At 52.6% G+C, this 121896-nt stretch overlaps 6 protein-coding genes across 12 annotated transcripts in view; 2 read left to right on the top strand and 4 right to left on the bottom strand.

Moving 5' to 3' along the window:
* The window catches only part of LIMK2 (LIM domain kinase 2), an 85989-nt gene extending 74088 nt beyond the window's left edge, over positions 1–11901 (bottom strand). Inside the window, exon 1 of the mRNA XM_018060949.1 lies at positions 11762–11901. Coding sequence (XP_017916438.1) covers positions 11762–11777 — 16 coding nt within the window. The 5' untranslated portion in view covers positions 11778–11901. The remainder of the gene's footprint in view (positions 1–11761) is intronic.
* On the bottom strand, positions 15874–45816 carry RNF185 (ring finger protein 185). 3 transcript variants are annotated; one of them, XM_005691648.3, is made up of 7 exons: positions 45706–45816; positions 30745–30967; positions 28016–28034; positions 25675–25787; positions 24174–24228; positions 20130–20247; positions 15874–18252 (listed from the first exon to the last, which is right to left on the bottom strand). In XM_005691648.3, the coding sequence occupies exons 2-7, from the start codon at positions 30918–30920 to the stop codon at positions 18155–18157; spliced, it is 579 nt and encodes a 192-aa protein (XP_005691705.1). In that variant the 5' UTR covers positions 30921–30967; positions 45706–45816; the 3' UTR covers positions 15874–18154. The 3 variants fall into 3 exon arrangements, with proteins under 3 accessions (XP_005691705.1, XP_005691704.1, XP_005691706.1); XM_005691647.3 differs by having other exon boundaries at positions 45632–45776; XM_005691649.3 differs by lacking the exon at positions 45706–45816 and adding an exon at positions 35658–37172.
* PLA2G3 (phospholipase A2 group III) lies at positions 53024–58606 on the top strand. The gene is made up of 7 exons (XM_005691644.3): positions 53024–53681; positions 54732–54864; positions 55107–55241; positions 55556–55845; positions 56517–56646; positions 56756–56872; positions 57451–58606. The coding sequence occupies exons 1-7, from the start codon at positions 53168–53170 to the stop codon at positions 57659–57661; spliced, it is 1530 nt and encodes a 509-aa protein (XP_005691701.2). The 5' UTR covers positions 53024–53167; the 3' UTR covers positions 57662–58606.
* INPP5J (inositol polyphosphate-5-phosphatase J) lies at positions 58721–71155 on the bottom strand. The gene is made up of 13 exons (XM_018060957.1): positions 68841–71155; positions 65804–66951; positions 65352–65468; positions 64979–65087; positions 64651–64767; positions 63938–64113; positions 63073–63184; positions 62823–62932; positions 62495–62678; positions 60169–60306; positions 59934–60011; positions 59703–59807; positions 58721–59482 (listed from the first exon to the last, which is right to left on the bottom strand). Exons 1-13 carry the CDS (start codon positions 68943–68945, stop codon positions 58973–58975), a joined length of 3009 nt encoding a protein of 1002 aa, XP_017916446.1. The 5' UTR covers positions 68946–71155; the 3' UTR covers positions 58721–58972.
* On the top strand, positions 77109–80068 carry LOC102171091 (selenoprotein M). Its single transcript, XM_018060963.1, has 5 exons — positions 77109–77457; positions 78938–78973; positions 79171–79205; positions 79565–79643; positions 79721–80068. The coding sequence occupies exons 1-5, from the start codon at positions 77338–77340 to the stop codon at positions 79877–79879; spliced, it is 429 nt and encodes a 142-aa protein (XP_017916452.1). The 5' UTR covers positions 77109–77337; the 3' UTR covers positions 79880–80068.
* On the bottom strand, positions 80231–102852 carry SMTN (smoothelin). 5 transcript variants are annotated; one of them, XM_018060959.1, is made up of 21 exons: positions 102701–102852; positions 100894–101024; positions 96115–96263; positions 95664–95757; positions 95494–95572; positions 95304–95401; positions 93891–94214; positions 93729–93801; positions 93087–93158; positions 92518–93003; positions 92141–92313; positions 88942–89094; positions 88780–88855; positions 87534–87698; positions 87375–87437; positions 87097–87163; positions 85995–86168; positions 85719–85836; positions 84832–84983; positions 83678–83841; positions 80231–80538 (listed from the first exon to the last, which is right to left on the bottom strand). In XM_018060959.1, the coding sequence occupies exons 2-20, from the start codon at positions 100942–100944 to the stop codon at positions 83697–83699; spliced, it is 2712 nt and encodes a 903-aa protein (XP_017916448.1). In that variant the 5' UTR covers positions 100945–101024; positions 102701–102852; the 3' UTR covers positions 80231–80538; positions 83678–83696. The 5 variants fall into 5 exon arrangements, with proteins under 5 accessions (XP_017916448.1, XP_017916447.1, XP_017916451.1 ...); XM_018060960.1 differs by having other exon boundaries at positions 80399–80654; XM_018060958.1 differs by lacking the exon at positions 83678–83841 and having other exon boundaries at positions 80232–80538.

Raw genomic sequence — 121896 nt, forward strand, 5'->3', positions numbered from 1 at the left:
TTCACAGACCCAATCTCAATTCTCAAAACATACCATGAGACAGATATTATTATATTCATTTAATGGGGAGGGAACGGAAACTTGGGGCTGGGGGTGAAGCTCAAGCAGCAGCATTAGCACCCCAACTCAGGTCTGGCTCACTTTAAAGCCTGTACTCTTTCTAGTTCCTGCTCATTCTGCTCAGGGGAGCCAGGAAAGTGTCTGCAGGGGAAGTTGAGCCTTGAAAGATGGGGAAAGTTTACTACAGGCTGAAAAAGGATGGGGAAGGGCTGGGTGGGCTCAGAGAAGTACGGGCAGTAGCACAGAGCCCGTCCATGTCCCTCTAAAAGGGACAGAACACGATGCCCCTGGTGTGATTCAGGTGCTAACTTCATGAAATAAAGCGGGCTGCTGAGATCAGGTTGTGGTACCTAGGCCCTAGGAAAAGGGACAGGGTTGTTAAAAGACTCTGTTGTGCGCCCGTGTGTGCAGCTTTGTTCTCTCTGGGTAACTCCAGACTGCCACAGGCACAGTGACAGGCACCAGACCCTGGTCTACAGGCACAGGGGCCATGAATAGACAATGCACGGCTCTGCACACTCTAAGACTGCCTGGCGGCCTTCTGGGGCAGCCAGGGCACCGGCAGCTGTCCTCGCAGCACAGGGAAGAGTTGAACAAGCTGGCAGAAGGTTTTAAGGCCTCGGCCCACCCGCTTCTCTCCATGCATCACCTCCTGGATCTAAACTTCTTAGACTTTCAAGGGAGAGAAGCCTTTGTGTTTCGAGGGTGGTACTGCTCACACAGTGCACCAAAAACCTCACAAACTCTGAGGCAGAAAAGTCTGAGACACTCCCTCCAACTGGGTTATAGGTGAAACAGTGGTTTAGTGAGAGGGTTTTGAGTGAACACAGACATCAAAATGAATCTTCCCAGTTCTGGAGGTACCGGCATGAAATGTTTTGGGAACTCTTACATGAAAGGCCTGTTAAGACTGCCACATCTCACCCCCAGCAAGTCTCATTGTTTTAAGCCACACCTGCTTCTTGCTTTTACTTTTTAATCCACAAGGAACAGTCTCTGAACTGACCACCCACTTACTCAACAATTTGTCTTGGCTCCGAGTGACCTCTGGCTGTTTCCAAAATTCAAGAAGAATCAGGATTTCCACTTAGAAGATATTCAAGCTAACTTGTTATGTCCATACCCTCCAGAACCTGCGCTCCAGTCTTGAGAAACTCAAAGCCATTAAACGCACACTTAACACGTGCTCTGCACTAGACACTGCTGCTACTGCTAAGTCACTTCAGTCGTGTCCGACCCTGTGCGACCCCATAGACAGCAGCCCACTAGGTTCCTCTGTCTCTGGGATTCTCCAGGCAAGAACACTGGAGTGGGTTGCCATTTCCTTCTCCAATGCATGAAAGTGAAAAGTGAAAGTGAAGTCGCTCAGCCGTGCCTGACTCTCCGAGACCCCATTGACTGCAGCCTACCAGGCTCCTCCGTCCATGGTATTTTCCAGGCAAGAGTACTGGAGTGGGTTGCCATTTCCTTCTCCAGTACTAGACACTAGGGCACAAAAATCAAGATCCCTGCCTCAACTTCCTCCTCTCACATCCACCTGGTTCCACCTTTGGAAAGTCTCCGTGTCCTTTGGCACGGCCACCCCCCAGCCCGAGGCCAGGCCCTTTTTCCTAGTGCACTGCAGTCTCGGCTGACTCGCTCAGACTCCCCAGTGTCTACAGAACTCAACTGTTGAGCGCTGTGCTCTGATCTGGACTCCACCTCATCACACCTTTCAGAAGACAGTCTCCACCACCACTCCCTTTTCCACTGGCTCCTTCCAACTGCCATTTAAATAAGTTCAAGTCTTTCTCATTAAAAACAAATCTGGAGCCTGCTTTGTCCTCTAGCTACCACCCTTGGTTCTCCACTTCGTAGCCACATGTATTAAAAGCTGTCTAACAGAAGATAAACTTATGGGACTTCGCTGGTGGTGCAGTGGGTAAGACTCACCTGCCAACGCAGAGGACTAGAATTCGGTCCCTGGTCCAGGAAGAGCCTACCTGCCGTGGAGCAACTAAGCCCATGCGCCACAACTGAAGCCTGAGTGCCTAGAGCGTGAGCTCTGCAGCACAAGAAGCCACTGCAACAAGAAGCCCGCACACCACAGCGGGGAGCAGCCCTCACTCGCCACAGCCAGAGAAAGCCTGCACTACCGTGAATAAATAAGTAGGGGTCAAGAACAAGTTGATGCATCATTTTTTTTAAAAAAAAAAGGGCTTCCCTGGTGGCTCAGCTGGTAAAGAATCCGCCTGCACTGCAAGAGACCTGGGTTCAATCCCAGGCTTGGGAAGATTCCCTGGAGAAGGGAATGGTTACCCACTCCCGTACTCTGGCTTGGAGAATGCCATGGACTGTATCGTCCAAGGGGTCGCAAAGAGTCGGACACAACTGAGCAACTTTCCCTTTCCCTGGCATTCCAGGGGTTAAGACTCTGCCTTCCAGTGCACGGGGTGTGGGTTTGATCCCTGGTCAGGAGCTACGATCCCACACGCCTCGGGACGGAAAAAACAAAACTGAACACAAGCAATACTGTAACAAATTCAAGAAAGACTTAAAAAAAAGAGAGAAAGAAAACACATTTATAATTACCAAAGGGGAAAGGACAGGGAGGGATAAATCAGGAGTTTGGGATTAGCAGATATAATCTACTATATACAAAATATATAAACAACAAGGTCCTACTGTAAAACATGGGGAAACATTCAATATCCGGTAAAACCCAAAAACCAATACAACATTGTAAGTCAACTATATTTCAACTTAAAAAGAAGCTGTCTACACATACTACATTGCCTTCATTTCCACACTTCCTATTTACCACACAATCCACTGCAATTTGACTTCCACGCCCACCATTTCTCTGAAACTGTCTTACCAAGATCAACAGTGACTGCTTATTGCTAAATTCAATGGTCATGCTTCAGTCATTCTTTCAGCAAATATTTATTGCATGCCAACTATGTATCTAACTGTGCTCGGTTAGAAAAGAGCAGGACACAGGAGACAGATTAAACATAGAGCATATATTAAACAATAACATAATTATTTTCACTATAATTGTGGCAAGTTGTAGGAAGGAGATATCAAGTCCTTATAATGGAGCAAATGGTGTTGGGTAGGGCACACCAGAACATATTCCTTAAGGAAGTAATTTCTAAGTTGAGCTCTAAAGGATGAAGAGAAATTAAGCAGGCAAAGAGGAGGAGCAAACGATAACTGGGGAAACTGGGATGGCGGGCAGATCTGTGCAAAACTCCTAAGGCAGGAAAACAAGCTCCTCACACACACGAAAGCTGCCTACTGTCAGCTCCCTGGCCTACTACAATCCCTCAACTAACATTTATTGAAAGGAGGGCTTCCCTGGTGGTCCAGTGATTAAGAAACTGCCTGCCAATGCAGGGAACATGGGTTTGATCCCTGGTCTGGGAAGATACCACATCCTGTGGGGCAACTAAGCCCATGCACCACAATTACTGAAGCCTGCGCACTCTAGAGCCCATGTTCCACAACATGAGAAGCCTCCGCAATGAGAAGCCAGAACACTGCAATAAAGAGCAGTCTCTGCTCACAGTAATGAAGATTCAGCCACAGCCAAAAACAAATAAAGAAGAAAAAGGAAGGAATGGCCCTCTACAAGGTGGCCCTAAAGAACCTTTATCTTTTAACACCCCTTACAAAGGAATGTTCTAGTTACATCTTGATCTATTTTTTATTCGTGTCACACACATTCATATTTGTGTATCCTAATGCTCACACCTCGAGCTACTCTGGGTGTTTAGGCTACTGTTTACCCACCTTTTCTGCCCTTCATCAGACATCCATCTTCCCTTCATGGTCCTCTAAAGGCAGGAAGTGTTTGTTTCACTTTGTCAAATACCTGCTTAATACCATTTGTTCTATAATTACAGTTCGTTATGTTTCTGCCTCCTCAGTCCCTCCCTCTCTGCAACACTGCCCCCAGCTCTAGGGGTAAAGAGTGTATCTTGATCATCTTCAGATCTCCAGGGCCTAGCCTAAAGGTGGGTGCCAAATGGATACTCTATGTGGCAAATCGAACTGAATAACTTTACCCAGCTGCCAGCTACAGAGGTAATTTCCAAAGATAAGCTGCAACAGTCAGCAGCGATGAGTCACCTGGAATATGTCCTTGGGACTACCTCCAGGTAAAGTCACATGAAGATGTCCTGATCTGTACCTGGCCTAGGCAATTCCCTCGGAACCTTCAGCCTCCCAAGCCTGGATTTTCTTCAGAAAAATACTCTTCGCCTTTTCCACATGCTTACAGTCTTAAAAGTCAATGATTCTCTCTTACAACCTTCATTCTAGGAAAAGGAAGAGAAATATAGTAATACAAAGTCTTGGAGATCTTGGTGAGGCCCACTGGAAGACCAATCTAGAATGCTGTCTGCCTGGGAAAATCATTCTCTAAGAGAAGACCTCACTGTACCAGGCTGTTCACCTCTCCCTTGACTGTGGTTACCGATCCTGTCTGCAGACTTAACAGTGACTGCTGACTGTCAAGAGTTTGACAAAGGGAGCCTGACTACGTAAATGCCCTCAGCAGCTTTGAACAATACAGAGCCCTTGTTAGGTGTTTAATAGTCAAAAACCTATGCCTTCACAGATGAAGACTGAAGGCAGGAGGAGAAGGGGACGACAGAGGAGGAGATGGTTGGACGGTATCACCAACTCAATGGACATGTGTTTGAGCAAGTTCTGGGAGTTGGTGATGGACAGGGAAGCCTGGCATGCTGCAGTCCATGGGGTCGCAGAGTCAGACATGACTGAGCAACTGAACTGAACTGACTGATGCCTTCATGGTTATTACTGGGATTTGTTGCTTTGAAGAAGTGCTAAGTGTGTGATGCAGACAAGGTGATAATTGCAATAAATGGTTTGCTAGGAAGTTTCTCACCTTCAGGATCTTTGGAAAAACAGTATAAAATATATTCCGCTTATACATGCTTCTCTCTTCCAACTTAATAATTGGTGATGTGACCCTCAAACAACCTGTGAGTCTACTGAGGGCAGGCATAAGGGTACCAGGATGGTAAGGTTAAAAATCATCTATTCAAACCTAACCCTTTCATTTTTCTGAAACATAAATGGGATCAGAGGATAACTGAGTTGTCAAATCATGAGAAAGTCTCAAACCTAAGTTCTGAGACCACCAGACCTGTTACATTTTCATGACCCTGCTGCTGCTGCTAAGTCACTTCAGTCGTGTCCAACTCTGTGAGACCCCATAGATGGCAGCCCACCTGGCACCCTCGTCCCTGGGATTCTCCAGGCAAGAACACTGGAATGGGTTGCCATTTCCTTCTCCAATGCATGAAAGTGAAAAGTGAAAGTGAAGTTGCTCAGTTGTGTCCGACTCTTAGCGACCCCATGGACTGCAGCCTACCAGGCTCCTCTGTCCATGGGATTTTCCAGGCAAGAGTACTGGAGTGGGGTGCCATTACCTTCTCCGTTTCACTACCCCAGGCAGCCTCAAACAAGCTGAGACTTGCTCAAGACTACAGTTACTCTGTGGAAGGCTCAGCCTGCCACCCCAACTCAGAGCTAGTGCATTTCCCATAAGACACTAACATTCACCTTAATCTTGAGCTAAGAGTTGGGTTTCTGCAAGCTAGTCCTTTTCTGACTTCAAAGTGGTGAGAAATTCCAAGCGCTGAGAGCTCATGAAACCAGAAAGCCTGACCTGAACTAACATGTACAGATTCTATCCTTTGAGAAAAAAAATCTATGGTGCTTCTCATGTTCCACTAGACAATGAGAACCAGGAACAAAACCCAGACAATTCAGTGCAGCACAAAACAAGTATGGTGACTGCTGTGCCCCCTGGGAGTTGACAGGCCAGGTATAGAAATCTGATTTGTTCAGGGATAAAGCAGGAAGCCAAGGGGCAGGGCAGCAACTGGTAGGAAACAGCCAAGAGAAAAAATATCACATTTTAATGAAGTGACTACCAACAAGACTAACAATAATGATTTATGTTCCAACAGATACTCTTCTCTGCATACCAAAGGATTTTCCTCCTCACTAGCTTCCCAAATATACCAAAGGGAGTGTCTAAGGAAGAAAGACTAGATGATTTTTAAAGATGCTTATGGACTTTTCCGGACCTTAGATTCTTCATAAAAGGGAGGGGTCAGATTATTCTTACTAATTCTGAGAGTCTATGACATCAAACCAGGGACCTCTCATTTTTCAGGTCAAGGCACAGACACAGGAATCTCAGAAGGTTTTGATCTTGCTGTTGTTCCCTTCTGCCCTTCTTTAGTTTATTGGGAAACATTTGTAAGGGTTAAGCAGAAGAACTGGAATTAGACCTGGGTTTGAAACTTGACTCTGTGTCCTTGTGCAAATTATTTAACCGCTCAGATCCTGTGTCTTAAACTTTTTTTTTTTTAGAAAGTAAACAAGTAACTTTCTCCCCCAGTTCCTATCAGTTAAGATTTTAAATTGAAATATAGTTCACATACATTATGTTAGTTTCGGGTGTACTGTATAGTGATTTGATGTCTGTGTACATTATGAAATGATCACCACACTAACACTGACTTCAGTAACCACCTGTTTCTGTACAAAGTTACTGCAATGTTATTGACCATATTCCTTATTCTGTATATTACATCCCTATGGCTTATTTTATAACTAGAGGTTTGTACCTCTTAATTCTCTTCACCTATTTCACCTTCCTTGTCTCTTAATCTTTAAAAAGACGATAATGTCATCCACCTTACAGCATTACCAAGAGAATTAAGAGAAATACATTACATGAAAATACCTCCCACAGTGCCTGGCACTTAGTTGGCAACTGAATTGTGAGTAGCTTACCTTCTTTCTTTCCTGTATACCTAGGGAGTTGGCTGGGGAAAAAGTTGAGCTATTAGATACACTAGCCTCAGGATTTCCCTGGCAGTCCAGTGGTTAAGACTCCGCATTTCCACTGCAGGGGACACAGGTTCAATTCCTGGTGGGAGAACTAAGACCCTGTATGCCATGCAGTCAAAAAAAAAACACACCAAACATACAGAAAAACCCACTGGCCTCTAAAATCTGAAGGGGAGGTTTCCAAAACAAATCCAGCAAACGTTTTCTATGTGCCCATATGCAAGACACAAAGTGCGCCACCAACTTCTGGGGCCCTTCATGAGTATAAGGGGCAAGGATATGTACAAAAATAACATACCTCAAAGAGGGACAAACCAGGTGCTGGGGGCAGGGCAAGCTTGGTAGAGGAGTAAGATATTTGGTAGAGACACAAACAAGACAGGTGGTTCTTGTAGCTTTGGGGCACTCAGGTTCTTACTTCCAACAAGTTTACTTAGCTGTGAATGAGTGGGCATTTTCTTATCTGGGGGAAGGGCTACAAATTGGTGAACCTGGTTAACCAAATCGTACACTCCTGGATGGACATTCTCAACCCACTGTCAATGGCAGGGAAGAACTACTTTGAGTCCTTATTATGTGTCAGGCAGTGTTCTAAACACTATGCAAGCATGAACTAAATGAACATGGTTGGAAAAATCCCCTGGAGGAGGAAATGGCAACCCACTCCAGTATTCTTGCCTGGAGAAGGAGTCTGGCGGAGATACAGTCCATGGGGTCTCAAAGAGTTGGACACGACTTGAGTGACTAAAAACTAAAAATCAAAAATAAGGATTCCATTAAATAAGGACTAGTATTGTTTCCATTTTACTGAAAATGAAATGGACATGGTCCATTAGTAAGTGTTAGAGCTGGAATTAGACCACAGGGTCTGCTAACTCCAAAGTCTATGTCTTTAACTACATTCTAGACTTTCTTTCCTGGAAAAATAAATCATGGCCAGAAAGATCTAACCAAATGGAATCCCAGGATGGATGTTCAAGATGTACTTTAATGGAATCAAGCAATGGTTTCATGTTTAGCTACTGTTGGATGTGAATGAAAAGGTAAGAGAGTGTAATTCTTGTTACTGTATAAAGCAAGGTCAAAAGTGGGAAAGAACAGACTTGTAAGAGACTGGTACAGTTCCCTGTCCTCTCACTGAAATGCCGAAGTGGTATCTGGGGGTGGACCCCACCCCTCCTTAGTATGCCTGATCCTGAGCTCCCTGCCTCAGTTTGCACTGATCAGAAGCCAGCCCTGGGCTAAAACCAGCCTAGCGTCCAGAAAAGGCAGACAACACACCAGGAATGTGGAAAGTCTAACAGTTGAGTTCCTATTCTATGATGGGTTTCTATTCAGCTTTAAAACCTTGTGGTCTTCTTGGACCCTGCCTTGCTCCCTCCATCCCATATCCAGGGCCATTCGTGTCACCCTGCCCTGACCACAACAAAAGGCATTTCCTCTGGCTGGTGCCTTCTTCCCCATTCCTATCACTAACAAGCTCAGCTCAGGGCCCAAAGTACCCTACTCCAGACTGGTGCTCTTCCTCACCCTTGTCCAATTCATTGTGCCCACCAAAAACAGACTGATAGTCTAAACATAAAATACACACATCGTGCCACTAAACCTATGGTCTCTACTGCATACCAGAAAATTCTACAAGCCTGGCATTAAACCCTCCACAGTCCGGCTTCACGCACCTTCTCAGCCTTACATTCCACTTCCTACGACTCCCACACCTTCTTTGTCTCCGCCGTACATATCAAGTCACCACCCCTTGTGAAGATCTTGAAACTCACCAGCCTTTGCAATTGTACCCTCAGTTTCTCCCTTACCAGGATATCAACCTGCTAAATCCCATCCCCCTTTCTTTAACCTACCTAAGATTTCTCAAATCTTACCCTCAAGTATGACCCGAACAAATGTGATAGCCACTCTGGACACCATGCTGTTCTTCAAACATGCCAAGCACATTCCTCGCTCAGGGTCTTTGCTCATTTTCTTGTATTCCTTGTCCAAAATCTTCTTCCCCCAGATACATTTCATTTCTCTGCTTAGATGGCATTAACCACAGAGGTTCCCATGATATCCCACTGCACCTACGCCCTTATCATACTTCATTTCTCTTCCGAGCAGTTACCCCTGACATATGATATTCATATATTTACTTACTGTCTATCTCTCACCACCAGAACATACACTTCATGAGGGAAAGGATTTGATCTATCTTGCCCTGTGCTGAATCCCCCAGGCCTAGATGTGTTGGTATATAGTAGGAACTTAATATATATTTGTGGGATGAATGTATGAATAAAGTTCTCCTTCACCTTTGAAATTCCCTAGTGTTATCACCTGAAAGCTTCCCTGGTGGCTCAGATAATAAAAGAATCTGCCTCCAGTGTAGGAGATGCAGGCTCCATCTCTGGATCAGAAAGATCCCCTGGAGAAAGGAATGGCTACTCATTCCAGTATTCTTGCTGGTAAATCCCATGGACAGAGGCGCCTAACAGGCTACAGTCCATGGGGTCACAAAGAGTTGGACATGATTGAGCGACTAATACACACACATAAAATGTTGTCACCTACAGGACTCATAATAGCTTGTCTTGTTTATTTTTTCCTTAATTACTCTAAATAGTGAATATGTCAAAGGCACAAACCACATATTATTCATTTCCACAAATATTTACTAACGGCCTACTGTGTGCCAGATCCTGTACACCTCAAGGACTTTGGACTATTGGAAAGAGCACTGGACAAGTCAAAGGTTAGTCCTGGCTCTACCACTAGTTGAGTGACCCTAGACAAATCCATCTTCCTCCCTGGGCCTCAGTTTCTTTACATGTAAAATGAGGAGAGTTACATTATCTCTAGCATCTGTAACACTTGGACCCAGCCCAGTGCCTTAGACACCACAGGTACTCAGCAAATATTTGATTTCTTTGTTGTTGATACTCCTGTTACACAGGAACCTGAGTTGTCTTGGAACACAGTTCAGACATAACAAGTAAAAGTTTAAGTCCCACTTCCTTCTCTGACTCCATGGGCAACTTCATTCTAGTGTTTATGATATAGAGAGGATGATGCACCAAATTTGAAACTGGAAAATATTAATTCTGACCACCACCATTTACTTGGCTTTGGAACCTTGAACAAGCAATTTCTGAACCTTAGTCTCCTCTCCCATAAAACAGCCATATTGACCTTCTCATAGCTCTTCAAAGGCACCACATGCCTTCCTGCCTCGGGACCTTTTTATGTTCCCTCTGCCTGGAAAGTTCTTTGCCCTTTCTTAGCTGGACTAACTTCTACTTATTTTCAGGGCTCAGTATAAACTTGCTTTTTAATGGAATGTATTCCCTATCCACTCCACTTGCCCCTGATGCAATCTTATTGTAATTATCTCATTTGCTCACCTCATTTATTTACCGTTCATCTCTAGGAGTGCAAGCACCATAAAGGTAAGAACTGTGTCTGTTTTGTTTATATTTCTCAGCGCTTGGCTAAGCGCACGGTCCAGAAGTATCCAATAAATATTTTTATGGAAGAATGTACAAACTAATGCATCCAGAGGCACTAATACCTCCAGACAGCTTTTTGGTTCCTTCAGAGCAAGAGCCAAGAAACATTACTGCACTCTAAGATCTTTCACAAGTTTCTGAGAATCAAAGTTCAAGACAGGGAACTGACATTACCTAGAGGTTAGGGAAAAAAATTAGAAATCATTTGAGATAAAAAACACTCTGGAAGCTAAAAAAAAAACCCAGTAAAACAGGAAGAGACAGGCAGCATGTCTACCCCTAGCCCTCTTTCTCCAGAAGCCTATTATCAAGAATAAGGAGAAAATGCCATGCTCCCATGGTGAGGAAGTGACCCACTGGTGGCCTGCTCCTTGTATTCAGGATGGAGGAAGTGACTGTCCACAGGCTGAAAGCCAGGAAGCAGGGGCAGATATCCCGGACAGTCTCCCTCCTCCACTATTCCCTCCTGCCAGCTCTACAAAGCTTCTGGAAGCTGACCCTGGTGGACCTAAAGGCTGGGCCACCCACACAGGTGGCTGGGAAACAGTAAGGTCCTGGTGCTGGGGGACAGACAAGGAGGGCAGGAAGCTGCAGGGTGGTGTGAAGTGATGGGGAGGGGACTGCAGGCCCAGCCAACCTAACCCTCAAGCTCCCTTCACCCTTAGATACTTCCTTTTAGGAGGTGTTGGCCCACCTTCCTCTCTGCTCTCAGAGGGGCCCTCAGGGGGCGGGGGCCTACTTGCCCCAGAAAGATGCACTCTCTCCCTACGCTCCGTCGCTTCCTAAACCCCCAAGGAGCCCACACTGCTTACTTCCTGCCAAGAATCCCAACGCCCAGGAGACCGACCGCAACATACCCGCCAGAAGCCTTGGATCCCATGGGGAAAGCCATACTCTCCGCAATTTTCCACAGAAAACCCATTACCTGGGGTAACTGCATTCCCTCAGAAATGCCCCAAACTCTGAGGTTCCCGTACTCTTCATGTGCCCTCAAACCCCTCACTCCAAGGAAACCCGGGCTCCTCATTTTCCAGTTTTAATCTGAGAACCTGCAGCCGCCAAGGCCACAGAAAAAGATGCTCCCCGGCATTCCTCCCCTCAGGGACCTCAGCTCGCGGGAAACCGACCCACTCCGCTAGCCGCCCCCTCTCGCGAGCCCTCTTCCCCGCCCCCACAGCCTCCGCGTCTCCGGGGAGCGCTGCGCTCATTCGCCCAATCATCCCTCTGAGGAGCGGGGACCACACAGACAGACACTCCCGAGAGGTCGCCAGCTCCCCTCAGGCGCCCCGAGCCCAGGACAGGACGGCGCGGCCCTTTCTTACCCGCCTGCGCCGCCATGGTCCCGGAGGCGCGGAAATGAGGAGGAAGAGACCGCTGCCACACCACCTCCGCGAAGCTCCCGCCGCCGCCTCAGGCGCGGGAGGACCTCAGCCCCGGGCGCGAGCGGGTTGCGCCGCCTACGGCGCCCGGGGAGGAACAAACCCGCACCTGGCACGGGGGCCCGCCCGCCGACGCCCCGCCCAGCCGAGGCCAGGCCCCGCCCCCTTGACGCGGGCTCTGCGGCGGCCCTAGCGCCCCCTAGCGCTGGAGGCGCCCGCCTTGGGTGCCCAAACTGGTGAGGGCGAGTCAGAGCAGACCTGAGATCTAACTCAGAGGCCTCTCTACCCATAAGGATGAAGAAAACAGAAGCTAGAGGGTCAGGTTTGACTGCCTCAAAATGAGCTGAGCTGGAATGGGAACACAGGCTCTTAATCTCCAGTTCAGAGCTCTTTTCAGCAGAGTATTTGGAATCAAGAGTATGAAGCTGGAGAAACCAGGTTTACCCCCCAAACAGCTTTGGGGAGGGTGGTGGGGGGTGAGCTTTTCTCAGAAGCTTCTGGCTCAGAGAAGCCACTTGTCTAGAGCAAGCTCACACTCGGTGGCAGATCCTTAACAAGCCAAGTATGTACATAAATGACTCCAGAACACCAGATCTTCCAGTGGAAATATACCTGTGGTCTGGATTTTCGGACTCCTCTTTGTAGAGAAGAGCCCTGGACCAGGATTTAGGACAGCAGACTGGTTTCTGGCAGCCACTACCTGGCTGATGGCCTTGAGAACCACTTCCCTCGCTGGATTTGGTTCCCTGTGTGATGAAGGTTGACCACATCAGCTGGTCCCTGAGGTCCTTCCTGTCTGATTTTCTTGTGCTGGGTCTTTCCTTAGATCAGATTTAGGTCATGAGAAAGTGTACAAATGACCAGGAAGGGGGCCCAAGGAAGTGAATCAGGACACTCCCACCAAGGATGAAATTCAAACCAGCCAACTCCAGTCCAAGCAAAGGTGAGCATGGAGTACGCAAAGGTGAGCACAGTTCTCTTCCCTCGTGCCCTGACCATGTAGTCCAAACCAGATGCAGGTCAGATGGGCTGCTGATGTCCTGAGTGTGAAGAAAGTGCTGTGGGGCAGTGGGGGAGATGTGCCTGACTTCTGTTAGTTCCTGGGAACCCTCTTCTGCAGCTGGCTTTAGTGTCTGAAGAAATCTCTCCTCTGATATAGTAAAGACGAAACTGTGTTGAGTTAAAGTGATGAGGATCCAGGGAACTCTCCTGACAAGCCACCTCAGGGCTAGACAAGAGGCGTGGGACTTTTATTTGTCCCGCACATGGAAGAGGTTACACTCTACTTTCCCAGACGCTGGCAGCCTTGGAATCAAGACCCCCGGGAGGCTTTCCCTCTCCCTCTGCCCCACAGCAAGGTACCCAGGTCTGTTTCATCTCCTTCACTCTCTCTCCTTTCTTTCCCATCTCCAGCCTCATGGTCTTCACCCACTGGGAGTGAGGGGATCAACAACTCCCCGAAGTTGCCCCCTGGGAAGCTGAGGGAACTCTGAGAAGTGCAAGTTAAAATGTAAAGGAAGAGAACAGCAGTCTATAGAAATGATATAACCCAGAAAAAGCTTTTCAACATGGACACAAAGAACATTTCAAAAGCACTGATGAACTCAAAGGGAGTTCTGGAGGGCAGAAAAGACCTGTGTGCGCAGGGAGAAGGCCCCCTGCGTTTCTGGCACCAAGTCAACTGTCCAGTTTGACTACATTGACCATGGCTTGGTCAGTCCTTGAGGCCAGATACGGCTGACTGACTCACAGTCACCTCTCTGGGCCAACAGAAATGGAAACCTGGGCCCTAACACCGGCTTAAGGTTCAAGCTCTGCTATCCTGAGGGAACTGGTCTACTGGTCAACAGCCAGACACTCCCAGTGTTGCTTCCATGTGCTTCAAACCAAATCAGTCTAGGGTCTCTAATCTCCTCTCCCTGGATCGTCCTGCCTAACATGGACTGAGGAATCATCCAAAGTTATGCTTCTGTCACCTCTCTGCTCAAAAACCTGTAATAGCTCTCCACTGCCGACAAAATAACAGCCAAACTAGGCCCTCACGAGCTAACCACATCTCACCCTATAGCCTTCTCTTCCTACTCCCGTCACTCCAGGACTCTGCTTCTTCCTGAATGCATTCTGCCCCAGTACCATTCTGCCATGCCTACAGCCACCAGCTGTGCCCACTGACCCCCCTGCTCCCCAAGCTCTCTGTAGTTTTGTTGTCCCGTTCTGCCAGAAGTGCAGTCTTGTTTCTAAACTCTTAACACATTGTTATTTTCAATTGTATCATTTTGCAACCCCTGTGAACTAATCTGAATCTGCACTGTCCAGTGAGGTAGCCACTAGCCATATGTGGCTATTTAAATTGAGATTGAAAAATTCAGTTCTTCAGGCCACTAGCCACATTTCAGGAGCCTGACAGCCACTTGTGGCTAGCGATTACTGTGTTGCACAGCGCAGACAGAGAACATCTCCACAACTGTCAAAATTTTATTCCATGGTGCTGTTCCAGACAGTGATCAGGAAAGGCTGCTAACATCAGAGAGGGACTACCAGACATTATGTGTCTCCTGATACGATGCAGCGGGTATACACTACCACTTATGACACAGTCTTACAAAACAAACAAAAAATAAAACCTGAATCTGGCCAAGTCTCTAGACTTAACAACCAACTTACAGGAAATGCAAGCGTAAGTAGACTTGGTTAATACCACAGTGATGCAAACAGCAGAAGTGAAGCTACAGCAAACTCAAAAGGACAAATGAACTGGTTTCCTTAACAGATACACCCCAAGGGAAAGAAGAGATGGAAAAGGACCATATAGATATAACAGAAACTTAGACATCCAATACCAATGTATGGGTCTATTTTGGATCTCAACACAAACAGACTGTACGAAAAGTTATGAGACAACTAGGAAGATTTGAACAATGATTGGACATGTGATATTAAGGAAGTACCATTAATTTTTAAAGGTACATGCAAAGCATTTTGGCTAGTTTTAAGAATCATTATTGAGATACACACTGAAATACTTAAGATGGGCTATGACTAGAATTTGCTTCCAAACAGTGTTCCAGCAGGACAAATGAATTGGAGAGGAGCAGTGCGAGTGGGGATAAGTTACGACTGGACCTGTGTTGGCGGCTACTGGGGCTGGGAAACTGGCCCGCAGAGGCTTTCCTGCCCCGCTCTCCTGTGCCTGGTTTCCTCTTCTTACTGGGTTTATCAACTCCTAGAGCTCCCTTCAGCACTCTTGCCTGGAGAAATCCCAGCGACGGAGAAGCCTGGTGGGCTATAGTCAGACACCACCCGCTGAGGGTTAGACCCCACTGAGCGACTTCACTTTCACGCATTGGAGAAGGAAATGGCAGCCCACTCCAGTGTTCTTGCCTGGAGAATCCCAGGGACGGGGGAGCCTGGTGGGCTGCCGTCTATGGGGTCGCACAGAGTCGGACACGACTGAAGCGACTTAGCAGCAGCAGAGCTCCCTTATCTTTGCATTTTCTACTACATCTTGACACTATTCAACTTGGTAACTCTGAGGTCAAAGTTTAAGAGGGTGAAGAGAGCTCCTCTCAGAGGGATGACCTGTAGCTCTGATGTGCTGGGGACCCTGAGGCTGGGCCAGGTTTGTAATCCCACCATCTCCCAAGGAGCTTTACAGAGCAGCACGGCCCCTGCTCAAGGTGGAGGGCGCAGCTGGAGGACTAGACAGCCTGCCTTGTCAAGGAACACGGAGAGACATGCTGACGCTCAACAACCCGATTTCCTCAAGGCTCTTTTGGGCCACAAGCTAGGCTCCATGGTGGCAGCCTGCAAGCTTCAGATTTCCATGCACTTATCAGAACTGGGTCTGCCTGCCAGACAGATCACAACTTGGGTGGGGCTGTCTCTGAAACCAGGCCTCCAACCTAAGCTTCTCATTTCTAAGTTCCACGGGTGTTTGAAGACTTTCATCCTCAGTTTAACATTCTTGAGGACACAAAGGTGCTTTGAAGAGGCCAGACCAGTGTGACGAGTCCCCAACCCATACCCCCACTCCCCTGACACGGAAACTCCACAGCTCAGTTATGTAAAACCGTTTGTTTAATTCTACATCAAATCGCTTTCACAACAGTGAAAATTGGTGACTGGGCAAGGTGTGCCACTGCACACGGTGTTGTTTCCTGACAGGTGGCAGGAGGGGCGGGGGCCCAGAACACAGAAACACACACACACGAGAGGAAAACTGCCTCGGCAGAGAGGCTATGTGGTGAGCCTGCAGGGGGCTCAGAAGGGGGCTCCCTGTCGGGGCTGGGCCAGCAGTCCCAAGTCGGCTCTCCTGCCCCAGCTCCTGGCAGAGGGCGAGTGGGGACCTGCAAGGTTCAAGATCAGCACTGGGCCAACCTGGCTTTTCTAACAGTTTCCTGGGATGCCTTTGCTGGTGGAGCTCGCCTGGGCCCACTCCACTTCGTTGAAGGATCCAAATTATTTGTCTTCCTACCTGCAACCCTTCTTTCTTTAACCTTTCTTCTGCAGACCCATTTCTGCTGGATCCATCCAACTGAAGTCCTCTTGCTCATCACTAGGTGGGGCCATCGCACTGAGAAACTTCAGGGGCCCTCACCAGAGGTGAGAAAAAGAGCACTTTTCTCCTGTGGGCGCCCAGGGAATGTTTAAAATCCATCAGGCACACTGTAAAGGAGGTGGCTTATTCCTACCAAATGGGTTCGGTAAACGAACCACCTACTCAATACTTGTGTTTTGTCGGTTTGAACACTGAGCTCTGGCACTGAAAGCTACGGGGCTGGGGAAGGGGGCTGCAGTGGAGGGGGCAGAGGGCCTCCCTCATCTTCCTCCAGGTCTCGGTCTCCACAGGCTGTGCAGAGCTGTATCTGGAACACACACTAGGGGGGCTCTCTACTGGGGTAAGCCCAGGAGCAGTGTGGACCGGTGACGGGAGAGCACCCCAGAGTAAACCCACCTCCCCCGACCCTGAGGATCTCTCCTGTAAGAGACTCGATTTCTAGGAAGAGGCCAGACTGGCAGAGCGAGAACCTTCCCACCCGGTGAGCTGGCCTGCTGCCGGCACCATACTTCTTCAACCAGATTCAGAGGAAGAAGCTTTTGAGGTTGAAAATCAGATCAAGGGCTGGGGAGGAATGGCTTCCCTGGACGTTTCCAGAGGAAGGTTTCCACAGGAAGACCGCATCCTCTTATCATGCTGAGGCTCCTGGTCTCTGTGCCCGGCTCTACAAAACACCAGGGGCTGCCGGCTCTGGAGGTGCATGCTCCCCTGGTTTTAGCACACACACAGGTCTTGGAGCCACACCAAAATCAGAGTCACACGCTGGTCTCCCCGTCCCTGCCTCTTCATTAAGGACAATCTGGCTTCTGAGGAGAGTGGTCTTCAACATGCTGCTGGGATGACTCAACACGGCCCCCCAGTTTCCTCTGGGGGGTATGGGAGAGGATGCACCCAGAGCTTCTGCAGCCTTGGGATAGCTGCTTTCAGTCCTTTCTGCATCCGAGCTCGGAACCCCACCTGAGTCCCACAGCAGGTCTCTCCTAAGATGCAGTCGGTCCCGGGCTCGGCAATCACCTGGGTTGGTGCCCCTGGGCAGGAGGCAGATGTGCACAGTTCTGGAGGGTGAGGTGATGGGCAACCACATGTCTCTGTGGGTAATATACGTCAGGAAATCAGGAGGTCATTCAGGCCACTCTGGAGCCAAAGACACTGAACAAGGCCCAGAGGCAATCAATCTTTGGGTCTCTGGTGAGTTCATGAATCAACCCCAGCTCCAGCCGCTGCAATAAGGATCTTAATAGAACAGCCATTTCATGCACGTCTGCTGAGGAGGAAGAGGAGGAAACAGGACAGAACAGCACTGCGATGCGACAGGGGAACCTCTCTGCTCGAGGAGTCCCACTGACCTCAGAGGCCACTCACCAAGGGGTATTTTTATAAAGAGATGGAAGAAAGTTTCCATACTGGGTTCATCCCTTTGTCTTTGTAATGTTAACTTCGGGTGAAACTGGACAGTTCCTCTTCTGCTTCTCCCCTGTGTGGAGTCAGGACCTGCTGAGCTGGCTGGACAGGATTTCATGGTGTAACCAGTTGAGAGACTGACTCGATGCCAAGGCCTGAGGTTACAGCAGGGTGTTTACAGCAGTGGCCAGACTCCAGGGTTCTCAACGGCTGGTCTTGAGTTCCAAAGCTCTGATGGAGAAGCAAGACTCCTTGATGTGTCGCTAACCCCACTGATTCCAGGGGTCAGGATTAGCCAGGAAGTCAAACATCAAGAGTGGGGGTGGCGTATCACTGGTCCAGCGGCCCTGCCGTGGATGTGGGCCGGGAGCCCAGCATTAGGCAATCAATAGCCAGAACATGATCACCAGGGCCACAAACAGGAAGAGGCGTGAGAGGAACTGCTCGTCCACATACTGAGGCGTTCCCGGGACAGCTGGAGGGACACAAGGGAGGGGAGAGGCTGTGAGAATGCAACAGCCGTGCTCACTGGCCGCTGGGTCAGAAATCCAGAGCATCAAGCTTCGTCTCTTTACAACAGAATCCTCCTACACTGAAAATATTTCCAACCCCAAATAATATCAGACAAAACAAAATCAGAATTATTTTAAAAATGTGGTATCATGTAACAACAAGGATGAAAGTCTCCAGTTTATCCTAAGAGGGTTTTTGCCTGCAGGTGCACATAAAACAGGAAAGTCTTGGAGGAAAAGAAGAAAAGCTACTCTCTGTTAAGTGTCTTATATGTGCTGTTTAGTATACATATTACGGCCTGGTAGGTATTTTTTCCCATTTTGTGTAACAAGGACTGAAGCACAGGTATGAGGGAACCTTCCCAACATCTTGAGGTCCATGAGCTGGTGGAGACCCCGCAGCTGTGCTCTCAGCCTCTGCACACTGTCTCTGGGTTCCGGCACTGGTGAGTCAGGAGGGGTTTCAGGGAGCCCCATGTGGGGTGTCTTCCTTTTTCAGAGGCAAGAACGAGCGCCCAGACAGACAAGACCTGTCTCCCTTAGTGCATAGCAGACTCGGGGCAGAAGTGGGCTGAGAGCCTGGGTCTCCACTCCTCTCCGCTCTGAGAAAAGCTACTATGCAGAGCTCTTCCTCCTGCCTGTGGGGCAAGGAGTTAGGAGAACCTCCATCCCAGATGGGCAAACTGTACCCATCACGACAGGGAAAACCGCCTGTGACTGGGGCAGGGGGTGCAGTGGCCCGCGGTTAGCCTGGCTGTGAACTCTGTGCGCCTGGGAAGCCCCAGGCGAGGCGGGGCCAGGATGGATGGAACCGTGCTGCCAGGCAGGCGCCTGCTCCTCCCAGCGCCCTGAGTGGCTGCTTCGGAGCAGAGCACACCCGGCGCTGCGGGACCTCTCTCCTCTGGTGAAACAGCAGATGGGCAGGGGAGAGACTTCTGGGGCAGAGGAAGGCAGGAAGGCCAGTCCCCAGATTGCATGGGGCTGTGTTCCTCCCCAGTGAGGCGTTCTGGTGGAGCCAGGCAGGCTGGCAGGCAACAAAGACTCGTGGATTGTCTGCCATGTGCCAAGCACCAGGGTGGAGGCACGAGAAGAATGGACAGCTCAGGAGAGGCTCCTGTCCTGAGAGCATGAGCTCCTGCTCCAGAACCATGCACCACGCCCTGCACACCAGAGGTGCCAGTGAGCACAGGCAGCGCTCAGTGGCCTCGGCAGCTCCACAGTCAGGATCCAGGCCCGGGCATCAGACTGTAAAAGAGCCCAGGGCATCTACCTTGCCACCCTGCCCTACACTGAATGAGCTGGCACTCAAGCTGGCTGAAGGGAGAAAGGCAGAAGCAGGTGGCAGACCCAGGCAGAGTTCCCAGAGGGCTGGGACTTAGGACCAGCCCCATGTGCATCCTGGGGGAAACTGGCCAGAGATGCTAGAGAACCGAGAGGTCCTGACTCCACGCAGTCTCCCTGCCCTCCCCACCCGCAATGGTCAAAGGTGAGGGGTACGTGCCCAGGATGATGCTTCTACTCAGCTGGTATAGTTTATCCCTTTTCATTTTAGGGGCATGGGAAATATCTTGGGAACCACTACTGAGCGTTTTCTGATTTGTAAAATGGAGCTGACTGCACCCCCGTCCCAAGGGCTCATTGTGAGGACCCCGAGTTTATGATGGAAAGCACTCTGAACATGCCTAATGCTTGGTAAGTGTGCAGTGTTATGACCAGGACTACCAGTAATCTGGAAAGAGTTCAGCGCATTTTGAAAAGCCTGATTATCCATGTAGTAACATACACACTGTGCAATTCCAAAGAGTCCGCAAGCAAAATTACCGAGAGAGCAGGGTCTTACCTGGAGGAGGCCGCCCATCATTTATATTAAATGCTGTGGCAAATATACCAAAGGGAAAGGCCCCAATTCCAAAAGACATCTGGAAGCCACCATCTCCGAATCCAAACCCTTGGAATCCCTGTGTGGAAGAGACTCACTTCAGAACCAGCAGGTTTCTCCCGTACCTGTCACATGTCACCTTACATACGTGTGGCACCTCCCACCCTCTTTTCCTCCCATATCAACCCCAAGGCAGAGGAGCTCTGCTCTTCTGCCCTTCCAGGCAGCCCAGCTAAGGAGCTGTGAATGCCAGAAAGGGCTGGCTCTGGCCCAAAGTAGAACTCTCTGCTGATGCATGTGAGGGTTCTCAGAGCCCCAGGGGTTCTTTCCCAGAGTCCCACACGAGCCAGAACACTTTTCATGCTTTGTAACAGCCGGAGTGGCAATAACCCCTATGCCCAATTACAAAGGAACACAGAGCAAGCTACACACTACCTGTAACAGCAATAGAAAGTGGAACCATAATTAGCCGACAATGGAGACCATGATCAAAATTTCCATACATCCTCCCAAACAACACTACGCTGACTATTCAGGAACATAGAAAGACTCTTGTGACAAGTTATCAGATAAAACTGTTTGAACACCATGATCACAAGTACAAGACAATATGCACACAGGTGGAAAAGATATGGGTAAGTATTCTCCCTCAAGTTTTTCTTTTAATATTGTCAGAGAATTTTAAAACTTCAAAACACTTTTTTCTCCTGATTATAAAAGTAATATATGCTTGCTATGAGAAATTCACATATTATAAGAATAAATGACATAGAAAGTCAGAGGTCTCCTGTTCACCCTCCACTTCTAACTCCTGCCTGCAGTGATCACTGTCAGCAGTCTGGTATCGTCCTCAGCTTTTTTCTCTATAATGTGTTCTACACGGCATCATCTTTCACATGAAAAGATTCAGCAAGAACTACAATACTGTAAATAGGTTAACTCCTATTTTCTAAGGGCCAGCTTTGTGCTGGGCACCAAGTGAAGTACTGGGACACTCAAATCACATTTAATTCTTACATCAGCATCACCCACATTCACAGATAACCAAACCAAGGCTCAGAAGTGAAATAACTTGACCAAGGTCACACAGCTAGTAAGGGGTAGAGTTTAGATCTGAAACTAGATCAATACGATCTGAAAATCCATGCTTTTTTCTAATATTTATGTGGCTACACCAGGTCTGCGCTAGTTGTGGCACGTGGGATCCAGTTCCCTGACTAGGGATGGAACCTGGGCCCCCCGCCTTGGGAGCTCAGAGTTTTAGCCACTGAACCACCAGCGAAGTCCCAAAGCATACTGTTTTTATTTTTTTGGCAGCACTGAGCAGCATTCAGGATCTTAGTTTCCTGACCAGGGATAGATCCTGAGCCCCCTGTAATGGAAGTGCAGAGTCTTAACCACATGGACCCCCCTTCCCCCGCCATGTTCTTAATTATTGCGCACATGTTAAAAAAACTCTCCTCCTCTGCATCCGTGGGAAGATCCTTAGAAAAAATGATTTTAAAATAATTTTAACAAGAAAAATTGTTGGGCTAACTGCTCTCCACAAAGAGCTGACCGGCTGCACTTGTGAGTCTTTCGAAGGTCATGGAGGTGGCCGCCCCCATCCCTACTGAGTGTAGCCTGGCACCAGCCCTGAACTTCCTGCTGGGCCGCACTACCTATAAAGCCTAACAGCCGATTTTGATAAGATGAACAGGGAAGGAAAACAACTGGTTTCCATCTCCTTGGTACAGAAAAGCCTCCAACTCAAAACCAGCCTGGTGGAGTCTAAGGGGTCCTGGGATCAGGGCTGCCTTACCTAGAAAGGTGCAACTGTTTCATCAGGAACCACCACCTCATTCAGGGCCAGCCCAAGGACTGACCCTCCAGCCCCACTTCCAGCAACACCTGTGTAACCCCACAAGGCCTCACATGCGGTGGGCTTCTGCTCCTGGGGCAGAGCAAGCAAAGCCTCCCTGGCAGTTGCGAGTGGGCGCTGGTCGACGTCAAAGGTGCATCGCAGTTTTCACAGCCAGGGCCTCTGCCTTCCTGGGGCCTCGGATTACTGTTAGGAGCAATGCTCTGCTGGGAACCAAAGCCTGGGATGGTTAACGTGAGGTGATCTGGTAGTCAAGAGCCAGGACTTCAATACAAGCCTGGTCTGGGTTTCAGCTTTGTTTGTGTGGCCCTGGATAAGTCACTGCACAAACCTCAGTCTCCTCTTTTGTTCAGTGGGTTGATGTAAGGTTTAAATAAGATCCTACGTATAAAGCCTTAACATATAGTTCTGTGCATATAATAATCATTCATTAAGCGTTCATTGCTGTTATTAAGATCCTCAATCTGAAAGCAACTAAAAGGTCCTTCAATGAAAAAAAAATTATAATGCATCAAAATTCAATGAAATAAGTATTTATTATTATTATTATTAAAACTAATAAAGAGGACACAAAGAACCTCATGGAAAATATTGTCAAAATTAAATTTTAGCATTGATCAGCTATACCCCAATACAAAATAAAAAATTTAAAATAAAATAAAATTTTCTTGAAAAAGAAAGCAGAATGCTAATGGCTACATAAAAATATACATACACAAGCACACAGACAAAGAGAAGATGGAGAAATGAAATATACTTGTTTTGTGCAAATTTAAATGTGCAAATTTTTAATCCAGTTAACTCTACTTCTAAGAATTTATCCCAGTAATCGTGAACCTGCAAAAAATTTATAAATTCATCAGAGGGGGAATTCTCTGGTGGCCCAGTAGCTCGGACTCAGGGCTTTCACTGTCGAGGGCCTGGGTTCAATCCCTGGTTGGGGAACTAAGATCCTGTAAGCTGGCTGTGCAGTGTGGCCAAAAAAAGAAATTCATCAGAGTATTTTTTAAATATAAAAAAGAAAAGGAAGCAGTTAGATATCCATTCAATCCAAAGGATTAAATAAATTACGTTAAGTCCATCTGAACACTTAAACGGCCATTAAGTAAAATAGTACTGATGCAAAATCTCAAGATACATCATTACAAACCCCTCCCTCTCTGAGGATATTTCTCATTGTACTGTGCTTCACAGACACTGTGTTTTTTACAAATGGAAGGTTATGGCAACCCTGCATTAAGAAAGTCTACAGGCATCATTTTCCCAACATCATTTGTTTGATTTATCATATTTTGCTAATTGCAGTATTCCAGACTTGCTCATTATTATGTTTGTTACAGTGATCTATGATCAGTGATCTCTGGTGTTACTACTAAGACTTGCTGAAGGTTCAGATGATAGCATTTTTTAGCAATAAAGTATTTCTTAATTGAAGTATATACTTTTTTTGGCCATAGTTTAATTTACTGTCTAAAAATTATGTCTACTTATTACACGTTTAATAGACTACAGTGTAAACATAACTTTTATACGCACTGGGAACACCAAAACAATTGTGTGGCTTGCTCTACTGTGATACTCACTTTACTGTGGCAGTCTGGACCTGAGCCTGAAATATCTCCTGGGGCTGCCTATGAGCACCACAGATGCAGGGATCTTTAGAATGTTCACTATGTACATCATCAGTGCCTGGACTGATGCCCAGCATACAGAAGGCATTAAATAAAATTTTAAATAGAAATATTTTTTAAAATAAACTTTTTAATTTAAAAAGAAAGAATAAAAATTTAAAAGGTGGTTACAAAACAGGAGCCAAATGCCATAAAAATAAAAATATATCAAACAGATACAAACAGATGTATCTATACAAACAGATCTATCTGTAAAAGATAAACACACGGATAAATCTATAAAGTCTGTATACACAGATAATTATAGAAAAACAGAAAAGTAAACAGACCAAAATGTTTCCAGTGGTTCTCTGAATGGTGTGATTGTAAGTTATTTTCTCCCCTCTTTTCCTTTCTGTATTTTGCAAATTTTCCTTTACTTTTGTAATCAAGGAGAAAAAGTGTAGGGCCAAGAGGGAAACTTCTAAAGCCAGGGGCTCATTTCAAGAAGGTTTGTTCTAGAATTTTCCTTACCCCTCTGTTCTCTGGCTCTGGCCTCTGTCCTTGAGGACGGGGAGGGGTCTTCTCTCTGAAACAGAAATGGTGTAAAGTCAGTCCATTAGGAAATGCTTTGATCTGTTTCCTGAGTGGGAAAGCCCTTCACCAAAAAGGTCAAGGCCAGGGCCCCTTTTTGTGCCCTGCACATGAACCAATGCCCAGTCAGATCAACTACCAACTCTGTGCTACCTGCAGTTGCCTTTCCCTAGTGTGTAGAAAACCAGAGAGAAAACCCACTTGCTACAAGATGCTCATCAGATTGCTCTTGGCTTACTCCTCTAATAGAGAGCTGGACCCAGACTGGTTATGACTGCCAGTGGGGCAGTGTGTCAAAAAACCCAAAACCCAAACTGAAACAGAAGATGGCCTGTCAGCAGAGAGGGCTGAGATTCAGGGTCTCTCTGTCCCGCCCCATCACCTTTAGCTTTACCTCCCACCACCCTTGGGCCAAGTACTTTGCACTATTCTTTTGCCTCTGGACTGAGGGCTGTTACCCACCAGGCAGCAAGCTATGACAGATGCCGCTTCTGAAGTGCTTGTGGATGAAAGAGGGCTGCAGCCTATCACACTACAGTGCAGAAGGCACTTCTTTAATGGAGGTGCCAACTGAATGGAGCAGGGTGCAAGCGACTAACGCGGGGAGGAAAGGGGGCTTCAAGGAGGAGGTGACTTTAGGCTGCTCATTAAAGACGGAGAATTTAGAGGAGGAGCAGGGAGTTGAGCAGGACCAACAGGGTAGAAAGGGCAAAGGGACAATAAATACAAAGGATCATGAAGGTAAAAGGGTAAGTGTGTCCCTTAAGGGAAGGCCAATGTGTCTGCGTACAGGGTATGCTGGAGTGGGGCAGAAGGGTAAGAGACGCTGCAGGAGTTTGGGGGGGCGGAGAGAGAGAGTCTGTGTGTGTGCCTCTGTGTGTGTCTACATGTGTGTCTCTGTGTGTGTGTGTGTGATGCAGGAAGAGAGAGTGTGTGTGGGGGAGGAGCTGCAGGCAGAGTGTGTTTGTGTGTGTGCACGCGTGCATGCACACCATGCAGGCTCTCAGTACTTGTGTCTACAGCATGCCAGACCTGCTCATGCCTCCATCTCCAGAAATCTCAGGCCCCAGGAAGTCTCCCAATCCCGCCTCCTCTTCTGACTCTACATCACAGCTACGGCCACTGCCCTCCCTGCAGAGTCCCCCACTGGACACCCTGCTTCCCAGGCTCCCTCACAGCATGCTGCACACCTGCAGTGGTGGAGTCCGGCATGCTGCCCAGCACATGACCTGCTGGTGAGCAGGTGCTCAGAGAACGTATGTGTTACAGCCCAGCAAGTGGCAACCTGGCTCCGCTCCCCTCCTGGCTGACTCCCACCTGGATCCCAAGCATCTGGAGACTGAGGGGCTCTAGGCACCTACCAAAGGATAGGGGTGAGGGGTACTGAATGGGAATGAGTCTGTGTCCACGGGGAGCAGTAAGAGGGGCCCCATGGACTCACCTGGGGTCCTGCTGCCCAGTGCTGCCCCTGCCATAGAGCGGGATGACCTTGTCGCGGCTGATGCCAGCTTTGCAAACTGGACACACCTGTCTGTTAGGTCTCGTCTCCAACCACTGCAAGCAGGAGAGAAGAGTGCATGAAGGGTGCAAGCCCACCAGGCTGGGCCACCAGAGCCAGCAGGGGGCCAGAGGCCTCACACTGGGAACCACTGCAAGCAGGAGAGAAGAGTGCATGTAGGGTGCAAGCCCACCAGGCTGGGCCACCAGAGCCAGCAGGGGGCCAGAGGCCTCACACTGGGAACCACTGCAAGCAGGAGAGAAGAGTGCATGAAGGGTGCAAGCCCACCAGGCTGGGCCATCAGAGCCAGCAGGGGGCCAGAGGCCTCACACTGGGAACATGAGCACCAGCAAGGAGCACCTCAAGGAACCCAAGTCTCTCGTCCTGCACCTGGCACCTGATAAATATTTACTAGTGGTGCAATCAAAATTGCCTTTAAATGCCATCATAATTAAACAGGCTTTTTAATGCTTCGTTCTCTCACAGGGCTTCCCAGCAGGAAGAAACTGCAGGCCTGGAGCTGTGTCAAGAGGTCAGACAGACCCAGTCTCAGGTTAGGCTGCAGATATAACAAGGGCTTCCCAGGTGTCATAGTGGTAAAGAATCCACCTGCCAAGCAGGAGATGTAGGTTTGATCCCTGGGTGGGGAAGATCCTCCAAGAAGAAAATGGCAACCCACTCCAGTATTCTTGCCTGGGAAATTCCATAGACAGAGGAGCCTGGCGGGCTACAGTCCATGGAGTTGCAAAGAATCAGACACAACTGAGCACGCACATGTAAGTATAACAAACTTTATTTTTCTTTTTCGCCATGCCGTGTGTTATGCAGGATCTGTTTCCCAACCAGGGGTTGAATCCCCACCCCCTGCATTGGGCGCACAGAGTTTTAACCATCGGACTCCAGGGAAGTCCCAATATAACACACTTTAAATCTCCACCTCCCCTAACAGATCAATTGTATGATCCTGACAGTCATATTTTTCTGTTTCTTGTTTTTACAGCATTTCCTCAAAAACTATGTACCTTAGTCATCAGTATCTAGACATAAATTGACCATTTTCTGGTTATTTACTATGTGCTAAGAATAGGTTTTTCTTATTATCTAAATTTGCTTAGTGTTTTTTTATGCACTTTCATTAATTTTTGCATTCAACTACTTCTTTCAAAATTAAAAACAATCCCGTTTTGAGTTTTCTAGGTCCTTTCCCTGGTTGTATTAAAATAATTTTAATTTTCTCAAAAACAAAATTAAAATAAAAATACATTACGTTAGTGTCTTTGTAGACATTAGATATTAATTTATAATCTCTCTCTATATATATATATACACACACACATACACACACACTCAATGTTTATTTTAAAGCATAAATTGTACCTTTAGACACAGTGACATGTCGTTTATCACATGAATGTGAATCTAGAACTTCAGGGCAAGGAGAACGCAGCATTTATATCCTACTGCCTTTATTTTACTGTCAAAAGCGTGAAAATGTGCTACGTGCTCTCTATTGATTTAGAACAGACGTGCTCTATCAGGATCCACTGGGGTCGGAATGCACAGCCCGGAAACACAGTGGAAAGCCCTCTAGCCTCCTCTGCTTCTCCCATTCAGATTCTGAGGCTCCAGCGGTCTGGAACTTCTAACCTCCCCCTACATTCCCAAGCCACCTACGAGTACAGGGCTTGACTGCCAACAGCCGTGGAGACTGTCAGCCAGCAGCGATTATTCACAGCCAGCTGTCAGTGCCAGGCCCCGCTCTGTCCCACCAAGCAGGCGCCTGGGTCTTGGAGAAGACTTACTAACTGGTTCTCATAATAATCAAATGCTGGGAAAACAGACTTTTTCCCTCTCATAAAAGCTCTCCATTGAGACCAAAAGAGTTCTCCTCTTCCTAGTATTTTCAAGGCCTTTAAGGCTAGAAAGATTGCTGATATGATAGGAGGTACTTTTTATAGAAGCGCAATCTCAACAATAAAATCTAACACGCTATCACATCCAACCTGATTCACACATGAGGGCATGAGGCCCAGAGAGGAGCAGCTTGCCGAAGCCACAACGGCCCCTGGCAGCAGTCAGGAGCGTCCCACCTGGGGCGCCACTGACCTCTTGTTTCATCAAGTGGCTGTCAGCAGGCAGGTGAATACACAGGGTTGGGGGGAACGCAGGCAAATAAGCCCACAAGCAGGGGAGATTGCAGCTGCTGACAGCAGTCTCCAGAGATCAGGGGTGTCTTGTGCAACCATAGCTGATGAAAGACAAAGTAAAATGAAATGCATCTTACCTGATGTAAACACGGCCAACTGCAGGAGTCCCCAGGGCAACCATTCATCAAGGAGAAAGAGAAAGGTAAAAAAAAGATTTCATTAACAGAAGCACTGGGTAAGGTGGGAGCAGAAAAAGGGGCAACAGGATTGAACTGTGGAGCACTGCAACCCGCTGAGAGCCTGTGGGGATTGCTGGTATTAGACACTGGGAAAGACTAAGCTAAAGCCACAGAGAAAGGGAAGCAATGGAGACAAGACCCGAGTCTCTACCCTCGGAGTCCCACTATTTATGAAGATGCCCAGGCTCCAGACCATACCCAAACCAGCTTCTCTGCAAACCGACCTTTGGGGGGGGGGGTTACGACCTCTGAAGGAAACCAACAAAAGCTAAGGATCGTCTGGGCAGGGAAATTCATGGGGGCATCCTCACATGAACATGCACACACGGCCTACTTCAGACTCAGTTTCAGTGGGTTCACAGCCTCCTCAGGCTCACGAGGAAGGTGGGATACAGACCCAGTTTTACAAAATCTTCAGGCTGTTCTCAGCCCTGAGAGCTCTTCAGTCAGGAAGCAGCTTAAAAGTTCAAGGGCACTATAAAGACGTCGTGAAATAATGGAAAGAAGGGGACGCTGCTTGGCAGAAAGGTCTACCTTCAGCTTAGGGAGAGGCTGCTGCCTGAATTCTCATTTTACAAACGAAGAAACCAAACTCTGAAACATGAAACCACTTGCCTGTGGCACCAGGACTAAAACAGAAGTCCGGGCTTCTCTGGCGCAGTGGTGAAGAATCCTCCTGCCAATGCAGGAGACATGGGCTCAATCCCTGATCTGGGAAGATCCCATGTGCCACGGAGCAGCTAAGCTCACGCACCACAACTCCTGAAGCCTGAGCAGCCTGCAGCCTGCCCTCCACAACAAGAGAAGCCACTGCAACGAGAGGCCCACAGCTGCAACGAGAGAAAAACCTGCTCAGCAGCGGAGGTTCAGCACAGTCAAAAACAAACAAAACACAAGTCTTCTGGCTTCCAGTTTCCTGTCCCTCTGCTGCCCGGCACTGGTGCAAAAGACATTTACAGAATCGAAGGAACAGCTACTCTGCCTCCAGATTTACTCTTTCTCTCTTCATTCACTCGTCCACTCAGCTAGCAAATACTTACTGCAAGCCTGCCAAGTGCCAGGACAGGAGAAAACGCAGGCTCAGATGCTAATTCCTTTCCCAATTACTGACCAACACTTTACCCTCAGAACCCACAACACACACCCACCCTGGACCTAACAGACATCGGACTCCAACATTAACCCTGCAACCCCATTCCCAACAGAGCAGAGGGCACCCCAAACTGTGGCAGCTCTCCAGTGGCAACTTCCCTCACAGGCTGCAGGGGAGAAGACAGGGTGCCTCTCCAGGAAAAATTCTGGATTCTAACGATGATGGTCACTCCCAGGCATTAAACAACCACTGTGTGCTGGGCTGTGGCTGAATGGCTCTTCCTGTATCAGTGTCACTCAACAGTCGTCACACTAACCTTCAAGGCACTGCAACCGTCTCCATTTCACAGATAAGGAAGCTGGGGTTCAGACCAAGGACAGCAGATCAGCAGATGTGCTTGGGGACAAACCACTTGGGTTGGAAGCATCTGTTTCATTTTTGAATCTGTTCTTTCCAACAGTACCCTGACTGATTTCTTAATGTTTTCAAATCTTGGTTTTATGATACCTCAGTCACGAAACTAGAGTATCTTCAATTTCTAAGAGACGGCTGATGACAAACAGTTTTTGCATAAAACTTAATAATCACAGCAAGAACTGCCAAAAAAAAAAAATCACTAATAAATTTATCCTTTTCCCTGTTGCCAATTTAAACTTAGTGACACATTATTTAAATGACCCTTTCTTCACACCACTCCTGTGCTCAAAAATATTCAAAAGCTCCATGTTCTGCTCAATCAAATCTAAGTGTGACAATCTGGCCCAATCCTCCTCTAACCATCTTGCTTCTAATACTTCCCTGCCCACACAGCAGCTTCAGGTCTCGCATGAACCCAACCGCATGCAAACTGCCTGCCTCAGGCGGCACGCTCTGCACCTTACTTGGGTGGCACTCTCATCCCTCTAGTTCCCCCAATGTGCCCCTCAGGGTCCAGCTCAAAGCAAGAGGAAAAAAACAAATCAATAAAATCTTGACATCCACCCAGATTCTCAGAGCCAGGAGGGGCTTCTGTAAGCACCAAGGCTGAAATGGACACTGACTCTGGGACTTCATTGTGATAGACGTAAAATATGGCAACAAACATCAGGATCACAGCTAAAACGTAACATTTACTACATGCTCTTCCAAGCCACGGAATGCTCCCAACAACCCTACAGAATGAAGCGCTGTGTGCGGACGCACCTTGCCCACGGCCACACGGGAGGAAAGCGGCGGAGCCAGGACTCAGGGCAAGGTCCTTGCTCAGGGCCACCGTGCTGCAACTGCCTCTCGGCTCAGAGCAGCGAGCGGGCACGGAGCAGTGCTCACTAAATGGTGAGCACCGTCACCTTCAGCGATGGGGACAGGAGCCCAGGGCGAGGACGGGACCTGTCCAAGGTCACTCAGTTTAACAGCAGCACAGCGGGGATGAGGACCCAGGTCTCCTGCCTTAGGGCCGGAGTGTTATCAGGACCCAAATGCTCCAAAACTGTCCAGGGCCACAAGCTTTTTAAACTGGGCACGTGTCCCCCAGAAGAATGGAAGGGGTACTGACCAGAAGAGGTGGCCGCACAGGCTGATGACGGCGTCCTTGGCTGTGTCCAGGCAGATGTTGCACTCAAACGTGCTGTCCTGGCCCCCGCTCTCACCGGCGCCGTTGCTGCTGCCGCTGGGCCCCCCTGCACTGGAGTTGTCAGGGGATGCAGAGGCCGAGGGCCCCTTGCTTGCCATCCTTGGCTGCCAGCAAGCTCGGGGTGAAGATTCTCCCCAAGGAAATCCTGAAAGGCAGAGACATGATTGCCCATTTCTGCAGCCCACTCCCTGTGCCCCCCTCCACACCAACACCCCCATCTTCTCTCATGTCTGGAAATTCAGATTATGACTGAACCCCTGAGACTTCCTAGAAGCGGCAGAGGGTGGCAGTCGTGGGGTGTTAGCCAGAGAAAAATGACTCAGAAACTTTCCGTGAATGTAGCCCAGAATGGACCACGTAAATAACACAGGGCGCAAATAGAAGACAGCCTCCACTGGAACCAGGACCCCGTCTCAGTGTATTTCCATTCTCCCCGGGTTATTGCCCAAGTGATAAATACATGCTCAATCAGACTGAAAGTTCACAGGCAGTCCTCTTAACTCTGGACGGCCTCTATGTTGGTGGTGAGTCTGTTCAAGCCAGAGGACTGTGACCAACACACACCAGAATACAAAGAAGACCCTGGAACCGTGAAAGGTTAGGAAGCTGGCAAGGACCAAAAGAGTCATCTGGTCCAACATTTTCCACACTGCCATCTTTTGCATTTTCCCTTCTGCTAGGCTGGAATCCTATCTACCTTATTTTGTCTAAATCTACCAACTTTCAATAAAGAGAAGGCTATATCCATGCTGAAAACAGAAAATCAGTATCACCTACTGTAAGTAAAAAATAAATATAAACCTAATGAAGGAAAAGCTTTTATCCCTTAGGAAACTGCAGCATGAGACCTCTTGGCTGACTAATGGATGCAGAGCTGAGGCTGGGACTCCTGACCTCTGCACCACCACAGACCAAGCCAGGCACCACCCGCCGGGAGAAACAGACCACCGTTCACGACCACCTCCAGTTCAAAGATCCACCAGGAGTTGAACAAGAACAAGCACGAGACCACCAGCAAAGGATACCCAGAAATTCTAGGTGCAGAGGAAGAATCGGTCACCTCAGGAATTCAAGGGGGAAATGCTAGCTGGCTACCAGTCAGAGAATCAGAGGCTTGGATGCTGGTCACAGTTGAGGCTCCAGCTTGCTTATAGTGGTTCCAAGACCACTTGCTAGGTGGTCTTGAAACCCTCCCCTTTCCTCTCTGGGCCACGGTTTCCTCATCTGTAAACTGAGGCACTGGACTCCACGGTCTCCAAGTGCCCCCTCCTGCTCCGAGGCTGCTGCGGCAGGCCATCCCACTCACTCTCTCCAGCGCAGGTAGGCCCACCACAAGTCTGGGACTCACCCCTCGAGCGACAGAAGATCTCCCTGATTTCAGCTTCTAGGAGATGAGGACCAAAAGGCCACAGTCCTTTCAGGCCTAGGGCCTCCCTACACACCACGGACTTGGAACTCGGCGTCCACGAGCACCCCTCACCACGACAGCAGCTCAGCAACTTGAGCAGGGAGAGGCAGCCAGCTCAGAACCACTTTTTCACTCAGTTACATCATTTTACATAATGTCCCAGAAGAGCAGCTGGCTGCCAGCAGCACTGCGCCGTGCTGGCCCCCGCTCCAGGGCCTTTCCCGTGGTCCCGGGCTTCCTCCTTTCCACAAGTCTGCTCTTTTCTTCACAGCATGGAGCTTGTCTGCGAGGGCCCCATTATGGCCTTTCTTTGTCATTCCAACTCAAGCACCCTGACACGTGTGTTTCTTTTAAAAATACATATATTTTTAAATTAAAGACTATGTGTACAGATGTGGAAAGACAACCGTCAGTCAGGTCCACCGATGGAGCTTAACGACAGTCACCTGATGCGATGCAACAGGAAGCACACAGCACCACCAGCAAAGTGCCCTCACCCTAAAACACTCTCACCAAGTCTGTAAAACAAATGACCGTTGTCAGAAAACATGGGGCACAGATGCACGTGTTAGACAACTCCAGGGAGCTGCAATCAGCAAATTCAGAATGTGGGAGTTTCTACAGGACAAGTAACCAAAGTTCTCCAGAAAATACACAGCGCGGAGTTATAAACTGAGACTTGAGACACACCAGCCACTGGCAGCACGCGGGTCTCGCTGGAACCAAATTCACACCAACCACCTGCACAAAGACGTTCTGACTCAGCCTGGGCATTAGTTTATACTAAAGAATTAGTTACTTTTATTGGTTGTGATAATGGCGTATTTAAAATTTTTTCACCTGCTAGATATGTACAATTAAGTCTTTATGAAGGAATGATAAAATGTTTGGGACCTGCTTTAAAGTACTCGAGGGGGAAAAGTGAAAGTGGAGAAAAAAGATGAAACAAGAACGAGGAAGTTGATGATGTTGGAGCTGGATGATGAATGCATATTTATCGTATTATTTATGTGTGCTTGAAAATTTTCCATAATAAAAGGTACTTTCCAAAGAGGTCAGGCTGCAAAGAGTATGTGTTTAAGTTTATTTAGGTGAGAAGAAATAAATTATGTAAATGAGTGTACATCCACACATTCACAAAGGAAATGTCTACGCGGCACACACTATGAACTATCAACAGTTGTTTCTGCGATTAGGAGGGCTGGGGGACTTTGCAGGTGGGGGTCAGAGGTCCTCCCTGTTTAAAATACTGACATTTTCACCTGTATTCTAAAGTCAGACAATAACAATGCCCTTAAAAAGCTTTTTCCCTGATGTTTCACTTCCCAAACCTGAGAGTTCTGAGATGAAGTCCTGGCTCCACACTGACCAGCCGTGTAGCTCTGAGTAAAGGCCTTGATGGCTTGAATGTCTTATCTCACCAGAAAAATGAAAACGTCACACCTCCTACAGGCTGCTAAGGTGGCCGTGTGAGATAACACAGTGACCTGGAGGAGCCACCAAGGGAGGAGGGGGCTGCTGCTATGGGGAGATGCACATGCATCCACTGACCCCAGCTCACTGCCCTCTCCACTCGCTGGCCCCACAAGGCTCCACACAGCAGGTTTCCTACAGAGGCCTACGGGGACAGTCGGGGTCACGGCAGGTGGCAGGGTAGGAATGGCCAGGGGACAGTGACGTGTCACCTCAGCGTTTGCAGGGAGAAGCAGTCCTGCAGCAGGCCAGGCACTGGGACAGGCCGGCATGTCCCAAATCTAGGTAGACTATATCACTCTCATTCTAATTCTTAGCAGACTGATCACGTGGTCCCTACCTAAGCTCTAGAGCTTCATCCCAGTAGGCACTCTAATATTTGCTGAGTGAGTGGGTGCAGACACGCATGACTGGTTCCAGTCAACTCCCAGGCCGGCCACACACATAAGCTCTCTCCGCCACGTACCCTGGGCCCCAACCCCAGAGCCTCCTCTCTCCACCTCTGCCTTCCCTCAGGCACAGGAGCCTCACGGCACCAGGCCCTTCGCCGGGGCCGTTCACTGAGCACCTGCAGAACACGATGTGGACAGAGCCTCTGGGACACTGGTCTAGAGAATAGAGGGCCCTGCTGGCTCAGGAACCAGAGACTGGAGAGGAAGTAGACCCTGGGGGTATGTGCGCTGCCATCCTGCTGAAAGCTGGCCTGGTCCCTGGAGGGCCTCGATCTGGACCTGACCACAAATGACCCCTGCAGTAGTCAGTTGTGTGCCCTTGTCCCTACCCCTACCGTTCTTCACTCCTGATCTGAATGCGCTTTCCAGTTTTCAAAGCACATTCATATCTACTACCACTTCTGACTCTCACTCCACTTTACAGAGGACATCAGGCCAGAGACGTCAGAGGACCTGCCCAATGTCAGGCCACTGCACATGTAATAATTCTGTGCCCAATTCAGACTTTCCAACACATCAGCACTCTTTCCACTCTTACCTGTTGTCCCTTTAACATGCAGCAATACAAAATTAAACATCTGGTTTTTGCTTTTCCTCAAATGGATTCCTCTAACTTTTTTGTTCTTTGCAGTGATTGCAAAGCAAACTCACCCTTCATCCATCTATGCCTGAGACCAAAGGATCTCTCCTCCAACTACGATGGAGGCCCGGTGCTACCACCTGGGGTGACAGAGTCATAAAGAAGAGCAAGACCATGCTGAGTCCCTGGAGTCTAGAAAAGGAGCTAATTGTAAGAATCCTTAACAAGGAGCTCCATCAAACTTGCCTGTTTTTCCTAAACAAGGCACCCTCCCAGAGATCTGGTTCCTAGACTCCCTTGATTTAAACAGGACCTGGAACTGGATGGTGGGATCTTTCATCTTCATTGTAGGATCTTTAGTTGCAGGATGTGGGATCTAATTCCCTGACCAGGGACTGAACCTGGGTCCCCTGCATTGGGAGCAAGAAGTCTGAGCCACTAGACATCAGGTAAGTCCCAAGAACGTGTGTTTTAAATAAGTGTCCCCAAAGTCCACTCCAGATGATTCTGATGAAGAATTCTGGAAAATCAGCTCTCAAATAGGAGAACTCTCCCAGAATGCAGTTTGGAAAGACAATAACCTCAAGGCTTGTCCTTCAGAATGCCCAACCCTAGCTACAGCCCACAGGGGCCACGGAGAGGTCAGGTCAACTCAGGGGGTTGGGGAGGCGGGGACAAGTCTGCTTCAGACCAGGCAGCACCTGGACCATCTGTGACAAAGCTGATCATTTAAAGAACAAGTTCACACCTTGCTCTGAAAAAGAGCTCTAAGTCTGAGATGTCCAAGGCACCACACATAGTGCTGGGACTAAGGCAGGTCTGTAATACTCCATGATCCCTTAGGAACGCCAAGCCTGGCGGCTGGAATGGACACACTGGGCATCCTCACTCCTACGACCTTCCCAGAGCTGGCCTGGCTTACCTCACAGGAACGAAGCAGAAGAGGGAAAGCGAGAGTCGCACATCCCCGAAGGAACCACCAGGGAACGTGAGCTCGTGAAGAAATCTCTTTGCAGTACTCTCGCGTTCAGCTCTCAGGTCCTAGAGAAAACTGCAGGAATGCATAATCTTCCTCCTCTGTCCCTTTAACTCTAAGAATTCCTTGACCAGAGTGTACAGAGCCATCTGGAAAGGTCGGTTCTAACTATGAAGGTTACAGATTTGGATGATAAATAACCAGCTTGATGCGAGAGGTGATCCAGCAGAGGTCTTGTTTCTACGGGCAGACACGTGTTCACACGGAAGTCTTCTGTCAGGAACAGTGGCGAGCCCCAGCCTGTCTTCACGGCTCATCAGGCTGCTGCTGGACACACAGGCAGAGAGGGGACCCACATTCTAAGAACGCCGACATCACACTCACAGAAGGTTAGAGTGGGAGGAAATCTGAGTAAGATGATTGAACTCGGAACACACAGAAACCAGGCCCTAAAATTTTGGCATCTAAGTAAAGTTTTGGTCACAGTTAGCTCACAAAGGCCCAGCCCTCAAATACAGGACCAAGGGCGTGAGTGGACTTTCAGGTCCAGAAGGACAGAGGAGGCTAAGCAATTGGCCTCTTTTCCTTAGGGCTGCACTGGTCCTTTTCTTGGGTATCTCTAATCTATCTGTCCACCCAATTCCAAAGCAACCATCAGAGATTTATTAATGATTCTATTTTCCAGGCATTCAAGGCATAAATAAAAAAGGGTTTCAGTCTAAAGGGAGATACAGGCAAGTGAACCAACAGGCAGCGCAGTGTGCTGACAGTGGTGTGTACAGAGTGCCCGAGGGGACACAGGACAAGTGGACAACTCAATCTGCCAAGTTCAGCGTGGCTGGAGCCCAGAGCTCATGCGGGGGTAGCTGGGTAGCAAGGTCTGCAACCAAAGCAGGAAGAAGAGCCTGGACATCCTTGTGCCCTTCAGTCCTCACCTGTCAGGCTGACATGCCCAGCTGAGCCACCTAATCCAGACCCACCTCACCTTCCAAAGGCTTCCATGATCCCAATGTCTCTTCCTTTCTCCACCCAGCTCCCATCCCCTGGCTAAACTAAACTGGTACATTCACAAGACAAATTATAAGACCACTAAAAATTACCCTTCTATGAGGATTTTGGTTGTGTGGGAATATTTCTATATAACATAACGTTAAGGAAAAAAAAGGAAAATAGAAAATTATATACCAAACTGAACATACTGTATAATATTAACAGGTTAAAAGATACAGAAAAAAATTGGAAGGGGCCCAAATATTATCTGTAGTGGTCTCTGGATAATGGAACCATGGGCAAATTTTTAAAGCTGCTTTTACACTTAACTGTACTTCCCACTTTTTCCATAGTAAGTACTACATTATTAAGACAGAAAAATGTGGGAAAATGTTAAATGTCCCAGAATTTCAGATCTTAGTACAGGACAAAAAGGAAAGCAATCTGATTAAAGAAATCTATACTAACATGTAATGATCCTTAGCATAATAATTATTTCAGACATTTCACATTTTAAAATTTTATTGATTTATATTTTTAATGAGTAACATTCATGTGGCTGAATTCAAAAGGCACAAAAGGATCAGACTGAAAAGTCTCTCTCATCCATGCAACCTAGTCACTCTGTTCTTGGCCTTGGAGAGCAATGGTTCTAGACTACGTCTTTCGGACATATTCCAGCGCAGAACTGCTAGGTCAAAGGGTATCTAAAATTTCTAATTTTGTACCAATGCCTTTGAAAAAGCATGTGCCAATTTTTACTCCCATGAAAAATACAGAAGAGTGCTTGTTACTCCCATCTTTGCCAACAGTATACATGTTTTCAAAAGAGAACGCATCCTAAGTCTCGTGGGGAAAATAGGGTAATTTTGGCAGTTTGGGAAGATTTTAAATTCACTAATTCATCTGTTACTTAACTATTAAAACCCATTATATCCCATGCACTGGACTAGGCCTTACAGATGACAATTTCCAAACATAAAACATATTTGAGTGGAAATTCTAGGCTCAGCTGTTTCAACTTTCTTACACTGTCTTCAATTATTTGTTTTTCGGTGGGTTTTTTTTTTTTTCAGTTATTGCTATCGTTTTTTTTTTCTTTTTCCTTTTTGTGTTTGTGGCTGTGCTGCGTGGCATGCAAGACTTTAGTTTCTCGACCAGGGATCACACCCACGCTTCCTGCAGTGGAAGCACAGAATCTCAACCAGGGGACTACCAGGAAAGTCCTATCTTCCATCATTTCTAAATCAAAAGTGTTTTAACTTGTTTGGCATCAAGTGTCAATGATTTTTCTTAAAGCTTACCAGGTTTCATAGGCAAGGATAACCCAGCACAAACTTTCAAGGACCAAAAGGCTGCCTTCTGTCATTCCTTATACCACTGTCTTAAAATGTTAACTTTTTATGGGCTTTTGTCCTTAAAAATCATCATGGCACAGAATATGATGGCTCTGGGTTCAGATCTCAGCTCCACCACTTTATGACCTCAGTGATTTTCTTCTCAGGCCTTTTTTACCCATCTGTTAAAATGGGGCAATTACCTTCCTCACAGGGTAGTTGGAGGGATTAAAGAGAGAAAACAATGAGGGCTGCAACAGAGTTAATCCCCCTCCACTGTGAAGTTTCACAGAGCACACTGAAGGTGTAACTGCTTCTTCACACTCCCCACGGAGCTATGCAGTCAGCAGGTATTTATTTGATTAATTTGCTGAATGAATGAGTCAAAACTTCCCTTCCTGAATGAGCATCATTCCTTGAAGGCATTATAGGTGAGACAGCAGAACTGTGTATGAACAAATCCAGAATAGGACACGATTTTTGGCCTGGGCAAACTCAGATTTCCCCCAACAGTGTTACAACCAGGAGGGAACTGTTATATCTATTATCAATACGAGTAACATCAGCTGACACTGTGCTCAGCCCTTTACATGAACTGTCTCATTTAATCTTCACAATCTGCCTTCTAGGTAAACACTCCCTGCCATATATAGCACCCCCTGCGATGTTAGATTGAGGTACAGAGTAGTTAGGTCATTTGCCCACGGTCACAGCGCCAGTCACAGGCAAAGCTTTCAACTCCCAAGCCACTGTGCTCAATTAAGTACCTCGGTGATTCATTTGTGTGTCCTCTCAAGTCCAGACCCAGACTCTAAGTCCCTTACTCAGCACAGGGCTAGACACCTCAAGAGCACCTCATAACTGTGTGTGGGTTGATGGATCTGATGCCCAGGAGTACTTTGAACTGTACAACTCAAGATGAGTCACTGTAGCCAACTAAAGCTGTAGAAAATCGGTGTCCTAAAAGCACAAGACATTCTTCACGGATGTTTTTCAGAACTGGAAATGTTACATAACTATTTTAGAGTAATTTTTTTCTTAAGCATTGTCCAAAACTCAACAAATGAAAGAAAAAAAAGATTACAGATATGGGACCATAAGAAGTTCAGGTTTCCCTAGATTAGTGCCGATCTGTGTTAGACACAACACTACTCACACACAGGATCAATTATTCACTGAACTGCCTTGCTTACTCCAGTTAAACACCTCCTAGAGTCACATGCACAGTACCTGACACACAGTATATATTCAATAAATATATGTCAATAAACAAAGGGCATTTGACAATTTCAGTTCAAACCAACATAACTGGATAAAACATTGTATCAAAAAAAGATCTTCAGAGTGGACAGGTCCTAGTCAAGCATGGGCAATTTCTAGGATAATACAGTGAGAGGAACAATCTAGAGCTGGAGGGCCTAGTCTGATGCTGTCAGCTGGACCTCTCAACTAGGCCAGGGCCCTCACCTGCAAATGGGGTGATTGTGTTTGTCCTTGCTTTGTCATCCAAAAACTTTTCAAAGTGAGAGTTCTGCTTTTGTTTTCACGTGGCCAGTGAATTCTTATTCAATTCAGATTCTACAAAATCTCACTAATTCAAATTTTATCTGAAGCTGAGGACCTCTGAAAAATTCTAAAGATAGAATATCAAGAAAATGAATAAGGTCGACAAGATTTAATTAGTTAACAACAAACCTAAGAGTTTTAATAACGTCAGCATATACTTGACAAAAACAATGATCCCACTTCTCCTAAGGAGGACCATCAGAAGAGCATGTATAAGACAGATCAGGGGAGTTCCCTGTCCAGCGGTTAGCACTTTCACTGCTGTGGCCTGGGTTCAATCCCTGGCCAAGGAACTGAGATCCCACAAGCCATAGGCCAAAGAGGGGGGGAAAAAAAAGACGCTATCAACAGAGTAAGAAAGCAACTTACAGAGTGGGAGAAAATATCTGCCAGTCATGTATCTGAGGGATCAATACACTGAATATATAGAGAACTCCTAAAACTCAACAGCAAAAAAACAAACAATCTAATCCAAAAATGGGCAGAGGACTTCAAAAGACATTTCCCCAAAGAACATATACGAATGGCCGATAACAACATGAAAAGATGCTCAACATCACTAATTATGTGGGAAATGCAAATCAAAACTGTGACATGCCATCTCATACCCATTAGGATGGCTACTATCAAAAAAAAGACAACAGAAGATCACAAGAGCTGGTGTGAGGAGGTGGAAAAATTGGAACCCTTGTACACTTTTGTTGGAATGTAAAATGGTTCAGCTGCTGCAGAAAACTGTCTGGCAGATTCTGTATTCTGCAAAACATTTAGTATGAGCACAAATTACTTTCACAATTAGAATTACTGGTGTGGGGACTTCCCTGGTGGTCCAGAGACTAAGACTCCACCTTCCAATGCAGGGGGTGCAGGCTTGATCCCTGGTTGGGGAGCTAAGATACCACATGCCTTTGACCAAAAAATTTAAAAGACGCAAAACATAAAACAGAAGCAATACTGTAACAAATTTTCAATACAGACTTAAAAAATGGACATTAAAAAAATTTTTTTAATTAAAAAAAAGAAGAAGAATTACTGGGGTGTGTGTGTTTTCCAGACTGTCTAGTGAGAGCTGAATGCTCTGGAGTCAAGAGATGTATGAGGGCACTGGTAGCTCTGCCAACTTAGGCAGCGGCCCAAGGCCACCACCAGTCCCGATTTTGCCAACTACCTCTGACTCCTCGAGTCCTGCCTGAGATCAGACAAACACAAGAGTAGCTCCGGAATGACAGCATCTCCTAGTGTTCTTATCACGTCTGGGGTGAGGCTGCGGTACCCCTTTCACTAGACGCGGCCATCCCAGCTCCGCACAGTCAGCAGTGGTTGGGGCTGAACCAAGCTCTGAGTGGTCAGCAGTTTCAAACGGCAACTTACTCTGAACTTCATGCTCACTCAGTTGTGTCCAGCTCTTTGGTGACCCCATGAACTGTCGCCCATCAGGCTACTCTGTCCATGGGATTTTTCAGGCAAGAATACTGAAGGGGGTTGCCATTTTCTCCTCCAGGAGATCTTCCCAACCCAGGGATGGAACCCGTGTCTGCTGCATTGGCAGAATTCTTCACCGCTAAGCCACTGGGAAGCCCCTTCAACATGTCGAAATCCAACTGCGTTCAGATCAGGGAGTTACTGGCATTGCCTCAGACTGTGCAGTTCAGCTCACACTGAATTACTTCAAGGGGATTCAAGGGATCTGCAAACTCTGAATATTTACATGCAAAATTGTACACAACAACAAGTAACTCAATTACAAAAGGGCTAAGGGTCTGAATAGACATTTCTCCAAAGAAGACACAAGGATGTCCAATATGCATGTGAAGTTATTCAACGTCGTCAAGTCTCAGGGAAATGGGAAATGCAAATACTACTACAATGAGATGCCACATCACACCCACTAGGGTGGAAAAAATAATAAAATAATAAAGGACAATAACAAGTGTTGAACAGGGCGTGGACAAAATGGAATTCTCATATATTGCTAATGAAAATATAAAATGGTGAGGTGCTGTGGAAAGCAGTTAGGCAGGTCCTCAAAAAGTTAAAAAACAGAGTTGCCATATGACCTAGCAATTCCAGTCCTAGGTATACACATCTAAAATAATTCAAAATATGTTCAAACAAAACTTTGCAAATGAATGTTCAGAGCAGCATGTCATAACAACTAAAAGGCAGAAACAACTTAAATGTCAATCAACTGACAACTAACAAAACACAGTACATTCACGCAGTGGAAAATTACTCAGCCGTGCAAAGGGATGCAGCCCTGACACACGCTATGACACGGAGGAAGCCGAAAACATTACGCTTAATCAAAGAAGCCAGAAACAAAAGGCCACAGACTATGGGATTCCAGATTAGTGGCTGTCAGGGGGTGGGAAGAGGGAAGAACAGGGAGAAACTGCTAACATGTACAGGGGTTCTTCTTGGGATGATGAAAATACTCTGGAATTCAAACAGTGGTGAAGGCTGCGTAACTGTGTGAACATTCACACATTAAAATGATGAATTTCATAATATGTGAATTTTATCCCACCCCCCACCCCCACCAAAAAATTTGAGAGACATCTACAAAATAATTCGCCAGTTCTCGTCAAAAATTTACAGTCGGGCTTCCCTGGTGCCTCAGTGGTAAAGAATGTACTTGCCAATGCAGGAGGCACCGCACTGATCCAGGAAGAGCACAAATGCCAAGAAGTGCTTACACCTGTGCACCACAGCTACTGAGCCTGTGCTCTAGAGTCTGCAAGCTGCAACTACTGAACGCACTTGCCCCAACTACTCCAGCCCGAATGCCTAGAGCCAGTGCTTTGCAACAAGAGAAGCCACCACAGTGAGAAGCCCGCACACCACAACTGGAGAGTAGCCCCCACTCTCGGCAACCAGAAAAAAAGTCCACATGGCAATGAAGACCCAGAACAGCCAAAAATAAATGAATAAATAAATAAAAAAGACTGAGTAACTGTCTCAGATTGAAGAGACTAAGAAGGCTTAATACTAAATGCAATGTGGGAAACTAACTGGACTGGATCCTGGATCAGAAAAAGGATATTTGTGAAACAAATGGCAAAACTTGAATAAAGCCTATAAATTAGTTAGTAGCACTGTATTTATGCTAAATTTATTAGATAATTTTATTATGGTTATGTAAATGTTAACTTAGGGACAGTTGGGTTAAGAGTACACTTGAAGTTTATGTATTATTTTTGGAAGTCTAAAATCATTTCAAAATAAAAAGAAAAACAAGTATATGGAGCAGGTCAGCGGTTGGTAAATTTTTTTCTGAAAAGCACTGTATAGTAAATACTTTAGATTTAGCAGATCAATGGTTTTTGTGGCAATTAACTCAACTTTGCTGCCAAAAACAGTATATAAATTAACAGATGTGGCTGTGTTCCAATAAAGCTTTATTTATAGAAACAGATTCGATTTTATGATTTTCACATATCACAAAATATTCTTCCTCTTTGGATGTAATCTACACCATTAAAAAATGTAAAAACCATTCCCAGCTCACAGGCCACACAAAAACAGACCGTGGGGTCAGATTTGGGCCACAGGCCAAAGACTGCAGACTCCTGCTCTAGGTCAGAATTTGCCAGTGTGCTTCAATTACTCAAAAAAAAAAAAAAAAGTGCTTCACATCAACTTTGGCAACACTAGATTAAACAAGGTTAGGCACATTTCTTATCAACATCTCAATGCCTTTGACAAGATACTACACACTGAGAAGCTCTAAGAAGGGATACTCATACATAGCTTTTTCCAAACTTACTTTAACCACAGAATACTTTTTTCAGAGGCTTCTCTTCAGACTATCGGCCTGAAGAACACACTATGGAAATACTGATTAAGGTACGTTTTTAAAAGGAAAACTTCAGATTGAAAAGTTTTAAACGCCAGTCTATGTCTGACGCAGGATACAGCATGCTTGGGGCTGGTACATGGTGATGACCCAGAGAGATGTTATGGGGAGGGAGGGGGGAGGGGGGTTCACGTTTGGGAACGCATATACACCCATGCTGGATTCATGTCAATGTATGGCAAAACCTATACAGTATTGTAAAGTAAAATAAAGTAAAAATAAAAAGAAAGAAAATAAAAGAAACATCATTCAAAAAAAAAAAAAAACAGTTAAATTAGCAAAAAAAAAAAAGTTTTAAAGAGACCACCAAATTAAAACCATTTTACTCAGCACCTAGATAACATCTGAATAAGCACTTCACAACTTAAAAAAAAATTCTAGGAAACACAAAAAAGGAGAAAGAATAAACACAAGCAGGAAGTCTTGGCTCAAATCCAACCTTTTTTTGGCAAAGGCATGTCAGCAGGATTGGGTCATAATATGGAACCTCTGTTCCATTGGGCAACCAAAGCATTCTAACTGGTTTTTAAAAAGGGATCTGCTAGGAGTTTTGTAAATCACAAAATAAGGAGCTCTGACGTTTAATTAGAAAACTAAAGACATGCTAGAAGCATTATCTGCAGATCACTGGTGAGGATGGACTGGCAAGTCAAGTCCATTAAAGGACTGGTTTTAATGCTGAAGTTAGCCAACAGATTGCAAAAATTCTCTCAGTAGACACATCATTTATAACAACACACTGCTAGAGAGAGGAAGAGGGATTTATGTCCTAGGGCTGGGGGGAGGCTGGCCTGAACAACCTCAAGGGGGTCGTTCAGACACAGGCTCCTCAACTCTGAGTCCAAAGAGTTTACTGGCTTTTCCTCATCAATCACAGTCTTCAGATTCATTTCCAAGTTGCTCTAGGAAAATAAGCTCCAAATTGAGGGGGTGGGGACCCTGCTTAGTTATTCATTCAACAAACATTAATGGCCCTGATCAGATGGGCCATTCCAAAGTCCTTGAAAAGGATGGTACATAGAACAAGGAAGAGATTACATAAATTCAAACCCACTAGCCTCACTTTTAGGAGATGTAGGCTGGGGAGACGTAGATGTTAAGAAAAGAGGGCAGAAAAAAAGAAGTCAGCACCAGAGAAGACACAAAATAACGACTTACAATTAGCCACTTTAAAGTTGAAAAGGACTTTCATCTAAAAACTTCTTCGACAGGAAGTACACCACCTCTGGAGGCAATCCATTCCATTGCTGGTCCCCTGTGACCAGCCTTAAGTTCTTTTATTAAAATCTTGTCTTCCTGTAGAATCCACCTATTGGTCCTAGTTTCTGCCTCTTTCAACAGCAAAGATGAAGTGGAAGCTCTCTTCACCATAACAATGTTTTTGATGACAGTTCCCTTCCAATGCTCTCTTTTCTGAGCTACACACCACCCCACCCTCTTCCAAAGATACTGAAGGAGTTCCAGTTGCTTAAAGCAAAGAATGGGTTTCTAGAACCCACAGCAAGCACTTACCATCAGTGGGCTTCAAACATGGGTATGCAGAGGATACCCGAGGAGTATGTTCAAAATGCAGTTTCCCCGGTTCCGACCCAGATTCTAAATTAGAGCTCTTATTTGAGTCCTGAACTGTGAAGTATGCACCCCATGGCATTTCAAAGCACAGGCTGTGAGAACCGTATTTAGAGAAACACTACCCTGATTTACAAGTGAGGAAACTGAGGCCCGGTACGGGGAAAGGACTTGGCACGGACAGCACGACTGGCTGTTGGCGGCGAAGTTTCCAACTCTGGTCTCTCACTCCCAAGCCCAACTCTATTCAACCCGCTTCCCGGCCTCGGCCTCTCCACTTGGGGCAAACTCATTAAAAGCACCCCCTACGTGAGAAGCGGCCTCGACTGGGAGTCTGAGTGAGTTCCTGACTGGAGGGGAGAGTTAGTGGGAGCCTTCTCTCTACTTAGCCCTCAGTTTCCCCAAACTGTAATCACTGGACAAAAGACCACAACATAATCCTGAACTCCCTCCTGGGACAGAGGGCCTGCGCCAGAGTCGGGCTTGAAGTCTCTGCGCTCCTGGGCTCAAGTGTCGAAGTCCGTAGGCCCGGTGAGGGCGGAAACTGGTCCCCGTCCCTCAACCTGGGCGGCCCCGAGCTGACCCCCCAACCCCTTATGTACCTGCCTCTGCTCAGTTAACGCCGCCAAGGCCGCTCCAGCCTGTCAGCCCGTCGGTCGCTCAGCCAGTCTCTTACCTGGGTCAGTCTGTCCGGCCGGACCTCAGAGCCCTCCTACGCGGACCCTGGTCAGCTGACGCAAAGCCGCCGCTTTCCGAGGAACTTCCGGCCCAAACCGGAAGAGGTTGGTCCTGTGCGCTGTGCTCCGGGCCAGATCCTGGGCTCTAAGGTTCCGCCTGCCGGGAGGAAGGAAAAAAACACAAGGACTTTCTGGAAGCCTTTGAGAAAGCCGAGGTGTGACCATGGAAAGCGTTAGACAAGCTTGGAACATTTTGGAACGGAATGTGTAAGGATAACGGGAATCAGACTGACGAGAATATGTCAAAGGATACATGAGCTAACTTGAAGATCCCACTGGCCAAATTGGGGGAATTTGAGCAAAATCCATGATAAGAGTAACAGAGTATATAACTGATTGACTAAAATGGTAACCCAATGAGTCTTTACTGATATAAATAAAGAAGTGATTAAATAAACGGGGAGGAGGAAAAATTCTTCCTTTTAGTAGACTCTGTGTGTGTGTGTGTGTGTGTGTGTGTGTGTGTGTGTGTGTGTGTAAGAGAGAGAGAGAGAGAGAGAGCCGTGTTGGACTTTGTGACCCCATGAACTGTAGCCCACTAGGCTCCTCTGTCTGTGGAATTTTTCAAGGCATGAATACTGGAGCGGGCTTGCTATTTCCTACTCCACAGGATCTTCCCGACCCCAGGGATGGAACCTATGTCTCTTGCCTCTCCTGCATTGGCAGGTGGATTCTTTACCACTGCGCCACCTGGGAAACCCTTTAGTAGAATGCTGACTAACAAATATGGTGGAGTTAGAAAACCAGTAATGGATGGTAAACCTGGAGGAACAGGATGGTTACACAGTAAAGGGTCTCCCATAAATTACTTATTGACTACAAAGGGAAAATAGGAATTTTACAGAGGTTAGCCTTGCAGGCAACCCACTCTAGTACTCTTGCCTGGAAATTCCCATGGGCAGAGGGGCCTGGTAGGCTGCAGTCCATGGGGTCTCAAAGAGTCGGACACGACTGAGCGACTTCACTTTCACTTTTCACTTTCATGCATTGGAGAAGGAAATGGCAACCCACTCCATTGTTCTTGCCTGGAGAATCCCAGGGACTGAGGAGCCTGGTAGGCTGCGCTCTCTGGGGTCGCACAGAGTCGGACACAACTAAAGCGACTTAGCAGCAGCAGCAGCCGCCTTGCAAGACAAGTGAATCAAAATGATCAGAGTTAACATCACCAGTTATAGGTCAAGTAAAGATCATGTGTCTCCTGGAAGAGATCAAATTTGAATATGGACATGGTTTTGCTGTTATCACAAATTGTATCAGTGTTAAAATTTCTACATTTGATCATTGTATTTCTGTTATATGTTAGGAGAACTCCCCTTTTCTTAGGAAATACTCACTGCCTTATTAGGGATAAAGGGCACAATGTCTCCAACTTAATTTCAAATGATTCAGAAAAAAATGTATAAAATTGAGAGAATAAGCAAATGAGGCAAAATGTAAACAAGTGGTGAATCTAGGTGAAGGATATATGGAAGTTCCTTACATATTTTTTGCAACTTTTCTTTTAGTTTTAAATATCAACTGAAGAAACTCTCTTAACACCTGGTTCTACGAGGATTGAGTCATTAGCCACCGTAGTCTCTGACCTCCGATACACAAAGAAAGGAGTTTGGGGGTGGAGATCAGAAATGAGGCACTCTACACTGGGAAAACGGGCAGAACAGGCCTTCAGATGGTTAGGTATTTTCAGGAGAAAATTTTAGGAGCCTGACTTCTTGCATATTATTATAGCTAGGAAAATATTTGTCATTAACTGACTTATGTGTTTCTCGTGACTTCCAGCAAATTTCTATTAAGATGTGTACTTGATTGCACCTAAGTTGTGTCCGACTCTTTGTGACTCTGTGGACTGTAGCCCACCAGGCTTCTCTGTCCATGAGATTTCCCAGGCAAGAATACTGGAGTAAGTTGCCATTTCCTTCTCCAGGGAAGCCTCCTGACCCAGGGATTGAACCTGCATCTCTCGTATCAGCAGGAAGATTCTTTACCACTGAACCACCAGGGAACTCCTGACTGCACACACAGTTTTAGATTTATACAATTTTACAATTTATATATGTGATTTTAGATATAAAAGGCACATATATACCAACCTCCACTATCATTTGGGAGCGGTTCCTCTAAGAGGCTATCTCCTCCTGGGCTATAGTCCTTAGTAAGTCCTCAATAAAATTGGAACTGACCACTCTCATACTGTGTGTTTTTATTTCACTTGACAGAAATTATTTAAGAATTAAAATTTACCCTCAAAATGAGGGGAGAGCCTGGGTCCTAGCCAATTTACTGATTTACGTATCAAACATTTGTGTGCTTGGCATGGTGAAGCAGTAGAAAAGAAGACAAGATCTTTCCTTTCATGCCTAGCAGGCAAAATATTAAACATACAATAACAAAACTAATGGGCTACTTAGCTTGAAAATATTAATAGCAAACATTTACTGAGCTTGCCTAAGCACGCTGTGCACAATGGTTCATTTGATCCTTACAGCAGTCTTGTGAATGGTTTTGGTCATTACCTCTGCTTTACAAATGGTAAAGAAAAGCTTTTAAAAGCTTATGCAATTTTATCATTTAATTAACAGTCTCTAGATGACATACTGAAAGATGATAGAGCTGCAGTTCACACCCAGACATTGCTCTCTGGAGTTCTTAACACTCATCTTCATTGTTCCATTAATTCAACAAGTATTTTTTTATTAAGTGCCTACCATTATCCCAGGGACTGTCTGAGGGGCTGAGTCTGACTAGGAGATGAAGGCAGTAGATGAAATAAACTCATAAAGAAAATTCCTTATCTGCCATCCTTCTCTTCAAGTTCCTGCAGACACAGCAGATGTTTCTAGTCACATGAACCTGGATTTGAGTTCAGGCTCTGAGAAACAGAAAAGTAGTCCCTGATATCCAGGAGCTAGGCTGACACTCACAGGGAGCCCTTGGTGTTCTCCCGTTCAGCATAAAAGCAAAGCACAGAACATCAGCATCAGGCAAGGCCACTCCATGACTGCGATGGATCAAGACATTAACAAAACCTTTCATAATCATGTCTGAATCGGACAAAACGAAGAACATCATCCAAAGCACAAGAATGACCAAGTATTTCCCTACCATGGCTTATATAGAGATTGCTATTCATCAATTACAGCTTTAGTCCCTGTCTAGTCCCTTGTTCTAGATAAGATTTACCAAGATACCCAGTCATACACAGCATCTGATCCAAATTAAAACCCTGCTTCCTTATTTAACTATAGTGGATTTACAATATTGTGTTAGTTTCAAATGTACAGATTCTTTTCCGTTATAGGTTATTACAAGGTACTGAATATACTTCCATGTGCTAAACAGTACATCCTTGTTGTTTATTTTAATTTTAAAAATTTATTTATTTTTTAGCCACACCAAGCAGCTTGTGGGATTTTAGCTTCCCCCCAGAAATCAAGCCTGATCCCTTGGCAGTGAGAGCACAGATCCCTTATCTATGTTATATAGAGTTGTGTCTCTGTTAATCCCATCCTCCTGATTTATCCCTCTTCCTCCCCTTTCCCCTTTGATAAACATAAGTTTGTTTTCTTCATTTGTAAGTCTGTTTCCATTTTGTTGTTAAGTGAATCTGTATTATTTGTTTGGATGCTACATATAAGTAATATCATATAATATTTGTCTTTCTTTCCCTGACTTACTTCATTTAGTATCACAACCTCTAGGTCCATCCATGTTGCTGCAAATGGCAATATTTCATTCTTTTTAAGGTCTGAGAGTCCCTTGGACTGCAGGGAGATCCAACCAGTCGATCCTAAAGGAAATCAGTCCTGAATATTCCTTGGAAGGACTGAAGCTGAAGCTGAAACTCCAAATACTTTGGCCACCTGATGCGAAGAACTGACTCATTGGAAAAGATCCTGATGCTAGGAAAGATTGAAGGCAGGAGGAGAAGGGGATGACAGAGGATGAGATGGTTGGATGGCATCACCAACTTGATGGACATGAGTTTGAGCAAGCTCCAGGAGTTGATAATGGACAGTGAGGCCTGGTGTGCTGCAGTCCATGGAGTTGCAAAGAGTCAGACACAACTGAACAGCTGAACTGAACTGAGCTGAAAGTCTGAATAATATTCCATTTTGTATATGTATGTATATGTATATACATGCATGTCTTTATCCATTCATCTGTTGATGGACATTTAGACTGCTTCCATGTCTTGGCTATTGTAAATAGTGCTGCACTGGGGTGCATGTATCTTTTCAAATTAGACTTTATATCTTTTTCAGATACATGTCCAGGAGTGGGATTGATGGATTATGTGGTAATTCCATTTTTAGTTTTTTGAGGAATCTCCAAATGGCTTTAAACAGTGGCTACACCAACTTAGATTCCCACCAACAGTGTAAGAGGGTTCCCTTTTCTTCACACCGTCCCCAACATGTATTATTTGTTATCATTTTTATGATGGCCATTCTGAGTGAGGTGATGTAATAATTTATTGTAGTTTTTATTGACATTTCTCTAATAATTAGTGATGTGAAGCAGCTTTCCACGTGTCCATTGGCCATCTGTATGTCTTCTTTGGAGAAATGTCTGTTCAGGTCTCCTATCCATTCCTTGATTGGAAGCCCTACTTCCTAAAGCCTATCCTCAAGTTACTCTCACAAGCTCAAATCCTAAATGACCTTCCTAAGACTGTGTTACTGAGATGCCCTAGTGTTTCTCAGAGTTCACATCCCCCGCTTTGCTGTAACAAATAATAAACCCAACTTGTTCAGCCACGGGCGTGTTTCTGCTGATCTCTGATTGGAGAGTGTCCAAAGGTCCGATGCTTACTAGCTGTGTGACTTCAGACAGAAGTGTCACCTACAGAAGCCTCCATTTCCTCCCCTTTTGAAATGGAAAGATTTAGTCCTACCTCAGAATGTTGTAAGGATACGGAACAGGCTTAGCACTGAGTGAGCTCTCAGTGTACTTTAAAAAAATTCCTGTTTGAGATGCAAACTATTACATATACAATGGATGAACAAAGAAGTCCTATTGTTTTGCACAGGGAACTGTATTCAATATCCTGTTCTAAACTAAAATGGAAAAGAATATGAAAAATAATGCGTGTGTGTAACTGAATCACTTTGCTATACCACAGAAACTAACACAACACTGTAAATCAAGTACACAAGAATCAAAATTCACCCTCTGCTCCAAGGCTGCTGAGGGGTGCCCCCGGGGGAAGCACAGCCCCAGAGCCTGTCCAGCTGACATGGCTGCCGGTTAATCTAAAGGGAAAATCCAGTGACCCCTCCCTCAAGGCCCCGGGCAGGCCCCAGCCTGCCTCCCTTTGGGGCCCAGGCAGGAAGAGACCTCAAAGGTCAGCTCCACGGCACCCCGCACTGAACAGAGCAGGAAGCTGAGACCCCGAGAGAGGCAGGGACCAACCTGCAGTCACATCGCCCGGCAGGGGCCTAACCAGGACTCCCTGCCGCAGATGCTGTGGCCCTGAAACCTCGTGGATTCGCCTTCTTCTGGGTAAACTGCTTCCTGCCCAGGGGTGTCCTGAGCCTTCAGTGACAGCGTTTCAGATGCTAGGCACTGTGCCCAGGGTCCTGTGAAGTGGCCACTGTGAGTATGCCCATCACAAAGATGAGAAGATGGAGGCTCAGAGAAGCTGAGGCTTCCAAGCCTGAAGTCACACTGTGCCAGGACCCAAGCTTGGTCTGTCCCACCTTGAAAGTCTGGTTCCTGCCCGGGCACCTCCCAGACTCCCTGGGTTGTAACCAGCACGAAAAGGTTCTGTAATATAAAAAAGGAGGGCAAGGTGTGTGACAGGGTCTTACGCTGGGAAAGTTCCCAGAACGGTGGGAACATCAGACTTCTTCCCAGAGGGACCCCCTCTGTGTTCAGTCCCTGCCTTTGGGAACCCCAGGCATCCCTATCCTTCCAGCCACCACTTGTTCTACCCTACACTCCCTTTCCCAGCCTCTGGAGAGGAGTTTGGATGCTGGGCTCCCCTCCCCCTCTCCCCCTCTTCTTCACTGTCCCCACGTATGACCTTTTGAGCTACAGACCCAGACTGGTGCTGAAGCCAGAGATGCGTTTGCATAGCCTGTAGCTTCCTTCTCCCTCCTCTGCCCCGGGGAGCTCCCCTTCCCCACCTCTGCCCTCACTGGGGCCCTTCTTCCTGGAAGAGACCCAGGTGGAGATTGAGGGGATGTTAGGATGTTACGGGAGCAGTAGGCTGACGGGCAGAACAGAAGAGACACTGTCCCAGCCAGCTCTGACCTCCCAGCAGAGCCCCCAGGAGCTGCACTCCCAGCCTCTAACCCGCCCGAGCTGGACTCTGACTGTCAGCTGAGGTTTCCTCACCCTCATTGATTCTCAGTTTCTTCATCTGCACGTGGGTTGTAAGTACCCAGCTTTCCCAGTTGGTTGGAAGCTGAATAACACATCAGCTTTGAGATACAGGAACATCCGCTGGGTGTAGCCCCTCCCTGATGGAGAGTCCACCCGGGTCTCTTGCAGGACACAGGATGGCCTGCCGTGTCCCCAGGTGAGTGCAGTGCGAGCATGGACGTGCTTGCAGACCCAGCCCCCTGGTCCACCTCTGGGACCTCTGTCTCCTCAAGCCCGAAGTATCGGCCCAGCCCAGAGTTGCTTTCAAAGTCTGCGGTGGCTGTGTCTACACCGCCAATCAGACCAGGAGGGCTGCTACTGGGCCACGCTTGTGCTTGGAGTCCAGGAAGGGGGAGGCCTGGGACTCTGTTCCCTGAGTGTGCTGAGTGTCTTTCCTAGAACCAGGACTGGGCAGGGGGAGCACCCCAACCGGCCGGAGGATGGATGCTCCCTTTCCCGGAAGCCTCAGAGCTCCCGGGCGAAGGGGTGCCACAGAGCCCCAGCCCTGCCCTCGTCTCCTTTACCCAGCTTTGGCAGAGCCACGTGGCCTTCCGCCAGCTTCGCGGAGGTGGGCGTGGCAGCCATCCCTGAGGCGGGGTGATGAGGCGAGTTCAGGAGCCTCCTCTGAGCCCCTGGACACTCCTCCCGCACCCAGGGAGACGCAGACATCCCTCCTGTCCCCCTCCCCCCGGTCCCAGGGCTTTGGCTCCTACCGTCCCCATCCTGGAGGGCTGGGCCGGCAGCGGCAGGTGACTGAAAGGCGTGGAGGAGAAACCCCGGCTGCGTGGGGGCGTGGGCCCCGGCAAGTGTACTCCTCAGCCAATCAGCGGCCTGCCTAGCCGGTGGATTCGGTTACAAGCCCCGGATCACCTCATACTCCAGCCTCCTTCCTACTCTTCCCAAAGCTCCATTCTTTGGTGCCGCAGCACCGGCTCGGCTGGGCCCCCGCTTCCGCTCGGCGGCTGCAGAGTTGCTGCCTCGTGGGCCCACCAGGGTAGGCTTCCCGAGGGCTTTGTCTGGCTGGGCCAGGGCAGGATGGGGGTTCTGGTGGCACTGTTGAGGGTGCTGAGCTTCCTGGGGGTGGTTCCGGGAGGCTCCCCTGCCCTGCACTTGCACACCACCTCCTGCCACTTGGTCAGGCCCACCGCCAGCATCCCTTTGGGATCCCTGAGCTTCCTGGGCAAGGATGTCCAGGGACGAGCTCTGTTCCATGCCCGCTGGGATGGGCACGGGAGATTGCAGGTGTGCAGCCGGCAGGATGAGCCAGAGCTCACTGCAGCCTTCCGTGCGGTCTGTGCTGGTGAGCTCACCCGGGGCTCCTTCATCCACACCCCTGGACCTGAGCTGCAGAGAGCCCTGGCCATCCTTCAGAGCCAGTGGGAGGCCTGCCAAGGGCCTGCTGAGAGTCCAGCGGGGACCAGGGAGAAGCGAGCAGCAGGGCAGAGTGGAGAGCCTGGCATCCGGCACCAGCGGGTGAAGAGGGGCTGGACTATGCCCGGCACGCTGTGGTGTGGAGTCGGGGACTCTGCCAGGAACTCCACGGAGCTGGGTGAGACCTCGGGGTGTGGACTGGGTGGCTGATGGGGGAGGAAGCGCAGGCTTTAGCCCTGGCATCCACTCTCCCAGGCTGCATGTCCTGAGGGAGTGACTTAGCTACTCTGAACCTCAGTTTCCTTATCTGGAAAATGTGCGCACATGCTCAGTCGTGTCTGACTCTGTGCGACCCCATAGACGGCAGTCCACCAGGCTCTGCCGTCCCTGGGATTTTCCAGGCAAGAACACTGGAGTGGGTTTGCCATTTCCTTCTCCAGTGCATGAAAAGTGAAAAGTGGAAGTGAAGTCGCTCAGTCATGTCCAACTCTTAGCGACCCCATGGACTGTGCCCATGGGTTGGGCTGAGCCAAAAAGCCATTACCCAAGAGGAGGATTTATGGGCTCAGGATGCCCAGCCAACTGGACGCGGAGACCCAAAGGCTTGGGTTCAAATCCCAGCTTAGTCCTTCCAAGCTGAATGAGTCACTTCCCCTCTCTGAACCTGTACAGTAAAAGTGATAACTCCCTCCCAGGCCTGCTGTGTGCTGGGGTGGGAAGTGCCAGACGTTTGGAAGATGCTCAGTAAAGGGCGTTATTGCTCGGGTGGTGGAAAGCACGCATGGCTTTTTTGCACTTCTCGGTACAGCTGTCTGCGCTTACGTGCGGAGGGCTGGGGGAGGACTTGGCACTTACATTGGAGCAGGTTGGCATCCTGACAATGCCTCATCGCGCCAGTGAGGTTGCACCCTACTGTTTGCCATCCCATCTCACACACATTCGGAACTTTAGAGTTTTACTTGGGATGCGAGCCTGAAAACTCTAGAGGCAGACACCTGTTCACCTGAGAAAGATTTTTCCATGGACAAGGGCTCCTGGGTGGGCTCCCTGGCACTTGGCGTTGCCCAGCAGAGGCTGTACCGGGGTGTTCTCTTCAAGTGTTGGAGCTGTGAGACCCATAGAGGGAGACACAGAGGTGTCTCTGCTCCCGACACCATGTGGGCAGAGCTGGCATGTGGTGCCCAGAGTCCTGGGACTGCTGAGCCAGTGCCCCCTTTGCTCCCTGCAGGGGTCTTCGAGGGCCCTGATCTCTGCTGCCAGGAACATGACCACTGCCCTCAGACGGTCTCACCCTTCCAGTACAACTACGGCATCCGGAACTACCGATTCCACACCATCTCCCACTGCAGCTGTGATGCCAGGTTAGTTAGCGGTGGGCAGGGAGGGCTGGGAGCTCGGGGTGGGGTTATCCAGTTACTGGGTGCAGAGTCTGGGCTCCAGAGAGTCCCAAAGGATCAGCCAGCCAGACTCCCCTGAGCAGTGGGAAAGCTGAGGTTTAACAGGAGGTGGGATTCTCGGACCTCGCGTCACCTGTCTGGTAGTGGTGGCTGGGTGGTCTGGGAGAGGAGCCAGGTCCGGGGACTGAGCGCTGGCTCTGGGGCAGGTTCCAGCAGTGCCTGCAGAACCAGCGGGACTCCGTCTCCGACATCGTGGGCGTGGTCTTCTTCAACGTGCTGGCGATCCCTTGCTTTGTGCTGGAGGAGCAGGAGGCCTGTGTGGAGTGGTACTGGTGGGGCGGGTACGTTGCTTCCCCTTTTGACCCCCTTCCCAGCCAGAGTGGGGGAGCTGGGGCTCCAAGGCTGGGGGGGAGGCCGGTCTGTATGTCCATCCTCCAGGGAACCATGTCTCATCCTGTCCTCCCTGTCCTCTCCTCAGGGAGGGGGTGGGGGCCCAGGACACAGACATTCCTGTGTGTGGGTGCCCCGCACAACCCAGTGGGCTGTGGGATGAGGGGATGGGACTGGAAGAGCCCTGATCGCCATGGAGATGAGCCTGGGGCCGTCTGGGAGGGACGATTCTGGGTGACCAATGCCACCGTGTGCTGCCTCCCAGGTGTAAAAGGTACGGCTCTGTGCCCCTCGCTCGTCTCCAGCCCAGGACCCTCTACAATGCCTCTTGGAGCTCCCCTGCCATCCCCTCAACTCCCAGCCCCCAGAACACAGCCCCCAGCCAGCCTCAGCTGATGCAGCGTCCTCAGAAGTGGCCAGCACAGCAGAGAGAGTCCAGGCACCCCAGTCAAGCCAAGGCCACAGCCCTCCAGGCCCCTGTGGCCTCCCCTGGGCCTGCCATGCTCCCCAGAGTCCAGCCAGAGGTCACCGATCCAGGCCTCCAGGGGCCTCAGGGTGAGCGCAGAACCTAACCTAACTTTGGGGGCACCTGAGGTAAAGAGGAGCCTCTGTGTGGGGTTGGGGGGACCCTGTGTTATTTCCTTTCTTGCTCTGAACTCCTTCCAGCGACTCCCAACTTCACCTGTCAAATCACACTACAGCCAGAGGGATTTTCATAAGCTGCAATCTTGACCAGGGGACTCCCCACTGAGCCCCCACCATGGAGATCCAACACCCAGGGGTCTTTGGGTGCTGGTCCTGCAAACCCTACTCCCCAGTCAAAATTCCAGCTTCACAAACTGCATTTGTTTCCTCTGAAGCTGCTTGCTGTCTCCTGCCGCTGGGCCTTTGCACATGCCGCTCCTGTTCCCAGGGGCATTCTCCCTGAGTCTTCCTCTTTCAGCATCAGCTTAGCAGCCTCTGCCTCCAGGAAACCTTTTCTGAGCACTCTTACCTTTCTGGGCTTCTGCGATGGCAGTACTGCTCCATGTGTGTGTGTGTGTGTGTGTGTGTGTGTGTGTGTGTGTGTGTGTGTCTCCTCTACGTGTGAAGCACTCTGAGAGCACAGAGGACAGGAGATGAAGGGACGCTGTGTGTATGGGACTGAGCCTGTGCCAGAGGGCAGTGGGCACCAGTGAGACCTCGATGTGGGATGGGGCTCCCCTCACCACTGCACCTGCCCCCAGGTGTCCACCAGGCCTGCCGCAGCTTCCGCCACCTGGACCGGTGTGAGCATCAGATCGGGCCCCAGGAGACCAAGTTCCAGCTGTTCAACAGCGCCTGGGACCCCCTCTTCCACTGCAACTGCACACGCCGGTGAGGCCTGCTCGCACCTCTGGCCGGTGGGCTGCCTGTTGCCAGGCAGCGGGAAGGGACTCCAGGCTGGAAAGGCCCTGCCCCAGTCTGAACCTGCCTCTGCCCTCAGGCTGGCCCGCTTCCTGAGGTTCCACAACCCACCCGTGGGTGCCATCATGCTTCAGGAGCTGCTGGGAATGACCTGCTTCAAATTGGCCCCTCCGCTGGACTGTGCTGAGGTCAAAGAGTAGGTGACAGCAGGGCCAGGAGGGACGTGGGACTTCTCCAGTGGGGTGGGTTGCCTCTCCCCTCTTTATGCACCTGGGCTGAGAGGGTGATGGAGCGGGTCAGGGGCCCACACAGGTTGCATCTCAGCTCCGTCATCTACTTCCTGTGTGACCTTGCCAGCTGAGTCACCTGTCCACGCCTCCATTTCGTTACCTGTGAAATGGAGGCAGACACCAGGGCGTGTTGTGTGTGATGTGTGTCGGCAAGGCCTGCAGAACAGCTAGTGAAGCGCCTCCTGAACTCTTCCTCCTAAGCCACAATCTCATTTAAATTCCGATCCTCAAAACCAACTCCTTGTTACTTTTCCTATTTCATATGTAGGGAAACTAAGGCTCAGTGGCCCAGGTTTCTGCAGTCATCTAGGGCAGAACCCAGCCTCTAGGTACCAGATTAGGTTTGTTCTGCCCCCTGCTAAGTGTAACCGCTCCCACCCCAGCCCCATCCTTGCTCCTCTCTGGGCCTTGGTTGCCCTGTGTGCAGAGCAGGGTGGGTTTCTTGCCAGCTATGACCCCCTGTCCCCCTCTTCTGTCCCCACAGCTGTTCCAGTGACCCCAGGGCCATAAGAGTGTCAGCTTGGCACCTGCGGCAACTTCAGCAGAGGCGCCAGCTCCAGGGGTCGAGCACTCACCACAGGCAGGCAAGACCTTCAGAGCATCCAAAGGCCCCCACGTCATTCTACGACCGGTGCCTGCAGCTGACCCAAGGAGCTGGAAGACCCAAAGGGCAGCAGAAACCCTGGAACGAGTGACCTCACTTCTTGTTCTCCTGGGCACTAGATCGGACCCAGGGCTTTGCTGGGCCCTGCGGTGGGGCGGGTCTCAGCTTCCTCTCCATTGTGAGACCGAAGTGTGGACAGGCTTTTGTGGACAGACAGAGGGCCGCATGGGTAGGGTTGGAGGGGCCAAGGCCCAAATGCTGGACCATGTCTCCTGCTGTGCTGGGTGATCTTGGGCTGGTGACACAACCTCTTCTGTGCTTGGATGTGGTATTCAGGAGGCTCCTTCTGCTGCCCCAAGCTTGGGCCTTCCCAGGGAGTTAACAACCAGATGGGAAAGAGGAGAGGGTAACATTGCAGAAGCCCCAGGAGGTACCAGGAGGAGGTACACTTATGTCCATGTTGTGAAATTAACACACATCTCAAAAGAGTTGTCCAGGAAAACCCCAGAGCCTGCCTGCTGAGGTCTAGGGGCAGAGGGTGGTGAAGGAGGGATGTCACAGAAGTGCCTATGTCTGAATACAGGATGGGGGAGCTAGAGAGGGGCTTCTTAACTCCCCTCCTCCTCAGGGGACCCCTTCTATTAACAGCTGCTATGCCCTTCCCAGCCCAGCCCTGGCCCATTCTTTCTGCCCTAAACCTAAATTCAGATCTTCCCTATGCCCTTGAGCAAGAGACCTCCTTCACTCTGAGCCTTAGTTTCCTCCTCTGAGAAACGGGGGTGTAGACAGCAGCTACCTCATAGGGTTGTCAAGGATTAAGTGAACCAACTCCCAGACCGCACTCAGCACCCAGTAAATGTTCTCTCCCTCCAACACCCAGCCAAACTGCACTTAGACAACTGATTTGCAAAGGTTCATAGCACCTCTTGGAGGCCTCAGTTTGTTCATCTGTGAAATGGGGCTAAGAACTGCACTGAACCCAGTGCCACAACTCAGGCTTATGGTGCCGATTAAAGGAGCTGGCATGTGTAACATATACAGCTGGTGCCTAGTCACTATCAGACCTGTCATCCTCTCGCCTCTGTAGTCCTTTCCTCCGACCACCTGCTCCCCACCCCAGACTGCTAGCAAATTAGGAAGGAGTCGGGAGTGAAGCTGGAGAATTTAATTCCTAAACAATGACCTCTGGGTTTGCTCCACCCCCCATTCCAGATGGGGGCCAGGATAGGGCTTTGCTGATTGTCACAGTTGAGGTGCCAGGACCGAGTGTGGGGGACCACCCCTGGCCAGAACAGAGTGGCAGGTGCAGATCAAGCTGGAGCAGCGGCAGGTGGGAGGCAGGCGGGTTTGCAGAAGACTGGGGCAGAGTGGGGCCCCCTGGGCCCGCCCGCCCACCCCACCCTCAGGGCCCCAGGCCCCCCTCCTCCAGCCCCTGCCTACCCTGGGGGCTGGGAGACAGGCTCCCAGAGGAGGCCAGGGCCTCCCGATCAGGTCCCCAGCAGCCACCACCACCAGGGTCTACAGTCTCTAGGCGCAAGGCGGGCAGCAAGCCCAGGCTTTGAGGCACAGATGGTGGGAAGGCCCAGGCCCCCGGCAGCCCAGGGGTCCCCTCCTCACTGCTGCCCCGGCTGCCACCATCGCCGCCCCCTTCGGGGGCCGCCCAGGGCAGGCGGCGGCTCTGGGGCGAGGGGCTTCGGCTGGTGCCCCGGCGCTCCCGGGAAGAGGGCCGCAGGGCGAGGCTGGGGAAGCGGGCCAAGCCTGGGCTCCGGCTGCGGTGCCGCTTGGACTTGCCGGGGCTGGGGCTGCGGGACTTGGGTGCCAGCAGCTCCAGGGTGCTGTCATCCTCATCCTCCGAGCTGGTGCCCGAGCTGTCTGTGCTGCTGCTGGTCGGCTCCGAGGTAGGCAGCGAGATCTGGGTGGGGGGGGGGGGCCGAGGCTGCTCACTGGGGTGCCCCTCTCCCTAACCGGCTGTGGAGGCCTCTGGGCACCCCTCCCGCCCTCCCCTGGAAGGCCCAGGAAGGTCAGGCTATTGTAGAGCTCACAGAGAACGCAGAGGCTCTAGAGGAAATGAAGAGTCTTCTGGCGCCACCTCCCCACCCCCAGCCCCAAACCCTGCAGCCAGGAGCACTCACCTGGAAGGGCTCAGTGACACCAATGAGGATGCTGTGGGTGTGGCTGTAATAACCTAGAATGAAGTCTCCATGGCCTTTGGGCAGTGACTCCTCACTGAATGTCACCTGGTGGGTCGGGAGGTTTAGGCCCAGGTTGTGGTGAGGGAGGCAGCCTCAGGACCCCTGAAACTGAATCCTGAGCCCCCAAGGGCAATGAGGGCTTCCTCCCACTCTCCCTCTCCCCTTAAATACCTGGTAGGCGCTCCCATCCACATCCTCGTGTTTGGCCCAGACATAAGCCACGTAGTCCTTGCAGTGACGGAAACCCACCTGGGGCGAGAGCAATCAGGATCGTGACCCGTAACGGTGACCCTAGCAGCCTCCCTGGGTGACATCAAACTCTGGAGAAGCCCCATATGGGTCCCTGGCTGCCCCTTCAGGCCCCAAGTTCCCTCCCCGATCTGCTGACCGCCCCTGCCCTTCTCACCCGGTACAAGCCGATCCAGTCCCAGGAGCTGCGGGCGAACACTGTCTCTATGCGGTATCTCACCACGGCCTGCTCTGGCCGCACCCACTCGTCTGCCACCTCCAGCCGTACCAGAGGTACGTCGTCTCTGAAAGCAAACTGCCCAGGGGCAGGGGGCAATATCAGAGGAGACCCTCTAGCATTCTCTGCACCTAGATCCCTTGGGCCTGAGTCAGCACAAATAGGCTGAGATGAAGGGCCTCTGAGGCCGCTACATGGACTGGGAAACAGGAGGAGAAGCAGGCCCAGGATAAATGCCAGGCTTCCTGCCTCCCAGCTCAGGCCTTTTGTCCTTAGCCTCTGTGGGGAGTGAATGGGAACACAGTGTTGACCCTTGGTAGACTGTGGGTTTGGCCCTGGCTCTGCCACAGGCATGCAATGTGCCCCGAGGTGAGTTTCTTGACCTCTCTGAATACCTGGGCTCCTGTCTGCAAACTCTGATGGATCACATTCACATTTAACTCTTGGGGTTGCTCTGCAGATTCAGCGAGATACCATATAAAGCATCCTATATACTTCTCAATATACAGTAGGTGCTCAATGAATGACTCACTTATACACTAACAAAGGAGACAGGTAAAGTCCCACGATGCCCTGGATATTCTGGGCTAAACTGATCACCCCTGAGCCGGCAAGTAGAGCTCTGGGGAGAAGCCAGAAGACCTTCTAGGCTCTCCTACTAACCTGCTCATGACCTCAGGTAAGTCCCAAGCCACCCTAAGTGAGACTCAGCTCCCCCCCGCCCCGTACTAAGGGACCACTATGAACCTTGTTTGTTACCAATCTGTGGAGACAAATGATAACCATGAGTCTCCTCTGCCCAGGGTCACCCGGGTTGATCGGGGGGTCACCATGGGGATGAGGTTGCTGGGGTGGCAGGTCGCCAGGGTGCTGGCTCCAGCTCTGTCCCTTGGGGAAGGACTCAGGGGGTGCCAGCCTCAGGCTTTTGTTGGCTCCCGTTTATCTGGTTTCCACTTTCTTCCCCGCCTCAGCTTCTAAGCCAAGCTGCTTCAGAAGAAACCAGCACCCCCTCTCCCTGCCCCTGGGTTCCCGATAGCAGGAACCAGGCTGGGGTGGCCAGGCTGGAGTCTTGGAAACACCCTCCAGGGCCTTGCGGGGTCAAAACTCCTGCTGAGCCCTGTTCTGTGCTGCTTTGGGTAAGAGACTGAAGTTCCCTGAGGCTCTGTTTCCCTCATCAGTGAAACCAGGAGGAGAATGTGGACCTCTTTGGGGCTTACCAGGACATTCAAAAGGGTGACACATTGACGTATCCTACACAGGCTCAGGCGCAAAGCCAGAGGAGGAGGTGAGGAGGCGCTCAACAGGTTTCATAAGGGAGAGTTCTAGATAAAGAATGCAGGATAGAGCACCCAAAAAGAGTGGTTCTCAAGGTGAGGTCCCTGACTGGGGATTAAACCTCACATTCAAGGCTTTTACCAAAGGTCATGGGAAGCCAGACATAGGCAGATTTCCATTCCTAGCTGAGGACACTGGCTGCTGTCCAGCCGACTGATCATATGACAAAGTTAGCTGGGAAAATATTCTCTGGCTTATCAGATCAAGAGAATCGGAGAGCCCAGAGTTGGGTTTCAGGGCTGGAAAGTGGGCTCCACCCTATTGTGCCACTCAGCCTGTGTGTGACCTGGGGCTCATGCCTACCCCACTAAGAGCCTCCGTTTTCCTGGAAAACAAACAAACAAACAAACAAAAAAACAGAGTTGGATCACACGATCTCTAGGATCCAGTTCTGACATTCTTGGATTTCCCCTCTTTACTTTCGCAAGTAGGGGCCTCAGTCCTAAACACAAAGCTAAATTTTATAGTAACTATTCAGAGTCTAGCTGTATATTGTCCTATATCTCTACTCCCTCTCCCCACCACATACGGTAAGATGGTAAATAAATAATAAGTGAATGTGAATGAACACCACATGGCATTTGAGTATATATTTTGAGTTTGCTTGTCTTACTGAATATGTGAATTTCAACACAATTGCCCTAACCATTTCTTGGAAAAGGAGAGCTAGAAATGAATGGAAAAGACATCCTCTTCTAAATCAGCCTAGCCTGGGTTCAAATCCTAACTCTTCCCTTTGTTAACCATGTGACCCCAGGAAACGGATGCTGTGTCTCTGAGCCTCAGGGTTTTCTTCATCTAAAAACGGAGATCATAATCCCACTCCCAGTCTGTTATGATAAGTGGATGGTGGTGAGGGCCTGGGGTTACCCATGGGCAGTGGGATGCTGAGCTGGGCTTGGGGATGTCATGAGGGGAGGCCAGGACTCACGTGCAGGACGAATTGGGCAGCCACAGGCTTGTGGTCACTGACGGTATATTCCATGTGGCTGCGGTAGCTGTGCTGGGTCACCTGGAGCCGGTGGCTCTCCCTTCCTGAGGGGCTGGGGCCTCCACCTGGAGCCTTGACCTTCCACAGGATGCGGTCTGTCCAGGCTGGCTTCCGCTTCTTCGCACTGCGATGGGCAGGAGTAACCTGAGTATCAGGGGCCGTGAGTCGAGCCCCCCGATCCCCTTTCCTCTCCTTTATCCTTATTCCTTTATCCCCTTTATCCTGTCTCAGCCCGCACCCCCACCTCTCGTCCTGGGGCTGAGCTCACCTGGTATCATATTTGTTAGTACCCACGTCAAACTTGAAGGTGGGTGCAAAGTTGAGGGGCCCCTCCTGGAAGCCCTTCAGGATGGGCCAGGTGTTCTTGGCCATGTTGAGCTGTGAGGGTCCAGAAGCAGAGAATTGGACAAGAGCTTGGGCAGAGCAGGTGAGGGCAAGGACCATCACCTAGGGTACAGGTGGTCCTAGGGCGTGTTTTGTGTGCTTGGGGTTTGGTGTACAGGTTGCAATTCCCCCACCTGGTCTTTCTCCCAGAGCTGGTGGAGCTGCTCACTATCGATGGCAAGCTTGACAAAGTGCAGGTCATAGCTCTCAATGCGGAAGTTCAGGTCTCCAAACCAGAACACGAGGCTGTTCCGGGAAGGGAGGAAGGGTGGTCAGCGGGATCCATGGGAAGAAGAGCCCAATTCCATCTTCTCTGCCCCCATCCAACCTGACAGTGGTAGTTGCTCCCAGTGATGACACCGGGGGCTGAGTGAGTTGTCAGGTTCTGACTCCCAGCAAGGTTCTGCCCCTCAGCAAAGATCCATCCTGCAGGATCCATCCACTTCCCGATCAAAGTGAAGGTCACTCAGTCGTGTCTGACTCTTTGTGACCTCATGGACTACACAGGCCATGGAATTCTCCAGGCCAGAATACTGGAGTGGGTAGCCTTTCCCTTCGCCAGGGGATCTTCCCAACCTAGGGATCGAACTCAGGTCTCCTACATTGCAGGCGGATTCTTTACCAGCTGAGCCACAAGGGAAGCCCAAGAATACTAGAGTGGGTAGCCTATCCTTTCTCCAGAGGATCTTCCCGACCCAGGAAGCAACCCGGGGTCTCCTGCATCGCAGGCGGATGAGGGACGCCCTCCCGCGTTCCGGTTCCTAGACGTAGTGTGTGGTCTCCGCCCCCATAGGCCCCGCCTCTCCCTACAGGGCCTTCCTACCACTTCTCTTCCACTTCAGTCACTTCAGTCGTGTCCGACTCTGCGCGACCCTATGGACAGCAGCCCACCAGGCTCCTCGGTCCACGGGATTCTCTAGGCAAGAATACTGGAGTGGGTTGCCACTTCCTTCTCCAGCCTCTTCCACTAGCCCCACCCAAGCTCCAAGAGGCCCATACTCGTGATCCAGGATGCCTTGAGCGCCAGGCCCCTGGAACTGCTGGAGGCTGAGGATGGTCTGGAAGTTGTCCTTGCGCTGCTCCGCTTTATCCATGTGGGCCGGCAGGTGGCAGTTCAGGAAGCACAGCATGTGCCCAAAGGCAGCCAGACGCACACTCACTCCACCCTTGTTGCCCTGGGGAGACAGGTTGGGCGGGTCGTGGGCGGGGCTTAGGCAGGGAGGTGAGCCCTGGGGCGGGGTTTGGGTGGGCCTGGTCATCGGGTGTGGCTCAGGACTGGTGCAGGCTTGGAGAGGGGTGGGTTCTAAGGAAAGGAATGGAACACTAGGAAGTGGTGCGAATAGAAACCGGCCACTCTGCAAGCCCACGGACCGCAGCCCGCCAACCTCCTCTGTCCATGAAAATTTCCAGGCAAGATTACTGGAGTGGATTGACATGTCCTACTCCAGGGGATCTTCCCGACCCAGGGATCGAACCCTCATCTCCTGTGTCTCCTGCATTGGCAGGCTGATTCTTGACCTATTTGCCACCTAGGAAAGTTTTATAGACAGGGGCGGGGTCTAGAAAAGGAGAGGTAGCGGTGGGTGGGGAGAGGCAGGTCTCAGAGTAAGGGGTGGAGTTTGGGGAGGGGATGTTGCCACTGCTTGGGGGCCGGGGACTAATCTACAGACGCCTTAGGTCCCTGGTCCCTCCCAGGCCCCTTCCACGCTCACCCAGTAGCCTCCCAGGCCAGTGCGCGTGCAGTCCGTCTGCACGTCCCTCAGGAAGGGCAGATGGTAGTACTTGGCGAACAGCAGCAAGATGACGCCCTGCATCCGCACGGTGCTCACCTGCAGCAGAGGCGAGAGGAGGCTGGGCGGCGGGACGCGGCTCCCACGCCGCCCTCGCCTTTTCCGGTCCTTAAGGGTCTGCTCCTCCATCCTCCTATTTCAGGGACCCGGCCACAGAGGCTCAGCGGACCCCGCAGTGAGTCAAGGCAGAGCTAGCGCTGGGAAGCCAGGGGGCTCCACCTCCCCGGGGGGCGGCTGAGGGAGGCGTTACCAGCACAAAGTTGAAGGGCCCCAGAGCGTCCATGAAGAGCTCGCTCCACTGGTCCGTGAAGAGCGCGTCCTTGAGCCGCTTGTTGATCATGGAGTTCACTTCCTGCAACCTGGGGGGCGGAGGGGGGGGGCGGATGGCGAGGCGGTGTTCGGATTGGGGGCGCCCTAGGAACCGCTCCCATGGGCAAGGGGCTGGGAGGGAGTCTGCTCGCCCTGCCCCTCACCCTATGGCGATCATGTCTCAGGAGGGAGTCTGCTCGCCCTGCCCCCTCACCCTATGGCGATCATGTCTCAGGAGGGAGTCTGCTCGCCCTGCCCCCTCACCCTATGGCGATCATGTCTCAGGAGGGAGTCTGCTCGCCCTGCCCCCTCACCCTATGGCGATCATATCTGCCCTGTCACTGTCACCGCTGGTGCTGCCCAGGTGGAGAAGGGACGTGACATCGTCGGGGGGCATGGCAGTGCCCACGTTCCACGTGACCACAGTGATCCTGGGGATGGGGGGATGGGAGGGGTTACTACTGGGCGCCACCCCTTACCCTCAAGCTCCCTCCCACAGGGCTCTTAATGGGGAGACAAGCTGTGGGTGAATACCCTCAGGAGGACCCACCGTGGGCCCAGGACCCCTCCCACCAGACTCTCCAGGGGAGATCAACTGAGGCAGGGGTGGGCAAGTCCCTTCCGAGAGGACTGCTATCTCCTGAGGGTCCCAGAGTGGGTCTCACACCCCCAGGGACTCTTCCTCAGGGGGGTCAGCTGGGGCAGAGTAGGGCCCAACCTCAGAGCTCAAGCCCTGGCAGCCAGCCTCTCAGGAGAAGGCCCTCACCAGAAGCCAGGGTCGCTCTTGCAGGTGGGCTGGGCTGACCAAGAGGAGGATGATGAGGTGGGTGTAGAAGAGGAGGTGGTCACCGGGACTGCAGTTTCTCTGGGCTGAAGACTGGGACTCAGATGCTCCCCAGGCCCGGCACCCTGGGTGCCAGGCCTGGGGAGGGCCATCTCAGGAGCTGGGGGGACACCTGGGGACCGGTTGGGGGACCGGCTGGGGGAGCGGCTGGGAGACCGAGGTGGCTTGGGCAGAGGTGGGGGTACAGTCTGGGCTAAGGCGGCCCCTGGCCGAAAGGTGGGGGACAGAAGTCCCGGGGAGCGAGTGCTAGGCTCTGGAGGACCCTGGCCCACATCCAGGGGCAGGGTCTGGGGTGGCCGGGGCAAGACAGAATCCTCAGGGCTGCTGCGGGGGACCTCAGGCCGGGCTCTGAAGGAGGGGGAGACCCGAGGATCTGGGGGGGCTTGGATCAAGGATGGGGAGCCCACAGCACTAGATGCCTGAGCTGGGGCCGGGAGATGCCCTTCAGAATGGGGCGGAGGTCTAGGGGCTGGAGCGTCCCTCTGTTTAGCTGGTGTCCATCCTGTGGAGGCCAGGGCTGGCGTCACGGATGCTGGAGCCAGGACCTGTTCCTGAGGTGGCGACAGAACCGGACTGGGCCCTGGGGAAGGGCTGGAGGGGGGCTGTGGGGGCTGTTTCTCAGATGTCACAGCCAGGCTCAGGCCTGAAGCAGCCAGTGCTGGCTTGGGTCCCATGGAGGCAGGTGGCACCTGCTTCTGGTCCCTGGACAATGGAGCCAGCCTGGGCACCGGGGTAGCTGAGGGAGGCCTTGGCCCAGCTGAGGCAGACATCAGGAGCTGCCCCAGGGACGTCGGAGCCAGGACTGAGCCTGAGGTCGCAGGAGGAGGCTTCGGCCCAGCCGAGGCAGACATCACCAACTGGCCCACTGATGCTGGAGCTAGGCCGGAGCGGCGGTGGGCAGGAGCTGTTTTCTGCCCTCCAGGGGTGGCCGCTGGAGCCAAGATGGGTCGGGGAGACGCCAGAGCCAGCCTTGGGCCCTCTGAGGAAGGCAGAATTGCTGCTCGTGGCCCCACAGGCGTCAGAGCCAACCGCGGTTCCAAGGGCACTGGGGCTGACTTCTTCGCTGGGAGCTGAAAACGTGAGTCCATCTTGTACGCGTGCGTGCTAAGTCACTCAGTCATGTCTGACTCTTTGCGACCCCATGGACTGTAGCCCACCAGGCTCCTCTGTCCATGGCATTCTCCAGGCAAGAATACTGGAATGGGTTGCCATGCCCTCCTACAGAGGATCTTCCCGACCCAGGGATCGAACCCCCGTCTCAACGTCTCCTGCATTGGCAGGTGGGTTCTTTACCACTAGTACCACCTGGGAAACCCCCATCTTGTATAGGACCGGGCAAAGGCTCAGGGTCAACCAACCCTAAGCAGTCCTCCACCTCACAGAGATCCGAGCAGACTCTGTCTAGCTAGAAAAGGCCTATCTTTCTGAGGAAGTTCTTCCTAATTTCTCACCCCAATTGATTCTGCTGTGAATCAGTTTCTCTTTTAAAGGAAACGGGACACGGAAAACTATCCCCTCTCTCATCTGTGATACCTCTTTCATAGAAGCAGAGTTTAAAATCCCCGACTTTCAGGAAGCAGAGTGTAAGCCTGGGCCTGAGCGTTCCCCTTAACCTCCTGGCTGGCCTCTGCTCCCTCGCCACCCTAGAATGTTGGGGGGCTGGAGCCAGCTTCCCTGAGCGCCGCCCCACCCCCGCTACAGTCCATGCTGCCCTCCTGGCCGAGGGCTACTGATCTGACCCCCCAGGTCTGCCCACTCTGGACATCCTGGGTCCAGCCTGTTAAACAGCCCCCCTTCCTCCACTGTACCCAGGAACCCTCATGTTCTCCTCTGGCAAACATCCCCAACTCCTCGGTCACAGTCCCCTCTGTCCTCTTCACCTGTTCCCAGATCTCCTGCAGGAGCAAGAGCCCTGCTGGGGCTCGCCATGCTGACCCCAAACCCAGCTCTGTGTGCCCATAGGCTAGCATTTCCCTGCTTAGGGCCTCTGTCTCCCTGTCTGTAACGTGAAGGAAACTGGTGAAGGGTCTGTGGCCACACTGATCCTGGGGAGCCCGGTCTCACCTCTCTGCATTTCTGAGCTCATTTGCTAGGATTGCATTTGAGCTCCAGAGAATTGTCCATCCTCTCAAGTGTGATTTCAAATCCAGAGCAAGTCCAGGGTTCTGTTGATCCTGGTGGCACACGTCTGTGCGCAAGTTGTACCCTCTTACCCTCGTCACTTCACCTGGGAAAGCAGGCCAGCAAGTACCCTCTTCCTGTCTGGCAGTGGAGTTGGGGGCATTGGGCCCAGAAGGGAGGCCCTCTCCCTTTCCGTCTGTCCTGTTTCTGATGCCCCTGTCTCCAGAAGTCAGGATGAAGTGTCCTTTGCCAGGGAGGGCAGATGAAGGTTTGCACTCACCCTGGGGCGGCCCCATCCCTGCCTCCAGAGATGCAGTTCTGCCTGTATCCCGCGTCCTTCTCGGTTCAGAGAACCTGAAACTGTCTCCACCTCTGTCCCCAAACTCAGCTCTTTGAGGCTTGCATTTTGGGCATCTTCCTTGGTTTCTAGTGTCCCACTCCACACCCCACCTAAACACCACACCGCCTCCAGTACTAACAAGTTAGACATCCCAGATGTCACAGTTTCAGTCTTCACGGACAAGCCTCCTCATTTTGCACTGGCTCAGAGAAGACAAGCAACTTGCCCAAGGTCACACAGCAAAGCTGAAGCACAGCTGGGTCCCCTGATACCCAGTCCAGGGCTCTCCCATAGGGTCCTGGAGATGGCTAACTCCATCACTCTCTGGGTATTCCATCGCTACCCCTTCAGACCCTAGGGTACCCTGCTTGCCCAGTCCCTGCTTGGTGGGCAGGGAGAATGCCAGCCCCTCAGTTGGGGGCACCAAGGTGCCTGCAATGTGTGTGGGGTGTGGGACCAAGGATCAGGAATGTGCAAGACTAGCTTTAGGGGTCTTACCTTGGAGGGTGCCCCAGTTTGTGAAATCCCATGGGGCATGGGCAGGGGGCCCAGGCCAGCCCGGGTCCCTGGCCTCCTGCTGCCACCGACGCCCCGGCCCTCCATGTCTGCAGCCCAGGCAGCCCCAGGTTCCCTCCCGGCTCCAGCTCCAGCTCCTCCGCTCCCCGGGAACCAGTGATGTCATCAGTCGGTTCAACCTGCTGAGAATTTAAAGGCACAGGGACCCACTTTCCAACCTAGAGGTGGTCGGACAAGGTGGCCTACCCCCTGGGGATAGGCTGCTGAACCTGGAATGGTGTTGGTAGGAGAGGAAAGGGTGGGGAGTGGGCCCATGGGCCTAGAACAGGTCCCAGCATAGTGGAAGCTCTCTTTTTGTTTTCACCCTCCTTCCAATGGGCCTGGCCAGCCCTTACTCAAGGGAGGGGCGCTGACATACCTGAGGGTAAGGTAACTCAAAGGATCAGCCCCCTCTCCAGGGCCTTGGAGACACTGGGGTCCTGGCCCTGATCCTGTGACCTTCCTGACTCCCTGCCAACTCAGGGCTTGCCTTGGCCCCCACCTTTGCCCCATTTTCAGGCCCGGGTGCCCGGCCCCCTTCCTGGTTCTATCCTTCCCATCCCAGAGCCAGACGCTCAGGCTCCAGCAACTGGACCCCTTTTGACATCTCGCCCTCAACACTGGCCCCTCCTCTTCTGTAGACACTGTGCCGCCTGTCCCCACCGCCAGGCCCGGGGGCTCCTCTCAGCTTTCCTTCTCCAGGACTCACTGGGTGTGGCTTGGGAGAGGGACTTTCTCAAGGTCATCTGGTGAGCTGGGGAGGTCCCTTGAGTCTCAGAGAGGACAGAGAGCTGCCTCTGTGACCCACAAGAGCCAATTGGGGTTTCTGGGGGAAGTGGACTAGGGTGGAGAAAGGCCAAGCAGTGGGAAACAGATGGTGAGAGGGTCAAAAACAGGCCTGGGAACTTCTTTGGCCAGGACCCAGCACAGGGCCTTGTCTCTCCCACACCTAGGGAAGTGTTGGTTGAAGGGATGGACCAATCAATCACTGAGAAGCGTGAGCGAGTGACAGGGTTCAGATACGGGTAGATATGGCTGTGGGCTCTGCTTCTGCCTCTTCCCCACTCTCACTCTTGTCTGCTAAGCGGTCCCTGAAATCTCAGTTCCTCCAGAACTGCTAGATTGCTTAGAAAGGGATGCTCTCACTTCGTTTAGGCAGAAAATGCTCGGTTTTGGGCCCAGAGCTCCTTGCTGGCCACCAGTGCCCTCTGTGTCCTCATGGGCCTGTGTGGCCCCCTGCAAAAAGGTCATGTGGACAGATGCCCCCTTCCCCTCTCCTGGATGGGCTTCCCGCCTCCGCTTGACTGTCTCTGGGTCTAGTCTGAGTTTGGGCCCAGTGTCTCCGTGAGGCTGGAATTTGAAGAGGCAGAGACCCAGGCTGCAGTAGGGTCCTGGGGTAGAAAGGTTGTCTTTGGGTGGTGATGGGGGAGGTGAAGACAGCGGTGACTGCAGGGGTGGAGAGGAAACCGCCCACAATTATGATGATGGAAGGGGAGGACCGCCAGTGATGTTGCAGGGGATGAGATGACGACAGTGATGGGATGGATAGTGTGATAGAAGGGATAGTGGAGGTGATGGTCATGGCAACAGTAGAGGTGATAGCAGAGTTTGGTGATGGTGGAGGGGGCGGAATGAAGAGACGGTGACGAGGGTTATAGTAAAAGCGGAGGAGAGATGCGGGCAGGAGAGGCGTTGGGGGCTGTTATGTTGACGGAAGACGAGGTGGTGGTGGAGTTGGAGGTGAAGATGGGGTGGCAATGAGGGAGGAGGTGAGTGTGGAGATGGTGGTGGTGATGCTCAGGCTGCTAGAAATGGAAAGGAATTTTGAACCTACCCTGCCTAGCCCTCTGACTTCTATTTTACAGATGAGAAAACTGAGGCCCTCAGGAGTAGTTGGCTTCTGTTGCAACCCTGGAAGTGACAGAGGACAGATCTGGGTGCCAGGAACCAGTCCTAAGGCTCAGCCACCTGGGCTGATATAGGGACATCAATACCTTTGAAAAGCCAGGCAAATGTCAGGCAAATATATAAGCGTGCAGAGGGGTCCTCTGCAGGGTCTCCACCATCTCTCAGATTCTGCAGAGGACTCTGTTTCTGGCTCTGCCACTGACTGACCTGGAGAGTCACTCAGATTTTGAGTATAATGCAGACTAAAAACAGGAGCTACCTGCTAAGGTTGCTGTGAGAATTCAATCATATAATACATATGAAGGGTTTAGCACAGAGCCCGGCACAAGCAGGGCTTGCCAGGTGGCTCAATGGTAAAGAACCCGCCTTCAGTGCAGGAGAAGCAGGTTCAGTCCCTGGGTGGGGAAGATGCCCTGGAGGAGGGAACAGCAACCCACTCCAGTATTCTTGCCTGGAATATCCCATGGAAAGAGGACCCAGGCGGGCTACAGTTCATAGGGTAACAAAGATCAGAAAAGACGGAGTGACGAAATAGCAGCAGCAACAGCCGGCATAAGCCAGCTCTCGGTGAAGGTAGCTGCCCTGGAGTTACCATCGCCACCACCACCACCATCATCTCTTCCCACCTGCACATTTGGTGGATGACGAAACAGACCCCACATAGTTGTCTTCCTGGGGAGGGGAAGGAAAGGAGGCTCTGAGACCCAGACATGGCCTTGCCACAGGAAGGGGGTGGGGGGCGGACCCCGGCTGAGAAAGGAACAGGGTAAAAGCTATATTTGAGCTCCTGGTGTGATGACTAAGGAGGTTGATAACAGGCTCTGGGGCTCAGGGCGGCAGGCTGGGGGCAGCTGCCAGGGAGAACCGCCCCCCTGGAGACGGCTGTCTCCGGAGGCACCTCCTGGCTCCCAGCTCCCATCCTTCACTCCTGGGGGTAGGGGGCGGTGTTCCAAGGCAGAGAGTACATCTTGTCCTGCCCCCCTGGGAATCTTAGTGTTCCCCTCTAGGCTGTTTGGGTCAGGGACAGGAAAGGAGGTGGCTGATGCATTAGCTCAATCACTCCATAGTAACCCTGTGAGATTGGTAATCAGATCCCAATTTGAGAGAGGAAGAAGTCCCCCTAGGGATTACCCAGCCAGGAGGGGACAGGGCATGGGGTTCTCAGGTAGATGGTGGATAATTCTCCCCCACACAGGTTCCCATTGAACCCTTTCATTTTTTAGGGAAAAAAAAAAAGATTCAGCCACATCAGTTTTAAAAATTTGTTTATAATTTATTTTCGCTGCGCTGAGTCTTTGTTGCTACGCGGGCCTTTCTGTGGTTGTGGTGGGCTCTAGAGCACACAGGTTTCAGTAGTTGTGGCTACCGGGCTTAGTTCGCCCCTCCCCACCACACCCATCCCCTCATCCTGGCATGTGGGATCTTCTGCAACCAGGGATCGAACTGTGTCTGCTGACCCGGCAGGCGGATCCTTTATCACTGAGCCACCAGGAAGCTGTGAACCCATTCTTTGGAGGAGAATCTGTGTTGCCAAACTGAAAAGAGAAGAAAAGCCCTGGGAAGCAGAGAGAGAAGCAGGTGCAAAGATACGGAGTGTGCCAGGCTCTGGCTGGGAAAGGATGGACATGTGCCCACATGGCCCTTTGGCTCAGAGTAAATCCCCCGGAAGCAGGGAAGGGAGGGAGAGACTTTCTTCTTCCTCTTCCTCAATCTGCCTCCCAGGGTGCCTGAGGATGGTAATGGTACAGAAGGGTCTATCCACCTTTGATTGGCTCCCTGATCACCTGACCCAGGCCCACTGTAAGGAAGGCCACTAGCTGAGAAATTATTTGAGATGTAGAGGATGCTATGGAGTATTGTGGGAAGGTGGACGAGGTAAGCATCAGGGAGGGCTTCCTGGAGGAGGAAGTATACTGGGCTTGGAGCATTTCTCCTCCCAAGGCTTCACTCCTGAGTTACCTACTGATACCGAGTGCCACATGTTATATTGCTGTCCCCTCTGGGGGAGGTGGCATCCTCACGTCCCACCCTGGCCCTCAAAAAGGGGTTCTAGGAGGAAGAGTGACTTTCCCAAGGTCACACAGCTGGGGCCCTGCTCAAGCATCCATCCTCCCTCTCCTCAGTTCCCCCTCCTCCCAGGCAGCCTGGCACTGCTGTCAGCTGCTCTGAAGTGAGCGGCTATTTTTATTCTGGTGCGAGGGGATCTCGGGCAGCAGAGCCATGTAGGTTAGAAGGCTCTAGGAGAACCGGCTTCAGCAAGCAAGGAGAGGTTTAATGCAGCCGCGGAAGATTGCCTGGGGGCCCTCCTTTCTTGCAATGCTGACCTGCCCTCAGCTCCCAGGTCTCTGGAAACATCTTTATCAGAGCTCAGAACAGAGCACAGAGCCAGACTAAATCCTAGCCCTGATCCCAGGTCCAACTTGAGCCCAGTCTGGTGTTAACTGAGCCCCGATCCCACACTAAGAATGAGCCTCTACCCCATCTCTAGATTGAGCCCTGACTCTGTCTGGTCAAGTACTGAGGCTGATCCAAGCCTGACTACGCCTGATCCCAACTTGACCCAGATCCACCCCTGATCCTGGCTTAAGACCAAGCCATAGTCACAGACTGAACTCTAACCTTGGTCCAGACTAACTTTTGATTTTAGACTGGGTCCCAAGTCCAAGTGGAGACTGAGGCCCAAGTCTGGTCATTAACTGGCCTGGTGGCAGGCTGAGTCTTGAACCTAGTCACAGGCTGAGCCCTGACCCTTGGTCACACAGCTGTGCACTGAACTGGCCAAAGGCTGACCACTGGACTTAGTCACTGAGACCAAATCCCAGTCACTGACTGAGCCTGGACTCCAGCCCCAGCCTCAGTTCTGAATGTGGCCGTAGGCTAAGAACTGACCCTGACCTTGTCTGAGCCTGGCATTGTCACAGTCTAAACCCCAGCACCAGCCCCACCTGAGGAAGCCTGCTGGCCTAGATTCCAGACTGCCACACAGGGTGTGGATTACGAGCAGAGATCTGTTCTGGGAGAACCTGGGCCTCTTGTGGCTGCCGATGCCAGAATGTTCCCGGCACTGTTGTGCCCAGCGTCTCTACCATTGGTTCCACTAGCTGGCTAGTCAACGCGCAGCAGCTCAGGCTCCGGCCCCTCCAGAGACCACAGTGTCCAGGTTAATGCAACGAGAGTGGTTTGGTGGCACCTGTCCAGTGAACAGTGTGGGCCCACGAGGCACCGAGCTTTGGCTCTGTCAGCGGAAAAGCCACAGGCTCCATGGGGCCTCTGGCTTCAGCCAGTCTGGGGCCCTTGCTGGGGTATGGTGTGGGGTAGTGGGAACCCAAGGCTGTGACCCATTATTTTTGTAAACAAAGATTACTGTTTGTGTTCAGGTGATACATACTTACTACAGAAAAAATACTGTAAAGGAGGGGAAAAAATTCACCTATAGATTCAAGTACCAAGAGATGACCGTTTTGATTTCCTGGGCTGTTTCCTTCCAGACTTTCTTTGTGTTTTGGTCTAGGATATACATTTATATACACATATTGTATACAATTTTTTGGCTACTCTGTTGCTACCACAACATCCTTTGCAGCTCATATCCTTGACAGCCTTCAGGAATGGATCCCAAACAGTTAAGTCAGGGAGCATTCCCATTCTCCAGCCACTTGATTGGACCATGGATGGACCTAGTGAACAGTGAGGAAACTTTTGCTGGGGGCTTTTGGGAAAGAAAGTTTGTTTTTTCTCCTGAGGAGTTTACCAAAAAAAAAAAAAAAAGATTTCCCCTTGATTAGATGAGTGAAGAAGTCTGTAGTGGTCCTGATTACTGCTGGCAGTCATCTTGACACCAGGCAGATAACTGTGCTAAGGACAAACTGATGTTATGGAAAGCAGAATGGAAAGAGATCCGGCCTTGGTGACTTTATCAACCAGATCAAACCTCATCTGAAGCCCTCCCTCCCTGAACTATTTTGTTATTTGAACCAGGAGATTCCATTTATCATTTAAGCCCATTTAACTTGCGGTTTCTGTGACTTGCAACCTGGAGCATCACAATTCCCAACTGATATTACTGTTTTAGAGCTTAAAAAAAAATTAACACCATAACTGTGAACACTCTCCATGTCATTCAACACTATGCCACATCATTTTAAACAACTGCTTGATTCTGCTTTGCGACCCTATGGACTATATAGTCCATGGAATTCTCCAGGCCAGAATAGTTGAGTGGGTAGCCGTACCCTGGAGAAGGAAATGGCAACCCACTCCAGTATTTTTGCCTGGAGAATCCCATGGACGGAGGAGCCTGGTGGGCTACAGTCCACGGGGTCGCAAAGAGTCAGACACGACTGAGCAACTTCACTTCACTAGCCTTACCCTTCTCCAGGGGATCTTCCCAACCCAGGCATCGAACCCAGGTCTTCTGCATTGCAGGAGGATTCTTTACCAGCTGAGCCACCAGGGAAGCCCAAGAATACTGGAGTGGGTAGCATCTCCCTTCTCCAGGGGATCTTCCCTGGATTGAACCAGGGTCTCCTGCATTGCAGGCAGATTCGTTACCAACTGAGCTATCAGGGAAGCCCAACCTAAGCAAGTACCAGCATTTACTTATCTCATCCCCTGCTGTGACATGCTTCTGTCCAAGCTCGTTTTTCACCATTGTAAACAGTGTCTTGATAAACATTTTAATCTAACCATTGATTACCTCTCTCAAGATTACTTTGGGTCAAATTCTGAGAAGTGTAATACTGGGTAGAAAAAATATTTTTAGGGTTTTGATTTAATGTGTCAAGTTGCCTTTCAGAAAGCTTGGATGAATTCCCACTTTCACAGCAGTAAACAGTGTTAGACATAGCTTATCATTTCAATAATCTGGATAGAACCAATTATATTTACTGTGTCCTCATGTATTTATGGACAATGAATATTAAATAACAGCCCTAAGCCTATTATATCTTCACAATCAAGTCAGTGAATGGGAGGTAACGATATGAATGAAGGGCTCTAGGCAGACCCGACTTATCCATGAGGTTCAGTGTCTATGGCCCATCATACTTTTAGGGGCCCACAAAAATGTTTTAATTTTAATTTTTTTTAAATTGGAAGAAAAAAATGAATGAATAATAATGAACCTAGCCTGGATTATATTAATTTCTTTTAAGATCAAAGCAGTTGTAAAATTCAGTTTAAAAATGTTTAGCTGCATCACGTGGCATCTTCCTCGCAATCACTAGGGAACTTTCCTTGGGGCAGCAGGCTCTCTAGTGGCACATGGGTTTAGTTGTCAGGATTGAACTTGTGCTGTCTTTAATTACGAGGCAGATTCATAACCAATGGACCACCAGGGTAGTCCCTCCAATGTCTAATGTAAGATATTTTAATAAAGGAAGGGGCCCAGGAATGCAAAACTACCGAGCTTCCGTGAAAGCCATAATGCAGCCTTGGCTGGATGCTGAGAATTCTGAGTTCCAGTCCAGATTCGGTGGGAAAAAAGCACTGCGACCAGTGCACAATGTCTGCCTGAGGATTGAAGAGGGGAAGTGACATCCTGATCTAGTCGTCTTTGTCTTGGTGACATGAACACGGGAATGTTTTGGGTTCAAATCCAAGACCTACAATTTAATCGTCTTACCTTTCTGAGCCTGTTTCCTAGCTTGTAGAAAGGAGATCATTGGGCCTTTTTGAGGTGCTGTGACGGTACTGTTCTAAAGAGCTCTCTCATGTGCTGCTGCTGCTGCTAAGTTGCTTTGGTCATGTCCGACTCTGTGCGACCCCCTAGACGGCAGCCCACCAGGCTCCCCGTCCCTGGGATTCTCCAGGCAAGAACACTGGAGTGGGTTGCCATTTCCTTCTCCAATGCATGAAAGTGAAAAGTGAAAGTGAAGTCGCTCAGTCGTGTCCGACTCTTCGCGACCCCATGGACTGCAGCCCACCAGGCTCCTCTGTCCCTGGGATTTTCCAGGCAAGAGTGCTGGAGTGGGGTGCCATTGCCTTCTCTGCTCTCATGTGTATTAACCCCTTTATCCTCCCAGCTCCGACGTAATATTCCCATCGCCATAACGTTTGCCCAGGAAATTAAAATCCAGACCGGAATCTCATCTAGAGAAGTAAAAAACCAAAACAAACGAAAAACAACACACAAACAAGGATTCCCCAGGCCTTAGTTTCCCCATCTTCCAGTCGGGTGTCTGACCCAGAAACTCCGGTGCCTGGGCGCCTCCCGCCTGCGCCCTCTGCCGGCGAACCGGGGCACTGTCTGGACGCATCCAGTCGGAGCATCCATCCTGTCGGTCAGCAGAGGGAGGGTGGACCCTGTTGGGACCCGGAAAGTAAAGGTCTGCGGGCCAGAGAGGAGCCCAAACCCCGCCGGGAGCGCGCGGGCGGCCCCCACGCAGGTCCTGGGCGGAGACCGAGAGCAGGAGGCGTGGTCCCTAACGGGGCGGGACCTCCAGCGCGGACCCGGCCAGCTCTCCGGGCCAGACGTGGCGCAGTGGCCGGGCGGTTCACCTCCAGCTTGCGGACCATCTTCGGCCGGGTTTCAATGCACCTCCCGCTGCCTCCGCCGCCCCTGCTGCTCCTCCTCGCGGCAGTCGCGGCCGCCACCACCACCTTCCGGCCCGACTGGAACCGTCTACAAGGCCTGGCCCGAGCCCGGGTAGAGGTGAGTGCGGCGGCCCCCCAACCTACGGACCACCGCCCCTAAGCCCCGTGACTCCTTAACTTTGCAATCACTGCCCGTTCTGGCACAGGACTTTCCCGACTCCCTCGTTCCCCTCGGACCCGGGACTGCCCCTCCCACTTCCCAGACCCAGAACGCCCCAGCACCCACCGTGGAAGCCCCAGACACCCGATCTTGCGGCCTGGAAATCTGAACTCCTCCCTAGCGCCCCATCTGGCCGGACAACGGGCCCCTACACTTTGGCTCTGTCCCTTAACTTCTGGCTAGTGACTCCCAAATCTGCCTTCTGGAGCCCAACTTCCCCCCCCCCACCCCTCCCCACCCCTCCCGCGCCTCACTCCTCTTTTTTTCCTGGAATTCCTCCCCACCCCAGTTCCGGTTGGTCTCTCTCTCTCTTTCCCCGGAGGGGAGGGATGACCTTCTGGGAGCCTCTCTGCCACGCAGGGCAGGGGGCTGGGAACTGCCTCACTGCCTTACCAACACTTGTTCCTCAGGAATCCCTCCACCCTCCCCTGCCAGGGAATGCCCCGCCAAAGTCCCTGTCTGGTTGTGTGACTTGGATCGTCACAGACCCTCTCTGGGCTTTAGGTTTCTCCCTGAAAAAAAAAAAACAAGGTGGGGGGAGGGCAGTGGGGGTGGTGGAGGAGGAGGAGAAAGGACTAAAGAGGACAAGAATGGTAGTCCTAGGGTCTGGACTCCCGTTGGGAGCTAGCTCCCCTTCAGGGAGTATGGGAGGGGCCTCTCGGGGAGGCAACCAGATGGTCTGTAGGGCTAGGCCGCAGGTGGCAGGGAGGGCCGGCTTGGCTCTGCGTGGGCTGAGGCAGGGACCAGATGGTAGGCGTCTCTAATGGGGCCTCCCAGGGAAGTTTGAGATGTTTCCTTCTGGTCGGCCTCCACCCTGAGGTTCTTGGGGCCACAAGCCAGGCCCAGGTCTCTACTGCCTGAGGGGAGTAGGGTGATCATTTCTCTTGGGTCAACCTGGTGCCAGTGGTAAAGAATCCACCTGCCAATGCAGGAGATACCAAGAGATGAGGGTTCGATCCCTGGGTTGGGAGGATCCCCTGGAGAAGGGAATGGTAACCCTCTCCAGTATTCTTGCCTGGAGAATCCTATGGACAGAGGAGCCTGGTGGGCTAGAGTCCACAGGGTTGCAAAGAGTTGGACATGGCTGAAGTGACTTTAGCACCCAGGCACAACCATCAGTAAGATGTGCGGGCAAGAGCTCCAAGGCTGGTAAGTGCCCTTCAGGCTTCTGGCTTTGCTCCTCTTGTCCTCTGGTGTGGTTAGGCCTCAGCTTCCCTATCTGCAGAGTTCCCTTTCTGTCTCCATCTCCACATCTTGTGAACCTCTGTTCCAGGGCGTAATCCACAGCCCGCCCCAGCCTAGCTGGGGGATGAGGGTAAAATGGGGGTGAGGGTAGATGTGAGAGGCTCCTGACCTATCCCATTTTGTCCCCCTCCAGACATGTGGAGGATGACAGCTTAATCGCCTGAAGGAGGTGAGTCTGAAGGAAGGAGTCCTCAGCTCTCTCCCCCCTGAGTCTTCTGAGGGGTGGGCAGCATGGTCCCAGTGACTGGATGGGGGAGGGTCCCTGGGCTGGGAGTTAAGAGCCTGTGCCTGACTTGCTCTGTGACACTGGGCTTCAGAGTTGGTACCTGGAGGGCGTTGGGGCCTGATGCTCTGGTTCCTCTGCAGGTGAAGGCCTTCGTCACCCAGGACATCCCACTCTAGTATCCTCCTTCTGTTCTAGGGGAGGGAAGAGAGGGAGGGGATCTTCCAGAATCTCCTTCCACTTAACTTCACTGAGAGAGGTGATGAATGGTTTTCATCTGACAAGTGGGGCTGATTGAGAGTGAGCTGCCCCGCGAATTCCGAGGTGGTCTTGGGTTGGCAAGAGAAAATGATTAGGTATGACCGGCACAGACCCGAGAACAGAGAGGAGGCCTTCTTCTTTGAACCCTAATTTCCTCATGTGTAAATGAGGATCCTTGCCCTACCTGGGCAGAGCAAGTAGTGTCCACATCGACGAGGCCCCCGGGAGACCCCACCCGCCTCTGCCCATCACTATCCGCCTTAACATGGTCTGCAGCCACAACCTGGTGATGAAACACCTGCCGGGGGCCGACCCAGAGCTCGTGCTGCTGGGCCACCGCTTTGAGGAACTGGAGGTGAGGCCTGGGGAGGCGGGAGGGGGTCGGGGGGAGGCGGGGCCCGGCGCCCTGACTCCGCCCTTCTCCTGCTGCAGCGAATTCCACTCAGCGACATGACCCGCGAGGAGATCAACGCGCTGGTGCAGGAGCTCGGCTTCTACCGCAAGGCGTCGCCCGACGAGCCTGTGCCCCCGGAGTACCTTCGGGCGCCCGCTAGGCCCGCCGGAGGCACTCCTGACCACGCAGACCTGTAGGTCTGGGGGCGCCACTCCCCCACCCCTCGCCTGAGCCCTGGGGACAGAATGAAGCGCTCAGCGGCCCGGGAGCACCTCCCTCGTTGAGGGCCGACGCCCCGTCCCCGAGCCGGCAGGGATGGAATTGGGGGGGTCCCTCCTAACCCCTCTCTTCCCTCCCCAGCTCCACTAAATCCCCTTCCGCCTTAACTGAGACTCGATTCTTTCTTTGCTGCGGCGGGGGAGGAGTAAGAGCTCCCCGAAAACCCTCCGGGAGACCCCGCATTCCCAGCTGCCTGAGTAGGGACGTGGGCACACGTTGCCCGGCCGCCCTCCAACCTCCATCCCCAAGGGAGGTAGAGAGAAATCCGGGTCGTTGAAAACCAATAATTTATCAAAACGCTGCGTGTTTGCGTGGGAAGGTGCCGCGACAGACAGGGCAGCGGTGGGCAGGCGCACAGGGAGGGGACGGTGCCTGGATGGTGGGCGCTGCTTGCCGCGGGCGGCCGTGCGGGCGGCGGCGGGGAAGCTAGACATTCTTGCCGCGCAGGCGCAGCTCGTGGCGCCGCAGGTGGTTGTAGAGCGATTGCACGTAGGTGAAAACGCACTTGGGGTCGGGCTTCTTGCCCATGATCATCATGTCGTCCACCTCCACCAGGGGTACGCAGTCCACCAGCATCCTGCCGGGAGGGGGCACAGGAGTGGCTGTCAGCGCCGGCCCCACCTCCTGCGGCGACCCTTCTACTCGAAGGTCTTTCCAGTGCCGCAGCCTGCGGGTCTTCCATAAACTCGACTCCTGATCGGTTGAATGGGGGAAAAGCCTTCTAGGAAGGCGGAAACCCCAGGCCCCACCCACCCACGCCTGGAGGCACCCTGGTGGGGAGCAAGGCCAGGCAAATGGAGGCGAAAGAGGAGATCCCTTCCCCATCCCTTGTGTCCAGGCCCGCGGACCTACTGCAGGGTCGAGGTCTCAACCCCTAATCCTGGGGAGGTCCTGACTTCAGACCCGGTCCACTTTATCTCTGGAGGGCCGCCTCCTTCTCACTCCCAAAGGTACACACTAGCTGGCAAAGGCTTTCAGTTGGACCGTGGTACCCAAGGGGCCTCAAATCCTTCTCTGCATCCAGGACCACTCCAGTGACCTTCTGAACCCTGGATTATCTGCCAGCTCCCTGGCCTGGGACCTGCTGTAGAGCAGCTTGGGAACCCCCATCTACCTCAAGGGACATCCCTGCTGTGTGAGATGGAGGCCAGGGAGGTGTATGTATACGTGGGAGACAGTTCTTTAACAGGGGAGCACAGATGAGTGTCCCAGTCAGTACACAGTGGACCATTAGCATCACATTCAGGGCCAGGACACCCTGCTGACCATCCTCCAGGGGATCTTCCCAACCCAGGGATTGAACACAGGTCTCCCGAATTGCAGGCAGATTCTTTACCAGCTGAGCCACCAGGGAAGCCCAAGAATACTGGAGTGGGTAGCCTATCCCTTCTCCAGTGGATCTTCCTGACCCAGGAATTGAATCAGGGTCTCCTGCACTGCAGGCGGATTCTTTACCAGCTGAGCTACCAGGGAAGCTCACAGAGCCGAGGAGACATTGCCGCTCCACCGCTCAGTAGGTGCGGGGCGGGCCTGACGCGATCCAGGCCACCAGCCCTGGATGTTGGCACCTGCCTGGGACTCCCTTCCTTCCATATCGCAAGAGCTCTCGCCCCACTCTGAGGGGGTGGGCTGCAGCTACTAAATAACTGACAGCCCCAGGGCTCAGAGACAGAGTGTGCTCCCTGGCTCCATCTCCCCTCCCTTCCTGGAGCCAGACCTCTCCTGCCTCCCATGTGCCACGCCTGGCATACAGTTAACACTGTCACTGTTGTTAAGTGAGTTTCCTTTGGCAGGGAGGGCACGAGGAAAGGAATTGTTCCTGTTCCCAAGACACCCAAGGGCCCAGGACTCTCTGCCATCTTGCGCCTTCAAGGTCAGACCCTCAAGGTCAAACCGTGTAAGGGCCAGGGCCCACTCTCCTTTCTCCAGGACTCCTTCAGGGAAGAAGCCAGGAAAGTGGGGGACCCGTTTCAGTGTAGGCTCTACTCCCGGCCAGCTGTGGAAGCTAGAGCAAACCCTGCCCTGTGACTCAGTTTCCCCATCTTTACAACAACAGCATAGTCATTCTTTGCCTCATTTGAGTCCTTGGAAGCACCGAGAATGAGAGGTTCCTGACTCTGTTGCTGACGTGCTGTGTGCCCTGGGGGTCGTCTCTGCCCCAGACTGGGCCTGTTCCAGCCGTACTGTGGTGAAGAGGCAGCCTCTCTCTGTAGCTTCTTCCAGCTCTGGCTATCTCCCCGGGTGTCCTGGCCTTTCCCATCGTGGAGCTCCCTCCCACCTCTGGTGTCTTCCCTGGAGACCTTATAAAGCCATTGTTTACACCGGGGCTCACGGCACAGGGCTCTGGCTGCCCCAGTGACAGGCCAAACACCAGGCACTCCGAACAACAGCACGGCTGAGTCACACTTTCCAACTGGAACGGGGCCGCACTGGGCCCCTCTCCCTCCAGGCTGGCCTGCTGGGCAGCAGCTCCTAAGTCCATATATGACCTGGAGACAGCGCCATGCCCATCCTCCCCTCACCTGCACGGCTTCTCTGAATCTATGTGTGCCTGTGGGGGTGGCCCCTCACAATGGCTCCAGGCCCTGAGGGGCATCTGGGTGCATTGCAAGCTCTGTCCCTGATTCACTTTACTTCAGGCAATCCCTTTTCTCTTGCTGGGCCTTTTGTCTTTTCTTCTCTCTATGAAATGGATGCGAAGAGGGATGGGGCCAGGAAAAGAGCCACAAGGTGGGGAGTTTGGAGTTCCTGTTTCCAGTCCCAGCCCTGACCTACCACCCCCTGGCACACGCTGAGTCCACCACTGTCTTCTCTCGTCTGAACTCCTGGTCTGTAATGGGCAGTAAGCTCAAGACATGAATTCTCTACTGTGGCCCTGATGTGTGGTGACCAGACAGGAAATGCCACAGCTGGTTTGGGGATCCAGGACCTCCACCAGAAACATCTTCCTGTTAAACTAGCCTTGCTCCTGAGCCTCTCACCTTGGAGTATGGCACAGCCAACCCCTCAGTGCACCAACTGGAGGCCTGGGACCCTCCTCCCTCCCCAGTGGATCTATCAGAACTCCTATCTCTCCAGTTAAGGTTCTCTAGCTGGCTAGTCCATCCCCTCCCTCCCTGTCCTTCATCCAGGCCTTACCCAAGGATTGTTCTAAAATGCTACCTACATCCCTTCTCTATTTGGAAAACTTTTATGACTCTTGTCTTCAGAAGGAAGTTCGGACTCCTGAATATGACCCCTTCCTCCCCCTCACACCCAGACTAAACAAACATCCTCTCCTGCCTGGGTGTGCCATGCCCTCCACATCCCTCAGCCCCACCCCGGTGCACTTGGCTGATCCCTCTGCCCGGGGTTTCCTCTCCCTCCTTTAGCCTGAACTTGGTATTCAGATGCCAGCTTAGTGTGCACTTTCCCAGCGAGCTGTCCTAGACCTGCTGGCTAGGTCAGGTGCCTTCCCCCACCCGGGATCCCATGGCCTCCTGGGCTTCCTCCAGCTCCGACCTGCCCATCTTGGTCATCACTGCCCATTGAGGAGAATGGTCTCATCTGCAAGGTACCGAGCAGCCAGAAGATCAGGTTGTGTCTGGCTCCTTCCGGCTCCTCTCAGGGGGTCCCTCTGCTTCCCCGCCCCCACCCCGATCTCCCCGGCTTCTCTCTGAGCCCCCATTGAGCAGATCCAGCGCAACAGGGCAGGCGAGCAAGGCGGCGTTCCTCACCGTGGGCCCCGAGCGGGGGTTAGGACTTTTTGGTTTTTACCAGCCCCTTCTGGACCAGACAGCGGTAGAACTCCTGGATGTACGTGTACACGCACTTCCAGTCAGGCTCTCGAAGCCGGACCATGTCCTCTGTGTCCAGGAGCTGCGGGCAGTCCGCATGGGTCCTGGGGAGGGGAGGGGGCCGGGGAGGGGCAGGGCGGGCCGGGCCCGAGCCGGGCAGTGGGGTGGGGGGAAGAGGCAGAGAAGAGAGAGGGGAGGAGAACAGAGAGAGACACACACACACACATACACACACACAGAGACATGAGTTCAGTTACGTTCCCGGTGCCGCAGTCTGCCAGCCTCCCGCATGCCCCCGCCCCACCGTGGACGTGCCGCTCAACTACCCATCACTAATGGTGTGCAATGCAGACAGGGGTGGGGGCCAGATCAGTCACAGGTGCAGAGAACTCTCGGGGTAAGCGGGAGGGAACGAGGGGTGGGGGGCGATGGCATCGGCGCCGGGGTTGGAGAGGAGGGCTGTGCCCCAGGGAGCGGGGGTGAGGAAGGCGTGAGAGGAGGTGGGGGGGGAGGAAGAAGAAATCCGGGGGGAACCAGAAAGAGAGAGGGAGAGGAGGAGAGACAGGTGGAGGAGGGTGCTGAGGGTGAGGTGTGCAGACGGGGCAATGATTCCAAAGTGGAGGGCTTGCGGAAGTCCTATATAAGCCTCTGGCAACACCTATATAGGCTGGACGGGCACGGTGCCCGGGCCAGGAGCCTCCTTTTGGAATCTCCAGCCGGGATCCCGTGGGAGCAGGAAGCTCTGGTGATAGTGGGAGGAAAGCAGGACAGAGAAAGGGCAGAGAGAGAGGGAGAAGGGGGCAGACGGAGGATGGAGGGGATACGGACAGGGCCACCTGGTGGGCCTTGGCCCGGGCTGGTAGGTGGGCCTCCGGCTCCTTCATTCCGGCGGGCACCTGGCACGCTCAGCAGCAGGTGGGTGGGGTGGAAGAGGACGGGGGCTTTCTGGGGAAGGTGGGGGGGGGGGGTCTCAGCTGCTGAATGACCGTGGGGCTGGCCGGCTCCACGGAGCCTCGAAGCGGCTGGACCTGGCGCAGATCGCCCAGCCCCAGACGCCCGGCCGACATCAGCAAGGTGCCAACAACCACACTTACTCGGCGGATGAGAAGGCCACCTCGAAGTTCTGACGGCGGTTCTGTGGGCTGAGCTGCCCATAGTCGAAGGCCTCGGGGAAGAAGTTGTGCACCAGGGCACAGAAGGCCATCCCGTCACTCCAACTCGAGGAGAAGTTCTGGATGTCCACATGCTGTGGGCAGTGGGAGGACCCTCTGTGTTTTGGCATTCCAGATCTAGGACAGCCGAGCTCAGAGAGGCCCTGCAGCTTGCTCAAGGTCGCATGGTAGGCGGGCAGTGCCTCCTCCCACTCTTTGTTAACGCCTGTATCTGCTACTTAACGGGCCAGACTGAGCAAGAGGCCCAGCACCACCCAGCTAAGGCCATGGTCACGCCCTCATCACTCTTTCCCTTACGTATAGACATTTACCCAGTGCACTGAGAGAGCAATGACGGGGAAGACTCCAAGAGTGGGGTCTGGTCCTGAACCCTGCCCGCCATCCAAGGGCCCTCTCTAGGCCCTGCCACTTAATCACTTATTTGGGAATCTAGGGCATGTTATGAGGCTTGTCTGGTGGCTCAGATGGTAAAGAATTTGCCTGCAATACAGGAGACGCGGGTTCAATCCCTGGGTCAGAAAGAGCCCCTGGAGAAGGGAATGGCAACCCACTCCAGTGTCCATGGCAAAGCCCATGGACAGAGGAGCCTGGAGGGCTATAGTCCTTGGGATCCCAAAGAGTCAGATGTGACTGAACAACACACACACACACACACACACACACACGCACACGCGGCCTGTTACGTGTCACAGAAGAGGAATTCCCATCGTCCCTGCCAGACACGGTGGCTGTGAAGGGTACAGCTGCAGCTGGGGGACGTATGGGGGTGGGGAGGCCCTCACTGGGCCACCTGGCCTCCTAGGGCTCACCTCGTAGCCACGTGTCTTGGCTCGGCACCAGTCTAGCAACATCTGCTTGATGCTGTTGGCGTTGGGGACCCCGAAGCTGGTGGAGCGCTGCACAGCCATGCGGGGTCCACCCGGGCTGCTGCAGGAGCCATGTAGAGAGCCGGGTTACAATGGGCACTTTCTCCACCGGCCCACCCAGTAGGCCGGATCTCCGCCACCTTTATTTCCACGCCCCGCCCACCAGAGCCCAGACCCCGCCCCGTGCAGTCACTAGGCCCCGCCCCACGCACTGCTCACCTTGCCGCGCCTTCCTTCTCCAACTTCTCAATCATAGCCTTGCGCGCCTGGGACGCTGAGGTTTTGGGCAGGCTCTGCGCCTTCATCAGCTCTTTCTTCTTCTCCGCCTGGCGTTTTTCCAGTGCCGCTAGGCTGCCAGATCGTGGGCTGGCCTCATCCTCCCGGTCGAAGATACTGAGGGGTAGTAAGTGACCGTTAGGGCCCAGGGAGCCGCTCCTGTGCCTCAACCCTGACTCGCCAAGGACTAGTTACGCTCCAGACCTTACACTCTTGCCGTATCTCCACCACCGGCAATGCCAGCCAGCAACGGAGGGGCTCCCATCACACGCATTTTGTAGAGTAGACTGAGGCTCAAAGGAATAGAAAGTAGGAGCCAAGCTCTTTTCAACAGACTTGGCCCCTGGGGAGTTCTCTTCCAAGGCTCATTATATCCCCAAGGTTACAGGTGTATTCCCATTCTGGGCACTGTCAACTAACAATGACCACTGATGTGCTAACAATAATGGTGACAATAATAACAGCTCGTGTCTCTTTAGCCTTTTCTATGTGCCATTTTAAATTGTACAAGGGTCAGGGTGAGCTTACCACTTCCACTGAAGATGAGGAAATGGAGGCCTGTGGCCTCAGATGTCAGAGGGCACGGGGAGGGGGACCAGCGCAAGGACTTGAACACAAGTCTCTGACGCAGAGTCTCTGGACTCCTGCAGTACCCAGCCTGAATTCTTGACCCTACCTACCCCGACATCCTCTAACACAGGCGTACCCCTCCTCCACGGGGTTAAGATGTAGAGACGCTCTCTGTGACATGGGACGTGGTCTGCACGCTCTGGAAAGTGGCAGTGCCCTCAGCTAGCTCAGTGTGGTGGGGAGGCCTCGCTAAGACCCCAACAAATCGTTGGCCTCCCCCAACGATTTGGCATGGTTGAGAATTACGTGAAATGGCAAGGCAAGCAGGAGTGTTCTGACTCCCACTCTACCTTTCTCTGGCTGTGTGCCCAACATCTCCCAACACCTTGCTCTACCCATCTGTAGAATGGGCATGCAACAAGGTCCTCTGCGGCACTGACTCCTCCATGGTCTGGGAGCAGGTACCTGTGCTCACCTGCCCATCTTCTTGGATGATGAAGAGGAGAAGGTCTTAGTTTGCGTCATGGTGCTGCCACCACCATCTGCAAGAGAGGGAAAGGGAGCATGGTGAGGTCCCGGGCTGGGAGACGGGGCAGGAGGGCTGGCGGAGGGATGGAGGGAGCCACAGGCAGAGAAGAGAAAGTGACGGCTGGACAGAGAGACACACAGACGAAAGTTTGGAGTGAGAGTTTGAAGAAGAGCCTGAGGAGGTGGGCTGGCAGGCAGGTGCGCAGAGGTGCCCGGTGGCCTTACTCTCTGAGCGCCTCACGAAACTCGACTCCACTGTGGTGGTGCGGGCCGTCCGTGTGCCGTCATCTGCATGGGCAGGGGTGAGAGGAAGGGTGTGAGCGGCAGGATGGAGGGGCCGTGAGGGAATGTGGTCCCGTCCTGAGCCCGGGGTTGGCCCCTTACTGGACTGGACGAGCCGCTCGGTCTTGGTGACCGTGCTGACGGCTGAGCCGTCGGCCGTCTGTTGGCTGTGCCGTGTGCTGGTCTTGGTCGTCGTGTTGCCGCGGCCCTCCCCTGGACGGGCCCGGGCCTCTTGCAGCCGCCGTTCTCGTTCCTTGTCCCGCTGGTCTGGGTGGGGGATGGTCCCACGCATGCCCAGAAAGGTCACCATCGCCCACACAGCACATATGCCCGGGCACACGGGGCACACAGATGGGGTGGAGGGCAACTCGTTAGCAACACTGAAGACACGTGGGAGTAGCTGGGGGGAGGGGGGAGCTATAACCTGGGAGGGAATGGGGGCGTGTGGTGCACTTGGAAATGAGGAACAGCTGAACTTGAGGGGGGAGAGTATGTGGATCCAGGAAGGGAGTGTCTGTGCGAATGAGTGGCTGAGTCCGGGAGGGAGTATCTCCAGTGAGGGAGGGAGTAGCAGGGTCCAGGGAGGAGAAGCTGAGAGGGCAGCAGCTGCAGGGGCCTTCATAGGTCTTAGTGGGGAGAAGAGCAGCTAGAAGTCCACGGACAGAGTCCTTGGAGGTAGCTGAGAAGCCATTTGATCCAGGGACAGGGTAGTTGGGAGAGAAGCTGGCAAAGGGGGTAACTGCCCCAACATCCTCTGTAACACAGGTGTACCCCTGCCTAGAGAAGCAGCAGGTGGGTGGGCATAGAGGCTGGCCAGCCATCCATGGGCCCTGCAGGAAGCAGCTAGATCCAGAGAGGGAATAATTGAGAGAATCTAGAGAAGCAAACGGGACTAGAAGCTGGAAGAAAGAATAGCTGGGTCCGGGAGTGGGGAGTAGCTGTGCCCGGGGAAGGAGGCAGAGCCCAGGGTGGTCATCGGTGGACCCTGAGGAGAGAGAAGCAGCTGGGGGGAGGAGTATCTGGATTCAGGGAAGGAGCAGTTGACAGAACTTGGAGAAGCAACCGGATCGAAGCAGGAGTTGCTGGGGGAGAGGGTAACCGGGGTCTAGGAGGGAGAAGAGAAGCTGGTTCTGAGTCTGGGAAGCAGGAGAGAAGCATCTAAAAAACGGAAGCGCTGGATCCAGAGGAAGGAGGCCAGGCAAGAGCCGGGTCCCGAAAAGGCGAAGCTGAGTCTAGAGAACACACTGGGGCGGGCGTTACTGAGCTGGAGTGTCCATGAATAGACCTCAGTGAGGGGGGGGGGGTGCAGCTGGACCTGGCGCCGCGGTGGGGGCATTGGGCTCTCTACCTCTCTTCCTTTGTCGGAGCTCGCGCAGTGCAGCCCGGATGAGCTTCCGCTCCTCAAAGTCCGTAGTCTGATCCAGCTGCAGACAGAGCCCTCATCATTGCCCACCTGGTGCCTGCCCGCCCCAGCCCTCGCCCACCCCAAGTCCACCAGATGCGGCCATACCATCTTGTCCAGGACGCTCTCATCCTCTATGGCCATCAGCTCCTCGGCGCTCAGCGGGCTCCGGCTCCCTGGTGCTTTGTCCACTCGGGTCTGCTCGGCGCCATTGGCCACCTTCACTGTGGCAGAGGGGGGCTCTGCAGGCTCTGGTTCCATCTGCAGAGAAAGGAAAGGGCATGGGTTATAAGCAGGGCTGTAGATGAAACCAACCGTGCCTCCAAAGGACAGGAGACCAGGCCCTGGGGTTACTGGTACAGCCTTTGAGATACCACTAGCCAGCTGGACCGCCTGCCCAAGCATGGCCACGCTGGTGTGAGGCTCAGGGAAGAGGCACTGAGAGCTTTGTTGCTGGGCTTCCCGTGTACCCAGAACTGTCTTGATGCAACTAAGGGTGGCGATAATGGTGATTTCCATTCAGTAGTGAGCACTGTGTGAACACTGGGTATTTTAACAGAAGGGAAAGCTGAGGTTCAGGGCAGCTGTGGGACTTGTCCCCAGTCCTTCTAGAAGTGTGACGCGGCCCGGGGTCTGAGCTGAAGCCTAACCCCTGAACCCGAGTTCCTTCTGCCGCTTCGTTCCCAGCCCCCTCCCAGGCAGGCTGTGCCCTGTTCTGACCGTTCCCAAAGCCTGGGTCCTCCTGGGCCAGTGCCCAGGCAGCACGTGTCCCCCCTCCACACGGTGAGAGAGCTGGGCCAAGGCCCACAGGCTCCTGACCAGGTGTCTGACCAGGGCTGCCCAGAGCCAAGTCCTCTTTGGAGTTTGCCCCTGCTCCCCACTCCCAGCACGTCGCCCCCTAAGGGGCCCCTCCAGCCTCAACCTAGCCTCCTACCCGTCCCAGGGCATATCCCCAGACCCCATGCAGACAAGCCCCCAGCCCAGCTATCACAGCCCCATCCCCTCCTGGCAGGGCCCCTTGGTCTGCTGTAAGGGTAAGGAGAGACGAGGTGGCAGCTGCTTCGGGGAGGCTCGGCCTGGCTGGGGCAGGGAGTGGGGGTGGGGCTGGGGGCTGGGCCCTGGCCAGGGGCTGCCAGGGCAGCCGCCACACGTGCCTCAGGGCCAGGGGCATGGCACCATCTCACCTTAGCCTTGGAGCACTGGCGCCCCAGTCCCCTGTACAGACAGGGAAACTGAGGCTCAGAGCGGGTGGTGGCACCCCTAAGGTCCTCTGGCAGAGGCCGAGCCTGGCTCCAAACCACCCCCCACCAGCAGCCCACAGGGACTTACGAGACTGGCGCTGTGGGCAGGGCCGGCAGAGGAGCGGCGGCGGGTGCTGAAGGCAGGTGGGTGGGCCACAGGGGTCCCGGCATCCTCGGCCGCCTGGAACAGGGCCTCGGGGTCTGCGGCAGCCAGGAGCAGCTCACTGGGCTCCAGCTCGGGCTCAAGGTCGGGCACAAGCGGGACCCCCAGCCGCAGGCTCAGCACCTCCACCTGCCTGCCTAGCGCATCCAGCCGCCGGCTCAGCGCGGCCGTCTCCGCCCGCAGCTCTTCGGCTGCCCGGGCCACCGGCTCCACGGCCAAGGCTGCTGCTTCAGCGGCCTGGGTCACTGCCACCCGGCCCGCCTCAGCCACCGCCCGCAGCTCCTCCAAGGCCTGGCCCAGTCGCTCCTCGAGGGCTGCGGCCAGCTCCGAGCCCGGCCCTGGGACCCCCGGCATGGTGCTGGTGGGGGGCTGTGCGGGATGACGCTGGGGACCCTGCTGGGGACTGCTGCTCCTGGCTGGCCGACTCAGGCTTTGCAGCTGGTCCTGAGGGCGCAGGCAAGGGCAGCAAGCCTGCCCCGCCCCTGCTGGCCTCCCGGCCCGCCGCCCGCCAGCTGGGGCTGTAGCCCAAATAGAAACCTATTCTGGGCTCCCTCTGGAAGGGGCTGTGGGGGGAGGGGAGGCCTGCCCAAGCAGGCGGACCGCCAGGCCTGGCCCTGGCCCTGCAGAGACCGCAGACCGGCGGCACAGCAAGGCTGCCCGGGTGCTGAAGGACTGCCTGCGCCCCGTGGGTGGGGAGACTGAGGGAGGGGGCGAGGGACGGGCCTGTCAGGGCCCCCATGTGCACGAGCGGAGAAGACCCAGCCCACCAGGCTCCAGATGCCTGCACCCTCTGCTCTGCCCTCATGCCACACCACGCTGTTTCAGAAAGCCTCGAGCAGGTAGGGGGCAGGACTTCGCGCAGCCTGCTGTGGCGAGTGCCTGGTCCCTGAGATAAACGTCCTCCGCCCGCCTCTGTGCTCAGATCCAACCACGGCTTTGAGCAGGTGCGTCCCAGGTGCACCATCTGCCTCCCTTTGCTTCTGGAGGGGGACGCTGAGGCCAATTGGTGGTCTCAGATCCCCAGGCCCCCGGTGGTGTCTTCCATCACCCCCAGGGCCTCAGCCACCCTGTCCTCACCTCCTTGGCAGAGAGCGGTTTAAGTGCCAACCTGGGAGGGGAAGGGTGCTTCCTTCCCCCGCCCTCTCCCTGTCACCCCTAAAGCTGGCTCTATTCTCTCTCACTTCGAAGTCCCACTCAGTCCTGGAGCACCACTGAGGCCATTACCTGGGCAGCTGGGTGGCTCGCTGGGGATTCCCTCCCCCGCAGAGCGTCCAGCCAGCTGATGCTGGGCTCCAGGATGAATAATGGAAGCCTGCAGCGGATTCAGTTCCCGCGGCACCTGCTGGGCTGCTGCCTCACCTGACTGGCACCCCCCTGCCAGTGCCCCCATTGGTGCTTTGGCCCAGTCTCCCCTCCCTCGAGATGCTGACGCAGATGGCAATCGCTAATCTCCAGTCTCCCAACGGGCCGGGCTGATCTTGGATGAGCAGATGAGCAGCTCTGCACCTCAGCTCCAGCCCAGGGTCGGAGCAGGGCCCCTGCGGCTGCTACAGGGTGGGGGGTGGGGGTGGAGGGGCAAGCCCTCACCACCCTCCCTGACCTCAGTTTTCCCATCCGTTCACGAGGAATACACTGGCCAAGTCTGGAGTAGGGACCAGAGATCGTCACGTGAGAAGCTTAAGGCCGGTACGCAGTGAGCTTCCGACACGTCTAGTGGCTGATTGGTGAGGGTCTGGCCTTAGCTCTGCCACCAACTGGTTGTGGGCTGGGGGCACCTCCTCTGTCTGGGTCTCAGTTTCCCGTGTGTGTAGTAGGAGAGGATCCCGGTGAGCCCTAACACCCTGAAGCCGTCCACATGAGGCCGATGATGGGGAGGCTGGCGGGGTGAGGAGGAAGGGCTCACCTTTATGCTGCAGCCTCCTCGGCTACCCAGGGAGGCAGGGCTGAAGCTGGTGACGTGAGTGACACTGCCCAGCCGGGCTAGGTTCCCAGGGCTGCTGATATGGGTGAAGGTGCTCTTGCCCCCACTGCTGGTGCTAAGGAGGGCGGGGGGCGCCCGCAGCCCCAGTGTCAGTTCTGGAGGGGGAGAAGGACGACCGTCAGGATCAGAGGCAGGACAGGGGTGGGGGCGATTGCCAGTCCAGGCTGATGGCGCCCCTCGTTCCCAGCGCACCCTCTGGAGACACCCTGAACCCTGGCCACGGCACATGTCCTGTGTGCGGAGCTGGGCGGCCACAGGCAAGCAACCCCCAGCAGCAGGGAGGCAGAGGGGAGGCCTACCTGCCCTCTGGTTGCCCGTGGGCAGCAGCACCCGGCCTGTGGAGGCCTGGCCCCGGCCATCCTTGATCTCGATGGTGAATGTGGTCTTCATACTGGCCCCTGGCTCGGCGGTGCCCACGGCCACGGGCAGCGGGGCGCTGGGCTCCTCTGAGCGGGCCACGGGCCCCCCTGCTCTGTTTTCAAGGGACCTGACGGCCAAGCCCCGCCCCCTGGGGCCCTCCTCCCGGGGGCAGCTCTGAAGCTGGGCCAGGGGCCGGGCTGTTCCCCGCGAGGAAGGGCCACTGGAGGAGGAGGCGGCGGCCGGGGTGGTGCTGGTGTGGGAGGGGCCTGGGAGCCTGGCAGGGGTCGAGGGGCCGAGGGCCACACGGGGTGGGCCTTCCTGGAGCCCAGCAGCTGTAGGAGAATCGGATGTGAACTTGCGCACGCGGTCCCGGACGGAGCCCGCCCGCTGGAACGGGGAAGGTCCGCTGGCGATGGGGGTGGGCTCTAGACGAGACGGGGCAGGCCGTCAGTGGTTGGCTGGGACAGGCACTGCCCAGAGCCCAGGGTTGGGGAAAACAGGCAAGTACCTCGGTTCTGGGCTGGCTGGCGGGGGCTGAGCACAGACAGGGAGCGTTGGCAGGGGCGAGGGTCAGCCAGGTCTGGCAGCGTGGGGAGGCGGTAGCGGCCGCGTGGGGCGGGGCAGAGAAAGGAGAGTGGACGGTGGGGACCACCTCTTGTAGTCCTCTCTTTCACACCCCTCTAGCCTACCAGCCCCTCCTGCAACTCCCCCACTCAGCTGCATCCCTCTCTCTCTCTCACAGGCCCCTCCTCCCGCTCGGGGACTGACCCCAGGATGACATGGACACTGCCAGGAGCTGGGGCTAGGCTTGGGCCAGAGGAAGGGTGCCCAGATCCTCCCTGCCGATGGGGAAGGGGAACGCTCCCCTGGCCAGCACTGCCCACAGCTCCAGCTGGGAGATGGGTGCACTCCCTTATTGGGGAAAAGAATGTGCCTGAGGCCCGTTGCCTTTCAAGGCTGCAGGAGAGCCTCTGGCCATGGGTGGGGGGGAGTGGGCCGGGCAGGGGGCGGGGACACCTCGGGGGCAGTGGGAGGAGGCAGTGTCAGAGAGGGCCTAGACCTGAGGGTGCTGGAGCCGTCCAGGCACCACAACCCATTTTGCAGGCAGGGAAGGGGAGGCCCGCGCTGTCTCTGCTGCCAGAACCCTCACCTGCTCTCTTTGTGTCGGAGCGACCTTTGGTGGGGCCTTGTGGGGCAGGGGGATCCGTGGGGCTGGGCGGGAGCTGCAGGGGAGACACAGTGTGGGCAGGGGCCTGACTCCCAGACCTGGGAGCTCACCTGCTTGGCAACCCAGCCCCTCATCCCGACTCACCTTGTCGACCACCTGCCTGTCTGTGCTGGGGGTGGCTGGAGGCTCCTGGGGCTCAGGGCTGGAGGCCCTGGGCGGGCTGGGGGAAGGCTCGGGACTGCCCAGAGCCTCGGGGGCAGGGCACGGGGCCTCCTCGGCAGGCTCCAGCGGAGGCTCAGGAGAGGTAGTGGTGGGTGAACTGTCGGCTGAGGCAGGTGGGCTGGGTGTGTCCCCGGGAGGAGCCCGCAGCAGGAGTGTCACCGTGGTCACATCCCGGCTGGTGCTGCTGGGGGTTGGGGTTGGCTCTGGGACCTCCACCTGCTGCTTCTGTTCCTCTGGCTTCGGCACCTGCGGGAGGCCCACAGGATGAGGCCAAGGCTCCCTAGGCTGGCAGCGCCCCGGGCAGGGCATGCAAAGCAGAAGGGCTGGGCACAGCTTCCCGCAGGTGCGCCTGCTCAAGCGTGGTCGCTGGTGCACCTCGGGCGGTCTCGGATCCCCACTTCCCAACCTCTTGGCACTGCCTGGTCACAGGAAGTTCAGAGAGGACCAGGTCCTGATGCCAGGGGCTGGGGACAGCAGGAGAGCTACCGGGGACTCCCAGACTTAACAGGTTCCTGGAGTGGAGACCCCTGACCCTGGCCTCAGCCTGGTTAACCCGTGGGGTAGGGAGCTTCCCAGGTGGCACAGTGGTGAAGAATCTGCCTGCAACGAAGGAGACGCTGCTTTGATTCCTGGGTTGGGAAGATCCCCTGGAGGAGAGAATGGCTACCCACTCCGGTATTCTTGCCTGGAGAATCCCATGGACAGAGGAGACTGGCAGGCCACAGTCCACAGGTTCGCAGAGTCGGACACGACTGAGCGACTAACGCTAGGGGGCAGCCCTGCCAGGTTGAGGGGCGTGGCTCTGCTGGCCACTTAGGGAACCTCTAACCCGACCTCTCACCCACACGCCCTGGAGAACAGACCCTGCGAACAGCTGGGGCCTGAAGGCGGGACCCGATGAGCCAAGGTAAGGATGTGGGCTGTCTGGAGCAGGAGGGGCAGCCACGGACGGTCTAAGCTGGGCCGGAGCCAGGGTCTGATTTGCATTTCAGGGAGATCCCCGGTCTGCTGAGTGGAGGCTGGATGGGTAGTGTTGGGGTGGGAGGTAGGCCTGAGAGCAGGGAGGCCAGCAGGGTGGCAATGGGAGACAGACAAGAGCCTGGGAGCAGTGCAGATAAGCTGGCTTTGCTCAGCAGGCCTGGGTAGAGACGAACTCTGGCGTGGGGACATGTCCCCAGAGCTTGCCTGGGAGAGTGGGGAAGAAGCCTGAGATTAGAGCCCCAGTATTCCCCAAGCACAAGCTGGGCGCCACCCCCACCCCCAATCAGTGAGAGACACGCAGGCGCTCTGTGGTGTTGGCATTGGTGGGCCCAGGGCCTCAGCCACGCCCCTTACCTCACGCAGTTCCAGCCGGCGTGCTGCCTGCCCCTGGCCGTCCTCTCTTGAGCCACTGTTGGGACGCCCACTGTAAAGCCTTCCAGCCAAGGTGGCGGCTGGAAGGGAAGGGAGAAGCGTCAGGTGAGAGGCCAGGGGGGTTGGTGGAGGGGTCACTGAGGGCAGCGCGCAGCGGGGCCGGGGTGCGTACCCTCAATCTCCTGGGCCCGCACGCGGCGGATGGCAGCTCGGATCAGCTTTCTCTCCTCGTACTCCGCGGCGCCCCGAAGCTGTGGGTGAGGGGTGGGCCTCAGGCGTTGGGCTGTGAGTCCAGGTCTTCACAGGCCCGGCCCCCTCCCTTGCCCCTGGCCCAGGCCTCACCAGTGCGGTCAGCTCCTCCACATCGTTCATTGACTCCAGCCGTCCTGCCAGCCGTGCCAGAGCAGCCCGCTGCTCAGCCTCCCGCTGCTGGAAGCTGCGGGGACACCATGACCGGTCACCTCCGTGGCCACGGCCGAGTCCTGGAGGATGTGGACTGAGGGTGGAGGCCAGGATGGGGTACCCGGAACCTCGGCAGAGGGGCAGGTAGCTGTGCACACCCTCTGGCAACACGCTGGCGCATGCACGCCCAGGGACCTGTGTGTTAATGCCACACGGGCGTGGCCAGGCACGTGGTCCACGCCTGCAACCATCCCTGCGGACTACTCCAAATGCGTGCCCACGTGGCCGTGTGCACACCCAGATGGGCAGCAGACACCTGGCTCAGGCCTGCCCAGCCCTGGCACATTCGGTCCCACCTGCGTGTGTCCCACCCCCTGCCACCGACACTCACTGCAGCCAGTTCTCCTTGTTGTCCTGCCGCTCAGCACGGAAGCGCTTGGATGCCAGGGCCTCCTCCTCGCGTTCCAGCTCCTGCCGCTGCAGCTCCCGGATGGCCGAGCGGATGCGCCGCCGCTCTGCCAGATCCGCCGTGACCTCCAACTGCGGACAGGCGGAGGCGGCGGTTGGGGGGTGGGCAAGTCATTTTGGCTGCCAGGGGCGGAGGGCGGGCAACCAGCCGCCCACGGCTCAGCCTGGGGCACAATGAGTGGTCTGTCTTGAGTCCCTCTGCCCCAAGCCCATCACATGCCTGCCCGCCCACTCAAACCTGGTCTCAGGGGGAGACCCAGATCACAGCCAGGGCTTCTGGACGGCCCACCATGCGCAGTGATCCACAGACTGGGCAGCTAGCATCCCATCCACCTGCACCAGATGCCAAGTCAGGCACGCCTTCCTGTGACTCGACTCCTGCCTCTCAGAGCCCTTCATTGAACCCCGAGAGCCACAGAGTCATTTGTGGAGGAGGAGAGAGGCCATCCTAAGGGCCCCTAACAGCGTCCCTGGGCTGGGAAGGGTGATTCGGGCTGCTGGGGTCCAGCTGTGAGCAAGGGAGATTGCCACAGTCCGGGAGCACCACAGCCTTGCTGATGGGTGGCAGCCTCGTCCATAGTGGACAGATGGGGAAACTGAGGCAGAGGCAGGCCCTCAGGAGTCAGAGCTCCCTACCTGGTCGCAGGCTTTTTTCTCCCTATGCTGGTCCAGCTCCAGCCACCATTAAAGAGGCAAAGGGGCTGGTGCCCGTAATGTGAGGGCCAGCCCCCCAGACAGATAAGGCAGCTGCACTAGAGTCTACCCAGGGCCCTAGAGAGGGCACCCATGGGGACAGGTGCTCCCACCAGCTTCTCTTCCCGCCCCTCCCTGGCAAATTGAAGGTGACTGGTCTAACCAGGTCCGGGAAATGGTACCTCCTCTGGGCGGTCAGCCAGCCCTACTGCCCCCACCCTCATCCCCTCCACAGAGCCTCTGTGGGAGAGGGGAGAGTGGACTGGCTTAGGGCCCCCGGGACGATGTTGGCAGAGATAAGCCTCCAGGGTGGGGTCTGTGCCAGGTGGGGGCAAGTATACACACGGTGATTTCCTCTGTCCATACCGGCTCCCCCCACCCCCGTCCCCAAGAGACAGGCAGGCCTGGGAACACCCTACTGCCATTCTTTTTCCACCTCCTCCGCCATCATTCCTTCCTGCTCCCTGGGGGAGTCAGGTGGGAGCGGGGTAGGTTTCAGCGGGGAGTGTGGCTGGCCCAGCTTAGCCATGAGCTCACTTGTGCCAGTCTGAAGAGAGCAGAGACAAGTGATAGAGCCCCCCAGGGAACCTTCAGTCTTCACATTTCCTAGAAGCCATGGGAGGGTCCCTGGAGGCTCAAGACAGGACCCCCCCCCCCCCAGCTGGCTCCAGCCCCAGTCGATCTCGGCTGGGTGGTCAGAATCACATCCCCAACTTTTCTGGTCTTGGCTTTCTCACTTGTCAAATGGAACAATGGCCCCGCTTCAGGGCAGTGGGTGAGGATAGGGGAGGTGACTTGGGGTCCCCCACCTTGCAGAGCTGTGTATGGCTGATTCCAGAGTCAGACAAGAGGGAGGAGAGAAAAGTGAGGGAAGTGAGGACAGGATCCTCAGAGGCATCTATAATGTTTACTGAGAATCTGTGTGCCAGATCTGTGCTGAGTCCGATACCTGTCCCAACTTCACAGAAGCCCTAGGCACGCTATTACTCCCATTTGACAGATGACACTGAAGCTCAGGGAGAAGCGATCTGAGCCAGGGTTTGAACCCAGGTTATCATGACTCTGGGGCCTTCCCTGGGCTGAGGATAGTTCTGTGACTGCTGTCTGTCTGCTATGGTGAATATCTTGAGGACCCTTGTACTATACTGGGGACCACCTGCAGCCTGGACTAGAGATGCCCTGGGGTTTAAGGGAGCCTATTATGTGGGCGGGGGTGGAGAATGAGGCTCAGCTCTCTACCCCAAGTCCTGACCTTGACTCAGGCCCCAAGCCCTCTGTGATAAGCTAGGAGATTGTGGGCCTGGGGGACCAGCTGATGCAGCCCCTCCTGTGCAGAGGGCAAAGAGGCTCAGAGATGCAATAAGCCCTGGCCCTTTGTCTCCTGGGTTCCCCTTCGCAACCCCCTGGAATCCTGAGATGGGGTTCTCATCCTTGAAGAAAGACTGATGTGGGACCTTCTGCCCACCCCTGGAGCCTCAGTGTCCCCATCTGGAAAATGGGAGCCTCTGTCTGATTCCCCGCCGTGGGTGGGGCAGGGCTGGGGAATGGACAGCCCCACCCCACCGGTCACCCTCGCGCATGACCCTTCCCTTTGGGCTTGGAGACAAAGGTCCACCCACTGTGTCCCTGCTGTGTGTCCCGCGTTCCCCGCCCTCTCCGGCCCCACTGCCCTGAGTGGAGGGGGCTGTTGTTGGGAGGGAAGGAAGTACAAAGCGCCATTGTCCGCCGGGGGGGAAAGGGAAGGAGATGGGGCGGTTTCCGAAACTGCCCGGTGAAATTCTCCTGGGAGGAAAGAGGGTGCTTCCTCCTCCCAGGGGGCTGGGCCTCCGGGTACTTTGTACTCTGGCTGCCGGGGGCGACTGAGCCCCGGCGTCTTCCTGTCCCCACCAGCACCACTGGGGAGACTTTGCAGGCATTCGCTCGGTGCTGGCTCCTCCAGGTACGGAAGGGGGACCGGCCGGCCGCGAAGCCAGGCCTCGCCAGAGGGCGCTGAAGGCACGCGGGCCGCTCCACCACGGCCGCCCGCACCGCCCACGCCTCTTCCAAGCAGCGGGGCCCGAGGCGCCCGGCCCGGAGCCAGCCAGACCGGAAGCCCCCCGCCACCGCCTGCTTTAACATCCCCGGCTACGGAGAGGAAACCCAGGTTCGCGGACTTAAGCAGCTTCCGCAGGTCACCCAGCTAGTGTCAGTGCCCGATCTCCAGCCCGGGACGGAGGCGGAGGGCGCCCCGGTGTGTGGCGGCGGCGCACGTGGTGTTCGTGGCCCCAGGTGCCCCCTTCCCGCACAGCCTCTCTCCGAGTTCGCAGGCGTATGCACGCGAGCGCCGACGTCCGGAGGGCATCTCGGGTTCCCCGAATCGGCCCGACGCTCGGGCGTGGGACAACTTTTCCCTTATAAGGCCCGGCCCCGCGGGGAGGAGCCCGGCTCGGGACGCCCCCCGTTCCTGCCACGAGGCCGGCGCGCGCGGGGCGGGACCCTCGGCGGCGCTGGGGCGCAGTAATGGCGGGCGCCTGGCCGCGGAGAGCCCGGTCCCGGAATGGGAAGGATTTGGGGAAAGGGAAGGCGGGGTTCGGGCTCCGAGACTAGGGGCGAGGTCTTGCTAGTCCTTTCCCAGGGAGGGGGTCGGGGATGGGCGGCCTACAGCCAACGCTCCAGCTTCTCCGAAACCCTTTTTCCAGTGCCCAAGCCTGCATGAAGCGGGGGTGGCGGCTGAGAGCCGTGAGCCTGGGCGGACCCCTAGAGATGGGGATGCGCGGAGACCTGGCTTTCTCTCCACTACCCACGTTAGGATTCTGACTTCCTGCCGGGAAGTCGAGCTGACAGGGTGGGAGCCTTTGGAAACCCACCTCCTTCGGGTTGCACACAGCCGCCTGCGGCCGTGGCAGACACCCAGAGTCTGAGGTGCTGTCCAAGGCCGAGTGCCTTGGGTAGACGATGGCAGTGACTGGGCACTGCCCAGTGACTGGGCTGAACTGGCTGGCTCCAGCCCCTGCCTCCAAAGGAGTGGAATGGGGGTGGGGTGGGTCATTTGCCTTCTCCCAGGGAAAGTAAATCTTTAATTTACCCGCTGGACATGGGTCAGGGGCTGAGGGGGTGGGGCTCTGGCCCCTTCTCCTGTTCCACTGCTCTCTGCCCTTGCTGGTGGGCACATACTTGCCCTGCTCGATTGCCCCACTGCCTCTCTGTGCATGGTACGGATGTTGGGGGAGGGGCCTCAAGAAGAAGCTAGGGAAAGGGGATACAGGGGGCCCATCTTTTTCCACACCAAGATCTGGGCCCATGCCTCATTCCATCCTCATGCCAGCTGAAGGACCTAGATATTACGTTCACACACATTGCCCCCACCTCCCATTTTACAGATAGATTAGAAGTCACAGAGCTCCTAAGGGTCCCCAAGGCCTGCCTTGATGAGCTCTTCTGGCCTTGACTTATCCAGATCTCTTGTTCTCCCATGATCCTCACTGGGGGTTTCTTTGGATCCTGGCTAATCCTTTTCCTAGCTGGGTGTCCCTGGACAGGTGACTTCACCTCTCCAAGCCACAGTATTCTCCTCCTCGCTCTTGGAGCTGCTGTGACCATTCTGTGAGACGGTGTGCTTAGCCGCCCAGCCTGCTCCCTGCTATGCCCTGGCGTATTATTAATCATTGCTGCTACTGTTATTATTGGGCTGGCCTCCAGGGGTGGATACTGCCCAGGCTGTTGCTTGGGAGAGGCAAATCCAGCCTCCCCACACCTGTGGCTGCACATGGGCAAGTCCTCACCAGTTACTGTTTAAACAGGTGGTGGCACTGGGGGGCTGGGAGGAACAACCTCAGCACCTGGCATGGATGGGCACATGCCACCAGAACCTCTGCAATGACCACGCAGAACAGGCCTAGCCCTGATTCCCTGAACCCTCCCTCTGGCCCCTCCCCCATCACCTCCTCTCAGCTGAGAGGTATCCTGGACAGACCCTGCCTCTCCGGCCTGGCTTGTCTGTTCTCATAGTAGAGATGATGGGACCACTTACCAGCTTCCGTAGGGCTCCCTCATCCAGCCCAGCTAAGGTTTCGTCCGCCATCTGGCTGGCCCTGAGCTCCGTCCGTCCCTTCCTGGTGAGTTCCCCAGTGCCTGTGGCACCTGACGCCAGCTCAGGAAATTCTGCAGGGGATAGACGTGAGTCAGGCCTTCGGAGGCCTCCAGAAACCACAGGCACTTGGGCTCTTGTGCCTCAGTTTCCCTCTCTAACCCATGATCATGCATTGCTGTCCCATCCTTCTTATCTGTGATGTCACTCCTAGCTGGGAGGTGCCTTCTTCCCTCAGGTAGTGTGTGCTGGAAAACCCAACAAACCAAGAGGAGAAGCTCCTAGTTCCAGTCACCTGGACTGCTAGCTTGCTGTGTGGCCTCAGCTGGGCCCTTGCCATATCTAAGCATCAAACGGAGGGTAGGATCTGGATTGTGAAGCCAGGGCCCAACAAGGCCCACCCAAGCTGTGCTCACCACCAGGGGGTGCCCGCCACACTCCATGGCTTCCTGCCCCACCCACCCATCCCCAGGGCCTGCCCAGCCCCCAGTCATCCCAAAAGCTCAGCCTCTGGCTATGGACTAAGCCCAAGCCCAAGTCCTTGCTGCTCCCGCCACTCGCACTTCCCCAGGTAACCTAAGCCATTGGAGGTAACATCCTGTCTTCCAATTCGTGAGGACAGCCCTCTGCACACACCCCTCTCCACCCCTCCCCTTCCCGCCCTCCCCCATGCCAACTGCCCTGACTTCATGAAGCCAGGTGTCCGACACCCAGGTCCTCCTGCCAATTCCCACACGTAGAATTCAGTTCCCTAGCTGGAAGAGCCTTCAGAAACTGATCCGCCCAGCTCCTGGACTTTGAAAAACAGGATTGGAAAGGGCCAGAGGATTGTCGTGGGGGAAGGAGGATCCCAAAGACCCAGAGGGCAGGGAAAGGATTTAATCTTGGCCACCTCTGGCTTCTGAAGTCCCCTTCCAAAGTGCCCTCAGGGGCTCAGGACACTCCCTCTTGCCCTATTACTGTCTCTCAAAATAGCCCCCTAAATCCTGGCCCAGCTTCCCAGTGTAACTCTTTTCTTCCTCTTGCAGCCCTAACCTTTCTGGAATTTCCAGGGCCCATGGCCTGACACACCAGAGGTGCTCAGTTACTGTACGGAGACTGAAATGGCCTCAGGATTGCCCCTGCTCCCGCTGATTCATCCCGCAGTCATCCCTTCCCCCTCCCCAGAACAGTGGGTCTGGGGGTGTCCTAGTCCACACACTTGGGGTTCGCGGGACTCTGCCTGTTCAAGTGGCTGCTTGCTTCCCCATCCCTGTAGTCTCGGACAGGTGGCAACCGCCCAAACTCCCTCTGCTGCGGTCCTTCATGAGCAGTCACCAGACAGGTTCTGCGGACACTGAGTTCCCCCATGTCTTCTGAGGGGCAGGGGTCCCTAATGCTGAATCTGGAACTCCCAGGGAAGTCTCTTTCTCCTTAGGAATTCCCGCCGCTGCTCCAGGCCAGTCCCATGGCTCTCTGTCACACAGTGTGGGGTCCCGAAAGTTTGTGATGGGCCTCAGAGGAACGGAGGAGCTTCCTCGGGGTTTCTGCCCCCACAGACTTACACCCCTGGAGGTCGTGGAGCCTCCTGGAGATTCGTGAGCGTCTTTACCCCGGGTTTCAGAACTTTTACCCCATGGCTTAGCGCCCCCGTGGATGGGTGGGCGCTCCCAGATCTGAGGGTCCCAGAACCCTGGGAGTCCTCATATCCGGGTGCCACCCTCGGACCCGTCGGGGGTCCTGCTGCCGCCCGGAAGCCCCGCACACCCACCTCTCCGTCTGGTCCGCCCGTCCCGCGCGGGCTCAGGCTAGGTCGTTCGGGATCCAACAGATGGATGACTAGGAGCGGTCAGGCGGAAGGCGCCGCGACCGGGATCCCAGGCCGCTCAGCAACCGTCCCCGGGATTCTGCTAGCACCGCCTGTCCAGCCGCGCCAGCAGCCCCTAGGACCCCGCCCCGAGACCCCGCGCCAGCCAATTCCGGGGAGGGTCCCGCCCACACTCCCGCCCTATTGGGGAAATTCAATTTTGACTGCCACGCCCCTAGTGGAGGCCCCGCCCTTCGCGGGCCTTGGAAGTACAGGATTGCAGTCTTGGGGCCACTGCTCTTGCAACCTTGGCTGGTCGAGTGGGCGTCGCTAGGAGGACGCAACTTTGCGCCAAAGTCGGGGAGGGCGCGCGAAGCCGGGGTAAGTGGCCTGGGATCGTACTATTCGCGGAGCCTTCGGCACAGCCTCTCTCCGCCCTCCTCTTTGTTCGCGAGACCCTGTCCCCTCCCTCAGCTCCGCCCCCTCCTAGCTTCAGTGCCCGGGCTTGGCCGCTGCCCCCAGGCTGCTTTCAGGACACCTGGTCCAGGCCACCTCAGAGCAGGGACTAAGTGACCGGCAACACATTGACCCTACGTGGGGGCACCTCAGGGACCGCCTCAGATGGAGTAGGTCAATCACACACCACTTCCCCAGCCCACACACCTTTGCACACACATTCACCTTATTTGTCACTTCTCCCTGCCAAGCTCCTCAGGGTCGGCCTCTTGCAGCGCTTGGATTTTAAACTGGGAACACCAAGTCCAGAATCTCATTCAGTAAATGGAGGAAATTGAGGCCCTGAGAGAGCCGACATGCCCAAGACAACATAAGGAATAAATAAGGGGACCCCAGAGCTCAGACCCCCCTGGGAAATACCACTCAGTCCCTTCTGCTAGAGATCACGGTCCCTTCCGCAGGTCTCCCTGGAGACCAAAGGGAGTTGGAGCCTGGAAAGTGGCGTCTGGAGTCCTGTCTGTCAAATAATAACAATAATATTAACTCATTTATTTTGTACTTGCCATGTACCAGGCATATAATTCCTATGATGACGGTTTGAGCCCAAGATTACCGTCTCATTTTACAGCTGAGGACAACAAGTGATAGGTAGTGGAACTGTGATTCATACCGGAACGTTTTGAGTATAGAACCTGTGCTGTTAACCATTGTGATATGGGGTTGTGGGGAAGTGGCTTCAGCCTGTTGCATCAGGAGACTCAGCCCCACTGTCTAGAGCCTCTGTGACCATCCGCCACCACACCTCACCCCCATCTAGACAGAGGGGCAGTATCCACTCTGAGACTCTGTTAAAGACATCAACTTATTTCACCCCCACATTCTTGAGAGGTGGTCCCATTTTACACATGGGAAAACCCCAGCGCTGAGAGGGAAGAGACTCCTTAAGGTCACATGGGAGGAGGAGCAAACAGAGCCCAATTTGGGCGCTTTAATTCGAGCAAGCCGCATCTACTCTCTCTAGTCAAACTAGATGTAATTTTTAAAAATAAACTTTATTTTATTGTTACTATTACTATTTTTTTGGTTACGTGGGTTATGGGATCTTAGTTCCCTTGCTACGAATTAAACCCGGGCACTCTGGCAGTGAGAGCTCAGAATCCCAATCACTGGACCGCCAGGGAATTCCCAACCTAGATGCCCTTTTAATTTTCCAGGACGAGGGTCAGCACCCTCCAAGGTCAACTAGGTCCTATTCAAACCGCGCGCGCCCATTGGAACAGCCCCCTGGGGCGGGGCACAGGTAGGCCACCTAAGTGGCGGCCGTCTGCTCCAATGAATGGCCGTCTTCGTCCTAGCTCCGCTCCCCACCCCCAGCAGGGAGAAACGGCGCGGGTGAGTCTCTGTGTGGACTTTATATGACACTCACGAGCTCACCAGTTTCTGGTAATACTGAAGATAAGCACGGGTCCCGTCCCCCCCAACCCCCGTCAAGCCCTCAGAGCTAGGGTCCTCCTCCATTCTTACTTGCCTTCCGTTCCCATCTGAAAGGGGCGGGGCGAGATGGCGGTGAAATCAAGATCAAAGGGCGGCCCGTGAGGTCCTGGAGAAGTTTGCAGACACAGTACAGGAAGGAGCAAAACGTCCCAAGAGGAGGACCCTGATGTTTACTGAGCACCTGTTGCATGCCTGACATGGGATTTAGCCGATTGCAAATTGACCACGGAGCTAGATATGTATTAACCCAAATTCTACAGAGGAGGAAACTAAAGTTCACGAAAGAGAACTGAACGAACTTCCATTCAGTTCAGCTGAATGGCATTCAGCTGGTAATGCGATTCAGACTTGAGTGGAATTCTGTCCCATGCCAAAGCCTCTTTCGTTTCCCTTGCTGCCTCTAGGATTGAGGAAATCCTGGAAGACTTCTTAGAGGAGGTGATGTTGCAAACTGATCCATGAGGAAGGGTGCAAAGAAATCCATCCCATGGAGAAAAGGGAGAAAGACGTGAAAGGGTATTAGTGGCTAGGGAACAGTGTGAATAAGGCCAGAGGTTTGTAAGTGGGAAAAGGAGGCGAGAAAGGCTGTGGATAGAGCAGGAAATGGGGATGGAGGACCTTCCATTTGTGAAAGGCCCTGAATGCCAGGTGAGTAGGGTGAACACTGGGAGGCCTGGGCTTCAGTTGGTCCATCTATAAAATAAGGGTCTTGGACCAGCTCACTTGTGGCCCTCCCAGAAAGGGTTCAGATTCCTCTAGGTCCAACTCTAGACCAGCAGAGCGGGCAGTGACTGGAACAGCTCGTGGGCCAAGGGTAATATTTGGCTCCAGTCTCTGAGTCTGAAAATAAATATTTTTACCAAGCTGGCAGTGCCAGATCCCTGCATCTCCCTGGCTTCCCCTCCCCCAATTCGGGGTCCTGCAGAGAAAGCCCAGTCCTGGGGTCAAGAAGCAAGAGGAGTGATGGGTTTTAGACCCGGCTGCAGCCCAGGTAAAATTTTCTTTCCCTTGGAACCTCAGTTTCCTCATTTGCACAACGGGGTAGTTGTGGCCTGAGCTTTCTAAGCCCTCTCCCTATTGACTAGATAACATACAATTCCAAGACTTCCAGGGAGACCCCACCATGGGAATGTGTGCACAAAGGGCTCTAAGTCCAGTCAAGGCCGAGACCATGGGCCTATTGGAGATCCAGAGGCTGCTGGGCACCAGGAGGAGTGAAGGGGTTAGAGCTGGGTCAGAGTTGGGCCTGCTCTTGGGGTCTCACTGCCTAATGAGAGTAGGGGGAGAGATGGTATTTGGACTCTAAAAGTAGTAGAAGGCCTTCCTCTGTGGTCCAGCAGCCTTCCAATGCAAGGGGGTGTGGGTTTTGATCCCTGGTCTGGAAGCTAGGATCCCACATGCCTCGAGGCCAGAAAAACAAAACATAAAACAGAAGCAATATTAAAAAATTAAAAAAAGTTGTAGACAAAGAACCCTCACCTGCTGCTTGGCATGTGGAAGAGGTGCTAAGAGGGTACGGCATGAGAGAACAGGAAGGCAGATGGGACTCTGAGGATTTTGCTGGGGAAAGGTCATATAGGAGAGGCTGGAGCATGGGGAGGACCTGGAGAAGAAGAACTGGTTCTTGCTGGGGTTGGCTGGACCCAAGGGCTGTGACCGTCTTCCTCCTGAGCAGAACTGGAGGCCGCCAAGGCCATGGCCTGCAGCCCCAGGAGTGGGGCTGGGGATCTGTTTGGCAAACCAGTTTGGCAAGGCTGTCTCCTCCATGATGTCATCCAGCCGTGGTGTTCTGTGTGCGACAGGGTCAGATAAACGTCTGGGCTTGGAGGAGAAGGGGCCCCGGGCCCAGGTGCTGAGGGGCGGGGAAGGAGTGACCCTTCAGTGTAGGAAACTGGGAGACAAGTGAGCTCTGAAGAAGAGAAGCGGGCCTGAGACACCCACTGGGCTGTGATGAACCCCAGGAACAGCCCCCCCAATAAAGGAGAGGGTTCTGGATGGGCCAGCCTGGACTTCCTGTGACTTCCGGGAATTCCCTGATGCCTGGTGTCATCGAGGCTTATCGCAGGGGCCCTGTATAACTGCTGGCCAGTGGGTTGGAACCATGAAAATACATGAGTGGCAGTTTTATTTTTACTACGAGCCCCATGGCTTGAACCCCGTGAGGGAGAGCTCTATCATATACAGAAGAGGAGACAGGCTCGGCGAGGCCAAGCCACACCGGCACCTCACACAGGATTAGAACCCAGAACCCTTGATCCTAACCACGGTACCCTGCCACCTACCACCTGGGATCTCTGCCCACATGGTGCCTCACATATTTTTTAACTGCTTGTGGGCACAGCAGCTGAATCACGGCGTCATAGAATCCTAGATGCCCACCTCGTGGTCTAGGTAGGTAATCAGTCCTAGAGAGGTCAAGGAACAAGCTTCAGGTCACACAACAATTTGGAGGTGGAACTACTCTGTACCCCAGATCCCCACCCTCCCCAAATCCTTGTTTCTCCCTCAAGGCCTGGCACACCCATGCACGAAATAGTAGTTACTAGCACATACTCAGTCCCTATATGTGCCATTCAGTCATTTATCATCACCACAGCCATGAGAGGTATATGCTAAGATTATATCCATTTTACAGATAAAGAAGCTGAGGTTCAGGGACTTCCTTGGTGGTCCAGAGGTTAAGAATCTTCCTTGCAATGCAGGGGACATGTGTTTGATCCCTAGTCAGGAAACTAAGATTCCACCTGCTGTGGAGCAACTAAGCCCGTGCGCCCTAACTCTAGAGAGTCCGTGTGCTACATCGAAGGATTCCACATGACCCAACGAAGCCCTGCATGTTGCAATTAAGACCTGACACAGCCAAATAAAAGAAATGAATATTAAATAAAAGAAAGAAACTGAGGCTCAGAGAGGGGAAGTCATTTGCCCAAGTTGACACAGCATGTTGGTGGTAGGCTGGAATTTGAACCAATCCCTTGGTGGACCCAAGAAGCCTCACTGGAGAAGACCTCTTGACAGGAGGGTGGACGGCCCCTTCGCAGGCTCCCGAGGTAAGCGGTGTCCAATTTATAGTTTCCACGCAGGCCTGGCCTCCCCGGGGCGGGCAGAAAAGTGCTGAGGCTGTAGAAATGCTCTGAACCTTCCCAGAGGAGGCGGCCACGGTGGGAGGGAGTGTTTGGTGCAAACCTCAGAGCCAAGTGTAGACGTGGCGGCTGGGGCCACTGCAGGCGAGGGAAGGCAGGCAGGGTGGGGCCCCAAATTGAACCGGCCTCTCAGCAGCGTTCCAGCCATCCGCCAGCCAGGTCTGGCCCTGCCCGCCCTTCTAGCTCCTCATCTGGATTTGAGATGAGGACGCTGGGCCTAATAAAAGCAGAATGGTAGCAAAGGCAGGGCCTGGAACCACAGCCAGCGGGACGCTGGGATCCCCCATCATCTCATGCTGGCCTGGAACAGGTTTCTGAATATTTAAAATAATAACAACTGCTTATGAAGTGGACACATGTACCAGGCATTGTGCTAAGTTCAGCCCATGGTAACTCATTTATTCCTCATGATCACCCCAATGAGACAAGACTCTTATTAGCTCTATTTGGTGATAGAGAAACTGAGGCACAGAGAGTTAAGCAACTTGCCCCTGTTGGTTATAACAGCATCTTACTGTTAAGCACACCCATGTCCATCCCGGGCTCCATGCTAAGCACTTTCCATGTGTTTTCCCATTTGAGGAAAAGGCATGAAGCATCCTAGGCAGATCAGCAGTTATTTAGATGATGAAAAGAAATGAGATCCAAAGAGAAAAGGGACTTGCCTGAGGTCACATGGCTGCAAGGGGCCACTCAGACCCAGGACGCTAATACTAGAGAGAGTAAGACCTAAGACCTTGGCTTCTGGAATCAAGCCAGACCTAAATACGCTGGTGACATCACGGATCCTTAGCTGTGTGGCCTCGGCAAGTCACATCACCTGCCTGAGCTTCTGTTTTCTCCTCTGTAAAATGGGGGTTTGGTTGACATGATACTAACACCACCTGCCAGCTATTAAGCCCAGCTTGGGAATAGTAGGTCATTTACGTCACGCGTTTAGTTTGTGCATTGCTGGGCTGTGCTTAGTCGCTCAGCTGTGTCCTACTCTTTGTGACCCCAAGGACTCTAGCCTGTCAGGCTCCTCTGTCCATGGGGAGTCTCCAGGCAAGAATACTGGAGTGGGTTGCCATGCCCCCCTCCAGGGGATCTTCCCAACCCAGGGATCGAACCCAGGTCTCCCACATTGCAGGCTGATTCTTTACCATCTGAGCCAGTAGGGAAGCCCAAGAATACTGGAGTGGGTAGCCTATCCCTTCTCCAGGGGAACTTCCCGACCCAGGGATCAAACCAGGGTCTCCTGCATTGCAGGTGGGTTCTTTACCAGCTGAACTACCAAAGAAGCCACTAGTTTGCGCATACCCTCATTCAGTTCTCACAACAGCGCCCTGTGGTTTGTAGCTTTTCATTCAAAGCGTGGTCAGCAACTTTGGCATCTCCTAGGAGCTTGTTGGAAATGCAGAATCTCAGGCCTCGCCCCAGACCACTGAATCAGGATCTGTATTTTAACATGACTCTCAAGGGGGTTCATGACCACAGGAATCAACTGGGTGATGAGGGTGGGGAGGTGTCCCTTACACCTGAATGTCCCTAGAAGAGCGGCCGCCTCCGTGATCTCCAGGAGAAAGATGTTCCCCAGGGTCCACTGAGAAGAGGTCAGTGAAATCAGCAGTCTTGGGCTGCTGTTACCGATTCTTGCTTAGGTGCTGGCTGGGGAGGGGTCAGCCCACAGCAGACTGCTCCTCACGTAGCCGATGGGCTTGGGAAATCTGGCTTGTGACCTGCCAGGGAGGAAACTACTCAGGACTCTGGAGGGAATCTACTATACGCTGCTGGATTCCTACTTAAGGGACATTAAAAAATTTTTTTTCTTCTAAGGTTTTTTTTTCTTAATTTGGACCACTTTTACAATCTGTATTGAATTTGTTACGATATTGCTTGTTTTATGTTTTGGTTTTTTGGCCTCAAGGCAACTGGGATCCTAGATCCCTGATCAGGGATTGAACTCGAACCCCCTGCATTGGAAGGCAAAGTCTTAACCACTGGACGACCACGGAAGTCTAGGGGACTCTATTTTGAAAGGCTCATCTGCTTGGCTGAAGGAAGGCAGAGGGTGGCCTGGGCGGATGTTGGAGCTGGGACCTTCATTCCGCCTGCTCCGATCCAGGCAAGCAGTTCCTAAAAAGCTGCCCTCAGGGCCTGAACTGGGACCAGCCATATTCACTCAGCCCTGCAGGAGTTCCAAAGCACTTTCACCCTTTATCGTTTTTGATCTTCATAACAATCTTATACAAATATGTAAACAAACAAAAAGAACAAAACCACCAGTCAAGCATGGAAGTTTCTTGCCTTTAAAGAAGGGTGAAGTGCAATCCCAGGAGTGTTGCTACTTGTACCTCCTTCTTAGTTTGTTAAAATCCTGTTCTCAAATTAAAGGTGCTGTTGGATCAAGAGGCTGTGTCAGGGGTGAGTCCATTCTTTCACATTATAAAGCTGTTCATTTAAAACATGCCTGTGTAGATTTCTCAGTAAGACACAAGTATCCACGCAGGCTTATTCAGTACTCTCTGGAGCTCAAGAGTTTCCCTTTAAGGGCCGGAGCACTACTGGAGGAAGCCAATTCGTCCATCTCCCATTGCTGCCATTGGAGAAGGGATCTCCTGCCTGCCACCCGCAGGTCCCAAGCATTACTCAGTACCACGAGGCAGCTCCCCAAATTGCAGACAGACGCTCTAGGAAGAAACTGTCAGTCTCTGCAAGGCTTGCCTTGTGTCTCCAAAACTTATTAAGTGACATCATAAGGCCTGGCAAATAGGATGAGGGAGTCTGACCAGTGAGGACAGACAGAAGCCTGCAGGCACAGATACAAAAGGGTGTTGAAAGAGTTTGTCGCTCAGTCGTGTCCAGCTTTTTGCGACCCCATGGACTGTAGCCCACCAGGCTTCTCCATCCCTGGAATTCTCCAGGCAAGAAATACTGGAGTCGGTATCCATTTCCTTCTCCAGGGGATCTTTCCTACCCAAAGACTGAACCCAGGTCTCTTGCATTTTGGGCAGAGTGTTTATCATCTGAGTCACCAGGGAAACCTCCAAGCAGAACAGAAATGGAGACTGCCAGGAGGCAGAGATGAGGACAGCGCTGAGTGCTTTGAAGAGAGAATGAAAAACCCTAGTTAGCTTTACAGAACACATTCATAAGCAGGGTCCTCCTCCGGCCTCAGCAGCCTTGAGTGGCAAAATGTAATCACACCGAATTCACAAATGAGGATCCTAAGGTCCTGCAAGGTTAGGAGCTACACTTGACTGAGCCATGTATCTTAGACCTGTGCTTGTACATGAGTGAATAGTTGGTGTTTGTTGAATAAAAGTAGAAAGTGCGCATTACATAGCACCTTTAAAAAGAACTGTCGGGATTCCCTTGGCAGTCCAGTGCCCATTGCAGGGGGCACAAAGATTCCACATGCTATGCACTGCAGCCAAAAAATAAATGAAAAGAATTGTAAATGATGAGAACTTCACATTTTTATATAGTCTTAAGAATCTTCCCACCAGATACTAATTACAAAGATACCCTTTACCATAGAGAAACTTCCTTAAAACAAGTGATATATATATATATCAGTTATAAAAAAGAACAAAATTTCCTCATTTTCAGGAACATGGATGGACTTGGAAGTCAACACACTAAGTGAAATAAGTCCAGCAAAGTTTAATACTGTATGATGTTACGTGTATGTGGAATGTAAAAAATATAATGGGGCTTCCCCGGTTGGCTCAGACAGTAAAGAGTCTGCCTGCACTGCAGGAGATCCGGGTTTGATCCCCAGGTTGGGAAGATCCCCTGGAGAAAGAAATGGCAACACACTCCAGTATCCTTGGCTGGAAAATTCAACGGACTGAGGAACCTGGTGGGCTACAATCCATGGGGTCACCAAAAATAAAGAAGCAGACTCACAGATACAGAGAGCAAACTAGAGGGTACTAGTTGGGGGACAATGTAGGAATGGGCGGTATTGGGCGTAAGACAGGCTTTTGAGGATGGATTGTAGAAGACACGGAGAATACAGCTAAAGGTTTGTAATAATTATAAATGTAACATTTACAATTGTATAAAATTTTTTTTAATTAGATAAACTATAAAAATCTCGACAAAGTGACCCATTAATAGAGAGCTCCTTTGGATAACACCTCTACCAGTGCTCATTTTTCTCTTCTAATTTGAGAGAATATTTCAAATCTCTGTATATTCCAGATTATTCTCACCTCAAAAGCCACCTCTCCTAAGCAGCTCTACATAATCTCTACCGCTAGAAGTTCCGTCTTCCTCCCTTGATATCCCACGACCCTTACTGGCACCTCTCTTAAGGCACTTACCACCTCGTGGTGGACATCTATGGTATGGTCCGCCCAGCCCCGCTGTCCAGCTCTTTTTCCTCTCTCCCTGACTCCAACCATGACGTTCTTACTGGGAGCCACCATGTTGTTACAGATCACACTCCAAGCGATAGTTGATTGGTCTAGGGGGTAGACGTCTGACTCTGCTGGGCCAATCGGACACTTAGTTCCAGGGTGGGACTGGCACTGAGTCCCTCCCCCACTGGAACTAAGAAGTTCATTGGTCTGTTCCTGGCTCCTAGAGCCTTGAGATAGGAAATATGGAAGCCATTAGCCATCGTGTTCTCTGACACATGGAGGAACTCTGTCTGCAACTAGAGAGAGAAGATGGCTAACACAGCAAAAGAAGGAGGGAGAGAGAGCTGGTTCCATCTGGCTTTTTTTGCTTGGATTTGTGTGTTTTTGTTTGTTTAAGTAGCAGATTAATTTCTCACAATTTTGGAGACTGGGAAGTCTGAGATCAGGCTGCCAGCATGGCTGAGTTTTGATGAAGGCCTATTTCTTGGATTGAGACAGCAGCGTTCTGACTGTATTCTTACTTGGTAAGACCAAAGAGAGGACTCTGATTCTATCTGCTCTTGAAGTTTTCCATTGTTTCCAGGAATAGTTGATTGGTTGGTTGGCCCTGCTGTCTACTAGGTAACTCTCAGAATCCAATCTTCTGATAAAATCCCCTTCCAATAAATCTTTGTTAAGGTAGCCAGCATAGTTTCCCGTGGCTTTCAGTCATAGTATAACTACTCTGAGTTATTTACATAAATGTTTGATCTCTCGCACTCATCTGGGGATTGCCAGATGTCCATCTTAGATACAGTTCTGCCTGGCCTGCAGCTAGCGAGAGAACTAGGACAGTTACGTACAAAGATAATCTTCAAAAATTACTAAATTCTGAGATTAGTCCTTTTAAACTTTTATGGTGACAGAAAGTAATGCTTTATTTTACCTTTTCTTTAATGTTCTTTGACAAATAACAAAGTGTTGGCAACTGTGTGCCTCTTTCAGGGATGTGAAATCCCAGAGTCTGGGGAACGCCGTCCAGGTACTGATTCCTTTGGCAGGGCCCTTGCCTGGCTCCTCCCGAAGCTCCTGGCATAGCACAGGGTCGGAGATGCCTCCAAAAATGAGTGAGGTGAGCTAATGGGTTTGGAGAGCAGTTCTGGTCTCCTGCCTGTGACGAGATGATCTGATTTAAAACTATTACAGGTTGATCATTCATTCTTTTATGATTTTTCAAAGGAAGCTTCATTTTTAAAAATTTATGGATTCATTTCATTTCGGGCTGTGCTGAGTCTTCTTGGCTGTGCGGGCTTTTCCCCTGTTGCAGCAGGCAGGGGCTACTCCCTAGCTGCAGTGCACGGCCGTCTCACTGCAGTGGTTTCTTGCGGAGCTTGGGCTCTAGGCGCCTGGCCTGCAGTAGTCGCAGCACGTGGGCTCAGCAGTTGTGGCACACCGGCTTAGTTACTCCAAGGCACGAGGGATCTTCTTGGACCAGGGATCGAACCTGTGTCTTCTGCATTGTCAGGCAGATTCTTTACCGCTGAGCCACCAGGGAAGCCCCCCTCCCCGCCCCAGTTTCTTTATATATTTGCATAATGCCTCACTAGACTTGCCTGACTTTTCCTTTTAAATGGACATCAGATCATTTTCCCCGTTATCCTAATTGTCAAGGAGTGGCGTGGCTAGGAGGAAAGCTCACAACAAGCTCACTGTGGTGGGAGAGAACACTGGAATGGAATTCAGACGGCACTGTAGTCCAACCCTGGGTTCCCCTACGGCTGGTTGCAAGGTCTTAGGCAACCTGCTTCATTTCTGTGAGCCTCGGCGTCCCCATCTGTGAAACGGGAATGATGTCTAGCCTACCTTCTGTACAGGACTGATAGGGGCTGAGTAAGGCCCTGGCAGCAATTTGGGAATTGGACGTGGAGGAAACAGGTACCGAGCATTGTTTTACAGGAGCTGTGGGGGCATTGGGTAGGGAAATGATGAAGAAATAGAAATGGAATTCAGGGGCGTGCAGGGGAGTGGCAAAGGGCTTCTAGCTAGTCCTGGCTCTATCTGTTAGTTGCATGTGACCTCAGCTCTCTGTGCCTCAGTTTCTTTATCTGGAAACCCAGGTCCCACTGTCAGGAAGTAACTCTTCCTGATCCTTCACACAGGGCATCAAAGTATGCGGACAGCTAGTTGGAGAGAGAGGAGCACTCCGAGGGGCGGAGTCTGCATGAGTAAGGCTTGCAGTTAGGAATTACTGGATAAGAAATACTGGTCTCACGTGTTTTGTTTCATGGGGACAATCATAAGATTGGTTTGGCCAAAATGCTTGGTTATGGAAAACTCGAACGAACTTTTGTGGCCAGCCTGATACTTCTCTATCGTGATGAGATTAAACAAGATAATGCAGGCAGAGCACTTAGCACTGGCTGGCACATTGCAGACTCGGTGATGCTTTTCCTTGCTGCTCTTGTTTTATTTCACAGGTGAGGAAAATGGAGCCTCCGAGAAGGTGTTGCGGTCAGCCCAGGCACACAGCCGTCAGTGGTCGAGCAGGATTTGAATCCACGTCTTCCTGACTCTGAGGCCAGGCTCTGAACCACTGTGTTCCAGTCACCCCATTGTGGGGCCTCTACTCCAGACCCCAGCTGCTGGCCTGACTCAGTAACTGTGGGTGGCCTCGCTCCAGTGCGTGGGCAGCAGAGCCAGTGAGAAGCCTCCTGGTTCCTTGAAAACCAAATATGGCCAGAGCAGGCCCTCAGAGGTCCGACCCCCAGGCCGGGCCTGCTCCCGCCTGCTCCTCTGTGCTGTGGGGCCCTGCTCGCTGCACAGCCTCCTGGCTCTGCCCCAGAGGACTCTGGGAGAGTAGAGGCCCATCCAGATCCCTCTGTTTATAGGATCCTATTGAGCAGGTTACTGAAGGAGAGCACGCGAGACCGTGTCTCTTCTGTGCTGTGGTGCTTCCCAGCTCCAAGCCTTTGGTCACACAGTCCTCTCCGCCCAGACGTCCTCTCCCTCTCTAGCCAGCTCTTATGCTTTCTTTGGTGCCCAGCGTGAGCTGTCAGGACCTGTGTGACCTGGAGTAAATCTCTCATCCTCTCCATCCATCCGTCAATCCATTCACCCATCCTGCCATCCAGTGGGCACTTACCAGGTGCCAAGCACTTTGACATATCGCTCCTTCCAGACTAGAAGCTCCTTGAGAGTTGCAGACCAGAGGTAGAAGATAATTGTTTAGCTCATATCCATGGGCCAAGTCTTGTCCGTACTTTAGTCCTGGTGAGGCTCTTATCACGATCACCCCCTCTTCACAGTTGGAAAGACTGTACTCAGACAGTTTAGTTCAGTCGCTCAGTCGTGTCCGACATTTGCGACCCCATGGACTGCAGCACGCCAGGCCTCCCTGTCCATCACCAACTCCTGGAGCGGACTCAAACTCATGTCCATTGGGTCAGTGATGCCATCCAGCCACCTCATCCTCTGTCGTCCCCTTCTCCTCTTGCCTTCAATCTTTCCCAGCGTCAAGGTCTTTTCCAATGAGTCAGTTCTTCCCATAAGGTGGCCGAAGTATCAGAGCTCCAGCTTCAGCATCAGTCCTTTCAATGACTCTTCAGAACTGATTCCTTTAAGAATGACAGGACTCCTTGCCGTCCAAGGGACTCTCAAGAGTCTTCTCTGACACTGTACTCAGACAGTGGATGTCCAAAGGACTCAGCAGAGGGGACTTGCCTGGTGGTCCAGTGGTTAAGAATCTGCCTTGCAATGCAGGGGACGAGGGTTCAATCCCTGATTGGGGAACTAAGATCCCACATGCTGAGGAGCCAAAAGCTCACAGGCTACAACTAGAGAGTCTGTACGCTGCCATGGAAGATCCCATGTGTCAAAACTAAGACTCAACACAGCCGCGTAAATAAATAAATAGGTATTTAAAACAAATACACCCCCCACCCCAGACTCAACAGAGATGAGTAGAGGTGAGGCTCGAACCCTGACCTGTTGGACTCTGGAGGCCAGATTCGTGGCCACTAGGCAGTGCTGCCCACTCCCCGTGGAGGGCTGAAGGCGGTGAGAGCTGGGTTCTGGGGAAGGGCTGGGACCACTTCCCTCTCAGCTCCTGGCTCTCAAGTAGTCTCCTTAATCCAGCGCCTTTCCGGTCTGGAGGCAGCTGTTCCTCACTTGCCTTCCCTGCTCAGCCCCTGTGACCAGAGGTGGTCTGACGCTTGCCAGGGTGGCTGGGGGAGGATTAACTTTTTTCCCTTGCCTCCCCCTGACTGAGACGTTGAGAATGCCTATCCCATCTCAGCTTTCCAGGTGGTGCTAGTGGTAAAGAACCCGCCTGCCACTGAAGGAGTCATAAGATGCTGGTTTGATCCCTGGGTTGGGAAGGTCCCCTGGAGGAGGGCATGGCAACCCACTCCAGTATTCTTGCCTGGAGAATCCCATGAACAGAGGAGTCTGGCAGGCTACAGTCCATAGGGTCACAAAGAGTTGGACAAGACTGAAGTGACTTAGCGTGCATAGCGTGCACGTCCCATCTCAGAGCCTACAAAGTCCTTTTCAAGATCACCAGCGTTTCACCTCAGCCCTGCAGGGGAGGCAGGGCAGGGAGGCCCTTCCTCTTAGTTCCGCTGGGGGAACTATGGCCCGGGCACATCAGGAGGCGGCCCGGCTGTGCCTGCAATCTTTTGCTTCAAGGAATGGAGTGTGGAATTGTCTGCTTGATCTTTCCTGAAGCCCTGGTCTGAGGTACTTAAGAGTCTGACAGAGATTCCAGCTCTGCTACCCACTAGCTGTGCAGCCTTGTGGGAGTCGCTTCACCTCTCAGCTTCAGTCTCCTCCTCTGAAACACGGGAGCAGTGCCTCTTGGCATGCACGCATGCGCCTACCCATTGGAGAGAGGCTGGGAGGCTGAAGTGAACCAATGCTCGCGGCGCACGTAGCCTGGAACATAGTGGGTGCTCAGACAATGAGCTTATTATTGTTCTAAGTGCATAACATGGACTGTCAGATCAGGAGGCTTATCCAGGCCAAGGGTAATAGTCCCTAACATTCCTTTATCATTGCTGTGTACCAGACTCGTTCATCAGAACAACATCCCTATAATTCAGTGCTTCAAGGAACGGAGTGTGAATTGTCTTCTGGATCTTTCCTGAGGCCATGATATGAAATACTTAAGAGTCTGACAGATCCCAGCTCTGCTACCCAACCAGCTCTGCAGCCTGTGGGAGTCACTTCACTCTCTGAACCTCAGTCTCTTCCTCTGAAATATGGGGGCAGTGCTAGCAGCCATCTGAAAGAGGTTGGGAAGATGAACTAATGAACTAAGTTTACAGATGGGGTAACTGAGGCTCAGAGAGGGAAAATGACTCGCCCTAACTCCCTGCCCAGTGAGGGGAAGAGCCTGGGCGTGGGCTCAAGTCCGGGCCGACAGCATCAGCTGGGATCCACTGTGCTGGATTCTTCATCTCCCTCACGCTAAGGCCCAGAAAGGGAAAGAGAGTTACTCAGGGCCCCACAGCAGTTGAGGGTGGGTCAGACCACATTACAGAGGACTTTTCCATTCTGGCAGCTCCACATGGATCTGGATAATTCTCCAGCCCTAGGGCTAAAAATAATACATTCTCAGTCCTCAGAACTCAGGTCTGGGGGTCTCATCCACAATCTCGGGTTGCCCCCCAGATCCCATCTTCCCCAGACACCCCATGATCATCCCTTCCCCACCACAAGCTTTCCACATGGACCCCCCCTTTGAAAAAAAAGTCAGCTGAAACTTTGGCCAAAGAAAACTCATTGATGCCCACAAACCAGCCAGCCAGGGAGGAGGCTGCCCTGGAATGTTGGAGGGGGGTCATCAAGCTGTTTGTGAGCTGGCCAGCCGAGAAATAAGAGCAGCTACCATTTTTGGGGAAAGCCGTAACTCCGTCTATGGGAAAGGATCCAGGGCAGGCCAGTTCAGAGGGTCCGGCCTCAGTTTCCCCTTCATCACCACCATGGCATTTATGGGGTCTGAATAACTTCAGCTATTGATTCAACAAATATCGGTTGGTTGCCTGCTGTGTGCCAGGCACTGAGCTGGCTGCTTGGGAGCACAGTGGGGTGAGAGCTAAGCCCTATCCTCCAGGACTGACTTTCCAGCAGAAGGCAATCTCTCGGTAAGTTTCTCAAAGAACCAGAGCCTGGTGGTCCAGGCCCACAATGCTAGATCAATACTCTTGGGTCTGGATGGGTTTCAGAATTCAGAAATTTGAGGGATCTTAAATGGTGATTGGGTGGGGTCTGGGCCCACTCATTCCAATCAAACATACAGATATTGCTGTAGTGAGAAGTGTGAGCATTGATAAATAAAAGTTCTACCCAGCTTCAGTCCGTTTGGGTCAGATTTTGCCTCCAAATGAGTTTTCTCGGAGTCTACAGAAAAGCTCTTGGTTGTCTAGGTGCTCTGGACTATGGTGTGGAAGATAGGTGTTAAGGACCTGATTCCTCTCCCCATTATACAGATGAGAAAACTGAGACACGGGGCAGAGGAATCACAGGCCCAAGTTCCTGGAGCAAGCGAATGGTAGGTGGGAGTGCCGGTCTCAGTGACTCTAAATTTAGAGCTTGCCACCGCCAGGGACCCTGGCTGGGAGAGAAGCAGGGATGGAGGAGAGAAGGTTCCTTGGCTCAGCCTCCATGGCCCAGCAGCCAGTTCTGCCAGGAAGGAGTTAAGCCCCACCTGGGCCTCAGCCAGGCCTCTGCACCACGTCTCCTCGCAGGGCCTGCCTGTCTGGGGCCTGTTTACCAGGCTGCGCTTGCATCACCGGCTTCGACGTGCAGTGCAAACACACTCACATTCTTGGGTCATGAGAAATGCACAGTTGCGGTGACATCATGCCCAGAGAGGAGGTTTTTGCCAGCCTCCTGCTGCCCACAGTCAGAGCTGTTTAATTAGCACTCTTAACTGGAACTCTTGTCTTCCTATAAAAACCAACTGGAGGAACTCTCATGGGTGGAGATGATGGGGGTTGGAGTGTGTGTGTGTTTTAAGGGATAAAAATAGCCCATCTGGGACTCCTTTTGGGGTATTTGTAAGTATTAACGCATCACTGTTTATATTAAATCTATGTCACTCGGACATTTTCGTCTGAATCTGGCTTGGAGATGGGACCAGAGAAACCACCCAGGTCCTTTTGTTCCCCCTAGTTTTTCCTTTTGGGGGAGACACGTAGGCCAAGTGAAAGGGCCCTTGGAGACCATTCAGACCAACCTTTCATTATGCAGCCGAGGAAAGGGAGGCCCAGAGGAGGCAGGCCTCCCTGAGGTCGCACGGCGAGTGTCCATGTTCCCACCCTGTGCCTGCGTTCTGCAGCATTGCCCTCACCTCCCCAACTCTGGTTTTGTGAGCTGGCTTTTCAGGGTGTGGAGAAGAGAGGTGCTTCTGGCTAGAAACTTCCAGGTGTGCCTGAGATTAGAGTGGAGGTGGTGGTGGTGGTGGTGGGAACAGAGAAGAGTGATTGGGACATGGGAGACCTCAACCTCACCCACCTGCCTCCCCAACAAAACCTCATCCAGGCTGGGAAATGTCTGTTCCTCTCCCTAGACGGTCCCAGTCTCCTTTTGCCCAAGAAATACTCTCATTGGCCTCCTTTTCCTGACTATGGAAGACTTATTTCCCACAGAGGGGGTGCTAGAGTTTTAGCAAATGAAAATAGAAGACACTCAGTTAAGTCTGACGTTCAGACATACAAAAAGTAGTGTTTTCATACAAAGACGTCCCATGCGGGCTTTTTTTTTTTTTTTTGCTATACTGCATGACTTGTGGAAACTTAGTTCCCCAACTAGGGATTGAACTTGTACCCTTGGCAGTGACAGCAGGGAGTCCTATTCCAGGGAATTCCCTGTCTCATGCATACTGAGACAGAGAGTTATCTGGCAGCCCTATTCTCTTTCATCCTTGTCATCACGACTGTGGCTGACACTCTCAACCATCTTCCCATCAGCTTTCCTTCTCCTTCCTCATTAACTGAGCCCTATTTTGTCTGGAGCCGCATTGTGTCCCAGGCGATGAATCATATGCATATAAGCTAGTCCTGACAACTCTGGTCTCCTTTGCTTTCCCAAATTCCCCTGCAGTCAAGGATGATCTGGTGACTGCAAGTTTCTTGACACCTTCCTTTTCAAAAAGAAGAAGCTCACTCCCTCTCCTTGAATATAGGCTGGACTTCCTGACTCATTTCAAAGAGTGACTTCCAAGGCTAGGTCACAAAAACCATTGTTGCCCTGCTCTCTTGGATGACTCAGTCTGGGGGAAGTTAGCTGCCATGTTGTGAGAACACTCAACAGCCCTGAGGAGAGGCCCATGTGGGAAGAACTAAGTCCTCCCACCAACAGCCAGCACCAACATGCCAGGCTCATGGGTGAGTGGCTCCAGCCCCAGTCAAGCCTTCACGTGATTACAGTATGGGCCAATATTCTGACTGCATCATGAGCCAGGGAGATACTTGCATCAATCATAGTTTTAATTTTCTATGATTTATGATGTTTTAATATCTTTGGGGACTTTGGTGTTTGGGAAGAGACTGCCCCTCCCAAGCCCAGCTCATTCCTAGACACAGGAAACAGCTTGTCCATGAGCCTACTCTTCATGTACAAACCAACCGACTCTGAGTCCATACCCCCAACTACCTCCTTATCTAACTGTCATATACCAAACCAATATTTCCTGTGCTGTAAGTCAACCCAGGGAGGGCCAGGCACTGGACAGCAAGGGGCAGTCCCTACACCCCCAAAGCCCACTGGAATTTTTCAAGCTAGCCAGTCCTAAGCTGTTTACTCTGCCCTGGTTTGCCCTTTCCACAGAAACCCCAGTAAAGGCTGTGCTCTTGAGCTTCTCTTCCCTCTCTGCCTCCTGACTGACACTGGTGCTTTCACCTGTAGCCCTTCATGGCACACTATATTTTCTGTTCCTAGGGGCACTGTTCAGTTCAGCTCAGTTCAGTCACTCAGTCATGTCCAACTCCTTGCGACCCCATGAATCGCAGCACGCCAGGCCTCCTAACCATCACCAACTCCCAGAGTTCACTCAGACTCGCGTCCATCGAGTCAGTGATGCCATCCAGCCATCTCATCCTCTGTCGTCCCCTTCTCCTCCTGCCCGTAATCCCTCCCAGCATCAGTCTTTTCCAATGTAAGTAACATTAAACTTTTCTTTCAATGGTGTTGACTTCTCCATGCTGGCACACAGTTACCTTTATAAAATGAGTCAGGCACAGATCACTCCTGAGAGATCCTTATCTAGAACCACCCCACTAAGCCATTCCTGGATACTTGACTCACAGAAACTTCTAGAGATGGTAGGTGTTTACTGCAGCAGCTAGGTTTTGGGTAATTTGTTTTACAGCAGTGGATTACTAATGCAAATGGTCACGTGACCTAGTTCTGGCTAATGAGACGTAAGAGAAAACGTACTGAGATGCTTCTAGGAAGCTTCCCTGATGAAAGAATCAGAAGGAAGAGAAGAACTCAGGGGAATGGTTACAAGGATGATGGTCACAGAAGTGATAGCCATCCTGGGACCATGAGGTTCTCAAATATAACGATGAAGGAGAGAAAAAGTAGGAAGAACCCATGTCTTTCATGCCATCACTAAGCTGCTGGAAAAACTCTGTGGTCTCCTGCGTCCAGATTTGTAGACAAGAAAACAATAAATATTGGAGTAGGAAGTGGCAACCCACTCCAGTATTCTTGCCTGGAACAAACTATGGGCAGA

Source organism: Capra hircus, chromosome 17, assembly GCF_001704415.2.
Source record: "Capra hircus breed San Clemente chromosome 17, ASM170441v1, whole genome shotgun sequence".
In the NCBI taxonomy this organism is placed as follows: domain Eukaryota; kingdom Metazoa; phylum Chordata; class Mammalia; order Artiodactyla; family Bovidae; genus Capra; species Capra hircus.

Bases quoted from the DNA above. Each gene is read 5' to 3' on its own strand.
- SMTN (XM_018060962.1), bottom strand. From the start codon at position 100,944: ATGGCGGACGAAACCTTAGCTGGGCTGGATGAGGGAGCCCTACGGAAG. The intron at 95,402-95,493 runs GTACGCACCCCG...CTTCCCTTCCAG, and splicing joins GCGGGCCCAGGAGATTGAGG to CCGCCACCTTGGCTGGAAGG. The intron at 93,159-93,728 runs GTGAGGGTTCTG...CCACGCTGCCAG, and splicing joins CTCCGACACAAAGAGAGCAG to ACCTGGCTGACCCTCGCCCC.
- PLA2G3 (XM_005691644.3), top strand. From the start codon at position 53,168: ATGGGGGTTCTGGTGGCACTGTTGAGGGTGCTGAGCTTCCTGGGGGTG. The intron at 54,865-55,106 runs GTTAGTTAGCGG...GCTCTGGGGCAG, and splicing joins CACTGCAGCTGTGATGCCAG to GTTCCAGCAGTGCCTGCAGA. The intron at 56,873-57,450 runs GTAGGTGACAGC...CTGTCCCCACAG, and splicing joins GACTGTGCTGAGGTCAAAGA to CTGTTCCAGTGACCCCAGGG.
- INPP5J (XM_018060957.1), bottom strand. From the start codon at position 68,945: ATGGAGGGCCGGGGCGTCGGTGGCAGCAGGAGGCCAGGGACCCGGGCT. The intron at 64,114-64,650 runs GTGAGCGTGGAA...CTGTCTCCCCAG, and splicing joins CTGGCCTGGGAGGCTACTGG to GGCAACAAGGGTGGAGTGAG. The intron at 62,679-62,822 runs GTGAGCTCAGCC...TGCCCATCGCAG, and splicing joins ACTAACAAATATGATACCAG to TGCGAAGAAGCGGAAGCCAG.
- RNF185 (XM_005691648.3), bottom strand. From the start codon at position 30,920: ATGGCAAGCAAGGGGCCCTCGGCCTCTGCATCCCCTGACAACTCCAGT. The intron at 20,248-24,173 runs GTAAGGAAAATT...TCTTCCACACAG, and splicing joins CAGAGCCAGAGAACAGAGGG to GGATTCCAAGGGTTTGGATT. The intron at 18,253-20,129 runs GTAAGACCCTGC...GTGTCCCTCCAG, and splicing joins TGATGGGCGGCCTCCTCCAG to CTGTCCCGGGAACGCCTCAG.